The following is a 101,938-nucleotide window of genomic DNA, read 5'->3' as shown; positions in this document are numbered from 1 at the left end:
GGCTTGAAGAAGCCAACAGACCAGACTCCTGCTCTGGGAGTACAGAAACCGCACAGCCCTTAGCAAAGGGCCCCTGACCCCATACTCCTGGAGCACCTCCCTCAGGATGCCGCAAGGAACACGGTTGAATGCCTTCTCCAAGTCCACAAAACATATGTAGAGTGTAACACACCCTCCAGTCCCCTTTCTTAAAAAGAGGGACCACCACCCCGGTCTGCCAGTCCAAGGCAGCTTGGCTAATGAGTGGATCCACCTCTGAGTCCCCAGCTTCCGCTTCCATGACGGAAGACGTGTCAGCGCGATTGAGGAGATCTTCGAAGTATCCCTTCCGCCGTCCAACAATATCCCCAGTTGAAGTCAGCAGCTCCCCACTTCCACTGTAAACAGTATTAGCAGGGCACTGCTTCCCCCTCCTGAGGCGGCGGACAGTTTGCCAGAACTTCCTCGAGGCCGACCAATAATCCTCCTCCATGGCCTCCCCGAACTCCTCCCAGACCCAAATTTTTGGCTTCCACAACCACTCGGGCTGCAGCACGCTTGGCTCTCTGATACCCGTCAGCTGCCTCGGGGTCCCACAAGCCAACCAGGCTCGATAGGACTCCTTCTTCAGCTTGACGGCATCCCTTACTTCTGGTGTCCACCAGCGGGTTTGGGGGATTGCCGTCACAACAGGCACCAGAGACCTTATGACCACAGCTCCGAGCAGTAGCTTCCACAATGGAGGTGGAGAGCATGGTCCACTCAGACTCACTGTCCCCAGCCTCCCTTGGGATCTGGTCAAAGTTCTCCCGGAAGAGTGAGTTGAAGATCCCCCTGATGGAGGGTTCCGCCAGACGTTTCCAGCAGACCCTCACAATACATTTGGGTTTACTTGACACCAAATTCAAAAATGAGTCTGCGTTACAACAGTTTTTTGCAGAGGTTGCATGAGGTATACTCAATCTTGGCAAATCAATGCAGACCGTAATTTGCAGGGTGAACATTACCATTCATCTCAAAACACCACCCTCACTCGTACACCATTCTTACATTAACACCACCCAGGATGTTTAGACTGTTCAAATGGTTGAGAGTTTTCCCACATCAATCACTCCCTCTCCCTTTGTTGGTAAGGACTGGTGATCTTGTTTTGTCAACTCCCGCGTGACATGACTCCACCGAGTCACATCTGCCATCTTGCTTTTCTCACCTGCACACACACACGCACACACACACACACACACACTGCTTGCTTGCTTGATGTCTGTAGCCGTAGTTAGTAGTCATAGTGTATGAGTGTGACACTGATTTGTAATTAATGTTGCTAATGTTAATAAATCCTATTAAAGAGGAGTTGTCCTGGTTGTGCTTGTGTGTTGTGATAAAGAGCTGGTTGACAGGGTCAGTGCTCATCTTCACACCTTCCCTGTTCACCCTACCATGCAATACCTTTCAGATGTTGACAATGTCAAGCAGACGCTCCATTTAAGACTGAACTTGTTATGTTGGTTATTGGTCTGGATTTTCCCTTTGGTGCCCCATTTCTTACTAAACTTGATTAAGAAGTTTTATTCAGTTCTTCAATGATTAATAATTACCGTACTACACTCCACAACAGGGCCCAACAAAAAGATGTTGTCCCCAAGGCTGTTGTGTTTTGCATGAAACAGATGGAGGTTTGAAGAAAAAAAAGTAGTCTCATTTGAAACAGAAAAAAGACAAGTCACATGCATTTACTGACAGACTTTTTGCTCACAGGAGGCAGATTTTTCTAAAAGAAGGAAAAAAATCCATTTGCTATATATGAGCCAATAAGAGTTGAAAATATTATTCCATATGGCCTAAATCAGTTTAACCAAAATTTACAGAAGATACACTGTCAGCATACCCCTCTCCCCAGCAAATTAGAGTAATCCGAACATTTGCGCCAATGAGGTTGTCAGTTGTCAATTCTCTGCAGTACAAAAGAGAAATAATCTTTCAAACACTTGAAACTTCATAGAGTTTGTTTCTCTCCAAACAGCAGTATATATTTTTGGCAATCATCCCTTTTCTCCATTTAATAACAATAAGTTTGCATAGCTAAAAGTGTCTTGCATAACTACGTGTTGTCTGTGCACCAGAGTACAGTTTACACTGATAACACAATACCGAGCCATTTAAAATTCTTGTTCTATTAAATGTACCTGTAAAGTTCAGGTGCAAGAAGCCTATTAACCATACTGTAAGACCATTTGTTTGAAATCTGTCTTTAATAGCTCTGATTTAGAACAGTACTGACTGCCTGTTTTACACCGCTGACTTATCGGATCTTTATAGAGACTGTGGAGTGAAACCGTGGTGGCTGGAGGAGAATGCCATTAGTCCAGTTAGCATGTCTGCAGTTGACAGCAGCAGCGCTCATTCTCATGATTAACTTGAGGCTCTGGAGTGAAGACGAATGCCATTAGCACATTTAGCATGACTGTGTCTGTCCGCAGTTGTGCCCATTCTCATTATTAATCAGACAGTCGGTTGTGTAATCGACTGGAAGGCTGCAGCCTGGACACAAACGTCACCATGCTGTGCCCTCCCTGCCTTCTCTTAGATTTAATTATTTTAGTTCTCAGCTATTTCTCCTTTTAGCCTATGTAAACATGGCTGTCTTTGCTGCTCAGAGTGTAGAAAACATCTCTTTTAAATATAGGTCCTCTTTCTATGCAACAGTATAACCTAAAATTTTGTTATTACGAGGCAGTCTGAGTAAATCAAATCAAGTGGGGCTCTACTCAAGCTGCATTGCATTGCCTTACTGAGCTACAGTGGGAGAATATGGCTGTTACGAGTAAGGTACTAAGATATTTACTTGATTTGACTCATTTAAGGGCTTTATATAAATATTAGATAGATTCTGATTCATATACTTTGACAGATGAATTTGACATCTTGACAAGCCAAAAATAGATTTGTCAGTGTCAGGTCTCAGGTCAATAATTATCTGTTGGCCCCTACTGAACTCTCAGTTTATATTTCATTTTAGAAGTACATACAGTACTGAGAAATGCAATTAGAGCATGCCATACCAACAAAGTGATGGGTACACTGAGATTTCTTATTTATTATCAAACAAATTATATAACAATATTGATTTTACTGCTGTATCAGGCAGCTGATTTATCTGATGGACTATCACTGAAAAGAACTGTCCTAAGCCTTGTCACAGCGGTACTAATTTATATCAAATCCAGCCACAACATTAGCACAACATGCTTAATACTTTGTAGGTCCTCCTTGTGCTGCCAAAGCTCTGTCTGGTCAGGGGAAGGGACACAGGTCATCGTGATTGGAAATATGGACACTTTGGGTCCTATGCATTGAGAGTTGATTTGGCTTGTTCCGGTGCATCCCACAGATTCTTGATTGGGTTGGGATCTGCGGAGTCTACAAGCTATGGACCTTGAGACATTCCTTAGCTGTTTTTGCCATGGGGGAAGGGGAACTGCAAGGTTTAGGTGGGTGGTGTATGTCAAAGAACATACATATGATTGTCAAAACCAGAATATTGTAAACATACGATTAATGTTATTCAGTGATATTAATGTCTGTGCAATCCAACAGAGCTGTTCTGCTATACATTTTCACAGTGCCTTCAATGTTAAGTTTTGTTTTGCACTAGCATAAAATGATGTTTATCATTGAGGTGATCGTTGGAGGTTGTGTTTAACTGGGCTGCATTAAATTCAGAGGTATGTCTATTATTATGCTCCCTTCAAGTGTGGAAATTGCAAAAAATTAGAAACACTCTCAATATAATGCAGTCCAGCACAAAACCACTGCATATCGACCTTACTAGACTTGTCAGTCTCAATCAAATGAATTATAGGAGGGTTGATTAACTGAAATAGAATAGAACAGAACTTTTCAGATATACCGTATTTTTCGGACTATAAGTCGCTCCGGAGTATAAGTCGCACCAGCCAAAAAATGCATAATGAAGAAAAAAAAAACATATATAAGTCGCACTGGACTATAAGTCGCATTTTTGGGGGGAAATTTATTTTATAAAATCAGAGATCAAGAACAGACATTACATCTTGAACGGTAAATTATAGTAATAGATTAGATACAACAACAATAGATTAGAGAACAACGGGCTGAATGGGTGTCTGGTATGTTAATGTAACACATCAACAGATGTTCAGATAACTATAACATAAACAACATAAGTTTACCAAACCCTGTTCCTCTAGCTGTGGTCATCTAGCTTTTAGCCCGCGATTAGCTTTTTTGGTTTTCTTCATTGCAGTTAGAGTATCCTCCGCTTTTCGCCAGTCCCTCACAAGTTTCTCGCTAACTACAAACTTTCTTTCAGCTGCTCCATTACCGTTTTTGGCTGCATATTTCACTACTTGCAGCTTGTAATCTGCAGGGTATGATTTTCTTTTTGGGGCATTTGTGTTCAGTCTTTCTCAGTTGTCTTTATAAGTTTATGTTTAAATTTAAATTTTTCGGTGGTACAGGAGCGTAGCAGATACTGGCACACCAGCCTAGAGCGCCCCCTCGCGACTGTCAGCGTGAACATGTGAAATTACCGTATATATTTTATTATATAAGTCGCACCTGAGTATAAGTCGCAGGACCAGCCAAACCATGAAAAAAAGTGCGACTTATAGTCCGAAAAATACGGTAAATTGTCCAAACTGTACAAAAGTCACCTAAAATTATAACAACCTGTCCATAACAATTTTTACCTTCCCAACACTGAGCACCACATGTACCTGTTGTACAACTGTTTGTAAAAAATGAATGGATGCTACAACAGAATCAAAAAGACAAGGCAACATTTACTTGACATGTTCATGATACAACACTGCCTTACAAAAACAAACTGAGAGCATACAACTGCTCATATGCATGACTGAAATTCAGGACAGAACTCATCAGATCATTATGTCTGAAAAACTGTCTCTGTGTCTTCAACACATGGAATCACCACAAAGAATCTTTTTTTTGACAACAGGACATCCATTCGTTGGGCTTCCTGTAGTCACGGGCCGAAACAGGATCGGGGGCCACGATCTTTCAATCATTTTAACTGCAGCACCACCTGCAAGATACATACACGTAAACATCTAACATGTACACATTATAGATTGCATATGATTTTAAGTTTGTTAAAATGCTGCAGAAGTTGTAAAGGCCTGGACTATTATTTTTTGATTGAATGACTCAGATACTCAGACATTTAAATAAATGATATGCTTTAATCTCCTTACTTTAACAGTGAGAGTGTTTAAAGCCGCATTACTGCATATTTTTAGGTTTATTTAACAATAAATCAAGTGACTGTAATGTGAAAGGGGTCATAGAGAATTATCAATAGATCTGTATTTCCCTCAGCTCTTTGGATTTTTTACTGCCTTTCACCTCTGTGTTTTGGCTTTATGCCCCTAAACTTTACTGTTCATGTTTGCCCTCACTGCTCTCATCAATCTAATTTCCAACAGCAGCAGCAGGGAGTTGTTTTCAATAAAAACCTACTGCACACTGACTGCTCAAAACCAAATAACAGAAAGAACAGAGCATAGTACAGCATTGAGTGGCCAAATAGCCAGAATGTTAATCTCAGCAATAAGTGAGCTAAAAGCAGAGAGCACATCAGACTTACACATGGCTCCAAATGAATGTTAATGTTGCCATGTAGACATATGGCAAGATAAAAGTCTAAATAAAGAACTGTTTGCTAACATATTGGCAAGGGCAACACTATAATGTTTTCTGCCTCCAAGTAACCAAAAGATGCATCCAGTGAAACTTAAAAAAAGGCTGTGATGAAGTTATTCTATAATTATCTTTTTGTCTATAAATTACATGAAAGACCAAGACCAACAAAGTGTATAAAGTCCATCTCTCAGTACTTTCTTACTTGCCTACCCTGTCTGTGGCTCTCGACTGCAAGGCCACTGTTTAAGACAGTCATTTCCTAAAACAGCTGGACAATGTACACTGCACAGCTATTATCTAATTTTTACACAGCTTCGTAAGGTGGAAAAAAATGAATGTGGACAGTGATGATGTTTGACCCGAAGCTTTCAAGATCATACCCTCCAATTCTATGTGTGCTCATATTTTCTCATAGTAAATTGAAGAGCTTGAGCTTTATACTGTAACAATGCTACCACCTAGTGTTTATTCTCCATAATAGTGGAGCATTTAGGTGGCATTGTTTCCCCTAATGAACCATGAAGCCATACAAATGTCAACTATCTAATTTGTAATTTTTGAAACCTGCTAGTATCCCTTGGAAAACTGACTCTTAGTTTATTCCAGAGGCTCAGGACCACTTACAGCGTTGCATAATAAGCACACAGGGCTGCAGAAGATTTCTAGACGTCATAGACAGACATTTGTTTTCCTTAAATTTATATTTAAAATTAAGGTCTGCAGATAAAATTCAATCTGTATTTTTCTACTATTTTTTAAGAGCTATTTAGTCTATAAAACCACCAAAGGGGAACTTTACACCTCAGAATACCTTTCCAGGTGTCTGGGAGTACAGCTTGTTTATTGATAGACTACAGATTTCCACAACGAACTACATATTATATTACAGATTAATAATTCCATGTGCGGCTCCAGAGATTAAGTCAGAAGAAATAAATGTCCTCAAGTGATGTCACCTGAGTCAGTGTAACTTGGGTCTCTATAGCCTGCTCTTCATTTCTGCTCCAGGCTAAAGCTCTACATTAGCTGCTAGCAGCACGACACACCTGGATCTCAGGCTGGACTGCAGGCATTCTGGGTAATGTAGGCTCCAGGTTTTGAGGAACAAAAAAAGACTTGATCTCTGGTTTTGCTGCATTGATTCTTATCCTGTTTTTAAAACTGTCTGTAGCATATTATAGGAATGCAAAGCTAAATTGGAGGAGCATCACTTCAAAAATGAATATTGTAATTCCAATAAATAAATAATAGAGACTTAACACATAAGATAAAAAATAAAACATACTTATTAACTGTCTAATACTAATTCACATGACAACTAGACAACTCTTATATCACTGGACCACTGGCTCCATCCTAGACCTGATCCTAAATCTGAGATAAAAATCACACACACACACACACACAAAAACAGGTATTTAGTGTGTGTCTACCTTATTGGCAGCCTCAAGTGAACTGATGAGCGTGTTCAGCTCCTCTCTGTTCATCTCCATGGTGACAGATCGGAGGGCTCCGTTTTCTCTCACGTCTAGACTGAGACCGAGCAGAGGAGTGTGGAGGGATGCGATTTTATCACTGGACAGAGCTAGCTGGAGGGAGAGAACAGGGGACAGGAAGAGGATATAGGACAGATGAAATTTAGACATTGCAGCTGTATAGAAGCAGCCTGTGGTGACAGTATTTCACAATATCTGTGTTTACTGAGGTAATGAACTCACAACATTAGCATAAGTCTACTCCAAGCAGCTGTCATAATGTTGACCGAGCGACTCAAAGAAATAGATTTAAAACAGAATGAAAACTTATCTGTAATCTGTAAAAAACAGAATTTAGATAGAAAAAAATCAAAAGGGACACAGAATTTAATAACAAAAATGTATTAAAAAGTCTGTGTCTCAGTGTCAGTTGTCTCAGTCTTCATCCTGAGGTCTTTATGTCCTGAAGACTTTTACCTCCAAACTGTACTCAGCTGATCTACTTTAGTGAACTTGTTGTGTCATCACATTAAACTGCAGTTCACTGTTTAACGCTTCATGTTCCTCTGAACAGAAACTCTAAGTCCTGCTGTGTGTGTAGCTTCTCTGTTAGCCATTAGCTCTACTAGCTGTTTGCCTGTTTACCTTTAGCCAAACAAACCACAGGGCTCTGCTTCTCACCGGCTGCTAACAGCTAACATCTAGCTAGCGCCCCTCCTGCTGATTTAAACACAGGTTTAACCAGCACAACATATTAACAAGGCTCTGCTAGGAAGCCATCAATTTTTTAATATTTTTTGTAGGCTTCACACATAGTAACATTTAGTAACAGCATGGGAAAATGTGCGCTGTTGTGGTCAAAACTCATTTCAGGTTTGTGGCAGTCTGTTGGTTCCAAACACATTTTATTCAGCTGGTTCAATGATTCTGTCCAGGAAGATGGTATTTCAGCAGTGCCCAGAGAAACTCTTTCATATGTGTATCTGATCGCCCAGTAATTTTCTAACAAATAACGATAGGTGGTCATTCAATTGGAGCACCCTAATTTACGTAGCACTTTTTCGAGCTACCATTACAATTCACAAACACGAAAAAAATACAAGCAAGGAGAACAATCACACTCAACGAATAAAGTTTGAGGGAAAGATAAAATAATGCATAAAAGCAACACACAAATGAACAGCAACAGATATTGAATGAAATGGTAATGGTAAAATAATCTGAAAGGTTAAAAAGGATAAAAGGATGAAGGACTCTGTGAAGATCAATTAAAGGAAAAAATGATCCAATTCTACAGATAGTTCTCCTTTTAACATGGGACTACAGAGTGAGGTTCTGATCTAAAGCATCTCCATTGCTCTTTGCAGTGGGCACAACATGATGCAGACAAGTATTTGACCAATCAATGACAAAACGCATCCTGCAAACATTGTTATTGTTAAATTAAGTACTTTTGAAACTGACCTTGGATCGTGCATTATATTGAAAGTATCAATCACCTTCGAAGGCAATATTGATGAGGAAAACTTGATCAGAGAGAACTTTCCAGATTTATATGTTAAACTCTTTATGACCAAGAATCCTTATGGTTCAGTTTAATTTTAAAGTTAGTCTATAAACTATGGATGGTTGATGATGATATGTGTATATATGGTTGATGTGATTTGTATTTGTGATCACATTATGACATTAGCTTCAAGCTTACTCCTCTACAGTGAAATTTTGTTAGTCCTAACATAAACAAACATATAAAAAGATTAGAACAAAAACCATAATTCAATATTATCAGTTTGCAATGTCTTTGTCTGATATTGTGTGGGGAATTTTTTCGCCAACAGATTAAAACTGTATGTTTGCAGTGCAGATAATTGTGCAGAGCATTCAATCCATCAGGGTCGCAGGGGGGCTGGAACCTATCCCAGCTAAATATGGGCAAGAGGTGGGGTTCACCCTGGACTGGTCGCCAGCCAATCACAGGGCTGACACACAAAGTCAGACAACCACACACTCTCACACTCACACCTAGCGGCAATTTAGAGTAGCCATTTAACCTAATGTGCATGTTTTTGGTATTGTGGGAGGAAGCCGGAGTACCCGGAGAAAACCCACGCAGGCACAGGGAGAACATGCAAACTCCACACAGAAGGGCCCAGACCGGGATTTGAGCCTAAAACCCTCTTGGTGTGAAGCCACAACCACTGCATCATCGTGCCGCCCTGCACAGGTATTCACTTCTTTAAAATACAATCTAATCGAGTTAGTTTGTTTAATTTCGACATATACACAAGAATATCGAGTCACCTTAAGTTGCCAGTCAAAGTCCTGCAGAGTAGCAGAAGAAATGGAGTTGGTTCTGTCCACCAGAGCGCGGTGGATCTCCTCTCGTCTGGCTCTCAGCACACTCAGCACAGCCTCTGCATGGCTGCTGCCCACACCTGACAGCCCGGCCAGCACCTGTACACAGCCAGCAAGGTGGGGGGAAATCTGACCTGAGAGCAGCCACTCACTGCTACGGACCACCACAGTCACCACACATCCATCTCTTTCATTAAGTAAAAACACCTGCTTCCTTCACACAGGTTGTGTGCTGTATATATTATTCAGATAGAGTTGACAAAAAACACAACCCTTAATTCAACAATACAGTAAACGCTTGGACACAATATGCAATAATCTCACATGATAATCAAAGGCATTTCTCTTTTCATTGCCAATCAAACTGGCAACCACAAGCTAAGAAAAACCAGTCCATCTTGTCCTGCTGTTGCTGTCTCACCTCTTCATCAGAGCTGTTGTTCCCCACCGCCAGGCGGAACAGAGCTGTCAGGAAGTTGAGCAGCTCCAGCCACTCCTCCAGGCTCCAAGTGGTGCTGTAATCCCCTCTGCAGGGAGGCTCCCGTCCACACAGTCCATCCACCACCCTGTGGCACAGCTACACCCGAGACAATACAGAGTCAGAATCACATTTCCTTTATTTATCTCCGAAGGGGAAGTTACAGTTTGGCATATGGTAGTATTTTTTTTTTATGGATCAGCGGTTAGGGTGTCGGACCCGTAACCGGTGGATCGCTGGTTCGATTCCCCGTCCCGGTGTCCATGGCTGAGGTGCCCTTGAGCAAGGTACCTAACCCCCACTGCTCCCCGGGCGCTGCACGCGGTCGCCCACTGCCCCGGGTTTGCTGTGTGTGTGTGCACGTCACTTGGGTGGGTTAAATGCAGAGAACAAATTTCGTTGGAGTGAGTTCCCTCCAATGACAAAATATGTCACTTTCATCTTTCATCTTTTCTTATTTGGTATATCCCAGCTTGCATTCAGCAACAGGCAGAGGAAAAGCCTCTAGTTTGCTGCAGGGCAGGAGAAACACAACAAAAAACAACACTAATATCCAGGCTGCTGACTAATCTTTACATGAACTTGATCATGAAGTAGTAAATGGATATAGTAAAGCAGATATTTTCAGTAACAGCCTGCTGACTTTAGTGAAAAAAAAACAAACGATTCCAAAAGATGCCATTTTCTGCTTAGTAAATGCCACACCGAATACTGCGGCGATCTCTCAGTAAGAAAAAGATCCACTGCCAACATTCAAAAAAACTAAATTGCTATTATTACACAGGAACATGACGCTTTGTACTCACTTTCAGACAATCTGTCACAGGTAACCGCTCCAGCAAAGGCGCCATGTTTTCCCGTGGTTCCGCCTGCCGATCAGCTGTTGCGAGTCACATGGTAGAAATGAGGTGCGTTCACGTGATTTGACAAAACGGTCTTCATCATCTCTAGTGACCTCTTTCGCACACAGCGTGAGTTGATGGAAAAACAGCGCTATAGGCTACATATTATTCGATATACATATATATTAGTATTTTTTCTGTTATTTTCTCTATATAAAGAACTCAATTTCAAAATCTAGCAATTTAGCGTGTCCTTGGTCGTTGACGGGTGCAACAGGCAGAGTGAACCAATAGTAAAAGTCTAAAATATATATATATTTTTAAATTTAGACGGTGAAGCACTTTGATGCCGAATATAATATAACGGTCCGACAATCACTTTGTTATATTATCTCTTATCAAACTATGCAGTTATTACTGTTGATTTGATAAAAAATGTGTAAAACGGAAGGTCAGGCAGCTCAGGGATTGCGACTAGTATTTCACATCCTGCTTGGTGACTCGCGGGGTGGTTGCCTCTGAAGGGACTCAGTCGCTGTTGTTACAACAGGCAGCGTATGGAAATACACCGGGTGAGTGTCGTCTGTCCCTGTCTCCTTGCTTCGTGTTTAAACAGGTGTTGAAGAAGCTCGCAGATTTGCTCATTCTTTCTTTGAATTGTGGACAATATGGGGGGGTCGAGCTGTGTACTGTGGGCCTATTGTCTCCACTGACAGTCCTGAACTCTGTTGAATCGAGAGAGCGTAGTGTTGCTCATCCTGTAACATAACTCTGTGTGCTAAGAAGCAAATTGTAGCTGCGTGTGTCTCTACTGCTTTGTTGGTTTCGACTGTTGACATAAAGCAGCGAGGGGGTTAAAAGTGTCAAAAGGCAAGAATCTTTCAATGAGAAATGATGCAAGTTGGACAAACAGGCGCGGTTTGCTCGGGTATTGTGCAGCGAAGTTGAGTAGTTCCACGTCCAGTTTTAATCTAAAGCCTGAATTAGCTGGAAAGAGATGGTTTCATGCTGGTTGGGTTCACTGTGAGACGTTTGGAGACCACACGGTAGGAGCGTTTGTCAACTGTACTGCAAATATGTTGACACAGCAAAGGCAAACCTAAATATGCAGCTTTTAGGCCACAGGAAGGCTCACAAACAGCTAAAACTAAATCCTACCCGTGTGAAGTTAGGTGCAATATATAATAATGTATGAATACAACACTTTGACTGGCCTGAGTTTGTTTTGTTTTGTTTTTTTTTTCATTTTTAGGCACTTAAATGTTATAATACTCCAAGCCAGACATATTGTATTTGTTGTAAACAGAATTTACTGGTCAGAAACTAGAAAAAAAAGTCAGCTCAATAAAAAATAGTTTTTTCCCACTTTACTGTGGAGCAACTTGACTCGCCAACCCCATTCAGCACCTTTTGGGTGAAATGGAACACCAACTGTGAACCAGGCCTTATGACACTACATCGGTGCTGGACATCGCTAATGTCTCGAGCCTGAGTGGGAGGAAATCTCTACAGCCAGGTTCCATAATCAAGTGGAAAGACTGAAACCAGGAAACCAGAGGCAGTTTCGTGTAAAGCGGCAGATTAAATGTGTAGCACTCTGTGAAGGGGCAGTATTGATGCCGATTACAGTTAAAAGGCATGACTAGACAAATAAACAAAAGATCTTATAGTTAAAAAGGAATATGACATCATTAAGTCAGTTGCTCTCAAATTGCAGTCTGGGGACCTGCAGGGATTCTTCAGGGGGTTGCAGGAGCCTCCAGCTTATAGTACAGTAACTTCCTCATTTTTAATTTAAAGGTTTTATCTATCAACATGTTTGAAAAGGTAGAGCAAGGGTTTCATATAAACCAAGAGTTAAAAGTGGAGATTATGGGAGTGGGTTGCTTTCTGTTGAGTCGATCTCCTGCCAGAACTTGACAAACAAACTTAACAAACAAACAAAAGATGTTTTACAAATGTTTCGCTAACAAGCATAATGTGTTTTGCAAACACAGAACATCATTAACTTAGTAATGCATTTGGTCCTATAAAATGTACCTATCAAACCAATACACAGCAGTTCTCTAATACAACATGTTTCAGAGTGGAGTACATTTACAAGCGCAAAAAAATGTATCATGCAGAGATGAAAATAATATTGGGATTTTGGCGGACTCTTTCCGCCGTCCTTCTGTTGTGCTTTGCCTTCCCCGACAGCAGCTGGCGCTGTGAGTCAATTAAGAATGTCTATTGTTTCAAAGCTGCCGAAAAAACTTTGATTGTTTTTGATTGTCTTCTTACACTTCTCATAAATCCACGTTATAAAGAAGTTATTTATCAGGAAGTGTTTTTTTTTTTTTTTAACTCTGAAGGAGGATGCATGCTGGGACTTTTTGAAATTCACTTCCCCTACTATATACTCCACATCTGGTTAGTTAGGTTTGGGCAGTTTTGAGAAAGAGAAGTTTGAAATGAAGTCCTGACATGATGATTTTGAAGATGATTTTAGGCCTTATGGGGAAAGTTCACTCCAATATCAAAGACGGTGGGAGTTTTGAGATACCAGCTGTACATGTGTCTGCTTTCAGTCTCAAATAATGGGAGTAAATGGCACTTCACTTGTGGTGCTTAAAGTGCCCTCAAAAATGTCTCTTTCCAGAAGTCATTACTAGGTTACTCAAGATAATCCACAGTTGTGAGCAAAGTTAGATATTTAAACAACCAAACAAGCATACAACACATAGTATCAGCTGATTCCAGAAGGAAGTTGCAGCTAGAACTCCTAAGCTGGCAACCATAAGAACATATCGTGTGCTTGTGATATTGTTTGGGGATAAAGCAGATATTTTCATCCCTCTGTACGTGTTTTAAGTAATTCACAAAAACCTTTTGCTTGTGTATTTATGCTGTGGCCCTGTGTTTTTTTTTCTGTTATATTATAGAAGAACATGTGCAGTAGCTTCAGTTTTTATCGCAAGCGTAAATCAGTCTGTCACCCATGTGCTGAGAATGATGATAAGCAGGTTAGACATGTCACAGCTCTGTGAGAGAGCGCCATGCCGGGGGGGGGGGGGTGTTGTAGTTAAGGGTTGGGGGGGGCTTTAGAAAGATTAGGTCACACAAGATACATTTTTTCCCTTGAATTTAACAAGTGTATGTGTGCGTAGATAGCTTCAACTGAAACACGAGAAGAGACGTCACCCGCCTCCTTGACATCATATTTGTCTTGCTGTATTTTATTATTTTGTTTAATCCAGATCTTCCACTCTGTTTCAAAACTGTCAGACTGGATGAATGGAGCTGAAGTAATGTAATGCATGGCCGATTCCTTCGTTGCCAGCCTGTGTCCTGCGCCGTACGCAATGTGCAAAGTTAAATTCATGCATGGAGTCGTGTGTTTAACCTAAATGTCCCTCCGTTGCTGGGGTCCCTCCTTTATCTTCCCCTTAAATCTTCTGTACATGTAGCTGTAAAGTTACAAGGGTTAGGTTTAAATGTTACTACGGGATCCCTGCGATTGACTAGTGACCAGTCCAGGGTGAACCCCACCTCTTGCCCGTAGTCAGCTGGGATAGGCTCCAGCTCCCCCGCGACCCTGACGGATAAGCGGTATAGAAAATGGATGGATGGATGTTACTACGGGATATGATATTATGTGCTCCTAAGCACTCCCAAGTTGCTGCTGAAAGAATAAGGCTAAAACTGTAAAATATATGCCATATGAATTTATATAAGGAAAACATTCATTTAATAAGATACACAAATATAATCAGATCTAACCCTGTCCAGTCTGCGATTTTTACAAGCTGTCCTGTCTGCATTTACAAGATGCAGCTGTGTTGCTTTGGGCCTAGATTATGTAATAAGTGCCTTCATATTTGTCTAACATTATTGTTTGCTCTTGGTTTGTAAAATATGCTGCTCAGCTGCCAGTAGACTTATCATGTTTGTGATTGGTCACATCCTCCAAACACTGCCTCTTCTATTTGAACGTGGCTGCATTGGGAAATCCTGGGTTGACTTATCTAGTTGAAAACTACCTTCCTGTGACTACTAGTAAGATTGTGGTAGTTAAGCTCAGTGAGGCCAGCTGTCAGCAGTATAATTCTGGGTAGTACTTGCATCATAATACAGCCCTCTGGTTTTAAAACCCAATGGTACACTACCCAGTCTGTACCATACACCAGATGGACAACTTTTAGATATTATCTGGTGAACCTAGTGATTTATTTTATTTTATTTTATTTAGTTTCTCTCTGACTTGGTTTTCTTTCTGTCATGCTCTTTGTAACAGTGTTTTCAATTGCTAAGACAAGCTTCTTATAGTCCATTGAAAACAACAAACATTTTTCTAAGGTCCGTTGACACTTTCGGGCACAAATCTACCTTTGGTCACTACTTAGGGACCAAACAAGTGTACAAAGCAACCATTATGCAGTGTACCTGTCTCACTGTAATGTTAGACTGCTCATCAGAGTGAGGCACTGTGAGGTCAGGTGTCTTTCAGTCAGGCCAGGTGCTGTAGACAGTGTTTCAGTCACATGTTCTCTTGTTACAGTTCACACTTCCTCGGCTTGATGGCCTGCCCAAAGTGACATCAGCATGCCTAGAAATGTGTGAGGAAACTCCCAGAATTACTCGAGACTTGAGGTGTCATGTGCTTCAACATTAGCCTCTAGCTGTTTCATATTGGGCGACACGGTGGTGCAGTGGTAAGCACTGTCGCCTCATAGCAAGAGGGTTCCAGGTTCGAATCCCGGTCTGGGCCCTTCTATGTGGAGTTTGCATGTTCTCCCTGTGCCTGTGTGGGTTTTCTCCGGGTTCTCCGGCTTCCTCCCACAATACCAAAAACATGCACATTAGGTTAATTGGCTACTCTAAATTGCCCCTAGGTGTGAGTGTGTGAGTGTGAGAGTGTGTGGTTGTCTGTCTTTGTGTGTTGGCCCAGTGATTGACTGGCGACCAGTCCAGGGTGAACCCCGCCTCTCGCCCGTAGTCAGCTGGGATAGGCTCCAACCCCCCTGCGGCCCTGATGGATAAGCAGTATAGAAAATGGATGGATGGATGTTTCATTGTGCTTCTATTCCCCCCTGAGCTCATGTTGTAAAGGAGGCAATCTTACCCTGACATTAGGGTTGGGTGATATTGGCAAAAAAATCTATCCCGATTATTTATGGTGTTTAACGATTAATTTGACGATTCATTGATGACAATTGCACTTGCATGTTTTTGACTCTAAATCAGTTACGCTATTACACCACAAACATTGTTCTTAAATGATATTGACAAATCATAAGTCAAGCTACTTACTTCATTCTAACAGTTTAAAATGGTAAGCAGTGATTGGTCACCAACCAGCCATGTTTGAAATATAATTATTAAAGTATTAATTGATAACTGCGTGCACAGATGCATTGCATAATGCACAAACCGCTTCAAAATAAAGCAAAAAGTTAAAGTAACTTTGCCCTTCAAATTTTCTCATCTTAAAGTCACAAAGGATTAAAATTAAACAGAAACAAGTTCAGAAAAAAGTCACATCAGTGATTACTTCAAGTTCAAATAAAAATGGATCTGTGCAAATAAATCCGTGACTGGAATATGTCACACACTAGTGCATTTTTTACTCACACTGTAGAACAGCAGCAGGAATAAACTGAAATATTACAAACAAGACAATTTCAGGTCTAAATGCATGTCTGTGCAAATCAACCTGCACAAGTGCATTTTCACATAGCCTACTTTCAACATGTAGAACAGCATGACAGCAGAAATAAAATTAATTAGATCAAATGAAAAGATTTTTAGACAACTGTGCAAAAGAAAACAAGAATAAAAAATATGTAAAAATAAGGAAATTAAATTAAAACAAATACACACAACAATGCATCAAAATGAGGTAGACAGGAGTATCTTGAACAGGTCAAACACCATAACAATGGTTGTGAGTCCTGTGCTATGCTCACACCTTGGTGAGATTTTTGGTCAAGAAGACCATCATATCAACCATGGAAGGTTAAGAAGAGATCTCTGGCACGTCACAATATTCCCCCCAGCACTAAAAACCCTCTCTGAGGCAATGCTTGTAGCAGGGATGTACAAGTACTTTTTGGCCAAGGGAATTTCACCTTGTGGATATTCCACCAGGCCCTGTGATTGACTGGCGACCAGTCCAGGGTGAACCCCGCCTCTCGCCCGTAGTCAGCTGGGATAGGCTCCAGCTCCCCCGTGACCCTGACAGATACAGCGGTATAGAAAATGGATGGATGGATGGATGGATGGATATTCCACCATGCAAGAGGATCACTATCACCATCTGCTGTTTGGCCAAGCAGATATCTGTTCAGTTCACCCTCAACTTTCCCTCTGGAGGAGACTTGGCTGTAGCCGATGTTGTGGCCTCGTTGCACATTTTTCGGCTTTCATCATACTCTGGCTTATTGTGATGTTTTAGATGATTAAACAAGTTTGTTTTGTTACTTCCTCTGGTTTTCACTGTGTTTTTGCACACCTTGCAAACAGCCCTACTCTGCTCAAGGTCAGACGTTTCAAACCCAAACCATTCACACGCGACAGAAGTTGAACCTCTTCTAGGAACGAGCTGCTCCGCATCGTTTGATTCAGTCCCACTGCCTTCCGCCATTGTTGTTGTTGTGGGCTCACATGTGAGTGCTTGCGGGTGATGGTGAGAGTGAGTCACACACAAAAATGTGTCATCACCATAACCCTGTAACTTTACAGCTACATGTACAGAAGACCACTGTTTTGGCACAGCAAGGATAAAAATAGACAGCACTTTACAGCCTGTGCAACTGTTGTTGTGGAAGTTTTTCCTCCTGCTGGTGAAGAATGAAATAGAGACTTCTGCCGGCCGACAAGATCTTTTATTCCTTTGCAAAAGAAGGTCAACCGTCACACAGAGTTACAGTCAGAGTGAGTAAAGACCCCAACCATGGGGAGAGCTACATTTTTATAGATAGAGACACATACCCCAACATATGTTTTACACCTCTTTGTTCTGTTACCACTATTGTCTGCTTCACCCCAGGATGTTCCCGCCGAGTTGTGTATTCTGTAAAAAGGGTTTGGACTTTAAAGACAGAGGTGATAGTTCCCATCTCACTCTAGGACTGGTGTTGCAGAGTTTGTGTAATTCAGTCTAGATGTTAAACAAAGACACATGAACAAATGGTATCTGGGTGAGAAGACAGTGAGTAGGGTGTTAATTCAGAGGACGAAGTCACGCCAGTTTCAAAGAGATTAAAACTGCCACTACACTGTTTATTAGTTATAATTAGACAACCGTCTCCTTCAGCGTAACCTCACCAGGATTAACCAGAAAAGAGGATGAAACCCTGACAATATATCAAAAATGAATGACAATAAATAAAAAAAAGTTGATATGGACATGCGTTTGGGTGTGACAAGCATTATTAAACTACAGAAATGAAATAACCTGACATGTATTATCGAATTAACACTAAGGATGTATAAACAGTAGAAGCACAACAAATCCTCAACCAATCCACTTTATGTACATAGGAGACAGTGATAGATGGAGCAGTCCAGGGCTGCTGTGATGTACTTTGCCTCCTGTCATGTGACTTTGTAGCTTCCAGATTTACAATTTTGGGTTGTTGCCATTGTGTGAGGACTCTGGGTGAGTCTTTTGAAGTTGCAGAACTTAGCTGGCTAACAAATAGAGAAGGAGAATTCTGGGCTGGCGCCAACTGCCACTGGAGCAGTTCATTCGTCATTTGCCATGTTTCAATCATTCAGTATCAGATTTTTCAGTTTTTTTAAAGTTCATCTAAATGATATAAAGAGAAGCTCTTGGCAATGGAGTGGTATATTACAAAACCAAATGCTAACAAAACACCAACTGATCTTACTTAATTAATTTACTGGCATTTAACAAGCTCAAACACATAACGTTAGCCTACCTTTGTGTCTCACTGCTGCAACATTTAGTGATTGCAATCTTCAGAATTCCTTTATTTATTCCTGAAGGGAAATTCTTAAATTCTTATTCCGTGCTTGGTGTTTTGTCTTGGTTCAGCAGTTCTTTTTGATACTACAGTGAGCAGTCAAGCCGGTGGCACTCTTAACTTTGTGGATACAATCATGCCGAGATCCTGAGTAATATCATCAATACATGGACTCTATGTATAACGTCAATATTATTGTTGTCGCCTATATAACTGGCAAAATGTCTCATTTTAACTACATACCTGGGTAATAATCTCCCCATATCCAAAAGTGAGAAGATGTTAAAGCTTTTACCCTGCTGTCTTTGTGTCCCACACGCACAGTGTGGCAGTTATTTTTACTTTTACTTTATTACTTTATTGTTAGATTGTTGTTTGTAATTGGCTGATGCAGCCCGATATACAACAGTGTTTACTGACCATGTAGAAGTTTAACAGAGTTGAACTGTGTTTAGTGGGTGGTGACAGTGTACAGGTGGCGTCTGGTATCCCAAAAAAGGTAACTTGGAGCCAGTAGCACAATAAATCATTTTGGAAGTATTTCTGTTTACACTTTGTGTTCGTGTTCACCACCTTTCTTATGTTTTGGAACCCTATCACCAGGTACAACACAGATAAAGAAAAATTTTACCTTAGAGTACAACACTTTTTATTCCCATGCAGCCTCAACATTTAGAAACTTTTTCTTTTCTCTGCAGTATCTGTGCATAGCAACCACGGTAAGGGTTGGAAATTATAGTTGGTGCAAAGAAACTTTGGTTGACGTGGTCAAAGTTAGTTAACTAATGTCAGATTTAGATGTAGGCACTGCGTGAACAATTGCTGGGATCTATTCATCCCAAAAAGGACTGATTTGCTGTTGATGATGTCACATTCCCTTTCCCTTTAGACAACATGCAAGATAACTCCTCAGTATGACTTATTCAAATGTGACAAGCTATGCAATGTTCAGAAGTATATGAGGACACTGATGATCCAGCATTTCCATATCTTCAAACTAATCACTTGGAGCCCTCACACCAAGACAGTGATGCCAAGTTTGGATGCTGCAGTGCTGCAGGAAGGGGCACAGGGCATTGCTTTGTGTCACGTTTTTATGGCTCTGGGGCTCTTTATCTCTGTGTCCTGAGGAACCATGCCCATCAGTATCTCTCCCAGTTGTAATGGAAATTCAATATTCCTCCCGCATTTCTACAACTTAACCTTACCACCACAAATTTCTTTATTTCTTCCCTTTCCTTTTTGCTTTTATTCTCCCTTATCCTTTCTTTTCGTCACAGTTCCTAAACACACACCTACTAACATGCACACACACTTTATCATTGTCATATGTACCCAGTGTATCTAATACCCCTGTCACTACCCCACTGTTTTGTCATTAATCTGAGCTGTATGTTGTCGTGTCTTGGGGATGTAAAGTGTCTTAGTGATGTATTTGCGTCATTGTACGTTGTCTGTGGTGTTGTCTGTTATTGGTCACCTGATGCATTTTATCGGGAAAACAAACACAATAAAAAAGGCCTTTAACATGTGACCTGCCCGTAGACTTATTCTGAAGACTTTGAACAGAGGTTGTATTTTTTTTATTGACATTGTCATTTAACTGATAAAGGGTAAATATGCAATGACTTTAATATAGAAAATAATAGGCATACCCTATACTTTCCATAATTCATTTCTTTGCATTCAGCCTGGTCATGCACACTTGCAGCAGAGAGACATATGGTAGTGTGTGTGTGTATGAAAGACTGACACAGAAATGTTGTATTTCATCCTGTTATATAGAATCTTATTCCTCTGTAGCAGTACTATTTTATTTTATTACTATGAACACAATCGTACTTTTTTTCTCTTTTCTTTCTCTTTTGCCCTAAATACTCACTAGAGCACCAATTATGGAATAGTGGAATAGTCTAAAACACATGCATGTGTTACATGTTGACCTTAAATATTTAACCATAGACATGTATTGAGAGATTGATGACCACATTGCTGGTTGGGATCTTTTTATAGCTTTTGTGACATAACACCAGACTTATCTTTCTGCAGGATGAAGACGTTGTGAAGTCTGACAGCTCAGCTAGAGCCTCTGATGTGTAGATGGAGCGGCTCCACTGGGTGCAGCATCGATGTCGGCAGCTGCTAAATGGAGACTCAGGGCGAGGCTGGTACTCTGCCCCTGATGGCCTCCCAAACAAAAGCTCACTGGATGCCCACACCTCCCCACAGAGAGTCAGGGGGAAGAGGAGAACAGTGTTTGCTCGCCACGGGTCCCACCAAGAGGAGTATGAAGACATCTCCAAAAGCTATAAGGGCAATGCCATCTGCACTACCAAGTACAACTTGTTGACTTTCATCCCCATGAACCTGTTTCAGCAGTTCCACAGGTCAGATTTTTACTTGTGCAAGTAGCACAGAATAAATTAACGAGACACTTACTTTTGATTTTATGATTTGCTAGTGAGAGCTGGTTTTTTTAACACAAGTAATAATTCTAATAACTTTATATTATACTTGAAATTCTCTGGCTCTGGCAAAGGTTATTTAATCTGAAATATTTGAGATTTGTATTAAAGGACCACACAGTCGAGTGTTTCTGCAAGTTTTACCCCATTTAAGGTAAATGTTAATTTTTCAAAGACTGTTTGTTGTACTACCTGTTGGGATATCCAAGCAACATTTTGCTTCCCACTCTGCTGGTTCACCAAGCACATTTTACATTGCTATAGATTGTAGTGATGCAGGTTAAACCTGCTTACCTGAATGAGATCACTCATTTTGTCTCTGCCAGATGGACCCGTAGTTAAGACATTTTCAATCTGGCAAAACAATCCTAAACGAAATGAAGTTGTGTCTGATTTAACGGGTGCCTTTCTCTGAATTTGTCTGTATTTCAAAGATCAAATTCAGCACATGCAGTTCTGTCCACTGCAGAATCATTGTGTTCTTTGAGGTATTCATTGCCCATAATTCATTGTTAGTTTTGGTCTCTTAAATGGGCAGTGATTGATGATGATGGTCTTGTATAGACCACATTTCCCCCCCAGAGATCGATAAAGTATTTCTGGTTCTAATTCTGATCATTTGGGTAGAAAGTGCTAGTTCTGTTCAGTCCTGAGTTTTCTAAACACCACACTTCTAATAGCCATGCATTTAGCAGCTTTTGAGATACACTATATAGACAGAAGTATTAGGGAAGGCTTCCCACAAGATTTTGGAAGTTTTTTTATGTGGGAATTTTTAAGATTTCCCTTGACTGGAGGTATGGGGCCTAGACCAACCCCAGAAAAACAGCCCCATCCCAATACTTTTGTCTGACTAGTGTATTTTAGACTAAATCAGAATGGTATAGCAACCAACCTGCCAACTGGTCTGGTAGTACACCATTAGAAGTGGTCTGGTAGCACCTGGTTACACTTTCACAGCCTTTTGTACATTTGTAGGTTCTACATACTAATTTACTGCTCTGGACTTTCCTTTGTAGAGCTGCCAACCTCTACTTCCTGTTCCTGGCATTACTGAACTGGGTACCAGTTGTTGAAGCCTTTCAGAAGGAAATTACTATGATTCCTCTGCTGGTAGTTCTCACTGTTATTGCCATCAAGGATGCCCTGGAAGACTACAGGCGCTACTTGTTCGATAAGAAGGTCAACAACAATGTTGTGGAAGTATTCTGTGGGTGAGTGACTCTTTATCAGTTGGAGGGGCAATTCCAGTGACAAATTCCACCTTCAGTATTCTGCACAGCTGTGATGCACTATGGATTTAAACTTGTGTAAAAGTCTCATAAGTCAACTCACGTGATATATGCTGTACTTACATGCAGATTATGTACAAAAACCCTTCTCAAGTGTGTTAGAGTTCAGATTCACCTAAGTCACACAATTATGCAATCAAGCCCACTGACTGAGGCAACAGTGGACCAGAGACTGCCATGTTCTATGAGGTAAAGAACTAAAAAGAACTTCAGTTCTTCATTAGAAAGAGCTGTCTGAAGGCAAGGTAAAGGGGTGAAAATATTGTAAATTTAAGTTGGGTCTGCAGGTAATGGACTGCTGCTTCATGTTTGTCAGAATATATCCTCGTTTCTCAAGTCAAATAGGAACTGTGTCAGATAAACCATCTTTCTAACCACACATTGCTGAATCAGTTTTGACACTTATTGTGATAGTGTTGCTTTTTTAAAACCACAGATGATGGTTTTTAACTTTCAGAACTTAATAAACCGATTTGAGCTGTAGAAATCTCTAAAAACCATAGCCTCAAACCTCAGTGTAAAACCTCAGGTGTAAGTTAGACATCAGACCGATAACCTATAATGGGCTTTAGGTATATGCTATGGGCCACAGCAGCTGGTTTAAACTAAAGCACAAGAACAGTTTCAACTATAGCTTCTGATGACAGCAGTGGAATGTCAGAGACCAAGTTTAATAGTTCCAGACAATACCGCTTTCAGTGGCTTTTCAGCTTCTCCAACATTCATTCAAACAGTCAAATCACAGTCACATCAGTGTACAAACAGAACTACTGTTTTGTAACAACACTTATTTTAAATAACCATCTCAAACTCTTTTAATTAAGTTAGTAGTCTAATTTGCCTCTTGTTACGGCAGGGGCAGGGTAGGCATTTTCACTGATGGCCCCTCTGTCTTCATTCCCGTCTGAAAACTTTATGCTCTCTTTACTCCCTTTGATAAGGAAGCAATATATTATATTGTCAGTTGTGGTTAAAAAGATGTGTGTCAATGGTGGTCTTGAAAGACTGTCAGGAAATCAACAGCATATTTCCTGCTGCCTGCGTCTTTTGAGGCAGTTGTAAAAGATGAACCTTGAGTTCGTTTACAGCATGTGTGCCCTTTAGAGGAGTGGCAGTTCCGTCACCAAGGTAGTTAACTATCCACTGATCCCTCCCATTCCCGCCTCATGTGCCATGTCTAAGACTTTATTTGAGAGACACGGGAAAGGGTTCCTTCTCAGAACTACCTCTTACAAAGTGACAGCATGAACGCTAAATTAAAATTACATCTGGAGAACAGTTGAAGGTACTTAAGGTTTCTAAGTGAAGACACACCTTGGCAGGCGGATCTGGATCCACTGGAGCAGTGGACCCATGAATAACTGGAAATGTTCATGCCGGCTTTTTTCTACCAAGGAGCGTCCACGGAAGAAGAGGACAGTAGTACCTGCCTTTACAGAGGATGAGGAACTGAGTGGACTCCTGAAGACATATAAAAACAACAAGATTCGGACGACGAAATATTCTCTCCTCTCCTTCCTGCCCAAGAATCTGTTCGAACAAGTCCATCGCTTTGCCAATGTTTACTTCATCTTCCTTGCTGCTCTCAATTTTGTTCCTATGGTGGAGGCCTTCCAGCCAGAGATTGCTCTAGTTCCAATCATACTGGTGCTGACAGTGACGGCTGTCAAAGATATCTGGGAAGACTTTCGCAGGTTTAAGTCAGACCATTTCATCAACGGACTTCTCTGTCATGTTTACAGCTGGTAGGTTAAATATTGCTTTCAGTCAGTTTGATCTGATAGCAGCTATCATCTGAGATGTCTTTTCTTTGTGGACACTTAAGATTTAGTCATTCTTTAGTAGCTGTAGTTGGCAGTGTAATGGTCACTGAAACAAGAGCAAGCAAAAATTTTATCATGAAACAAGAATGAACCTTCAAGCACAAGTTTCAAAACATAGTGGTTAACACAGAGTAAGGAGTGAGAGATAACTGCTTTCACTATCTTCTATATACCATATTTGGACTTGGAGTAAGACTGTTTCACAGCAACAAATAAAGAGAACTTCAGCATCCAAATGTCAGTGAACTTTTTGGGTGGTAGGTCACTTCTTGTAGTCAACATATACGGTACTTCTGCTTGACAAACCATTCCCAACAGCATCTAAGTCTAGACAACACAGTTCACTTGTGTGTTTACAGTGTAATAAGGTGCAATAAAATAAGTAAACATGCACTTTGATCTCAAGAATTTGCAGTGGAACATTAGCTGATCACCCACACTGCATAAAACATAAAGCTGCATGGAGTTGAAATTTAAGGTCCAAAACTAAATGTCATTTAATATATAATAATATAGCTATGAATAATGTGGATAGCTGTGAGGACTTCCCAGAGCTTTGCTCAATGCATTACTTTGACAGTCGGATTCCCAAAAAGTTGTGACGCTGTATAAAACAAAAACAGAATGCAGTCAGTTCCAAACAAAGTGTTTTTACTGACAGTTTTCTGAAGTGTTCCTGAGACCATGTAGAAATATCCTTTATACAATAATGTTTGACACTGTGGTAAGCCTTCTTTTTGAGGTTGTATCAAAAAAGCTGGACTCTGGTCTAATCATACTTTATCAATAGATCCTGCTCCTGAATATTTATGCACAACATCATGTTAGTGCTATGTCTTGATTGCAATTATGAAACAGGAATCATTTGTCTTGAATAACGTCATGACGTGACAGTTACAGTAATTCTACCCTGCTATATTTCAGGCATTTCCTGGAATAGATTATGGGTGTAATAATTAACTGTTGATTGTATTCGCTTAACTTGTGAATAATGCCTATCAATAAAGGGTTTTTTTTTCCTCTGAGAGCTTAAGTAGAATCCCGCACCTCGGTTGTTAAATACCACCAGGAGGTTTCACCGTCATGAGATTCATTTCACATACAGTATGCAGTACAGTGTAGTTTTAACAGCTGGCATTTTTTCCATAGTAATAATTGTATTCATCGTACTTGTTCATTCACCTGTGTCCACTTCCTATCAGTCTTTCCATTTCTTTTCACCTGATTGAATTCTGAAGTTTGTTTTACGTAGTGGCGCTCCAAATATTGACCGGTGAGAAGAAGGTGAAGTGATGTCCAAATTGTGTTCTGTGGACACAAGATTGTTGTTCTGTTGATGATTAGGTGATTTAAACTGGTTGTAATCAGTGGAAGCAAATCATCAATGAGCAGCTGTGTGCAGTAGACTGTGATGTTTTAGAGTTGAGTCACAGGCGCTGGGTCCTTGGGTTCTGTTCTTAACCATACGAACTGCGTCCATGTTCTTCTTATGCACTCCTCTTACTGTGAACGTCTTCATTTTAAGGTGCTGTTCTCTGCAGTCTCCTCATTATTGTCGTAACGCTTTCCAGGATGTTTCTGCCAGCATTTTGTAAAGACACTCCTTTATATCCGCTCTTGATATTGCATAACCTACTTGACAACTTCCAGTCTATTTCAAAGTTATTGTTTCTGTCTAAGATAAGATAAGATTTTTGTTTATTGTCTCACAATGTGGAAATCCACCAAATTAAAGGCCATGGAAAAAGTTTTCACAACAAGACAGCATTTTGGACAATTCCATAAAGGTTTCAAGGTGCACTACAGCACTTGTGCACCTATACCAAGGTTAACAAATGCCTTACTGCTCTTTAGACTTCTTCTGACTTTTCTGGTGTACTCCAAGGCTCCATTTATGTAATACCCTATCTTAATTTTATTTTTATTATTTTTTTGTCTCATGCTTCAAATAGACTCTGTGTTTGGAAAACTATCTATTACCGTTTTTAAGCTGATGACACAAATCCCCTTCAATCCGGAAGAAACACACAATCTTTAGTCACTTTTAAGATGTGTTGAGGAAATCATCATTATTGTTCCCCTTTTTGAGTTCTGAATTAACTTACATCTTATAGTAACTTAATGTGGGGGTCAGTTTCACCTACGTTGTCTACAGTTGGTTCAAAAACAGCAAAAGTCCTTGCAGTAATCAAGAAGAGAGACTCTCAACATACAAGTGCCTCAAAATTGTGCTTAAGCACAGTAGGCTTCTGTTTATTTTCACAGCTGCCAGAATATGTATGTACTAAGAAAAAAAGCCTTACTAGAAATATACTAATAATCACTATACTGACTACTCGGTATCTTTTTGTCTTCTCATTGTGCTGTTTTACACTTTAACACTAATGTTCACCAAAAGTTCTTTGCTGTCTTTGTCATTTTCCCAATATGTTTTAATCCTCTCTCTCTCTCTCTCTATGCATATTGTCACACAGCAAGCAGAAAGCCTACACTGAACAGTGCTGGAAGGATGTGCGAGTCGGAGACTTTGTTCGTCTGTCCTGTAATGAAATCATCCCTGCTGACATGGTGCTGCTGTATTCCTCTGACCCTCGTGGGGTTTGTTATATCGAGACTGCCAATCTAGACGGAGAAACCAACCTGAAACAGAGACGGGTTGTTTTAGACCTCCCAGTGCAGGTAATAAATGAAGAGGTTTAATAAGTCTGAGATGAGCTTTTGCCCCAGTTTGTGGCACCAAGCGAAAATCTTCATTTATATCTTCTTTCTCTGTCATTTCCATTTCCTTTCTATGCATGTCTCTCTCTAAAGTCTAAGTCAGTCTTTTAGTTTCACTTCTGTCCTCGCACAGCTCCCTCTAGAGGTACAAAAGGCTTTGTGCAACTTTTTTCATATGCAGCAGTTCTTCGAACATAAGGAGGGACCTTTAATGGCCAGATATGTATATACATCAGCAGCAACCAATTGTTGGCTCCATTTTTGTGTTGTAGAAATCCACCTTATCATTTACCTTGATAAAGATATGTTTTCTTATCAAAAGTGATGAAAAACTTTTCAAAGAAATCAAAAGTTTATGCTACAATTTTGAATTTAACGTGCTGGGAGGTTTGTTTACCTTCTGATCTTGGTCAAGATAACTTTTGAGGCTGGACTTCATGGTGTTTGTTTTATACTGGATTATACTTCTCATTTCCATTTGTGTGAGGAACAATAATGTTACTAAAGTGAATGTTAGTCTTCTTCAAGTGTGCCCTGTGCAGCGGTATTATGTAGGAAAATGTGTACTTCATAAAGGTCTCGTGTAAAAACACTGATATGCAAAGTTTTATTAGGCATTTGGAAGGGATGGTACTGTAAAATACAATGTGAGTAACATACTTACCTGAAGGCGACATAGAGACAAAAAGAAATGGACACAATGTTTAATAATAAACATATATACATCTGCCACATGATAAACTCCAAAAAATATGAAATATATGAGCGTGTAACAGTTGGTAGTCTTATACGGTTTATACATTTTTGATTAATATCATCACATTTCGGTTTATGTGTATGTGGATTTATCTTCAGGTTTGACTGAATTTGGTGTGTGTGTGTGTGCGCGTGTGTGTGTGCACTTGTGTTCATGCATGCATGTGTTTTTCAGGGAGAAGAGCTGACCCTTGAGAGCTTCCAGAGTCGTATTGAGTGCGAGAACCCCAACAATGACCTCAGCAGGTTCAGAGGTTATATGTGAGTTCCCTTTCATCTTACAGTGATCAAACACAACTCTTTATGTATGCTTAAGTACACAGTGCCATGAGAAAAACATATGAAATTAGTATTACCATCTGTGGTGTGTATTATTTATATAACCCAGGGACACGCTGTACATAAAGTTTTCAATGTTCCTTTTTAAGTTTATTCTATTGAGGAATCAAATTATGCAGGGGCACGGTGTGCAGCTGAGCCTTAGCTCCGGCCTGTTGTGTGTGTGTGTGTGTGTGTGTGCGTGTGCGTGTGCGTGTGCGTGTTCCACAGGGAGCACCCCAATGGAGCTCGTGTTGGCCTCCATAACAGCAACCTCCTGCTCAGGAGCTGCACCATCCGCAACACAGAGACTGTAATTGGCATTGTGGTCTATGCTGGTAAGGGGACAGCATCTCTTATAGTAACTACATTACCTTATAGTTTAGTTTGAAAGTTTGTTTTTTTAATGTTCCTGCTGGTGTCATTTTAAGGTGCTTTAAAATTGCAGTTCAAGTGAATACAGCTGAATTTCTGACTCACTTTATTCATGCAATCATGTCCTCAGGGTGGCTCATTTATAAAACAGACTTGGGAACAGTTTCAATATTAATCACGACTTGAGCAGAAAACTACACAGTAACATAAGTATTGATTTGTAAAACCTTACTTTGACATGGAAATTATCTCTCAGCAAAGTCTAGACTATATTAAAATGGGCATTTACCATATTCCATTTCCATATTATATATTTTGATTTTTCAGAGAACAGCTCAGCACTTGTTAACAGAGTGCTCCTTTGCTTTTTGAGATGCCAGTAAGCCTTGTCAGTGATATGACGATCAGGGTCTTTGCTGCTATGGCATTTTAAAATGTACACATTACGCCATCTCTTTTTTACAAAACGGTAAAATTTGAACACCTTATCTGCACCCATTACGTGAACCTGAGATATGCATCTTTAAATTCTTATCTTGCTAATAACACATCTAAACATGGCAGATATGTTGCCAAAGCTGAAACTGATATTGCTGTAAGGACCCTGTTTATTTTTCTTTTGCACAGTAAAGGCTTTTTTTGTAGCTTTTTAATGAGTAGCTTGAACTAGTACAGGGAGGTAGAGTTACCTAAAGAATGCAGTCACGCTTTGCAAATGTTCTGCGTGCGACAGATCTGATTTGACCACAGTGCACATGCCGATGTGGACTGTTTGATCCAATCACATTCTGACTGCAGTATGTCCTGACTACATTTACATCTGCATGGACATTACATGCAGGAAAATACAGAGCCTATATGGGAGGTTTGTTTCACTTTATAGAATCCCATTAAATAAAGAAAAGAACAGAAAACCCTAGCTCCTTTGTGCTTGTTCTGAGAAGTGATATTACAGGTAGAACCAGTCCAGTGAGTGGGGGCTGGCGTCCACTCCTACTGCCAGCCTTGAACTGTATGCAGGTATTGTCACTCTGTTAGCCAAAGGATGGAGGCTGCCAGGAGTCTGGAGTACAGTCTAAACATGATACTGATAAGTTACCATTCAAGGAATTCTCGTTGAGTTCTGATGTCATAGTGAGTTTGCAAAACTGTGATTTTTACATTTGTCCTTAAATTCAGATTAAACAGATGAAACATAATAGGTGTTTTTCAGAGTCGAGGTAGCTGTTTGTCCCTGCTTCATCTTTATGCTGCGTGAAGCTAACAGCATCCTGACTCCAGCTCTGAACTTACACAAACACCCACACATCAGATTGATATCCTTCTCCCCAGAAATAAAGAAAATAAGTGCATTACTAAAAATACTGAACCATTCCTATTAATGTCTGGTTTAATGTTATCAATGTGTTGGACACAGCTGTTGATAGAAAATTATTTTATGTGACACAAAACATTTTTTTGTGTTCCTCTCTGTCCTCACCCTCACCCATATTTCTGTCATATAAACCTAAGCTTACAGAGACATTGCATGCATCAGTCCGAGGACTGTGATATTGCCATCATATGGAAGTGTTTTTGTTGGCTACACGTACGCGTGTGTGGTGTCACTTACTGACCGTTAGCACTTATATTTCAGACCTCAGTTGAAAACTCAGCTGACCTTCAGACATACTTGTCAAAAATTATAGCTTGTGTGGATGCTACAGCACTATTAGATCAATAAAAGAGCTAAGCTGTTGAAAAGCTATCTTCTTCAGGTGATACTACCAATTATTTGCTTTCCTGTCCCAATGCTGGAATTACTTTGTCTGGCTGACACCATAGTTTGACTGCAAGCTTTTCCACCTAAACAAACCAAACCAAATGGGCAAACACACCAGAGTTTGTCTGAAAACAGAATCGGAGTGGAAGTAGGCATGTGAGGTGTGAAAGCAACCTTATATCCACTCCTTCAAAATGTTCGTGTCACTGATGTATTTCTGACTGTATGCTGGTTTGTCCAACTTGCTTTGTTCTCCTCCTGCTGTGCGACTCAGGACATGAGACTAAAGCCATGATGAACAACAGCGGGCCGCGGTATAAACGCAGCCAGCTGGAGAAGCGTCTGAACACGGATATCATGTGGTGTGTGCTCCTGCTCATCGTCATGTGTCTGATTGCTGCTATAGGTATGGCCCAACACTGACCGACATGACACAGCTGTCAGCAGTAGGGGTATTACTATTAAAATGATATACAGACCACAGGAGGGCCATTATTTATATGGAAAATCTTGAGTTGTTCAGAGTGGTAAGCTGCTCTGCGTGTCTCTGTTTTTCAGGTCATGGTCTCTGGCTGAAGAACCTCGAAGACCCTGTGTTTGAGATTGACGGGGAGACATCTCCTGCCCTGGCTGCTTTCTATGTTTTCTGGACTATGATTATTGTGCTGCAGGTAGAGTGTTGACCGTTTCAGTGCCAGACCAAAATTTGCATTTTTACTTTCATATTTAAGTCTTTTTATTAGCCAAGTATAGATTGATTTGACCTTTTCTTTTTGATTATAACCAAAGATGGAAAATGTGATTGGGAAAAAAACATACAACATGATATCCCAAGTCTCATTGAGTGGGGTGGGGGGCACAGTGTTGGTGACTTGGTATTGAATAGAGAGATAACATGCTGGGGTCAGTATTTACATTTGCCCTTACATGGAACCTTTACCACCTGTCACATGCTCAGTCAAAGTGAGTCAAGTTACAGTTTTTGAAGTATTTGCCTTGTCAATACATTCAACTTGCAGAAGACATAATTCATTTCTGTCCAACAGGTGCTCATCCCCATTTCTCTGTACGTGTCCATTGAGATTGTGAAGCTGGGCCAGGTCTACTTCATCCAGAATGATTTGGCCCTGTACAATGAGCAGCTGGACTCCAGGATCCAGTGCAGGGCCCTCAACATCACTGAGGATCTGGGTCAGATCCAGTACCTGCTCTCTGATAAGACAGGAACTCTGACAGAGAACAAGATGGTGTTCCGCCGTTGTAGTATCTATGGAGTTGAATATCCCCATGAGGAAAATGGTAAGAACTGTTGATATGACTTTCATTTATCCCTGTTAGAGATGTATTTACACAGGAACACAAAGCTATGTAATCACAGTACAGCAAAGCCCAACACTCCCAGGAACAATTATAAGTAGCTGGCTTTTATTTTAGGTGCAAGGACTCGATTTGGTGCAACCAACTGGGTCATACTATTATAAGTAACTGCATGTTATTTGTAGAACACCTGCATGCACCCGTCTCTTTCACCTCACATGGTGTCTGTGCCTCACATTTCCTCCTTCACACGTCCCTTCAACTCTGTCCCTCTCTGTCTTTTGTCATCTCAGAAGCTTATCAGTGTAATAGAACCAAGAAACAGCCGGTGTAAAATAGGGTTTTTATGTAATTATAGTGTTTTGTCTGTATTGTCTCTGTATTGGCAGACACACAATAACAAAGGATGTGTGGCCAGATAAAGTTTGGACAGTCATGTTTACCAGCCTAATGCACCAGTAACTTTTAAATCGCATGATGTTCATGTATAATTCTGGTTCTTGGCAATTTGGTTAAAAGGACGGACCTACAATGAATTGTATAGAGGAAAACTTGCACATTTATGTTATAAGAGGTCGGTCCGTTTGTTATTAAGTGCACATTCGTAAGCATCGATAACACGGGCAGTAGTAAATCCAAAGACAAAAGAATACAATGTCTTTCAACTGAGAGAACTGGTCCATTTAGATGAGCAGATAGGTGAGCTAACTTTGCTAGCTTTGCTATGTCAACATGTCTATACTGACCAGTTATTTATAAGGGCAAGACAGATACTGTCCAGGCGGAACAAACATTAAACCTGGAATGTGTGAAAATGAAATTTGAAATTTTAATAATTGCCATTACTTTGAAAAGGTTCCTCATTATTTTGTTTTACAGAATTGGCAGAAATCAGCTTCCTTAGGAACATGAACACTGAAGCTGCAAATAAAAGCCACGCAGATTGTAGTAATTCTGTAAAAAAATAAATAGACAGCTTTAATTTATGACATTAAAAAAAAAGACTAAAGCGTAAGGGTTTGGTGTTACACTCCAGGCTCCATAGCTGTGTGCTGTAAGTGAGGTGAATGTTGTGTGTGTGTGTCTCAGCTCGCAGGCTGGAGGTGTATGAGGCGGAGAAGAAAGAGGCGGCTGGTCGCTCCGTGACTTTGAGGTCGGGCTGCAGTCGGAAATCTCTGAGCTGTCGTTCCCTTAGCTGCAACCGCAGCTCCGTGTCTCTTCACACTCTCACTGCTGAGTCAGAAGAGGAGGACCGACTGTCCAATCACATCCAGCCTAAAACCAATGCCTTCTGCAGCCGAGTGGTCAGACTCACACACACGTTCACACTGACTAGCACACACACACACATTATTTGTTCATATGCAGAATTGAAAATCTCTTGCACCTTATGCAGCTGAATTTGTTCTGCACGCTAATAAACACAGTGATTATCTACAATGTATTTTGTTGCACAAACATTCGGGCATTCGACCATTTATTGAGTCAGGTGTACAATCAGCAGGTTGTTTTCATTTCCTCTAATTTTTCTCCTAGTTTTTTTTTTTTTTTTTTTTTTTTTTTTTTTCTGCGTGAAGCATGTTCTGAGCTGTCTTCATCACATCTCAATGTCCAGGATTTCCACCAATTTTATAATTAATCAGTGGACTAGTGATGGCTACTGCTTACATATATTGCTGTTTGCTGGAGAGCTATAAGCATGTATTCCAGTTTAATGAAAGTGCAGTACTGGAGTGCCGCTTCATACGTTCACATACACACAGGAGATTGCTGAAAAAAAAAATTGGATTTCTCCCCTTTCCCCAAATTAAGTGCAGCCCTGTATCTGTTTGTTCAGGCAAAGGAGGTGGTACCAGACCCTGAGCTGGTGAGGAAGCTTAGTTGGCTTAGCTCTTCTGTGCTGCCCCCGAGTGATGGCTCTTCTGGGCCTCCATCCAGTCTGGAGCTCGCCTACATCACTGACTTCTTCCTGGCTCTGGCCATCTGTAACAGTGTGGTGGTCTCCTCGCCGAGCCAGCCTCGACATGTGGTGAGTGGTGATAAGGAATCAAAGATGGAAGACTTGGATCTCCATGTTGATATAGGTTCCCAGTCATCCGAGTCAGGGTAGTTGAAGTGCTAGAAGCGAAGGCAACTGGATATCTTAAGGCTGTTCCACCTTTCATCCAAAAGGCTTCTTCAGTTCTAAGATTGATGAGGAGTTCCAGGTATTTGACTCGCTTCTAGCACTTCATCTTGGATCTCCACACACTTGAAAATAATATTTGTCCTTGTACACCTTATTTGTTTGTTTACATTGTTTGAATTGATTTATTGGAAAGATGTGTGATGTTTTTGTAATAGTGATAGAGTGAAGCTGACGAACATCGTCTGATGGGATACACGTACAGTAGTATACCCTACACCCAGTTATTGCCTTTAGTATTTTGTATAATGTCACCACAGTGGATCAGATGGGATAAATTTAAACTTGGCAACACAAATGCCACTGAAATCTCAGAAATGTTCTGAAAACTAGTGCAGCATTTTGCTAAAAAAATTATTTGCCTTACAGAAACTGAATCCATGTGCTCTTTTTTCCTCTTCCCTGAAGGTACCCGAAGCTCGAACACCTCTCAAGTTAATGTTCCTGCGCCTCAGCTTCCCTCCCTTCTCAGCTCTCTCCCCTCCTCAGATCAAAGGCAGCCCTCGCAGCTTCGCCAACAAGCTGTTTTCCCGGGGAAAGACCACCTCTTACGCCATCTCCAACCGCACTACAGACAAGTCAGAACCGGGCCAAGACAGCATAATGGAAGCCTCCAACCTGAAGCATAAAGTGGACACAGCGGAGGAGATGAGTGGAGGAGAGGACGGTGGACAGATGGAGGACAAGGAGGCAGAGGATGATATCAAGGATTCAAAGACAAACCCTGATGGAGCTGGGCAGGATGTGGAGGACCTAACCAGAGATGTGGACTCTGAGAGTGACACTGATGACGAATTGCTGTATGAGGCAGAGAGTCCAGATGAGGCAGCTCTGGTCCACGCAGCCAAGGCATACCGCTGCACCTTGAGGGGACGTTCTGCAGAGAGCCTGCTGGTAGATCTTCCAAGAATCGGCTCTCTCTCTGTCCAGCTGCTCCACATCCTGCCTTTTGACTCCAACAGGAAGAGGATGTCGGTGGTGGTCCGCCACCCGCTTTCAGGACAGGTGGTGGTTTACACGAAGGGAGCCGATTCTGTCATCATGGACCTATGTGAGACACCTAAAGGTAATAAACAAAAGAAGTTAGATAAATTTGGTCATACAGCCCTGACTGAGACAAATAATATTAACAGCAAATGTCATTCTGTCTGTTCTCTTGATACGTGCAGGTGCAGAGCAGGCTGAGGAGATCTACAGCCACATCAGAGGGCAAACCCAAAAACATTTAGACAGCTATGCAAGAGATGGACTCCGCACACTCTGCATTGCTAAAAAGGTAAGGCTTCAGGAGGGGGAAACAAAAGAGTTTTGTCCATTATCATCAAAAATACACAATTTCACCACACGTTATTTACTATAATGAGGGTGTGGCTGTAAACAAAAGGAAAACTCTTTACAGCCAATTAAAATCCTGCACTACAATGACTGATGTAGGGAAAAGAAAAAAAGAAATCTGAGCGCTGTCCTATGTGGCTGACTTTGTCATCTTTATAGCAGTGAATGTAGACTTGTGGCACTGCGTTGCCTTCTGCATAATTATTGTGTATTGATTTGGTTATTTAACTTAAGCCTACTGAAGACTGTTAAAATCTCTGCATCACAGTACTGCGCATACCAAAACATGTTTGTCCCATACTACACAAATAATCTGTTAGAGCCATTTTTGTGTTTCAATCTATATTTATGTCATCTATTTATGTTAAAGGAATTAAGTAAAATTAAGCATATTGACGTCAGGTAAATCAATCACCTGTGGAAAGAGGGAAGGCAGGTCCTTTTGTTTGTGTAGAGCCTTTTCTGAAGCGGGTTGTCGAGACGGCCTTTTGACCTCACGTTAGTAAGAATATTTGTTGTGGATGAAATAAAATAAAAATTGATCAAGGAACTCAACATCTGGAATTTTAACATACATCTGGAAATTATTTTTGGAACGTGGGAGTCAGAGAAGCGGAGCCCCGATATCATGGCACTGATTTAAAACAATAAGAATGCCATAACGATCTCAGACAAGGTGTTACTACTGAGAAGAAGTGAAACACAATGCATAGAGTTACATGTATGTCCTTTTCGTCCATGAATTGACTCTCATGATTAAAATAACTAGCCAGGTACTTTTGTTGCCTAACCTTAACCAAACAGTAACAACAAACTGAAAATAATAAGTCAGCTAGTCTAATAATTAGAATAACTATAACCTGTCACCCATTAACCTTTCCCATGTGTCAATATCTGCACTTGTGCACACAGCACAGTTGGGTGTGAGTTCACTGCTGGCATCCAATCACAGTCACACGTCAAAGCCATGAGGGCTTGCCCTTCACTGCACAGTACAGCACGACTTCAGTGTGATCACACTGAAAGAAATAACATGCTCCATGTTTTGTGGAGCTGAGGGCCAGCACAAAGGATCCAATGAGCTCAGCCGGGTGAAGAGCTGTTGCGTTGTATGTTGTAGTTCAGCAGTGTGCAGCATAGACCTGTCAATAATAAATTCAAAGTTTGTTTTATTTTGGAAATGATTTGTTTTTTGACCACAGCTGTCACATTTAGTTCTAATGGAACACCACCTGTGGTGTGTACATTAAGTTACATTTATGAGTGATTGATTGTCTGCAGTCCGCAGGGTTGTATTGGATTTTAGAAACTTACCTGTGCCCTTGTAGTTGTTTTCTTATTTTTCCCATTCATTAAGCGCAGTCATATTGCTGTGTGAGTGGTGACTGTAATATTCTTTTCTGATGAGCTCAGCTCTTAAAAGCAGCTCATAAAAATTGACTACAGTTTGTTAACTAGGGTTGACTAGGGTTTGGGGGCAGCCGTGGCCTAGAGGTTGGAGAAGCGGCTTGTGATTGGAGGGTCACCGGTTCGATTCCCCCACCGGATGGGCAGGAAAAATTTGGGTGTGGTGGAGTGATTATGCGAAAAATGCTCCCCCCCTCCATTAGCCGGCTGATGTGCCCTTGAGCAAAGCACTTAACCCCCCCAATATGCTCCCCGGGCGCTTGATCTTGGCACTGCTCCTGTGTGTGTTTCACTGCGTGTAATTTGCCGGGTGTTGCATGTGTGTGTTCAACTAAGGATGGGTCAAATGCAGAAGACGAATTCAGTGTGTGTATGTAAAAAATATATATACTGTCAATAAAGTGATTCTTCTTCTTCTTCTTCTTCTTCTTAATAATGAATGAGTCCACGTCTGTATCTAAGAAGTGTGTGTTTCAGAGTGTGTTCTGTCTGTGAAACAGGTTCTGGAAGAGGAGGAGTATGAGGTGTGGATGAAGAGACAGCTGCTGGCAGAGAGCAGCATAGAGAACAGGGAGGAGCTGCTGCTGGACTCAGCTCAGAGACTGGAGACCAACCTCACCCTGCTGGGTAGGAGAGCTGACATATGGACCACTCATACATTAGAGCTGGGACTGGTGGTCCTTATAAAGTTCTTTGTGTGTTCAGGTACCACGGGGATCGTAGACAGACTGCAGGAGGAAGTCCCAGAGACCATTGAAGCTCTGCAGAGGGCTGGGATCAAAGTCTGGGTGTTAACTGGAGACAAAAAGGAGACGGCCATCAACATCGCCTGTGCCTGCAAACTCCTCCGTCCAAATGATGAACTGCTGACTGCCAGCTGTGGAAGCATGGTGAGTGGCTGAGTGGCTGACCCTGATGTTGGGTTTATAGATATTTGCTAAAGGCTGTTGTTTTGGTCATTTGACCTCTCTACCTCAGCCTGTTTGTCCAAATCCTTGGTTGTTGTTGATTTGGCTCTACATCTTGGCCTTTACATTCAGGTGTGTATAAAAAACTAGTACTGGTTTAAAAAAAAAAAAAAATCAATATCATGCTTCCCTTTGTGCAGACTAACTTCTGCTGTTGGCTATAAGGCATAATCTAAACTGTTCTTAAAAGAGCAGTAGGCTTAAAAAAATGTGTGAATGTTGATCTTACTTATGTATAAAACTAAAAATGCATTAAAATATTTGAATAAACAAATGTGTTTCACACATTAGAATACCATTACAATATGAGATGTGTCGCAGCATTGATGTTTAGGCCTGATGGTGCTACTAGCGTCAATGAATGTCTACGTCTAATTTCATGGTGCCTTTTTTGAGATACCTTGTAGACCAAATTTTTAGTCAAGGACAAATTTTAGTCTGTATGTGATGCTAGAAGAAAGGGTGCTTAGAAAAATTAAGGAGTCAAGTCCAATAGTTCCACAGACAGACTTACAAACGGCTTCTACAACCTTCAGGTTTAGCTGCTTAACTGATAAAGCCATGATTTATTTTTCATCAGGATGCATGCAGAGCTTTACTCCAGGAGCTCATACTGAAGGTCCAGGGTGGTAAAGATAGTCTGACTGAACTGCCTGCAGCGGAGAATCATGGGAAATCCTCCACAGGCTTCATTCTGGTGATAGAGGGCTCCACACTGGACTGGGCCCTGCACGAGGAGCTGAAGAAGGACTTCCTGGAGCTCAGTCGTAGATGCAAGGCAGTCATCTGCTGCAGGTCCACTCCTCTGCAGAAAAGCCAGGTGGTCCGGCTGATCCGGGACCAGCTTGGCGTCATGACCCTGGCTGTAGGTAAGAACTCAGCCTGTAGAAAAACTGCCTGGAGGTTTTTCACTTTTTTCAAACACGTTTTCCAGCCGTCCATCCATCCATTTTCTATACCGCTTATCCGTCAGGGTCGCGGGGGGCTGGAGCCTATCCCAGCTGACTATGGGCGAGAGGCGGGGTTCACCCTGGACTGCTCGCCAGTCAATCGCAAAGCAGTCAGTTAACCTAATGTGCATGTTTTTGGTATTGTGGGAGGAAGCCGGAGTACCCGGAGAAAACCCACGCAGGCACAGGGAGAACATGCAAACTCCACATAGAAGGGCCAGACCGGGATTCAGACCTGGAACCCTCTTGCTATGAGGCAACAGTGCTAACATTATCACTGCATCACCGTGCCGCTCGCCAAACACGCTTCTGATATTTATTTTATGTCAGCTAAAGTTCAGATCTAAGCCGGGGTTGCATCACACAGGGCTCGCAGTTCTTGTGTGTAAAAGATATGTGATATATTTTGTACATACCTAAACATGGACGACAATTAAAAGTTGTTTTTGTTTATTAAGGTGATGGAGCCAATGATGTGAGCATGATTCAGGTGGCTGATGTGGGCATCGGCATATCGGGCCAGGAGGGCTTGCAGGTGAATGACAGAGCACCTACTAAAGTGACATAGGTCTTTATGAATGACATGAAGGTAGCTTTTGTTAGTATATGTCTTATTCATCTGCCAGAGCTAAGACAGTCACCACCAGTCATTGCGCACTAAAACATATCATGGTTGTGTAACTCTCTGAACTTCTCTTATCTCTCAAACTGCAGTGTAAAGTTTGAAAGAAGACAGTTGGCATTCATATTAGCACCTATTGTCTATGTGATATGTAGTAACTGGTGTTGCCAGTAGGAACTAACAGAGGAACTAACAATAATGAGATAGTATCTCATTAAATGAGTTCATATGTCAAAATAATGAATCATATTTCATAATAAGGAGAAACTTTGTCAAAGTAACGATCATTATTTGTTTAAGTCAGTCTCATTGTAATAACTTACACAATCTTTTTGTCACATTGGCAGAAATCGCCTTCCGTATTTCTGTAAACATTTCCCCTTGTGGTGATATTCTTTATGTTTATGGTTGCCCAGGCTGTGATGTCCAGTGACTTTGCCATCTCCAGATTTAAACACCTCAGTAAACTGCTGCTGGTCCACGGCCACTGGTGTTACTCTCGCCTTGCAAACATGATTCTCTACTTCATCTACAAGAATGTGGTGAGAGTTCCTTACCGACTCTTCTTAGTCCCTGTATGTGTAAACTGTTGCATTCACATTAGGCCTCAGAAATGAGAAGTCTTTCCTCTGTCTGTGTGTCTGCAGATGTATGTGAATCTGCTGTTCTGGTATCAGTTCTTCTGTGGTTTCTCTGGGAGTGTCATGAGCAATTCCTGGGTGCTCATCCTCTTTAACTTGATCTTCACCTCCGTTCCTCCTCTCGCCTACGGCATCCTGGACCAAAACATGGCTCCGGAAACTTTGATGGAGCTGCCTGAGCTCTACCAGACTGCACAGAGCTCCAAGGTGACTGTACACACCCAAAAACACACACACACAAATCTGCGGCTGCTGCCATGTTGCTGAAATCTGACTGCAGTTATGCAGTCCTCTTGAGACTGTTTCCAAGCACTAACACATGAATCTCTTTCTCTGCAGGTCTATGGTCCAGGCATGTTCTGGATCACAATCCTGGATGCTTTTTACCAAAGCCTTGTCTGCTTCTTTGTCCCTTACTTTGTAAGCACACTTTTTCAAGTCATTCTGTTCCATCTCATAGTTCCTGCAATGCTGTTTTTACACCATGACTATACTTAATATGTGTAAAAATCTGTGCTGCTCTACTACTACTGTAGCTATAAATGTGTTTTCTTAATGTCTAAAACTGATGGCATCCCATTTAATATTACATTGTAATAAACTGTGCTCATATAGCTAACCCTGCTCAGTATAAGATGGTTGTGGTGTTTGTCTCAGGCATTTGCCGGATCGGACGTTGGGGACCTGTCCTTTGCTTCTCCGATCAACGCCTCAGCTCTTTTTATCATCCTGCTGCACCAAGTTATCGAGAGCCACACACTGGTGAGACACACTGCTACACCATAACAGCTGTTAGAAATCACCACTTTTCAAAATTGATTTAGTCTCTTTTGTGGTCATTGGAATAATGTTTGTGTAACCTGAATGTTCTGTACGTCGTCCAGGGATTGCAGTGTGTAATGAGTAAAAAAAAAACAAATGTGATCAGAGTTGCGCTGACATTACAACTGTGGGTCTCCAGGGGTGTTGTGGAGTTTCTAATCTGTTGTGTTGTTTTGCAGACGTGGATTCACGGGCTGGTGTTGGTGCTCAGTGGTGCTTCCTACTTTGGCTTTGTGGTGATCTTCAGTGTGTTCTGTGTGACCTGTAGCCCTCCCACCAACCCTCTGGGGGTGGAAACACACGCCATGTCTCAGCCTCTCTTCTACATCATATGCGCTCTCACCACTGTGATGGCTCTGTTACCTAGGTACGCACACCCACCTCAAATAAATTCACACACAGCACATATATTAAACCATATGGATATATACAGTATAAACACACAAACAGGTTAGGTCCCATTCAGTGGCACCAGCAGATGTTTGGGAGCCCTTAAAAACCTTGATGTGACACAGCAAAAGCCAAAAGCTATTCCTGAATTTTAGTAATTCGACTAAGATGTTGTGGTATATAGGCTAACTGAAAACAATGTCAATTTGAGAGTTAGGGAATTGGATACTGATATAATTTTTTATGTTACAGATAATGCTACTAATGATTTGATATCCATTGACTAATGTTCCAGAGCGATCCTGTTCAAATGTTTCATGCATCAGTATATGCATGTGTTAGACATTGTTCTTCAGATAGGCTATCCTCACTGAGTTAATCATTTATGATCCGTGTGATACCGCGGTCGAGGTTGACTAACTCACTAACTGCTGTTGTGTGTGTTGTCCTCTGCAGGCTGTTGTTTCAAGCTCTGCACAACACCTTACGCCCCTCTGCTGCTCTGAAATCAGCTCAGAGGGATTCAGAGAATTACCGCAGGAGAATGCAGGGTTGGAACCTGAAGCATGCTACAGGCAGAAGCCTCCCAGTTGGCACCGACAACCCCGGCCTAGAGCCCAGCACAGCTTCAGTGGTGTCGTGACCTCCCACTAGACACGATCACACACACACACACACACACAGAGTACTGTGTCCCTCCACACAACAGAGTGGACAAAAACATATCAATATGACCTGGCCAGACCTGAAAATTTAGAAAAGACTGTTGACATGCTGGATTCAAATGCATGTCACTGGCTGTATGGTTTCTTTGTAGGGATGTTCTACTCACCAGCTATTTATAGACTCAGATGAAAGACTGCTCATTTTGTTACATACCGATAGCCAAAGAACTGTTGGAGAGACCGATTTATTACAAGGAAAACCACTTTTCAATCGGACATGTTCAACTTACGGAATCATAATGTGTGTTGAAATATCTCACCGAGCGTTTATGGGAACAGAAGCTGTGAAACATAATCATCATGTAAAACATTTTGAGAAAATTTTTTAAAGGAGCTCTGCAGTATATTTTATTTGAACATCAGGAAATCATGACCTTGTTAATCTTCTGACATAAAGGAATGGTATGTAAACTTTTCTTAAGTTTGTGCTGCAGTTTATTGCTAATTCAAGGCTACATTCGCACTGCGGTTGAAAGTGATCAAATCAGAGGTGACAGCGAAGTGGCGGACCTTCCTAAACGCCCGTGTTAAAATTTTGCCTCTCTTTTGCCTCCTCACTCTTCAAAATTCATAGTCCCATCTATCTATGATTATATTAATCAAAATCACACTTTCTGTGGTTTACTTTCAGGTGGACCTGAGTGTTATAATATTGAGTTATATATAGTTTATGAACAGCTGAGAAAAAAAATCTCATCTTATAAACCAGTATATCAGAATTAAATATTGAAGCTAAAGAGTTTTGACGGCGAAGAGGCAGAAATGATTAGAAAAAAAAAGACAAAGCACCAATATCCTACTGGCAGGCATGTTAACAAACAGCTGTTTGCGCAAAACAGCGTTAGCATCCCATCACAGTGGTGTTTGTGTCTACCTGATGAATTGAAGTCCACTATACACTCTCTTATTAGCTCTACCAATGCCTGAGAAAAACATCTGGCTCTTAAGCTGTTACTATAAGTATATTGATGGCCAGCTGTCTTTAGCCAATGGCTAATTGACCAGCACAAGCTCCACGTACAGGGTGGGGTTATTATCACCTATGCCAGTATCAAATGTGTAGAAAGAAAGCTGCAGTATGGATGTAAAACAAACAAACAAACACAAGATGAAGGTGTCATTCTGCCAGCACAAATAAGGCTTTCATCCTCTATATGAAGGAGGCAGATAGAATTGGGAATTTGCTCATTATTAGATAAAGTCATATCAATACCACTGCTGTGTGTGATCAAGGTGTCTGAATCATGGTCTCATTAGTTCATACAGTCTACCAGATAGATACTTTATATTTTTTTTTTTTTTTTTGACTCAATCACATTTTATCTTTTAATTTGTACTTAACACTGCTTGATGACGAATGAAAACACTGGCGTGCCTACAGTTGTGTTTGCAGTCCTGTAAGCTGTGGATGGCATGCAGAAATGTTGTTTACCTGCTCAGCACTGGTGACACCAGAGCGCATGAGGTCATTTGGGGTAAATGAAGCATTAATTGCAGTCATACTGACTTGAATTTGGACTGTTTTGGTGCTGCTGTAGTCGACATTCCACAAGGGCTGCAGTTTACATCAATGCACAGAGGAGCTGACTATATAACATCATTCAGGTCAAAGACACTGAAGCTGAGCTTTTTCACAGGTGAGACATGCATCAGCATGAGTCACAATTTTTAGGCTGAGCTGCACTCATGAGGATTAAGACAGATGAGACAAAATCAAGATTCAAAGGTGATTTTGTTCCCAGTAGTCCCCTGTTTATATTATTTAATATTTTAACCTATGATTAAAATTCTACATGTATTTAAATATATTCACATTTCTGAAGAACACCTCAGCATAGTTTCAACACGGTTGACAATGACGTTAAACAGGGCTTCTCAACCCAACCCGAAAAAAATAATCTGGGCTGTAAACGTGATATGCTACTATGAGCTGTAATATTGAGCTTTCCCTCAGTGAGACACTTGGGCTTGCTTCTAGGAAATGACAAGATCAAGATATATTGCGGTAGGTGACAGGCTGACATGTAGAGTAGCATTGTGAAGAACACAAAAATTTAACAGTGGCACAACACGGTTCTCTCTAACTAATGATGTGTTGTGACTGGTGGGCTGATTTTTCAAGCGTAACTGCTCATTGAAACTATGCACTTTGATGTGAGCACATATAAATTTAACTAACACTTTATCAAAAAAAAATAAATACTGTAGCCATTTGGCAGTACCACTGTAAGGTCTGAGACCTACCTTTGGGCCCTGGCTAATGTTAAATTTGTTTCATTATAGAATTATTTATTATTTACAGCGGGAACTTGCATGTGGAGCAGCCTGTTTGGCAATGCATTGTGTTTTCACTATTGGAATTGCCCCCGAGAGCACTTTGGGCCGTGCAATAGCCCCACCCCGTATGATGATAATACTTCTGTTAATAATAGGCAACTGAGTCCTGTGATGGTACAGGTTTGGCGTGGATTTTGGCTTAAATGCAGCAATAATAAAATCACCTTAGATTTATTAACCAAATTAAAAGTGTATTAAGGAAAACATGTTGTAGATGCAGATCATTAAATCCCATATGATTGCTAAGCTCATTTCCTTTAGTCCTTGTTGGTGCAGCCCGGCAGAGGAATACTGCTGGTGAGAGGTTTGTCTTCCACTGAATGGACACACCTGTCTGTCCAGCGGTGGTTTTGAGTGACGTGACCTTACTGCATTTATGCACATCTGTGTAGCGTACCAGGTGATAATTTCCATATATTCTTTCAGCCTTAACTTTGATGTACTATATTTAGATGTCTTACAGACTGCAGTGCAGTCAACAAAAGTCGCTTCTGAGATTTTTTTTTTTTTTAATTGCGTAATGATTCAGTTACTTTAATGGATATATGATATGAACCTTTGTACTGTTTCAGACTTTGCAATAAACAAATTAAATATTACAATCTGTGCAAAAGAATCATTAGATTAGATTAGATACCAAACCACCATTTACAGATTTGTTGTGTATTTCATAAATCTTTGGTTTGAGCTTGATTAAGATACTCCAACTACCCAAGACTGACTGTTCATTCATTTGCAATTTTATTTTAATCTTAAATGAATACTCTGAAATTCTACTGGAGGCCATGGCTGCTGAGAAGGACACCTGCAGGAGGTGGAAGGTCAGGGGTCTGTTCTGGAGTATTTTTGGAGACACTACTGATGTACAAGTAAACAGAACCTACATCTGAGGACGCTCCGAGTCCACCTGTATTACATTCACCTATAGATATATGTACATGAACTTCAAGTTTGAAAAATTATAGGACATAAAAAAGCAGGAAAACATCATTTCACATTTAATGTCGTGTATCAGTTTCACATACTCATATCTGACATTTCACGTGTTAATGTGAAATGTTCGGTTAACGACCAGGTAATCCGAATTGAAGAGGCCTTTGGGATTACAGGTGAAATGTCTTTGCCTTAAACTCAAATCCTGCTGCCCCTAAAGCTCTTCTGCGCAGGATTACCTGGATGACTGAGAATCACACTTTGCCTAAGCTTAATGAACTGGAGTAAGTCAGCAGCCCGTCTTCAGGGCTGTTTTTTCCCCTGGAATGTTTAGGAAAATCACACTAATATTGAAACATGACCCAAATGGCAGGCGTCATTTCCTCATAGGCGTGTCGGGTAGAGTCTGGCAGCTTTCGCTTCTGTCTGGTGACAGAAAGTCGCCGTGCTCTGAGGTTTGGAGGTTTGTTGACTGGATCATTGTGGAGAGATGAGTTTCTACAGTAATGCGTCTACCGACGACATGAGTGACGAGTTGGAGACTTTGGGGTAAGACTGTTCCCGAACTGTTTATTCTCTCCTCTGCCTTTCACCTGTTACACATAACCGTACGCTGCTGGAGGCGAGCGAGTCTCGAACCCCGGTCGACGCGCTGTGCCACCCTCTGTAGTTTAATGCACTTAAAATAAGTCTGTTGTGTTCACAGCGTAGGCCTGTGCACGATTCAGAACACGTTCGTGTTTACAAAACTGTACGCTGTTTTGCTTATATTTAATGACATTGCTGTTACTTAAAGTATGTCACTAGCAGCACAGCAAAAGTTATCAAATAATGCAGTTGAGTAAAAAGGACAATATTTACCTCCAAAAATGTTGTGGAAGTATAAGAAAATGGAAATACAAGTAACGTACAAGTGCTTTAACATTTTACTTAAGGACGATACCTGACTGTATTTAGTTACTGTTGTATAATTAATAGCGATGATGTGAAGATGTTGAAGGACATTTCCGCTGACACCATCTTACTTGTATAATAAGTTTATTACAAGAAGTATAGCATCAAATACATGCATGTGAGTGGATCCAGGCCAAATGAAGATCATATGTCATATGTTGTCATATGTTTATATAGGGTACAACAAAACAGGTTTATACATCTAGAAATTAACCAATGACCTTACCAAGAGAGGGGGAGAAAGACCATCTTCCTATGTACCACATGCCATAGGGCTGGGGTCGTAATCACTAGATAGATAGATAGATAGATAGATACTTTATTAATCCTGAGGGAAATTCAAGGATCAGGATGTCAAAGATCATGATTACTGCGTCTAAATTTGAATTTGTGGTGGCTAATGCATCGCTGCCTTTACATGTACGTGTTTTCTATGGGAACTTTTGTGTTCGCCAGCAAACGGTGAACACACAGAAACTCTTCTGCCCGGAGTCTAAAATGATGCAGCTCTTCATGTTCTCAGCCTCCAGACTGCTGAATCTGTAGCTGCTTTTAAAATATGGGTAGGAAGTATTTAGCTCATATAGTCACATTTAATTTGTAGGTGGTGTTCATTTTTCTTGAGCTCTGGGGATCAGTGGTTTTTATATATATCCAGCAAATCTTTATGCAAATAAAGGACTTTCACATCCCCTTAGTTCCTTTTGCAGCTGTCTTGCAACAGCAAAAATCATTTCCTCTGAAAACATCTGGAAGGTCTGTTCTTCAACATACACCCAGTGTTTAAGTGATTGATATGGACTCGTGCAGAGTCTACACAGAGTGACAAAAGTTTTAGACGCACTGTGTCAGTTCCAAACTCCTGGATCATGCTGGCTTATTGGCATTAAGTCATTTACCAACTGAGATTAGTCTCAGTGATCAGAATTGCATCTCAGTTCAGCACATACTGAGTTCCAGGTTATTTATTTTGTTCAGGTGGTACCACTATGACCTGTCCCGCCATGCTGCAGAGGCCCTTCTCTTGTCCAATGGGACTGATGGGAGTTATCTCCTGAGGAACAGTAATGAGGGACCAGGCTGCTTCGCCTTGTCTGTCAGGTAAAGCTGAGTATAATGCCATTAAATGACAGAAATGCACCTTGGCTCTGTTGGTTTTGAATTACCTTAATGAAGGGCTTCCTATAGAACCAAGACTTTATTTGACCAAAATGTTTGTTTCAAATTCTGAATGTGGTAGCAGAATGCCTGACCAGATTCATATGCATTGTGCTTGCATTGTATGTTTCTTCCTTGATCAAATAGTTCAGAGTAAATCACCTTTTTTGCCAGTTTGACTGAATTTTATTTAGAAAGAGTTCATGTGTGGCTGCTTGCATTGGCTTGTTTTGAAGGAATTGAAAACATTATATGTCTCACAGTGAGATAATGAACAGGGTGTCCTTCTGGTGTTGGTACCAGAACTCCGGTAATGCATGAGCACTAATTTAAAAAACAAATACCAAAACAAAACCTAAAACCAGTTATTAACAAATAGATAGTTTTGATGTTTGGTTCACTGGTCAATACTTGCTATTTACTATGAATTTGCATCATAACTACACAACGTATGCTGAATTATATTTTTGTATTCATTCAATTTGTCTATATCCTTAGAAATATACAAGAATAGAAAGATGCACTTAAGCACATAAGTAGGGGGCACACTAAATGAAAAATAGTAGACTATGCACAAACAATAACAACAATGGGGAAAACTAAGAGTTTGTTGTTGCGGCTCCTTTTTCTGTCATGATCTCCTTGAGCGTCATCATGTTTACTTCTATAATGTCATGCAAATTCTGAAATTCTCAAAAGCAAATATTGTGATACCTGGCAGAGATGGATCAGCCCGTATCAGTCCCTCAGTGAATACTTTTTAATTCTAAGGTTATACACAATGTTTGCGCGCAGGTTAATATGGAGCAGCCACTTTGCCACATGTGCTCACTGTTAAAACCAAGCATGTTGCAAGCCTCAGCCAAAACCAAGAAAGGAAACAATATTTGGTATTGGCTTTTAGATTGCATTCTATTAGGTGTATGTTTGCATGTGAACAGTGAATGCTCTTTATTTCTCATTTGACACACAGGGCGAAGGATTCCGTCAAGCATTTTCATGTCATGCGTAAAGATAACGGCTATGTCTTTGGGTTTAATGAATTTGCAACCCTTCAAGACTTTGTCAACCACTTTGCCAACCAGCCATTGCTTGGCAGTGACACAGGTATGCAGAACTCAACAATTATACTCCATGTTACCAGCTCATATAGTAAAACAACCTATTGGTTGATTCCGTGCTTTCATGAATGTTGTTGGGGAATGTTGTGTTCTCTATATTACAGTTTAATGAAAGAGTTTGGTCTAGACCTGCTCTAACTGGAAAGTGACATGAGATAACTTTTGTTGTGAATTGGCGCTATATAAATAAACTGAATTGAATTGAATTTCATAATGATGGTGACAATTTCCTGGGACGTTTTTGTACTTATACTAGAAATCAGTTGCTTCAGCATAAATTTGTGATAACAATATGATTAAGGCTCAAATAGAAACCAGCAGTGGTTTAAAATTGGGAACCAGTGCAAAAATGGGAATGATTTTTAGTTGTTTTTAATGAGCCTTGGTTTTGTTGCAGCCGGTTATCTGTCTCTAGCCACCAAATTGTATGCACAGTGAGGGGTTTTAAGTATACAGTTGGTGATCTGTCCAAGACTTCAACAGACAGAAGCAGTATTGTTTGCTGTAAACTGCCGTTGAAGTTTCTGCAGTGTGGTACTCAAGCCCTGAGTGCTAAATTTGGACCTTTTGGTTCTGAATGCAAACTGGTTTGGACCCAGACTGACAGCGATGTTGTCTGTGATGTGCTGGAGAACCAGTTTCTCAAAGCAAACTTCATGAAAATGGGTACCACATAGTGCTAGTTGTTTCGACTACACACTGCAGACTTTGTAGGTGGCTGTCTTGAAGCAGCTAGCAAGCTGACATCAGCCTGCTTATGGCGGTAATAACTGAGTAACATATGTTTTCAGTACACCACTGGGGATGTTACCAGGCCCAGCAGCTTTACTCAGCTTTACTCTGATGTCCTCCTCAATGGATATATAATTAACTAAATAAAAATGTTCTTTATTTTATTCGTTGAATAGTGAAGGACGTATGATATAACTCAGAGACAAATCTTTATTTTTAAAAGAAGTAATCTGGTTTAATCACAAGCAATGCAAAGTGTTGCGTGGTGGCAGGCTGAGGTATTACAGGATTGCTCAAAACCTATGACCCTCTTTTTCCCCATGTTGCATACTACACATGACATAATATGCATGAAACATTACAACAGTTCCTGGCATTGTTATAAAACCTTCACTCCACATTTTCCCAATTCAACAAGAGAAGACTAATGTATTTCCTAACCTCTTCTTTGCCCATGAACCAGGAACCCTCATTGTGCTGAAGTGTCCGTACCCATGGCGTGTGGAGGAACCGTCCATCTACGAGTCTGTGCGAGTTCACACAGCCATACAGACGGGCCGCACAGAAAACGATCTGGTGCCAAACGCCCCATCGGTATGACACGAACTGCACACCTACGAGCAGCTCATACCAGAATGTATGAAAGTATCTATGATGAGCTCTATCTGTGCATGGAGCTCTACTAACTCTCTGTATCTGAAGAATTTACGCAGAAGCAAAAGTGTCAGCAATAGATTAAACACTGTGTTTCTTTGCTCTAATGCTAGTATAAACAGATTACTAGTTTACACCCTGCAGTAGTAGGACTTCCTTGAACAGGAATGCCGTTCTATTGTGAAATACCCATCAGTGCTGCTTCTTTATTTCAATGTTTTCTACATGGCTCAGCAGCTGGCGAGGACAGTGCCATTTTGTCTGTGATATGTGGCTTTAGACTTGAGTCTTTAAGAATCATTATATAAATGCTTTTCATGCATTATATCATGTATGGAGCCATTGGGTGCAGCTTTAAGACCATTTTTTTAAACAAAGTCAGTTAGAAACATTAAAACGTGAACTGGAGCAGAGCTTTATTAAGAATGTGTATTGGCATTCAAGAGAGATGAAAGGGTAGAAAACAAAGAGTTGACTTTGCATTTATGTGTTATGCACCTTAAGCATTTGGCTACTAGGGCTTTCAACCTCATCTCCCAGTTTTCATCAGTGACTGGCCATAATGACTACAGTCCACAGGAAACCCATTCACATAGACCAGTATTTCAATTTAAACTCAAAACACCACTTACAACATGAAGATCAGTGGTGTGGACCCTTCTGCACAGAGCACCACATGTTATCAGCGAAGATGAGGATAAAGACAGAAGTGCACCATGTCAGGGCTCCCTTTGTGTGAAATGGATGATCATGGATTACAGAATCTCACCCTGGTTGAATTGCAACACAGCAAACTCAACAGGGACCATCAGAAGACTTCTCAGTGGGACTCTGGTACATCCGGTCAAAGTCCTCGAGTCACAAGGAGTCAGCAGTTAGCACGAACCTTTCAACACCAGATCATCTCTGCTGGTAAAGTCTAAAGATAAAAGAGGAAGACTGGAGTGCTATACGAGGTCATCTGTGACTCCATGCTGCAGAGCAGCATCCACTGGGGAGAGATCAAAGTTCATCAGCCAGGATCAGTGGATGACCCATGGATGTGTGAAGAAGAGACAGCATCAGAGGCAGGGCCACGTTCATTCCTATGCAAGTCACTCAGTGACTCCCTGGGTACAACACTAACTAAATCTTCTGCATAGTTTCTGGATTTGTGGCTGGCAGAGCATACACACTAATGATAAATGCTTTCCAACTTAAATGCTCCTCCGGACTTTCAAAATGTTACCAGACCAAAGGGATCAAATTCTTACGATGAAACGACTCAGTTCACTCGGGAGTCGTTGTGACACTCAAAGAAAATCTACTGTTTTCCAGACACTTTCTTCGCAATGTGAGAAAAAAGCCGTTACGTCAAATTGACTTCAAAGTCTGATGCATTTCCTGGAAGCTTAGGACAGCTGGAGAAAGATCATGGAGGACATTCACATCTGACAGCAGAGACGGGGGTTACTGTCTGAGCCCACATAGAACCACCTGTTCTAATGTGATGGGAGTTCCTGATGTAATAACTGAACTGACTGGGCCAACCCCATGACAACTGAGCCAATAATTTCATTCAGTGGTGAAGAACTGTGAGATGTGTTACTGAACCTTGAGTTGTTTTGACCCAGATTCAAGTCGTAATAAACTAGAAATATCCTTGACGTCAATATGATGTTCACTCACTGTAGAATGATTTTTCTTCTGAAACAGCTGGGCACAAAGGAAGGCTATCTAGTGAAACAAGGAGCAATAGTGAAGGTAAGAACTAGTCAGCTTATAACCAGCTTATATTAGATAACCTATTTTCATTTGTCTTCTCGTGACCTCAGTTAAAATGCTATCTAACTATCGTGGATTAAGATGTGGTTCAGTGTTTGCACACTTGGGTGACATTTCAAACACATCCACTCCGTTTTTGCAGAACTGGAAACAAAGGTGGTTCACGCTGAACAGATATGAACTCAAATACTTCAAAGACAAAATGGTGAGTCTCTCTTCCACTTGTGTGCTAATTTCAGAACTTTCACAACATCTTTTTTTTTCCTTCTGATTTTTGTGCAATTGCATCAAGTTTCAGCTACTTGTATTCACACCAGACAAACAAGAAGAGATTTGAGCTTTTCGTATGTACTTGTAAGCTGTGGGTTGTCTCTGTTGCAGTTTGAGGAGCCCATTCGAGTCCTGGATCTGAGAGCCTGTTCTGCAGTCCAGTTTGACTACTCTCAGGACAGAGTTAACTGTTTCTGGTAAGGATGGACGTTAACAGTCAACCACTCTTGTGTCTGTTTCAGTAGGAACATTAGGCCTACTTATCATATATAACATATATATGTGATATATATATATATCACATATATATATATATATATTTAAAATGAATTAACATTATACTATGCCAGCTTTTGGTAATTGTGAAGTGCATTTTTTTTTTTGTTTTCCATTATCTGACACTTTATGGACCAAACGATAGCCTGATCAATCCTTTCTCAAATGTTAAGAATTATTACAGAATATAACAGAATTAGGAATGATATAATGTATAGGAGATGTAAATATCAAAATGTGTTTGAGCACATTTTGACACCAACAATATGAATAAAAAGCAAACCAAATCTGTTTCAGATCAGGACACGGATGTACTTCCCCAAGACAGCAAAATCTGACATTTGTGTTGTTTGAAAAAGGGGAAGTCTGAGTAGTAAAATGAAAGAAGAGGAAAGAGGGGGAGGGAAGGAGAAGTGCACATAAACTGAAAGGCAGCAGTGGCTTTACAGAGGTTAGAACTACTGAATCTCCTGTGCTAAACTACTGAAAAAAGGACGACCTGTGAACTTAGATCCAATCAGACTCGCTACCGCCTTTGCACATTGAGCTGAGACAGAGTCAAGGACACACACTCTATGACACAATGATGGGACAAAAAGATCATTTTTAGGAGCCTTGCTCAAAATTACTTTTAATTGCCATCTTTGAATTTGTGCCGGCGCGGCACGGTGGTGCAGTGGTTGCCTCAGACCATGTTCTTCCTGTGCCTGCGTGGGTTTTCTCCGGGTTTTCCGACTTCCTCCCACAATACCAAAAACATGCACATTAGGTTAACCGGCTACTCTACATTGCCCCTAGGTGTGAGTGTGTGTGTGAGTGGTTGTCTGTCTTTGTGTGTCAGCCCTGCCATTGACTGGCGACCAGTCCAGGGTGAACCCCGCCTCTCGCCCGTAGTCAGCTGGGATAGGCTCCAGCTCCCCTGCGACCCTGACGGATAAGCGGTATAGAAAATGGATGGATGAATTTGTGCCCTCGTGCTAAAGCAGAGAGAAATGATACTGATGAAGTGAGACACAGCATGTGAAGGAGGAGCTCGGGTAGACTTTGTTACCCCTTTAATACAACTGAAAGGCAAAAAAAAAAGCTTTGGAACACTTTCTATGAAGAACACATCTATAATGTCTCATGGCAGCATTCATAGTGTATTATGATGCATTCATAATGACTTATCTACACTCAAAAACATGCATAATCCTTTCTGACACACTGTATCAAAGATACATGTGATTTACTTAGATACTGAGTCCCACCTTAACAGTTGACTGTTAAGGTGTGTATAGTTGAATACATGTGACTGTTCCTATCGCACATCACAAAGCATGTATTTATGAGTGTAGTTATAAAGCTATGAATGAATCATAATAAACTCTGAATGCCCCCTTTTTGCATTATAGATGTGGTTTCCATAGAGAGTGTTACTTTCCTGAGGTGAAAGCATTTATGGGGATATCATACATTCAGCTCTACTTTGAATGGTTGTATTTTTTTATACCAAATACCTAACCATCATTTAACTTCCAAGGGAAATACACCTGTGTTTCAGGCATCTGAAAAACAAACACGCAACACGAATAGCAATCCAGGGCATGACAGTCTGAACCAAAAACCAAATGAGTATGTTGTCTTTTTATTTTGGGTTCCATCATTTCCGAAAGATTTCTCATGCAAAAAACAAAACTGTAATTTGGTACTTATTAAAACTGTGTTCAGACTGTGTTCATTTTTTTCCAATTAGTTAATTGCAGTTAATTGCTCGGGTAACTATTAGTCTTTTATCATAGTACAGCAGATCAGGTTCAGGATCAGGTTGGCTTAATAGACAGGATTACCAGGAGGAACAATTACAGCTTGCAAAACCTATTTTAATATTTATATGGACTAGGATTTTAAGACAGACTAGAAAAATGCCTTCTTTTCCCATGAGTACATTTCTATATCTCTGTGTGTCCACAGCCTGGTGTTTCCTGAGAGAACATATTATCTTTGTGCCAAAACGGGTGTGGAGGCAGACGAGTGGATAAAAATCCTGCGGTGGAAAATGGTGAGTTTGTTCAGACTGTGCAACACGGTCTTGTCTTTCACGGGGATTGTTGAAATTCAGAAACAGGAAATCACCAGAAGGCTTTGTAGAGGACAAGGCAGGTTAGGGAAAGTTGAGAAACAATAATCAGCATCTTTTTTTCATGAAAGATTTTTGCTTGTGTAATATGAAGCCACTTCCTTATTACTGAAAACCAGTATGTTTCTTCAACTGCTGATCTTCTCCTGGTTAAACAACACACTGCTGTACTGCAGACCATTTTGAAATTTAAAGTTGAATCCTTATGTTGTGACCTAACCTGAAGAATTGTTTGCTTACAATTTGTTCAGATTGCAGAGTTGTTAAAAAAAGGACGCAGCAGCCCTGCAGTGAACATCTGAAATAGAATCAACTTTTGGAGTAACTGGCAATGAGACTGGCTATAATAATGATAAAATGAATGAATAATGAATGAATAATGATGTAATAGGTTTAGGGAAAGTTCAGCGGGACATTTGTTAAGCTCAAATTCATAGAAGACAATAACTTCAAGTCAAGTGTTCTGAAGGTGGCAACAGACATTTTATGTAAACTTGGCTCAAAACAGGATTTAAAGGATGATTTCACAAAATGTTGCGTTTGGAGTTTTTGCAACCAGCAGTGACGCCTTGTTTGTTTCCAGTCACAGATAAGAAAAGGTCGATGACTGCTGTCAGTGGAGACAGTGGAGTTGGAAAGAAACCCTGCCCTCAAAGCAGACGTCACATCAGCTGCATGAACACAGACGAACGGCACCGTTGGAAGAGTAAAACTGAACATGAATAAGGCTGGGACACATTTTCCTGAGTGTACTGGGTGTGACTTCACTTTGCTTTATTAGAAATGCAGTATTTATTTAGCACAAAGATGCTTCATTTCTCATGAGTCTCCTGTGAACTGCATTTCTTTCCTAGAGGATGTTTGTTCCTTGCATGTTTAACTTGAAAATTAGATTCTACAGTTATTTAAAGGGTGACACCAAGACCAACAATGTGTTCACCTCTCTGAACTTTTTAACTTCCCAGCCGTGGGGGGTGTAAGGTTTCTTTGGCTCTCTGCTCCAATTCAATTTATTATTGAGTATTTGGGCCAGAAAGTTACTTGTATTTGTTTATAGTATTTCTGGGACTGAGTCAAAATAAACAGGAGTGTGTATATTGATGATAATAAAGGCACATGACCCACGATGCAGAACACAGTACACGGCCTTCACAGAAGAACTCTGTGTTCCACCTTATTAGTGACACCTTAAACAGCTCCGTGTAGCAACAGGATATAAACAAACTGTCAAACGTCACATCAGACACTTCGGTAGCAGCTGCCCCTGAACTTCATGTTGTGTGTAATCAGGAAGAAGTGATGAAGAGCATGGAAGCACATGGAAGCAAACGGGTTGGACAGAAACATTCAGTGAGGAGCTGCTGGGCTCCTGAATAATTCCAGTGTTCTCTCCCCGTGTTTCTTTACTGTCAGCTAAGTTCCAACATAGATTGTTTATTACTGAACAATATGAAAAGCAGGATGAACTTAAGAGGTGGTTAGTGATATACATATGTTATATATATATATGATATACATATATTTCCATATTGAAACTAAATGGGGTAATATATGTAGCATCACAGCCAGGAACCAGATGTCTAAAACTGAGATGGTTAAGTATTTAGATCTTTTACTTGAGTAAAAATACTAATACCAGACTATGAAAATACTCCACTTAAAAGGAGGAGTCCTGCATTTGAAACCCTACTTAAGAAATGTATTAAGTGCAAAATTTACTTGTGTGAAAATTAAAATTATTCAGTAAAATGATCTGCCAGTGTTTTAATATTATATTTGATGTTCTTTTTATTATACCTGCTTCATTAGTGTCACATTTTACTGCTGAAGATGTTTAAGGTTGAGTTCACTTAAATGCTATTGGGTAGTTTAATCTACAGCCATAATCATATGCTGGTAGCATGGCTGACCCGTGACAGTGAGTCAGTCAGCAGCCCTGTTTTCGGTTTTGTGATGCTCTTTCCAGCTAATCAAGAGGGTTTTCTTTTCTTTTTTTGCTTAAGAAGTAGGAGAATTTTCTCATCACATTTTATATCTGAAAGGTGAAAATCTGAAAGGTAATCTGAAAATTGACAAATAACTAAAACCGCATGACAGATGTAGTGGAATAAGAAATACAGTATCTGTACAAAGTTGTACAAAATGGAAATATTTAAGTAAAAGTACCACAAATTTGTACTTCAGTATCGTACTTGAGTAAAAGTACTTTGTTACATTCCATCACTGTTAAGATTTAACTTATAGCACAGGAAGAATAGCTCTTAAAAATATTTTTGACTGCTGGTTATGCAAGACATCACATGAAAAATGCCTTGAGGTAAACTCTCCCACTCCAATATTTATATTATTAAATAAAAAATAATAAAAATAACATTAAAAATACCTTTACCACGAGACTACAGTATAAACAATATTTTAACTTTGAAATAAACCAAAAAAAATCAGGGAAATCACTCTAGGTGCTAAAAATGAAACATTTATTCAGATTCCATGACATCTGATTTGACATATAAACTCTGTCTTAGCTGTGAAAACGTTGATGAGGAGCACCTCATTTTTAGAGAAAAATAGCAGAAAGCAAAGTGAACAGAAAACGTGTACACGAAAGTTCAATCATCAAAGTTCAATGATGTTTACAGGTCATCGGATATTAACACATCCAAGTCGTGGCTTGGAAAGTGTAAAAACCAGAACACACTATTAGAGACAAAGAGATTCGACGAGCAGGATGTGATCCACATGGCTGATTCTGCTGGAGGTCCTGCTCAGGGCCATGCTGTCTGTTAAAGCTTATGTCACCTCCACCACCTGCCTCAGCTCCTCTATTAGAGGAGCCAGCTCCTTCTCCAGACTCATGATGAGACCTGAGGACACACAAAGCAGACTGTCCTGACTTCACCGCACAAGTAGAAAATAACACATTCAACACAGGATGGTTGTGTAATATCTGAGCTGCACACAAGATGGTTGATGAGACTTAAAAAAGAAAAGAATGAACAGCTGTGACTTTCTTCTAAGTATTTACTTAGAAGGAACTAAATCATTATTGTCTTGGTTCCGTTTTACGCTTTTAACCCGTGAACAGGAAGAACACAGTGACATCTGCTTTAACAATATAATGATATGAGGAAGAACATCATATCTCACTGATCGGAAGCTACAGCACAATATGCTATTATGTCATTAAATGAGATAAATTCAAACTACATTAAGTGTTAAAAAAAGGAAATTTGAACATCTGCAATTCCATGGCAACTGAACAAAAATCACATGATTCAATGGATCAGTAACACACAGTTCGGCTGTATGCGATTTCCTTTGGATGACTCCTGTAATACTGAATGTAATGGTTTGTCACTTCCATTCTCCGAGACAACCGAAAACCTGTGGTGTACAGTAATAACTGAAAGACATCATTACCTGTGTTGGCGCTGCTGCTGGCAATGAAACTGATGACCAGTGGTAACCGATTGAACTGCACAATCTGTTCAGTACAGACACACATCAACGTGTTAGGACAAAAACAGGCAGACTTCAGGAAAAGGCAAATATCCTTAGAAACAACATATTATAGTGTTGCACTGGTATGAGTTGCCTAAGAAGTCATCGTACATCAAAATGGCCCGAAAGCGCTCACACGATCTATGAGACAAATCGATCAAAGCTAATTAAATGTAGAATGATTACTGGAAAGCTGGCATCTGACCTGGTAGGTGTTGTAGTAACAGATAATACTCTTGTTCTTGGAGAGGCCCAGCTTGCTGCCCTGATCTGTGGCCAGAGCAAAAGTAGACAGGAAGCCAGGTCTCAGCGCGTGGACTGGAGCATTGTCATTAGCAACTGCAGGGACACAGAAGCAACGTTTAAAACAACTCTCCAGACCAGTGAATGGCTGCCTTGCCTGGTAAAAAATATACATAAAATTTGCTTTAACTTCTCTACAGAGGCAAACAAACCACACACATATAATCTGTTCACAACACTGACAGTCTCCTATCCTGTACAGATGTGGGTGGGTATGGTTTTCCAGTGAGATCGGTGAGATTACTGATGAGCTGAAGGTGTGTCCTGTACCTTGTCTGAGATCAGTTTTTAATCTAAATAAGCAGTTAGCAGCTTGTGAATTATAACACTAAAGTGACACTTGCAGTTGTTGCAGTTAAAAGCATAGCAGTGATGTACCAGAAGTGTTGTTCCAGTAACAGCACAAACACTGATCCCCTTCAAACATTCAACTGATTATCTAAATGTGATGACATAAATTAGTCTCCTGTCTGAATGAGTCCCTAACTCATCTGTTCTGACAGCAGTCTGACAATGCTGGTCCTGCAACATTCCTCTTACTCTTCCCACATGACTCAAGTCTGAACTGAACGCTGTTTCGTTAACGTAAAGGCTGCAGCAGCAGAAGGTGAAATACACAGATGGAGGTTAAATTTGGAAAAAAACATCTGCGTTCTGAGAGAACTGTAATAAACATGGCGTTTCTATGCACCAAGTAAAATCTGTTAAATGTACATGAGTTTTTCCACATTATAATTATTCAATGAAACCAGTTTACATTCATTTCAGATGCTCTTAACCCAAGGCAAACTAAGCAGCTTCTAAAGATCAAAACATTCATCTGACCATCAGTCTCCCTACACGGCCAACTTTCATTCATGTCAGCGAGTTATTATATTATCATATTAGATACGGCATGAATCTCACATTATCATATTAGATACAGCATGTGACAAATGAGAATCAAATGATTCTCTATCCACCATCCTAATGTTTTAAACGTTGATATTCTGGTGCCAAATATCATGTGAGCAATGTTGTTCTATCTGATTCTGTCACATTAAGTTTTTAATCAATAAACAAAGGATTCGGATTCAGAAATGGTTTCTCACCTTTGATAACCGGAACACCATCACGGTCTGTCACTACAATAGCGTGAAGACCTTCAACACTAAAGGAGAACAGACAGCAAATGTCACAAATGACTCAGCACTACTTGCTCTACATGTCCAACTGTAAACCGCGACATTAAACATAGCTTTACCATCATACACACCTTTGCAACTGTTTGTACAGGTATCTCTTCAAATCCTGCCAAGAAAAAGTTCAACAGAATATATCCAAGTTAGACGAGCATCTACATGAGTGCCATACTTGTACTTTGAGTATTTCTATATACTGTTACTTTATATTGCTACTCTATTAGAGTCCTGAGGCAAATATTGTACTTTTTATTCCACTACATTTATTTGACAACTAATACAAGATATATTAACAAATAAGTTATGATGTAAAATTACCTATTAATATAAAGTTTTATTGATCACTGAGGGAAAATTCACAGGCCACTTTTCAATACAAACTAAACCACAGATAAATCCAGCAGTGTAGCTTATACGCATCTATTTTACGCAACAATATGATCACATACGGTGCTGAACTGCTATACACAACACATATATGCAACTTTTAGTTTCGTTTAAAGTAACAAAAATCACAAAACATGTTTCTTTCTCTTTGCTAGAGTAGGGCAGCGGCTACTGAATGAGCTAACTGAAAGAAGAGGCCATACTTACATCAGCCATGGCGGCCAATGTTTTATCGTGTTATCCACTCTGCTTGACAACTGTGGAGAGAAAACAGGAACCTTTAAACACACTCAGCGACAAAGGGTAACTTAGATTGTTTGACAACATAGCTGTGGATCGTCTGAGGTGAATTACAGCATGCTAACATGGTAGCCTAATGAGCAAAATAAATGGCGATATGTAGCGGTCACTTCCTCTATCAATCTGCGAAGTCCTCAACATTAAATGTATCTCTGCACTGTAAATGAATCTGAAATTAACAGATAAAACAATGATATAAATCAAAACAGGAAATGAGTTCACATACCTTCTTTGAATCCTTATTTGATTTACTCAAATTCTAACAGATACATTCTAGGCAAGAGGCACAAGCAGAAGTCACATGACAGACTTGTTTTGTTTCCGGCTCTTGAAGAAGTGTTGAGGACCGTCAGTACTGCGCAGTCTAGCTGCAACTCATGACACATTATAGCATTATTTGCTACATGACTCAAAAGCACTGTTCCGGTTGCCACTCTCAGAACTTCCGGTTGTGAAGGGGACGCTTGTGATGTAGTGGGGGGGTGGATGGGGGATTATGCACCTTCATGCCCAAAATGTAACTTTTATGGGGTAAATGAATAAAATAAATAAATAAATAAAATGTAAAAAAAAAAACTTGCAAATTTTCATTACGTTTTCGCTATAAGCAGTAGAGACAGTATACAGTTCCATTTGATTAGATTTTCACAGCTTTTTTCACACATCAATCACGGATCAATCACTACTGTGGCCATCAGCCATCAGAACTTTCTGATGGATAGCAGCCTCTACCATCAGTGTGTGAAAGGGTGAATGTGACAGTAGAGTAAAAGCACTTTGAATGGTCAGTAAGACTAGAAAAGGTCCATATCAAAAGTTTTTGTTTTCTTTTAACCACACTTCTAAGGTCTGCAGTAGTGCAATCGCTGGGAAAATACATAAGGGATATAATGTATACAAAAACCGAAACCTTATTATTGTGGTAATGTTCATGATATGATGATTGAAGTTAGCCTGCCGCAATGTAATGTCGCAAGTCATAAATCCTTGACTGATCAACAGCATATTTTAGCAGAATGCTAGCGCCTCTTTGGCAAGGCAAGATGGCCGCCCACAATGAGCTGGGGTCTACTCCAAGGGAAAAAGGAAGTTTTTTCTCACCAATGTCCCCAAATGCTTGCTCATGGGGGTTTTGTGGGGTCTTTCCAAAAATCAAATTAAAGAGTTTGTTTTAGACCTGCTCTAACTGGAATGTGTCACGAGAGAACGTTTGTTGTGATTTGGTGCTATATAAATAAATTGAATTAAATTGAAGACTATTTCCCTTTTAAGAAAAATGAAAGGGCATTTTTTTTTTTTTTTTTTTCTGAAATAAGGTCCTACAGTCCCTTTGAGACAAACTGGGGCTACACAAATGACGTTGTCTTGTCTTCTCTTGTCTACAGGGGATACTGACACTTTGTCACACTTGTTCTAACCCACCACTCAGGTCTCCAGGCACAGCTGGGCTCATAGATGATTTTGGTAAGGTGGGCAATTGGTAGGTCATGAGACACTTGTTACATTGAACAGTTGCCTATGCAACGAAATTAGACCAACAAATGAGAATTTATGAAATTCAGAAATCGTCCTAAGCTTGATCCACATTCCAAACTTAGTTAAATATTGATAAAACATCACCAAACATCTTTTCATGAGAACAATAAGACTTTCATGAGAACAATAAGACAATAAGACAGTTTTCATAATGTGTTTGCTTTGCAATTTTTTTTTGTTGCAATATTTGCAATTTTATTTTACTGAATTCTAATTGTCTAAAAGTCTCCCTTTAACGTGCTATACATATGCTAATGTCACAGTTCATTTATCCATTCAATTGTTATATAGTTCTGTGCCCACTGATTCCCACACCAATATTTATTTCTTCTATATGACCCCTGGTTAGCTTTGTGCAAAAGCAATTCATGAGTCCTATATAACAGTTAAACAAGTATTTATTTTGGCTTGGTACACAGAAGATTACAGTACCACTGTTTGGTTTATAGTATTTGCTGTCTTGATTCAATAGTTTTGAAATGTCAAGCAAACACAATATTATGCATGCACACTGCAAACCAGAATACAAGCTGATAAGAAAGCTATAGGTGCAAAGTGTAAAAAAATAACAAAACAAAACAAAAAAAAAAGGTAATAAGAAGAATGTCTCTGGGAACAATTTCTGCATCTTTTGCAGTGTAGGAAGTATATTTCTACATTATCTGGAAAATGTGTTTCAAGTAAATGAAGGCACATCAAACACAGATCTTGCAGTTTTAGATTGTGGAAACAGAATGAAGCGGCACTGAGCAGTTGTCATATCCCTGAGACCAAGTCTAAATATAGCCAACTATTAATAGATATCCTAACAGACTGGGCTTTACATGTTCTCTGCCCTGACAACACCACACAACTCTGTGAGGCGACTGAGAGGAAGCCTTCTCTGCTGTCCGGTTGTGTACTGTAATCTCAAACAGGTGAGTTTATTGAGGAGCTAAGAAGGTTGTTGTGTGGCCTGATGGGTCAGTAAAACAATCTTATTTACATTTAGATTATTAGGTAGTCCAAAATTTTTGCATAACAGTAAAAAAGAAAAACCTGAAGAACCTATATTTTAAATGCTATATTGACTGTCAGAAGAACCGAAATGACCAGAGGAGAAAATCAGGATTGAACCTGATTCATAACTTTTGGAACAATAGAAATTCACGAGTGCTCTAATGCTGTTGTGTGTTACTTTGTCTTGACTTGTTCTTCTGATTAGCATGGGGGACTTCCAGCCGTTTGAGCAGGACTTCTACCAGACTGGATATTACATAGATGACCAGGGTCATGCAGTGGCCTGCTATGATTCCTACAGTTCAACAGGCCCTGCTTATTATGATGAGTAAGTATTCAGACTTTTTAGGATAGCCCTAGATTGTGTCTTTCAAGCATTACCATCTCTATGGGTCAAATAAGCATCCAATTATCTGAAAAAACAGCACCCCAATCAGTGAAAACTCTGCAAGGTTATCAAAAGGTTTGATGTGTAGTTTTAAAATACTATTAACACTATGGAGTAAACATAGATGCAGGATTCAAAACTAAAATGTAAATCAATGAATGTAAACATAACTTATGCATCTTTACAAGAAAATGTGTCAAAACAACAACAACAACTAAAAACAACTAAAGGCTTGTTGTTCTTCAGGTGTTTTGGGATCATAACAAAAATGTGCTGTATCCTGCCACTGGTAGTGGTTTTCAGTGTCAGCCATTTATCCATCAATCTTATATTCCATGGAGGGATTTGGGACATGTCACATTTATGTGAAATTAGAGGAGAACATAAAAAGGGCAGAAATCATTATCACATTATTACTTTGAGGTTCTTTGAGTGAGAGGTTATATAATTATCTTTTTTGTCAACTGGTGTTCTCAGGGGAACAAAGGCTTTCATGCCAGGTGTTTTGGATCCTTCCATGGAGCAGCAGTACACTGGAAAGTTCTACCAACCTTCAATGTCTTCTGGGACTGAGGAAACAGAAAGCACAGAAAGATATTATACTGAAGAGGAGCCTCCTCTTCTTGAGGGTAAAAAGATCATTTGCCATGGCTAGATGCTAAATTTATATTTTCAGTTGGTCTTCCTAATTACCCATATTGTATTATAAATCTACCTAGTAATCATCCATTCATACAGAGGTCACAAGGGTTGATCTCAGGTCAGTGGTTTATGGTTTTTAGGTCTCACAGCTGTGAGAACCAACTAATCACTGAAGTCAACCTTCCTATAGTCGCACTTCAAATAAAAGCCACATGGCACTCGGATGACACTAAGTGTTAACAATCAGAAAGACGTTGGATAACCAGGAGCAGAATTTTTGCACTGCACACAAAAATTACATTTTCAAATATTTCTTTTTTTCCCCTCTGTTCTGTTCATTGTCTAGAATTAGGCATCAATTTAGACCATATCTGGCAGAAGGCACTGACGGTGTTGAACCCTTTTAAGCCTGCAGATGGCAGCATTATGAATGAGACAGATCTGACAGGTCCTATCATCTTCTGCATTGCATTGGGGGTCACTTTAATGATGGTGAGTTACCAGCATTGTACTGCTATATTAATGCAGCATGTAACCATTCATAGGAACCCGATTCAGCATTCATCACTGTTTAAGATAATCCTTTATTAGTCCCATAACTGGGAAATTACAGTGTTACAGCAGCAAACAGGGTATAGAGGGTGCAAAGCATGCAAGGATAAGGGAAGGATGAGCATTAAAAACGAATAAATACACAGGAAACAAGTACCTGCATCTGTACACAGTACAGAAAAGAAAAGGACTATTCACAATAGAGCCCCGTAATGATTAGTGGATGGATTGATTATTGTACCGATTTGAAGTATGCAGGTACTGATCCAAGTAGTAGTGTTATATGAGTAAGGATTATTGCACAATTATTACTACACATGTATTATTGCAGGTCTGGTGTGACCAGTTGTCCCCATTATTGCAATATGTACAGCTTTGTGATTTAGGTTTCTGCTTATTTTTCTCTCCCATATATTTAGGCAGGTAAAGCACACTTTGGTTATGTGTATGGGACCAGTGCTATAGCCTGTATCGGGATGTACATTCTACTGAGTCTGATGAGTTCCATGTCAGTGTCTTACGGCTGTGTGGCCAGTGTCCTGGGCTACTGCCTCCTGCCCATGGTGGCCCTCTCTGCATTTGCTGTCTTCTACTCTCTGCAGTAAGTCCATCCAGTGGATGTGTATTGTTTCTATTTGTGACTCCTTTGGCGTTAAAAGTCAAAAGACTTTTCAGCATGAAAAGTTATTTCTGACTTTGGGAATAAAGACTTGACTAGAGAATCTTAACTACTAATTAGCTTTTCCAGAGCTTTTCATGGAATTCTAGCTGTAAGGCCTCTATGCTGCCCAGAAAAAACAGCTGACATGCTCTTGAACAAGGCACTTACCTTAAGGTGCTGTAAGATATCAATTCAATTCAATTCAATTCAGTTTATTTATATAGCGCCAAACCCAAAACAGGTGGATATGGGCTTCTAAAGTCATCTTTAGCTTTCTGCCTTACTTAGCAGTACACATAACAGAATTCTAAGTTGACAATGTTTGATGCACCATGGGATTTAAGACCTTGTGGTTAGCTTCTTCCTCAAAATGTTTATGCATATAGTTATCTTCTGCTTCATATCAAATAAGCATATATTATTGAGTTTAATGTTTCACCAGTAGAGTTCAGTGCCAATTAATGTTGTAGAATTTCTCTAACTGAGTTTGGTAACATTGTCTGTAGAATAAATGAAAGGGATTTTTACTTCCACAATGAGAGCCTCTTAAAATAGTCCCTCTGTCTTGAAACTCTATTAGCCTTTAACAGCTCCTGACTCTACACCAACTTTGTTACAGATCAAATGGGCATGTAAAAGGTCAAATGACAAATCTCTTGATTTTTCTTTCCACAGGGGTGTCCTGGGTACAGTTCTGGCCTTATTAGGGATTTGTTGGTGTAGTTTTTCTGCCTCCAAGATCTTCATCTCCACCCTAGCTATGGAGGGCCAGCAGCTGTTAGTCGCTTACCCTTGTGCCCTGCTCTATGGACTTTTTGCATTGCTCACTGTATTTTAACTATCACCAGATTTGTTTAGGGAAAGGGAATTTGGCGGAAGATTGCATGTTAAAAGGCCTCAGCTCTAGCCTGAATCTCTAAAATCAGTCAGAACCAAGTTATTTTGCACATTAGCTCTAGGGTCTGTAAAGAAAGCTGAAAAGTGTTTTTGCAGTATGGTTTCTAGGCTATATGGTTTCATGATAAATGATTACATCTTTATTAGATTTATTTTATCATTTCATTGTGCTGTATGTAACACTTACATGGTCAGTATTTGACTGAGACAGTATCTTATGATTTAAAATAATACAAGGCACTTAGGATGGTCTGCATGTAATTTATTCTGTACTTAGACTTTAATGAATAGAGATATGAAAGACTTTACCTGGTTTCACTATGTGGGGTTCTCTAGTTGTTCTGTCTTAAGTCCTTCTAAATTATTCTTCTTTTTATTATAAGTGTTTTCTTTTTACCTGCTACACCAAATTACTATGAAGAAGGAAACATGCATCTACTAATGCTTGTGACAGTGTGGGATGTAAACAACAATGGTGTCCTCATTGACTGAGCTTAATAAGCTAGTCTCTCATCCACGCAAAGACACATGTGTGGTGATACTGACAGAATAAAATAAATAAGATGAAGAATATGTGCTTTTGTACAGTCCCTTTAATTGCTCTCTTACAGTAATAGCCTAGGTTTTGAATCATAGCTGACAACTGTAAGAGACTGGAAAGCAAATTTTGCCACTGAGAGTTCCATTGTGATTATCATCAAGAAAGGACAAAAGGTAAAAGCTGAGCAAAACGAGGCCACCTTCAACAGGAGTAGGTTGTGTGTGGTGCTCTGAGTGATAATGATAAAGAGAGAGAGGGATAAAGAAACCAACACAGCTCTCTCTTTCATTTGTCAGTATTGATTGTTCTTTTAAAATATCCATCTATCCAGTACATATACCTACTTATCATTTGCATTGTTGCAGGACAAATTAGACCTTGCTTGTTGCTACCATGTTTAAAAAATGCTGTAAAAAAAGCCCTCTCAGATAGGCAAATAATTACACAGAGCATGATTAAGTGCACCCTTTAGGGTGCCCTTCCAGTGGAGAAAATGTTGTGCAATGCCTTGAGGGCTGTCCTGTAAGGAAATTAGTTCGCTCCATGTGCCTCTAAACGGTTAAATATATAATTAATAGTTCCTTAATAAAACACCTTGACCTTGACCTTCTGTATGCTGGGGTCCCACAACATACAACTGGTGCCGTTTTAATCTTTTTTGCCCTTGCCCTTCAGACATCCTAAGTCCACCACTGTTGACCTCAAACAGGGGAACAGTAAAGAGAAGAGAAAACCAAGTGAGTGAAGGAGAAAATACAGCAATCCCATGTACTGGAGCCCTAAAGCAACAGATTGACACACAATTAACCAATACAAACAAGCTCCTGCAGTTAGTGTTAACAGACAAGTTTTCATCTGCAATTAAAAGTGAAAAAATAAATAAAGAAATGAAATAAAAAACAAATAATAATAACAAAAATACAATTTAATGCTGTAATAACTGAGGTAAGATTCAGATTCTTCAGACAATTATTTATTTTTATCTGTCACACATTTGGCTCTGTAGGTATTCCAGTTAAAAGAAATGGGCAACAGTTTATTTTGTTGGGAAGAAAGAAGAGATGCACTTCGTAATTATCTCCCATCATCAAGCTGGATTCTATCACAATTTAACATCCACATTTAACACAAATTCAAATTAATGTGTGTCCATCTGCTGCTGTTATGTGAGAATTAAGAGTTACCTCATTGATGCTGTCAGCTGGCGTCACTCATTCTCTTCTCAGATGAAATTAAACCTTTTCAGAAAAAAAGGAGACAATGACATGATAAAATTAAAGCAGCACCACTCAATTCTGAGACAAATAAAAATAATGTGGAGAACATGATGGCAATATGACATGTGTCTTTTGTTAATGCATTGCTTTGAGGAAGGTTACAGTGTAGGCTTCTCATTGCTACACACAGGTATGATGTATTTGTCACTGCTCCATTACCTACGACTACAAAGCAGCCATTCCCTGTTATCACACTAGAGGGAGCCGTAGCATCACGGTTTTGCAATGTGAAAACCATCCTCACCGACTGAGTGAACACACGTTTCTTTTCAGTGTCATATGTTTATTGGCGTTAATACCTGAGAGAATGTGAATCTAAAGGTTTTATATGGTCACATTCTCAGTTTTTGAAGCTAATTCCAGCATCCTGCTGGAATTTTGTTTGCTGCAGAAACGTGCTGTATTGGACCTACTATTGTCTCGGGCTAAGCTTAGTACTGAAAAGGACAATAAACTGTAAATATGAAAAGAGGAGGTCGTCAACAGTCACAGTCCATGGAGCTGTGGAGGATCCGAAAGAAGAGAAGGAAAAAAAATTCACACAGCCTCAATGATGTATGGGGGTCTGAGCAGACTCTGACAAGTGCCGAGTCAGTGACGCTCTGCAGACAACTTGCTTTAAGAGCAGGGGGAGTGAGAAGGGAAGGGAGGGGGGGACCTGGACGTCCACACAATTCAGTGTGATATTAACAACGGGTAACTTCTAAGGGTCCTGGTCCAATCAGTCAGGTGGATCCAGTCTCTCAGGTGCTGCAGGAGCTGACAGAAGTGGTCTCTGAGAGGTTGAATACAAAGGCCATGATCTCCCTCTGCTCTGTGTCTCTGCTCTGTGTGAGAGACTATGGTGGCACCAAGACTGAGCTCCATCACTGTGAATCACCACTGCTCATTTACTAATGCTGCTCTGCTCATGGTTAACAGCATTGTGTCGATCATTTCACATTGCACTAAACAGTGTTAATGAAAAAAATATAGTATGGAACAACAGCCTAAATTAATCCTTAATTTAAGCACAGAAAAATAATCAGACAGGTCAGAAATAAACCTAACACAAACATTTCAAGAGTGAAGACTTCCAAATAAATCGATTTAGATGATGTGGATAAACTGTGATCATTTGACCTCTCATTCTTCTTGACCTGTTTAGTCCTGTGCTTAATAACAGAATCAGGTTGTTTCCCATTTCCTTTAGAAATAACCCGTTAGCATTATTAGCAGGACAATGTTTGTCCAAACTTTTCAAAAACAGTTACAATTTACTGTCACGGTAATTATGCACATAAAGATATCCTGGTCTGGCCAGCAATGTGTTTACTCAAACACATGCACTTGATGTGGACTCCACTAAAGTGTTCTGTCGCTGACACTGTGCTCCCTCACCAGTAGGTGTCTCTATAAGACTGTGTGTGTGTGTGTGTGTGTGTGCAGAGAAAGAGCTGCACAGATGGAAGGATGTAAGGATGTACAGAGAGAAGAGTGTAACAGGTAGAGCTGTAGATGAAGTCCAGATGCTCAGTCATGTGTGCTATAACCTTCTGCTGGTTAGAGAGTTAAGTAAAGTTGTCAACAGTTTGTGTCTTTTCTATGCTTCACTCACTGATGTAACAGCCTTTATGGTTAAGATTTGAGTAGGTTGGTAACCTGCTTGGTTAGTGTTAGGGATCAACTGTGGTTTGAGTTTAAAATATGCTTTGAAAACTACTTTAAGAAACAGTGACTGCTGCTGGGAAAGAGGAACCAACTGTGGCCTTCTTAGTCAAAATCAGAAGCTTTGAACTATCCTTCAATGCCAACCTTTTACTGACAGACTTAATTCTTCAGTTAGGAAACTGATGTGGTTGCCATTCAGGTTACTATCAACTAGTCACTTGTATTATCACTGCTCTACCTTTTATTTAACAATCAATGGATAACATACAAACAAACAAACATTTCACAGGTCATTTAGTACTGTATCAACTGGTCAGCTACTGAAATCTCAGACTTCTGTGAGGTGGTAATGCAGTACAGTGATTTGTTGTAATGTGGTGGTCTTGGATCTGGGCCTCCTGTTTTTTCATGCTGTGTAATTTCTCTTACATCATCAGCAGAGGTTTGACCTGATCACAAAACTCATGTAACAGCTTTAAAAAATGAAACCCAAAACCGTTTAGGTAACAGCTGAGAACTTCAGTACATGCTGAAGTACTTCATCAACTTCTTGCCTGGAACTCTATAAGAGAACTTCCCTTCAGGCTGTAACCCTCTGGTTGGATTGGCAGAGCCTAACCTCGAGCATGGCCCTCACCTCAACCCCTACCCTGTGTAACCTAAACCACAACATAACCCTTTAATTGGTTAATTCTGCTTAAGGCATTCTAACCGACGAAGCATGCAACACGCTTGATCCTACATTCACAGTCTGACAGTCTGAGAAAAGGAGACAGTTAGCTGAAGTGATAGCATAAACAATAGCCAAAGAGTGTTTATAAGAGTGAGAATACACCAGCCTACAGACAGAATATATATGAGGGAACATGTGTGTATGTTTGACAGAAAAAGGAGGGAAAGGGAAGGACAGTCCCACGGTGGGACTGTGAGGAGCAGACCCAGTCTCTCTTCTCCTGACTGTTTGGATTGGTTAAAGAAAACAAATCCCTCTGGCCAAGCGGTAGGCTGAAGACAAGCGCTCCCTGGGCCCCCGCCTCTCCTGCTACTTTACACTAAACTCTTCCAGATGATTTATGGGCGCTCTCCTCTCAGAGACTCACTCCTGCTCACCTTTCATTCACCAGAGCACAAGCTGACGGGGATCTCTGCTCGGTGCACTGCAACCCATCATTAAGCAGCACACTCCATATGATAAATTAGGAATTCAGCCCACAGTCCCCTCCAAGTGAGATCTGCTTAATCTGCATTAAACCGTCTATTCCCTGTAGCAGTTTTATAACATACTGATGTTAAATTTTACAAGGATGTATCAGTATACAGACTACAGTCATGGAATAAACAACATACTGATTATTTCAGCTGTGGAGCCGAAAGCTTTTGCTTGTACTTGACTTTAATGACCACACATTCAGGGCTGGAGCCACTATGGAGGACACTGAGGTCATGTCCTTTGTATTGTATGGAAATTTTGGGGAATGACAGCCTGCAGAGAGTTTACATCCCACAGTTAAAAACCCACAATATGTGGGTATTGTTTTCACTACCAGCAGCAGTTTTATGCTCACTGATCTCTAGCTTGGGTTGGTCCTAAAATATTATATTGATGTTAGAAATTACATTAAAGGATATAAGATATGTTTAGCTGGCTGTAAAGTCACTAAATCCACCAGATATGTTCTGAGTATCAACAGGAATATTATGGAAATATAAGCTACAATAACACAATAAGGGAACCACTGCATGTTCTATATGATTCAGAATGGGGTCTGTTACAAATTTTTGCCTATGTAAGAAACCTACAATATTCTGCTGAAATACTCTGGCTGACATGATGATAAGATATGTAACTTTAATAAATCACAAGGTAAATGTGGTATAGATGGATACAGGTAGAAAGTATAGTATAGTACTGACAGAGGAAGTTCACAGAGACCGAGATCAGGATCACAAGCTTGAATCTTCTGGTTCTTCAAAACTGGTTTACAAGTAATCTGGAGCTGTTGTCAGAGAAACAAGTCCTTAAGCCCAACGTGTAAAAGTCTAGGCTTATTCACAGTTAGCTGGATCATAACCAACATGTTTTAGGGTCAACTCTATTCCTAAATTCATTTTAAATACAAATGGCTCACTTTTTAGGGCTCTTAAACTTAAATTAAACCCTGATCAAAGACTGCATGTTCAGACTGTCCTCCACCAACAATCCGGCCAGATGTTTGCATTATACCAAAATGTCGGACTCTAACGTTACTATAAATAGACACGCTATTAAACACATTAAACACGCAGGACAGGTGTTCCTGTGTATCGGTACACGGAGGCAAAGTGACAACAACATAACTATTAAACTTCTGAGAACGACTGAGTTTGCGAGCCATCATTTGAGAGTGCACAGACATGGAGTTAGACCTTGTTGTGAGCAGTTTCACTTAGAAACTATTTTCTTTCCACATTATGGATACTAACTAAGCTAACTAAGCTAGCTAACATCACAATGCCTGACCTCACAAATGCTGTCCTGCATGAATGAGCGAAAACTCTCACAGAAACACTCCAAAATCTCGGTGAAAGCCTTCCCAGAAGCCGTTATAGCTGCAAAGCTGTCTATTTTGTGAATGTGATGTCATTAAAATTCCTGTTGGTGTAATGGTCAGGTGCCTTTTTTGTCTATATAGTGTACTTGAAATCCTACATAACAGACTGCCTCTCTAATACACACACTTCACATCATAAGAACTACAGTCCCTTGGTCACCTCAGTTTCAATTCACATCCAGCCTCCATGCACTCAATGCGTGTTTTGCCCTGTCATGTCAAGCTTTTTAAGTCAGCATGTGTATTACATTCTGTCTTGTCTGTTTTGCACAATTTCACAAATATAACTAAATAAACATAAACATATACTTCATCTTGATGTGATGTTGCTTTAAATCTAAGCTTTGTAATTATTATACAGTAAAACTTACAATAATTTGTGATAGACATGGGGGAAAGTTGAAAAGTTCAGCATGGTGGGCTATGGCTACAGCAGCAGAGAACACATTTGGATGTGCAGAGACTTGGGCCAAACTAAATACTCAGGTTGTTTTCCTTCGGCCTGCCGTAGGCTTGGTGCAGCTCCAGCCAGTGTTTGGAAAGATGAAAGATGCAGATTAAGAATTGGCACTTTGTTCCTGGTAAAAGCAGAAGATGTCAAAGTCAAGACCTTTTAGTATTTAAATTAATGTGTAAATTACTCCAAAGTGTAGCAAATGAAAACTTGAGAATTCCGAGGTTTGGGTTTTTCTTGTTTCAGGTTGTACCTAAGCTGTTGGTCACTTGTCCCTCTTCGGTGGGATCTCTATTCTACAAGAGATTGATCCTCTCCTGTTCCTGAGTTTTATTCCATTTTTCCCATTTATAGTTTTTCCCCTTATCTGAACTGGGGAGGGGCAAAGGATATGGGTTGTCATATAGACTATAAAGCCCCTTGAGGCAAATTTGTGATTTTGATCAAAGACCTGACTCGACTATCACATCTCTGATCAAGGGATCATACTTGACCAGGAGACTACTTACAAGCTGTCATATTATAAGATGCCAACCATATTATTTGTCCATTGTTCACCATAACAAAATTTAATTAAAGAGCTTGGTCTAGACCTGTGCTAATTGGAAAGTGTCATGAGATGACTTTTGCTGTGAATTGACGCTATATAAATAAACTGAATTGAACAGAGTTTTGGTACCTTTCCAAAAATGCACAACAGGATCCGGATGAGGTCATCAGCAGTCACATGTACAGACTTCAGAAAGTCTACCAGCATCTTCACGCCTCCACTAGTTCCCTGGACGATGTTTCCTTCTCCCACCAGAATACTATCAGCTGATTGAGAGGGTCGAAGCTTTGGAAAAACAGTTAGAGTAGATACAGATGAAGCTACCGCAGCTCAACAGGACTGTCCTGAGTGCACAGACTGGCACATGTTCAGAGATGCTGCTTCCCAGGAAAATCACATCAGCCTTGAGGGATATTAATCTAGCTCAAGACTGTAAGGTATCTGATGAAATGTCCTTAGTTAATTTCCACCACAGCCACACAGGATTAAGGGTGTACTCATGTCGCGGCTGCCAGCTCAGGTGATCTACTGGACCAATTCAAAAACTTTTGGTAAGTATGGATCATTTACACGCCAAAATAATCTACACCAGACCCGGTTTTTAAAAATAGCTGAGTTCCCCTTTACAGAGCAGCATTGGAAAACATCCTGACTGGAAACATTAGAAACTGCATGGCCTGGCCCTGGACAGGAAAGCTCTACCCAGAACACCGCTACCCATCTAGCAAGCATCAGTGAATTTGAAGTGATGTACCTGCACAGAGCACAAAGGGCACTAACGCGTCAAGGGTCGTCTCGACACGACTAGACTCCAGATATTACCTTGAACCTGGTACTTTTTCGTATGACCTCAGTTGAGGTTCCAGATGATTTCAAGTGTGCCATGGATTGGTCAGAGAACAGTCACTTGTGTGACATGGAGCTGTCAGAGTTGTCTAATTGTTTGAGCTCTGATTTAGGATTTTCCAAATGCTAATTTGTCAACAGTCTTTTGTTATGTTCATTTGACTCTGTTCCTGGTACTACATTTAAACTGTACATATTAGTTAATATCATGGTATTCAACTGCAACTCCTTACATCTTAATCACAACTGCTGTCTGAGGTCTGTGCTGCAGCCATGCTGTAGTGTTTGGGAAGGAAATGGGGGGCTTATAGCATGACATCTTGATATGTAAAACTTTCTCACACATTCTTTTAAGATTTCCATCACTCTCTCTAATCGTGTTGTGACTGTGAATGTAAGGCCAGATTGGCCTTACATCACAGCAGTCCATTGCTTGTGTCACTGGGGAGCAATGGACTGCTGTGAAGCAACAAGTGCTGGATCTCTGGGTGGATATTATCATTACAGGGAGTGCTTTGCAAGGTGACCTCTTCCCAAAACTGCAGAAATTATGTTACCACACAAAAAGAGGCACAAAACCTCCACTGACTGGGCTACTACTATGGCTGAGTATTTGCATTTTTTTAAATTTGAAATAGAGCAGGTCTAAACCATGCTCTTTAAAACTTGCATTATCCATTATTCAATGCACAGGGACATGTCTGCTAATTAACTAATAAATGTATGTTATCTCCATCAGAGCTAGTCTGGTATATCTGGCATACTGTCAGTAAGACAAAAGAACATTTTAGTTTTAGAAAATGATAAGTCTATCCAGTGGTTATTAAGATATTTCACTTAATGCCCAGTCACCGGACAACCGACTGATGCTGTCATCCCTTGAGCTGCATAGTGGAGCTGTGTGGCTACAAACCACATTAAAACAACCACTGTTACAGTTCAGTATGTCAAAATGTAAACGATGCTTAGAGAACAGTTTGACTTATAAAATAGGTGCCTAATTTTGTGCTTATTTCAGTCTATGAGTTGATTATACTGGAGGCCTGAGCACAGTGAGCAGTCAGTCCAACAGAAGCTGAGGAAAAGTCAGATTTAATGCACTTTTAATTGAACCATTATGTGTTGGACCTTGGGGCATAAGCAGCCTGAGTGAGGCCCTCACATCTATATTTGCATTGCAGTACCTATCAATATTACTGTGCAGATTAAGGACATTAAACTCTGTAATTGCACTAATTGGTGTTATTTGTAAAACAAATAGAATGGAGCTGCCATTAAAATGCCCCAGGAGCATTTTGTGTGAGGTGGATTTGATAAAGCAGCTGCCTCTGTGTTTTTACCTTGTTTTCCAGCTCTCTATAAATGATCCAGAAAATGTCCTAATGAAGAATACAGGTGGGAAAGTCATGCATCCTGGGGGTCTCACTACCATTTCATGTAGCACTCTATCTGTGGGTGACCCGGAGAGAAAAACATTCCCAGCTAATAGCTGCTCTCAGAGCAACCAGCATGGCTGACTGAAGCCTAACTAACCCCTGAAGAAGTTTGATTTCTAACTGCCCACCTCCTCCTCCTCCTCCCCCTCCTCTGGAGCCTGTGTGTAAATGAGGCAGTCTGTAAATGAAGCAAGCCGCTGGACATTATTCTATTATGTACACCTGATTATGGCAGCTTTAAGCACAGTAAGATAACAGACCCACCTCTGAGTCCTCCGTGAACTCGGCTATTTAAGGAAACACGAGGCGACATCATTTATTGTCCATTCTTCGTGATTAAAAAAGAACAGATGATCACTGCAAAAATCTTCCTGTGAGCAAATCATTCATGACTGTTGCTGAGCTCACAGGATTTTTTTTTCAACCTGCTTGCTTCAAAAGTTGAAAAAAATATCCAAATCTTCAAAGAAAACTGTACTGAATCAAGCTTTCACGGGAAATTTCCACATCACGTGTTGTGATGTCATAAATCAAGCTCGTAGGCTGTTCCTCTTGTAATCATTATCAGTAATTTTCAATAAGAAAATGCAAAAAAGAAAAATTTACTTTCAGTAACAAATATGTAAACAACAACAAACAAATTGTACACAGCGAAGCTCAAACATATTGGAAAAAGAATCTAAAACAGTTTTGACTGCACAGGGACTTCAAGAAAAGTGATGATGATTTTTTTTTCTGTCAATTCATAAGAACGTCTGGATTCAATAATGAACATAAATAAATTAAAAATAAACTAAAAGAGAGACTGTTACAGTGACCTTTTGTTTGTGGTTGGATCTTCGGTTTAAAGAAGTCTGTGAAATAGCAGCTAAAGTCCTGAAACCATAAGTTCTTAACAGCTAAAATTTGGATCAAAGTGGCACCCATAGCTTGGTGTTTTGTTTCCTGCTGCATCAGTGCAGAGATTTGATTTGCCATAGCTGTGGTGTCACCTCTTACTGATTTCCTCTCTACAGCGATAGCAGCTGAGGCTCATGGGTACTGTAGTATGTCGAGCTGTTTTTTTAAAAATAGCTAAGTTACTCTGGTGGTCAGAACAGAATCTCGCTTGGTTACATTATGCAGGAGACTCTCGTGTTTCTATGCTGAACAACACTGAAGAGATCCTGCTTTCTTTGGAAGCATAAATTGTAACCGGTGCATGGAAATGTGTTACATCACATTTTCCAACACTTTAAACCAGTGAGACTAACACGGAGAAAAACAGAAAAGAGGCAAAAAATAGAAATCAGTAATGTGTGTCGACCAAAACAGTTTCAGCTTTGGCAGGAAATAGCGTGTTCATGTGCATTAACAATTCCAAAAAAAAAAAAAAGCTGGATTAAACATAAATATGGCAGAATGAGATAATATGGTCATCATCAACAGAAAAATATATATATGTTTGACTTCATCAGCTTTGTAGACTTTTGGAAATATATGCTTATTCTACATTTGATGTCAGCAACACGTTTCAAACAAGCTGGGACTGGGAAAGAACACTCCACAGGTAAACAGGCTCACTCTATCCGACTATCAGCAGGATGGTTCTCCCTTGCAAGCAGGGTCCTGCTCAAGGTTTCTTCCTGTTAAAAGGGAGTTTTTCCTTGCCACTGTCTGCTTGCTCGGGGGTTCAGGCTCTGGGTTTCTGTAAAGCATCTAGAGACAATTTTGATTGTTATATAAATAAATTGAACTGAATTGAACTGGATAACATGTAATAGTATCACGTCTGGGTATAAAAGGGGCATCCTTGAAAGGCCCAGTCGTTCACAAGCAAGGAAAGGCTGGGGTTCGACACTCCGAAACAGGAATGTCTAACAGATTTTACTACATGGGCTCAGGAACACTTTGTAGAACTACTGTCAGTAAACGCAATTCATGGGAATGACCGCATTCAGTTTTTATTTACATGTTACACAGTGTCTTGTTTTGGAATTGGGGTTGTAGGATCCTATCACTCAACAGAAGAAGAAGCTGATTAAAAGAAAAACATGTTTATATTCCTGGAAGAAAAGTGATTAAAAAAAACAAAAACAAAAAAAGATACAATACCCAGCCCTCTGACAGTCAACTTTACAATTTGAAAATATAATGATGGCAGCTGTGACTGAAAGCAGATGCTCAACTGATGATCGCACAAGAAAAGATGAAGATGATCCCAGATTTTTGTTGGCTCCGTGCTGTGACCTGCGGCCACAATTTGACTGCGTTCTCCATAGAAACCACTTCAGCAAGCAGTGACTTCAGAAAACCACTCAGTGCTGTAAATCTTACTGTTCTGTGAAGCACTGGACTGACGATAAAACATGCAGCTGAAAACAAAAAAAAAAAAAAACCCAACAACTTCAGAACTGTCAACACTTTGCATTGTAAAGGGCAAGGCACTGATTATTAAGAGATTTTCAGTGTTACAGATAATTCACTTGTCCCAGTAATGTTAAATCTGTTTTGGATGAGTACGCTTGAACTGATTTTAGACCTCATGTGGTTATGCCCACCATGACTTCACTAATGTCCCACAGTTTACGGGCAACGTCCTGGTCTGTGGCCTTGTCCAGCACAATCTGAGGTTGACAGCCTGCAAAGCACTTGCCCTGCACACCATCTACATCTGGGCTGCAGGCCAAATAGACTGAAGTCTGAGCTCCTTCCTCGGGGCTCTTAAACAAGCCCCAGGAGATCAGGTTAAACAGGGGCTTAGCTAGCACTGGGACGTGAACATGCCTCCCCAGATTAGTCCTTACTATGCCTGGAGTCAGAGCATTCACCGTGACTCCGCTGCCCTCCAGCCGACGGGCCAGCTCACAGGTGAACAGCAGGTTGGCCAGTTTGCTGCGACTGTATGCGAAGGCTTTGTCGTAGCTCTGCTCACTGTTCAAGTCCTCGAAGTTAATGTGACCGCGCTTATAGAGTTTGGATGAGACCACCACTATGCGACTGGGAGCTGACTGTTTCAGCAGGTTGAGCAGCAGGTGGGTGAGCAGGAAATGGCCCAGGTGGTTGACCCCAAACTGCATCTCAAAGCCATCCTCTGTTTTGGCGTAAGGACACTGATAGATGCCGGCGTTGTTGACCAGCACATCTAACCGAGGCTCCTCCTGTTCAGCAGCACAGACGAGAGGATCATGAAACACATCTACAGGACAGTACTTGAACAACATGACGGATAAAAGACGCTCTACAACTGCCAAAACTTTCTTGAATTGTCTATTTCAAAGGTCAAGACAGCGCTTCAGATGAAGTGTAAAACCTGCATGTGAAGACATTCATAACAGTGTACATATCAGAATAATAACTCTACATAATACAGAAGAGCTGTTCCGTATACTGTACAATATTCTTTAATAATAGCAGTTAATCTGCAAAATGTGCAGGTTGTGTTCAAACAGAATGAGAGAAGGCATATGCTGCCAGACGTTTTTGTCTAAATGATTGTCTTTAACCTGACATTATTCTAAGAATAGCCTATACAACATGACAGCTGAATTTCTACCAGAAAGAAATTCTGCTATAGTTAACTTCAAGCATTAAGTTATAATTCAGTAAGGATTATTGTTTATGTATTAAATATGCAAGTGTTAAACAGGCTATTTGTTTACGTTGACAAATACAAGATATGAGAATTCCATTAGAAATGTGCTTCTACTATACAATAAACCTCTATTGATTTGCTAAAGGAAGACATGCTTCAAATGTTATTTTGTGAATCAATGTGTAATGTCGTTTAATTCGGCGTTCAGTAAACCCAGTGAAAAGCACCTGTTTTTGTTTGTTTGTTTGTTTTTTACTAAAACAACTGCTTAACAGCTTGTCATCGCATGTTTACAGGAAGATGTTTCTAGGAATGACAGGCTTGTAAAGTACTTCAGCACGGGATATTTGTGGAATTGAATGTGTGCCAAATGATTTTTGTCCAAGCTGAAAATATGAAGTCGAAATTAGCGGGCCGGGTTTTGGTAGTTGAGATAATCGAGGTCACATTAATAAAAATGCGCAATTTTTGAATGACGTTTGGTTGAAGGTCTTTTCAAGCAGGCACGTACTCGCGCATGCTAGTAAGCAAACTTCCTGTGAAAAAGCTCTCCACAGTTGCTACCTTTAATATGCATTGACAGAAAGTGTGTATAGAGGTGAGCGAGGCGAGGTCCAGCTGTTTGACGACGAGCTGTGCACTGTCAGCACCGGTCTCCTGTCGAATCTCTCGAGCTGCGTCCTCAGCCCTGCTCGTGTCCCGGCAGGCCATTATCACGCGGCCATGGAGCTTCACAATGCCCGCTGCTGTGGCTTTCCCTATCCCGCTGTTGGCACCAGTCACTATTACTGTCTTTCCATTCATCATTTTGCTTGATTAGATATCTGCTGAGCTACTGCGAGAGTTCGAAGCCACACAAGCTAAGTGACGTTAGCTTCATGACTGTCCAACAGAGAAAAACTTCATTACCCAGAAAGCCACACGGCAGGCAGTTGCCTTTGCAGTTGCCTTTAATTAAACTCGTAAAAATGGCTTTCAACCGTTCAACTTGATTTCAGCCCAAAAAAGTGCTAACAACTCGCCATTATGAAGGATGTATTTACATAGCATTTCAATTATATTTTCTGCTTTTATTCCAAAACAAACTCAATTCAGAATGTGTTGCTTTCCATGAATTATCCAAATTATCAGAAAAATCATACATCCATAAAATAAACTGTCGCCATTTTATTACCAATGTGTCTTGAATGAAATTCTGGTGGACAAATAAATTTATTTTTTTTAGCTTCATTCTTTTAAAATTTAAATTTAGTGTGTCTTAAAACGCTATAAAGGTTTCCCAGCCACACAATTTATTTATTTATTAAAACAAAAAACAAACAAACAAACAAACAAAAAACATCTTCCGAATATGGTTGAATTCAGACCTTTCTTACTCAGAAAAATGCTGAAACAGTCACCCAGGCTTTCAGCTGTTTGGACTAAGATTCTCTTTTTACTGGTTTGCATAAAAGTTTATAAGAAAGCTACAGCTAGTTCAGAATCCTGCCATAAAAGAATTTCCTCAAATTTGGTACATATGTTGCCATGGACTCATGGATGAACTGTTTAGAATTTGGTGGTCAGAGGTCAAGATGACTCACAAAACACGGTTCTTTTCTTTTTTTTATTTCGTTCTTTCCTTTTGCCATAATCAGAGTGTTTCGTGTTTCTGTGAAACATGCGTTTTGGCACTTCCCGTCCTTTTCAGGAGACTCACAGCTAGTCCTAATCTTTTTCAGTCCAAAGGGAGAAGTGAATGTTTAGGAAAGGGAGAAATGAATGCACAGTTTTTGGCCAATTCTTTCATCCCATAGTCACCAGAGTAAATAGTGGATGCATTTTTCATAAGTCACATATCTTCTGAACTTTCTGACTCCAGAATAACATTTTATTGAATTGTTTTTTCGTGCACAAGAATGAATGCCATTTATAAATATGTTGAATGAGCTTTATGAAATCTCTCTAATGACAGAAAAAATATGACACTATGAATTCTTCAAACCTCCATCTATTTGGCCCCAGACTTCCTTTTCACCTTGGTCTCATTCCTAGGGCATCAAATACCGCTGTTTCTTCAAATTTGCCACTACTCTAAGACAGATGCTAAAGGATACCCTCTGGATGAGACACGCCAGGCTTTAAACTATCTCCAGTGTACACTCTGTGTGTCAGTATCAGATGATCAGAGCAACTGCACAACACAGCATAGTTTAAGCGAGAAAGTCCCAGGAGGGGTAGAGGTCAGGGTTGAGTGGCGGGTCACACACATGATTTTTTTTTACCAAGGAGATTGGGGTTCAGATCCCATATGAAGTGTCACCAGCCTCTTTCTAAACATAACCAAGTACTTTTTCGGCCTAAACTTAATCAAAATGTAGTTATACGTTAAGCACATGGGTAATTCATGGCAGGAAGACTTTGTGCCTCTCACATGGATAATGGGTACCTTGGATGGCTGGATGAGATGCAGAGGGCCATGACAAATTGGCGTCAGTGTCTGACAATCCGGAGTAATAAGTTATTGTTCTGTTCCATGAAAAATAAGTGTGCTTAAAGAAGTGACTCACTGACATTAAACATACAAGAAGTGGCAGTATATTAAAAGTTATGTACACCATTATTATGTGGTCATTAATGTTGTACTGCAGATATACACCAAGTATATTCACCAAGTATCAGTCTCTAGACCTTTATAATGCTACTGAAAAACCTCATCAGCTCTTTGCTTGAGTTTCAGCTTTCCTAAATAAATCAATTAAAGCCTTTAGAGGCCTTGGTGGCCTGTAACCAAAAGTAACAACACTAGTCAAACTTTAACATCCACCAGTTGTACTTGAGGCTGGGCCTGTTATGGTTGGTTTCACAGTTGGGGTTCTACCAGCAGCAATAATGTGTTAATAACATCTGTAACATCTGGAAAACATTGGAGTTAAAGTCGAACTTGTAACAGACGAAAAAGCCCACTGCTCTGCTTCAGCTCTGCAGTGGCTGAGAGTGAAACTTGTCTACTCTGTGGTTCCCTTCACACCAGTATCTGCACTGTGAGCTGTCCTTAGATATATATACACTATGATGAGATATATGAATGTATGTGAAAAGCAAAAGAAACAACAGAATCCGTGCAAATCAACCCCCTAAAAGAGCTTTTTTTTCCATAATCAAATTCATGGTTACACGAGAAGACCAACACTGTATGTCCATTTCATCTCAGATTTAGGGTATGGACAGACTTGCTCAGTCTTTACACTTTCTGTGTAAAGCATTTCATATTCGCTGTGCTAATAGGTGAGATCTGGGATCTTGGTGGCATCACTAAAGACAAGCTCACATTTCTTGACAATTAATACAATTACAGAGTTATAATTACTGATAAAAATAATGAACCTAACTACAAAATGGGACTTCTTCAAAATACTGAGGTAAGCATATATTGTGAAAGCTCGTATGTTCTCAACAACTGCATCAAAACTGACAGACACAGAACAGGAGGCCAACATGTTTGATTTATAAATGATGTACAAATGTATAATGACATTTGTTTATGTCTACCCCATCTGTCTTTTATTTCAGAGTACTAGCGGAAATATTGAATTGATTGTGGTGCTACAGTGAAGGTCGAGGGGTCACCAAAATCATAGTGCTGGTCCAGATAAACATTCTGGCAGTGAAACTAGAGCCTCAGGTGGTTTGCCAAGCTTTAATCATTGGATTGCATGGCAGAAAATAATTATATGATAATGAAGCCAGTATACATAATTCCAGAAATACTCAAAACAGCTACACTGTTCATACATAATGACAGCATAGGTAGCAAACACAGCACATACTGCTCACTGCTGTGCTGCTCTTTGGACCACCGCAGTGGTGAAAGTGCTGTTGGATAACTAAATAAATAGTTGATAAATGACGGATGATTTAGGATAAGACTGGCAACCTCAACACAAAAGCTGCAAGCAGCCTACACCGCCTCTTTGAACTTACTCTGTAGGCCGTCACATAAGAGATCGTCTCACATTCCATTCACTATTGAACTCTTCTACTTCAGTACACATGGGCTATTATTTGTTGGTGAAAATCTTCAGATTGATGTGAGTACAATGCCATGGCTGGATAGCTAGACAGTTTTGTTGCTAAACAGTTGCTGTAGTCAGAGAAATTATATTTACTGTTTGTCCACCACACGCAACATTACAGACTTTGAATCTTTCAAGCATAACATTATCTTTCTGGGTCACAGCTGACCCAGACTGAAAATATCTCCTATTGTCAAGTAGCACACTATATGGACAAAAGTATTTGGGTAACACATCTTTAGTATTGTTTTTCAGGGGTTGGGATCATGAGCTTCTTACTTCCAGTGAAGGGAAATCTTCAACATACCAAGACATTTTGGTCAATGCTATGCTTCCAACTTTGTGGCAACAATTTGGGGAAGGCCTTTTTCTATTCCAGCATGACTGTGCCCCTGTGTAAATTTAAATTAATCTTAACTTTTTGTTTAAGAAGAGAACAATGATATGAGCAGGATAATGCTCTTTGAGGTGTCGATAATCAGGAATTAATGGACTCTACTTCGTGTTGGATGGTTCTGGCCTCCACATTGTCCATTAATTCTTGAAAATAGAAACCTTGTTGGTTTTATTATCTGCTAAAACCCCACTATGTTCCCCAGCTAGTCTCTGACTTTCTAACTGCCTGTCTGCCATTTTTTGGTGGTGTGTTGTATAATAGGAATTTTTCACTATATAGAGACATTATGACATGTCATTCAGAGGTGCAGTGCTATTTTAAGTACTAGAGCACACATTTGATGCATGTGCATACACGCATACACATTAACTTCACAAACCACACAATCATATGGTAGACTTACTTTATGAATAGTTTCATAATGCTGAAAATATTATATAGTAGATGTCAGTTAGTTGTAATTAGCTTAGCATCAAAAAATTTAGGCAAATAAACAGACAAAGCTTGAGCTCTGAATCATTTCATTTAGTTGTATCAAGCAAATATAGCTGCATTCAAAATATCCATTCTGAGGAAAAGCTACAGTGCAGGCATAGGTCAAGCTTATATTAAGCTCAGCTATGAAAACCTGGACAAGAAAGCTTTCATTTCCTGCAAGGGTTGTGGCTGCAGCATAGGCTGGCCAGATTTACCAGGCTGGTTTCAAATGCATCACAAACAAAAAATTTTAGAAGAGTGAATGATGAACACAAGGATCATTTGCTGATTTTTTTTAATCTTAGCTATAGACTGGAGAAAACATAATTTAATTCACTGTTACCAGACGCTGCCATCAGTGCAATGCAATGGGATGTTTTCTTATACCATTCAATGCATGGGGTGTCTTTTTAAATTAATCATGTTGATGGGAGAAAACTGACCATTTGTTTTCATCAGTGCTCTTGCATGACACGTGTTTTAGTGGTGATTGAATTTTCAAGCACTTAAAAAAAATATATGAACTTGAACTATGTATATTCTGTTTCTTCACTTAGAGGAAAAAAAGTGATGGTACATCATTCTGGTGTGCTTTGCACTACACCTAAGATGTCACTATAAAAAAATACAGGTGTAAATAGTACACTGAGGGACAATTTCACAAGGAAAGGATCCTGGTCTTGTGGAGAGTTTGTGGCAAAAGTGTAAAATGAGCCAACACAAGGAAGCAAGAAAAGAGGAAAAGACGACAATGAATAAGTAACATAAAGATAGTCTTCCTGTATGAACTTGCTTTAAACTTTATTTCAAACAAACAGAGGCTTCATAAGAGTGACCAATTATTTTGTTGACATGTGGCCGATAAGCATGATGAAAGTGTAAAGTCTGCTGGTTCATTGTGACAGCACTTGTAAAGTTAATTCAGTTACCATCTGCTCTCTGAAAACGCTAGTAATTTTTATTCTAACTGTGTGTGGCTATCAACTCTGGTGTTTGTGAATCGGACTTTGGATTTGCAAGAAGGCTAATTTGCAAAGAAAAGGGGCCAGTTTTGTGTCAAATATGTGCATAATGCTTGAGTTGATTAAATATTCTGGTAAACTAAGGTCTTGGTTCCTGACATCAGAGGTGACACTTTCACCTTTAGACTTGTTTCAGAGCATACAGCATTATAACCTCACCATCACAGTCCTAAGAGATTCGACTCCACTCACTGCAACGCTGCCATCTATGTTACATGTTTAACTAAAACATTGTCCCCCAAACTGGATGCACTTCACTGTGCTATCAGCTCTCTGTATGTCACCACATTAGAAATCCTATCACACATGTTCTGTAAGACTTTCCCGGTTTTCTATCCAAACACAGCAACAGCGGAGTCCACGCATTCCCACGTTCAAGCCCTGTGTTTTCTCACATGAACAGAAAAAAATAACAAAACAATTAAAGAACTATCTGTCATCCAGCTAATAAAAAACAGCTTTAACTGACATAATGTATGGTCTAGATGACAGCTGCAGCCCCAGTGTGTCACTAGCTCAGGCCAAGATTTGGCTTTGATAAATGGAGGCCTGCACTTGGTGTGGAGGTGAAGAAATAGGGATAGTTCTGCCTTAGCTGTGAAGCTCTACACTTACAGCTCAGCGCTCCCAAGATACACGTCCATCTGCACACAGCCCTGACCAGTGTGACCTATCAAGGCGTCCAGGTGACTGCCTCAAGCCCCGGCTACACGTCCCACAATGTTTAAATGAGAGGTGGTTTTCACCTCAACCCCCAGCCATCAACAGCTACAGTGGAGTGTTCAGCAGTCCTACACCTGAAACGTCTAAATGTTTCATATGATGAATGGGATGTGCAAAGCAAAAGTTGCCATTTGACATGCAATGTCTTGACTATAATTTTATTACAGACTCAGTATCATCCTGTTGGACAGCATAACTTACTGTGTTTTCCAGTCTTCTTTATTAAACCGACATGACATGCGGTGCCCCTGCAGCTCACCTAGCTGAACCCTTGTCCCATGTATAAGAAGCCTGAATCCTTAGCAGCTGCCAAGGTTAGACTCCAATTTGTAGTGCTTTGCTGCAAGTTGTCCCCTCTTAGTCTCACTCCCAACGATACACAGAATGCCATTCAGTACAACAGCAAAAGCACTGATTGTGGAATCTCTCTCTCCAGGAAGAATGTCAAAAATCACTGCATTGCCTACCAACATATCATTGTGTGTACATTACGCGCTGTGGTTTACTTCAGTAAATGTCCATAACCCTGTCCATAACCACATAGTACTTTTGCCATGGTAACAGGTTCAAGGATTGTAGTGTGAAGTTTTTTTTGCCTAAACAACTTTCAACCCATGACCTTCCTCAAGTTCCCAAAAGTCCTTTCTCCACATACATAGTAGTTTCGATGAGGAAGGTATGCAGGAAGTACCCCCCTTCCAACACTCCAGTACACATACAGTATATCCCTGTTTGTGTCCACTCCACATCACATTCAGAAAGGTATGTTGTCCGTTAAGGACAGATAAACCTGTTGATGTTTGACCAAACTCTGAGAACGCTCAAACTCCACCTACATGCATTTAGCTGATTAGTTTCCTGTGCTACAGTCATTCTCAAATTGGTCTCAGCCTCAGCCCCCAGTAGAAGTCAAAAATAGTTTGGATTTTTAGCCTCCAGAGCCTCTCCTGGGAGCCACACTGACAGGCTTGACCTCAACTAACCCTGTCTATGATTACCATCCAGTAGTAGAAGGCCCCGGAAACCTGGGAACACAGTGGATGCTGTGGATTTACGGAGAAAAGATGAGTCTGATTGTTTTTGGAGACACAGGCCTGCATGTAGATTCTTAAAAAAGAGAATCAAAGTGTTGACTAAGTTGATATTTTTAGCTTTTCCTTTTTTACTGTCATTTTTTTTATCAAGCATGATGTATTTGAAACTGCTTTATCTTAGTTTTTTTGTTTTTCATTTCAAACCATGACATGGTAGATTCTTCTTTTTACAAATGAAAAGTTTAAAGCTAAAAAAAGTACTCTGGCTTAGTTTAATACACAAAGGGGGTTTTCTATTACAGCTTTAATTGGTCTGGTATTGGGCTTATGGTTGCCAGTGCTAACATTAGCAAACTTTAGTTAGATATTACCACATAACTGACATTATTGAGTTACTTCACTGACGTTGTTAATCAATAATCTATCTATTTATCTCTCTGTTTATGCTTATGCTTACCTATACTAGGAAAAGTTGTATGGGCTCACATCACTGAAAGCCTTGTTGTATTGTAATATTGTAATTTGAGTCTCTCTCTCTCTCTCTACATAGAACTGATGACCAGAGGGGAAAAAAAAGTTGTAATAAACAATCATTTTTCCGTGAATTATGCCAAAAATGCTACGTAAATCTGTTTTCCCTCTACTCTTTGAAAAGTATGCCAAGGAAAACAACAACAATAATAATAACATCAATAATAATAATAGTTCTGATATTTGTCAACCAGTACCATGACAGTTATCAAGAAGAGACACTGTAGGTTTTGCCTTTGGATGATTTGCAGAAACTAGCTGTTGTTAACTCATAAGTACTCAAAGTGACTCAAAGTGGAAGAAGCAGGAAATGGGTCCCCAAGTGGCAATGGATGTTTAGAACAGATAGTTGAAATCTTTAAAAATAAGACCCAAGTTCTGGTACTTCTGGAAATTAAGCCTAATTCTGTGTCCATCCTTTGCTCCCCTTGATCAAACTCAAACCCTGTGCTTAGCTGAGATTAAAGCAAGAGTGATACATTGTAACGTACTTTGCAAAGCACAATTAGAGAGATGTAATTTGCCAGCTGCACTAATCCATCATATGTGGATGTACTGTCAGCCTGGGCTACATCATGGGCTGCAGCATTTGCCCAAATCTCTGCCTCTCTGCTCATTGATTTGCACTTATTACCCACTCCAGAGTCATTTTGGGGATATGTAAACAACTTAACAGCAGGCATGTTCCTGTACTGTGTGGATGACTGATTACGCTTGACTGACTTTCAAGCAATGCACGGGGCCATGGTCCACTTGAACCCCCCCCCAGTGGTAGACCCTGTGATCTCCCGCCCTCCCTCCCTCTCACTGAGCTCAATGTGAGGGAAGTGCAACCCACTGAAAAGTGTGGTAGCCATTTTCCGCATTAACACTCTGACCCCCAGCGCGCACTGTTGGTTCTGATGTTAATCAGGTTTACAGGCCAAGGAGAGACATGGGGAAGGAGTGCTATTGGGTGTGGGAGTTCAGGAGAGTGTGTACTCTGTGGTAGTTCATGAGGGCTTATGCAGTCACTTAGCAAGAAGATTTCATCATGATTCACAGCTCTGAGTTTAGATGAAACGGTGAAGGTTGAAATACTGGGATGCTGGCTGGCTCCCCTGAACTCTGTGTCGACTCCCTCGGTGCTGCTCTGTTTATAGCCCCTCAAAGCTTGGTTGTTTTGGCACAACCAGCGACTTACAAGTAATGAATTAAAATTTCCTCCATTTTCTCTCTAGAGCTCACTAGCTCCATTTTAAACTCTGTCATATAAGTACACTTTGTAACCGTCAAATTTTGACATTCCCCATCTGGAGCAACAGAAATGGTAGCCATCATTTGCTGTCACGTTTCTATCTTCATACTAGACTGGCATTGAATACAATATATCACTTTGGCCCAGTCAGCAAGAGGAAAGTTCGCCTTTGATGTTTTGTGTGAGATCTATACCCACCAGTGATGCCTTTGCAGCATTCTTATTAACACACACACGCAAACACACACACACACACACACACACACACACAGGGAAAAGCCAAACAAAGAACATGCAGGTTTCAGTAAGCTCCTCAACAAGTTTGAACAGTAAACTTGGTTTCAAAGCTTATGCTGCATTATTTTTATTTTTTTTGAGCACCAAAGTTAGGTGGTCATGGCTATAAGACTGTATGTTTATTACAATGTGCTCTTATTTGTAAAAGACATGTATTTGTCATAGTTCTGGCAGAAATACTTTTGCATTTAACTGCCAGAAGCTTTTTGAAGACTTTACAAGCCTGTTGCACTGAATCCTTAAATACAATACAACAGTCTTAGCAAACAGTTGCTATACATTTAGTATTTGTATTATATTTGTTGAGTATTTGTTGAGAATTATGCTCTTGTTATCAGATTTCTGCTCTTCTGAAGGCTGTCTTACGTCACGTTGGCTTAACCAACCAGCAGACCAATCAGTAGACCTCATGAGTGACATACTGTATCTGTACCACCAAGGTCATTGTGGAAGTGGTTACTAGAAACAGTTGGCTTAAAGTCTGGCTTGTCTTTTCTGAAAGTCAGCTTAACCCGTACAGCTTTGAAAATGCGGTTTACGCATCTCACCATTTTTGTGGCCATTTTTTTTGCCTGTGTGTAGGATAATGTTGTCCCCATTCTTAATACCTCCTGCAAAGTTCTAAGCACTGATGTATTTCAGACCAGGAGGAAATCACCAGATCTATGTGAATCAAATAGACTGGTTACAGTTTTTTGGTGCTGACTGAAATGTCTCCAAAACACAAGAGACTTAAAGTCTATCAAATATATATATACGAAAAAGCTATTGTTTTCATGATGGCTCTAGTATCGAGACATTTCAAACTCTTGCTCTACAATTGTCATATGCTTCACTATGTTCACCGGCTAGTTTCAGACTGTCTGCAGTTTGGTGTGCAAGTAGTGTTTGTACACTGGATTTGTCAGAGCTTTTTCGCTTCAGCTGCTGGAAACCAAATCGAGATCTAGATCTCAATTAGAGTCTGCAGGCCAGAAAACCAAAACAATGAGATAAACTGAGAAGAGAATTGCTACTCTACTCCAGTAGTATCCGTGTCAGACCAACTGTTTGAATTCTGTGTTGCATTTTGCCTTGATTCCCGTGAGAAATTAGCCCCCGTCTCTTTGTCCAGGCTCATTCCTTTGCTCTCTGCCTGCTCTGCTATGGACCTGTTTTGCATTCACTCACCTGAAGATCCTGGATTCCGGATTCAGACTTTTATGGTTTTGAACATGTGCACTCACCAGCTACCACTGATTACTCTTTGATATTATCTAATTCTGTTTTCGATTCTGTTTCTAGATTAAGCATTTATGATCAGATAATTATAGGAACAATGCATTTGCAATCACAAAACAACAGTTTGGAAAAAACAATAGGAAGAAGAATTTAACACAGAGCTTCTTCTCAGTGGTTGTTTTGGATGATAACTTCAACAGGTTAACTTGTTCCAGACCACGTAATTTGAGATTGCGTTACATTTGGCTGAATTCTTACAGAATACTGAGCCTAGATATGACAAGTGTTGGTGTCACGCATGTTCTGGTCTGTCTATTTTCTGGCAATCATTATTAATAAAAAAGTTTCTTCTTTTTATTTTACTAGTCTGTTAAAGAGAAGCACAAAGCCTGAATGTGCACCCCAGGTTCATTCATAATTACAAAGGGCATAATGTAGCTAAGACTGATACATGCGAGATTCTACTTATTCTGTTGGAACCGGAATGTTCAAATACATGAATATATCACGACACGCCTTACTTGTATCTCTCAGTCGTTGTTCTGGAGCCTTTGCTGTAATAGTGATCCCATCAGCTGATACTTTTGGATGGTCATTATAGATATTCAAGAATGTCATTATTATTATTTATTTATTTTTTTGACCTCCCACAACTGCAAACAGTAAACAGAACCATGAAATAAAATAGAGACGTGGAGGCAGTCTTCCGCACAATCTGGGGAGATTTTCCCGAACCCTGACTTCTGAGAAATCTCCAAATGAGGGTCATGTATTTTTATTAGAGTTGTTTATATCATGTCTTGTGACTTCAGTAGCTTTAGAAAGACATTCCTCTAAAATTGGACCCCAGAGTATTTTATAAGCATCTCTCATTAAAGAGTAGAGCTCAGAGTACAGCAAAATCACAACAGAGTTCAGTCGAACTGATCTATTTCTCTCTGAAGAGTCATTTCATGGATCATTTTCAACATCACTGCAATACATGTAAAAACACAGAACTGCAATGTTGTAGGGGTAAAAGGTCTGATTCTCAATGGAGACATCTGCACTAAAAATATGTAACCCCATTATAATAAGATAAAAGCTGACACTTGTCTGTAATCATCATCAATCATTCTTCAATCATAATCCTGGGAACTCAGATACAATCAGATTCCAGAACAAAAACTTGGCATTGTACATTATGGATAACATACAATTCTTAACTTTGCACATATGACATATTAACATTTCCACAATGCATATGACTTTATATTCAGATTACATGTATGTGAGCTGACTTCGTCATCAGTAGGAGGAGGAGAGGATGGTGGTGTGAGATGGCTGCCAAACAAGAGACCACCGTTTTGCATCGGTCTTGGTGGCAACTGGGAAATTTTCAACAAGATGTGACTTTTTCAAGCCAAAAAACAAATATTTTTTAGTGAGACATCTTACTTTGCATTGACAAAACCAGGTAGAAATTTTTAGCCAAAACCTTAAGATAAACCTAAGATCTCCTCTCCATCTTGGCTCTATTTCTACAGTGGCACTTCCCCAGAAGATTTTGTTTGTAACTGCTCGAATCCTATGCTGCCTAATTTAAATGTTTTGAAGGTGTGGAGTGTACCTCACAGGTGTGGAGTGTACTTCACATGGTACCACTCACTGCAGAGTATTGCTGCTGTCATACAAGGCCTTGTTCTTCCCTTCACAGGTCAGATGTAAAATGTTTTGAGCACTTGTGGGGACATCCTGAATTCCCCTAGAAATGTTTCCATTTCAGGTGCTCAGTGATGTGCACACAGAGGTAGCTGAAGTGGTTCACCCTCTCCACTGAGGTCACATTCTCCACCTCCTTTAGATAGGCTTTCTCATACTGATTGCTGATCAGGCTTACCATGACCGTGTCATCAGCAAACATTGAGAAGGTTGCTAGAGTTAAAAGTGGCCACACACTTGTGTGTTTACAGGGTGTGGAGGGTGGGGCTCTGAAGGCAGCCTCCAATGCTGAGGCTAACGGTGGAAGTCCACTTATTATTTGCATAAAGTGATGTTAAGCCCTGTTTGAATGAGCTTGTTGATGACACTGGTTCTGACCATGGTGTTGAACGATGAGTTTTAAACAATAAACAGCCTCCTCGAATAGTGTAAACATGTTGTCCAGATGGGTAAGGGCCAGAGAATGAAGTTATTTAGTCTGAACAGTGTCCCAACTCAGCTTCCTCACTCATTGCACTGTCCTCCATGGCTGAGTAGCTGAAGGTTATGGGGAACTGGGAGCCTGTTGAAATTCCAGTGGGTGGGGAGTTTCAGTGACCAGCCAAGAAATAAATGAGTCATCGCTATTGATTAACAACCCTATCAGCCTTGGCAAATATATGATGCTCATTTAGAGCTGTGGGCCAATAAAAGCCTTGTGTTTATTCTTTTTCCCCTTTCTTTTAGAACTAGTAGTATCACATAACATAACTTAACATAACATAACATAACATAACAAAACAACAAACGTGATGACAAGCTGTGGGAAAGAGCAGCAAATAGTTAGCTGTATTGATGTGGCAATTTAAAGTTAATTTAGCAGAATGTGCACATTGTATGAACTTACTGTTAAAACAACACCTCCACACACCTCACTCTGCAGCTCTGAATACGTCACCATCACATCATGCTACACCTGTAATTTTACTGTTGCCCCTCATTCCAAGTTCAACATCTCATGTTTTTGCAGCTTGACTTAACTTGATGGATGATGTACCAGTGGAGCGGGGCTGGTTCATTTTACATAGAAGTAAACACTCCTGTTTTCCTCCACTATCACAATGGTTTCAAATGAGCATGGAAAGGAATCATTTACATGGCAGTCTATCATTCATTGTTGTGCACAATAAGGGAACATGATGAGAAAACATTTAAACTTGACATTGTGTGCTGCCACTAAAATAGCAAGCTCCTTGGTTCAGTACTGGTAAGCTAACATTGTCTTACCTGGAGACTTAAGTCTAATTACGACTACAAAGAATCTGAACAACAGCTGGATAACATAGACTGCAATGAAGACAATCAAAAACCCTGCATACCAGAGTTTTTTTTCTATTTTTATACTCATAATGTTTGCCAAACTTAACCAAGGGGCAAGCAAAAAGTACATATGGAAGATCAAGCTGGTCAGTAACTAAAGGCATATTCACAGGTGAATCACATTTGGAAACTGTCCAGAGGTGGTCTTTCGCAGATACAGATGAATGATTTTTTTTGTACATTTATTTGCTTTCACAGTAACTTAAGGGCACAAAAAAATGCAGCTATTGTACATAAACAGGTAAATATGAAAGAAGCAATTTCTCCACTTCAGAAATGGTTCAAGAATGGTTTGAGGAACACAACAAAGTTCAAGTTTGAGGTGTTGACCTGACCTCCAAATTCTCCACGTCAAAGTCCAATTGAGCATACGTGGGATGTGGGATCCATGGAGGCCCCACCTCGCAATTTACCAGACTTAAAGGATCTCCTGCTGAAGGCTTGGTGCCAGATACCACAGCATACTTTCAGAGTTCTAGTGGAGTCCATGCCTTGATGGGTGAGAGCTGTTTTGGTGGCAAAAGGCGGCCCTACTCAATATTAGGGGTCTTCATAATGTTATGAATGATTGGTGTATACTGCATGGACAATGACAGAAGTAAGAACATGTGAGTGTGATAGTCAGGTGATGAGGAAAGGTAGGAATGGGAGTGATTGTAGGCAGGGAGGGAGTGATAGGATCTGCAATTACAGTAAAGTTAGAATGCAGGTAAATGAACAGGCTGGGAGAGTAAAATACCAAGAATGTTGAAAACAAATCTCCTGGTCAGTCTCTTATTTGAAAAAGGAAACAAAGCAGGTCAGTGAAATTATTCCCCAACCTGCTGATGTAAACATAAGTCACACTTTACTGTATCTACTGCATTTTCTACCCAACGATGAATCATTAGCCACATCTCAGCGGTGTTCATCTTATCAGATCCTGTTTCACAGTCAGATCAATGACAAATGACTAAAAAAAATATGTATATATTCTCTGACAAACATTACTAATGTCCATAACATAGCATTCTGCTTGTTAATTTGAGTATTGTACATTTGATTGTTATTAATAACCTTTTTTCTCAGTTATCTTTTTGTTTCTTTGTGTGAGTAAAGTGTAAATTGAATAAATAAACAACACTGAATCAGGCTTCTTTGACATGCATTTTTTGATGTGTTCATTTTGATCGCAAGAGAAACTCACATCCTTATCCACTGGAAACGTTTCAGTCTGTTTGGCAGTCTCACATAGCTCTCTTTAAAAAATGACATTACCAACAAAAACATATTCCCTTCCAACAACGACTATTAAAGTCATTTGTTAGAGACACTTTGGAAGACATGAGGAGAAAGATGAGATAATACTTGACAGAAACATTTTTGGAAATATCCAAAAATATGATTTAGTAAATCGTACTTGTATGATACTTTCCATAGTGCTAGTAATCATTGATAATATTAATTTACTTATCAATATAAATATTATTTATACAGCAGGCAGGCGTTTAAGATACTATCTGCATGTGTCCAAGGTAGAGACTGAGTTTAAAGCTTAAGATGAAATAAATAAACGGCTCCCACACTACAGGGCTCTAAAACTACCTTATTTAATGCAACAAAGTAGTTTCCAGCAACACTGCAATTCTTCTGACTCATTCACAGCTTATACCCACACCAACACTTTAGCTCGGATCTTTTGTCCTTGTAAAAGATCAGTCCTTGCACCATTCATAAGCTACCCCATTCATGATAAAATTTTATGTTAAAGTATATATGAATATTTTAGATAATAGTGTGCTACAGTTAGGTTTGTATATATTGAGACAATTCTGAGTTTTTTGGCTTTTGGCTTCTGTGCATCACCACAATGAATTTGAAATAAAATACTCATGATGTGGGCAAAGTGAAGACTTTCAGCTTTAATTGAAGGGGTTTGACAAAAGTGTAGCATTAGCCATTTAGAAATTACAGCTGTTTTTATACACCCAACCCCATTTCTGGTGGCTCATAAATGATGGGACAAATGGCTGGAACATTCTTAAAAGGAAGGAATTAACTGGCAAGCCCAGCAACACCAAAAGTCCTGGAAGACCATGGGAGACAACCAAAGTGAATGACCGCAAAACTGGCAAAGAAATATCCTTTCCCACAGTCTAGCCAAGTCAGAAACACTCTTGAGGAGGTAGGTGTGTCATTGTCAAAGTCTACAGTCAAGAGGCAGCTTCATGAATGTAAAAACAGAGGCTTCACAGCAAGGTGCAAGAACAGAAAGACCAAATTAGACTTTGCCAGTCTCTGCAAAATGATGAAAACTGATAGGACGCCACTTCAGATTGCAGATGGAAAATGACCTAAAACATACAGCAAAGGCAACCCAAGACTTCCTCAAGGCAAAAAATGGGATATTCTTCACTGGCCAAGTCAGTCACCTGATCTCAACTCAGTAGAGCATGCTTTTCACTTCCTCAAGACAAGTCTAAAGGCAGAAAGAATGACAAACAAGCAACAGCTGAAGGGAGCTGCAGTAAAGCCTGGCAAAGCATCTCAAAGGAGGAAACTCATCCTTTGGTCATGTCCATGGGTTCCAGACATCAGGCAGTCACTGACAGCAAAGAATTTTCTTCCAAGAGTTAAAAACAATCCTTATATCTGTAATTATGTTAGTTTGTCCCATCATTTATGATGCCACCAAAATGGGGGTGGCCTACGTAACTGTATAATCTTTGTGACAACACTTTGGAAAGAAAAAAAGAGGACTGGAGGTTGCATGTTAATACCCTCACTTTGAAATCAGATGTTCAACAATCCACTTCTCCAGCCCACTCTGTAACAGATGTTTGCCTACACAAAAGCAGTAAATACACAGTGAAGCTACATCATCTACCAAAGTGCCATGCTGAAACAACAAGAACTGTGATTGTTCAGCCTGGGCTGCTTGTGTTTTTTTGCAACACGTTTCTGATGCTAGACGCCTTCTTTTAAGTAGGTATCAAGATTACAAATAGCTTTATTTTCTTTAATGTACCCCCAAAGTAAATATGTCCTATCAGATGAGCAACAGCATGATACAACATAGTTCACAACGGCAGAAAGTCCTGACTGGGGTGCAGGTTGGATTCGAGTTTTGACTTTGTGTCCTGTATAAAAAGAAACAAGTCACGGGCCTTTTCCTCTATCTAATCATGCACTTTGTGTCTAAACTTAATCAAAGTGGTGTTTCTTGTGATACGTGTGTTAAGGCTTTGCAAGTCAGTCACAGATGCCAAGGGACACAGATGAAATGCACAAATTCACATCTCCTATACAACACACACACACACACACACATTAGGTCACAGAGCTTTACATGGACATCATAAAAAAACAAACAAAAAAGGAATCTTTAAGCTCCGTGCCACACCAGGCTTATTGGCGTGCACAGAAAAACACAAGCCATGACACGACAAGCTGTGTCAGTTAACAGCCATGTTTAATCATCTACGCCAGGCTAATGTACTTGTAGGTTGACTTAGCCTCAGTGTTTTAAGCCTCAGGAGTTGGAAACGTTTGGAAAGTACTTCAGACTGTGGGTGTGCGAGGAAAATGCAGCATGCACTTGTCATGCATTGTCAAGACTGGTCAGCATTAAGGTTCCCTCGATGATGTTGCTCATGCAGCTTCTTAATGGCCCAATGCATATCACTCTGCTGTCCCCTTTAAGGCACACAAATAGGCTAAAATGATCAGACACAGGCTGAAAAGGACACGTTCCAAGAGTAAACCTCAATGAGAAGCAAGTTGTTTGGAAATTGCATTTTTCAATTTGTCAATCCAAAATCTGGCATTTGGAATTAATTTGAGCAGTGCCTCTTTTGCAAACAAGCGTTCATATAGAAAAATGCCTTCATAAGAAGCCACTTAAGTAATTTCTGACAGATAAGTCATATCTGATTCTAAGATGGAGGTCTCAGTATAACAGAACTGGAACGCACCATTTCCTCACTGTTGTTTCCCATGTTACTGTGCCAGGCGTTTGCACTTACATATCTGATGTAATAACAAGTAGAGGGTGGCAAAATGGCAGAGTGATATGGAGTGTGGAGACCCCACAATATACAGTCAGTGATTAATGTGGAAAACTTCAATTATTTGAAGCACAAAGGTTATAAATACAAAGTAAGCTTCTAGCTCACACTTTAAATAACATGAGAAATTATGGTAAAGTGTTTCCCCGATGGGCTCACTTTGTTCATTTAAAGGTGTGTTTTGCTTCATTTTTTTTTTCTGCTGGGTCCTGTCAGGTTGTTGGCCTTGGCAGTACTCCTGTTTAGGAGAAGTTGAGTTGAGAGTGAGAGAACAGGATGAGCTGGAACTTTACATACATATGTAAGGGAGTTGTAAAAAATGACCCTCTACTGTGGTATTTATGACTTCAGGATCAGACCATTCTAATAGCTCTGTGCTCACAAGTGTTGATAAACAGAGGCATTTCAAATAATGGCAGAGTTTCTCTGTTTTGTCACTTTATTTTCTTAAACCTTCTCTCTTTCCCTTCTCTCTCCCACATTTAAAAATACAGTGAAGCAGTGGAAGCTACATTTCCCCAGTGAGGAGAACTAAACCTGCTGATCAGAGGAGCAATGGGGTAGAACCCATGTTACCCATGTTAAGATTAGTTGTAATATGATGAGAGCTGATTTAACAGTAAGCTTCTTAAAGGCTGTTAGTGAAGTCTGACATATGGGTATCTTTTATGCAAATGAATTCTTAGTTGTAAAATTGAATTACTACAGAATACTTAATGTTTAAATATAAATACCACCAAGTGTATGAAATTGAAATATTTTACTTTGTGGAGACTCTAATCTTTCCTTTCTAAACAGCTCTGTGGAAAGCTGGCTGCAGACACTTGGATTATGTGTTTTGATGATCAGGTTTGAAGTTCATAACTTGGCTGTAGAATTTGAGCGGACCGATTTCAGCAGCCAGATATGTTTGACTTGACATGAATTTTTAGATTTGAATTGAACGTTACTGATTCTCATCATCAGTGTACTTATACATTTTGAATGTTGGGCACTTGATTTTTCTTTCTGAATTTATGAACTCTGGATAACTTGAAATTAAATTTGCAAAATTCCACATCTTGAAATTCAGAATCAGAGAGTGAAATGCAGACTGAAGTCATGGTGTTTAATAATTTCTGCAATTAGGTGTCCAATTGCTTATGAGCCCCAAGTCTTTATGGTCATTACATGCTTCCGTAGTGATGCACCTTTATTTTGTGCAGGTTTCAACTGCATCTCAATCTTCAGTATTCGGGTAATCGAGCTGGCTCCATGATGAGAAAATAACAATTCTTTGAGACATTCTTAACAGCCACTGGGGGGAGAAAAAGACCATTTCCAGCAAAAAGATTTCTGCATTCAGTCCATTCTGAATGTCTTTCTCATTCTAAAATGCAAATTTTTGCCAAATGGATCTGTCTGACATCCAGTGACACATCTTGGACTGTTTCTCATTTGGTTAAACGAGTACTGAGTTAGAGCACATGGCAGAGGGCTGACAGGCAAGCATTACAAACTGATTTTCTGTCTCTGTTCTCATGCTGTAAGAGCATCCCAAATTGGCACTCTGTGGGGAGCAGGGTGGATGTGATAAAACAAGCTGACATCATCATCATCAATAGAACACAATCATTTAATCTCAAGGGTTTTGCTTGCAACACTGCAGCAGAGCAATCCAAGAATCTGGAGAAAAAAACTCATCTGAATTTGATTCTCTTGTGCGAGCTCTCTGAGAAGTTGAAGTTAAACAGTTAGCTGAGTGGCTAGTGATGTTTCCATGAGATGATGCTATTAGATATTCAGGACTGTTATAAGACCTCTTCATATCCAGCATGGATTACTGAAAACATTTGGTTAATGTTGGTGGTGGTGGTGGTGATGGAGGGGTGGAGGGTCTACCTACAAGCTAGACCTGTTTGTCTCATCCACTTCATGGGATTTAGAAGTTCTTGGGGAAGCAGATGTGTGCTGCTGTTTTTTGTTTTACCACATGTGCATTTGCCAACCAACCAGTTCAGAACAGCCACATTTGAAGACATGGCGGGTGGGGTATTCATAATTTTGCATGAACAAAATGACAGAGGTAACTGTGTGAAGATTTCAAAACTAGAACTTGAGAGAGATGTTCAATTGCAATTTACTTCCACACCCTCATTTGGGTTGTTTAAATTCCTTTGCTCATTGCTGCCCCTTGTGACATGGTGCCACATGTCATGTGATTACATCATCTACAAAACGGGCCTCCTATTGTTTGGTACACCAGACAGAGAAAAAGAGTTAAAAAATTACTTGGACAGTATTTTCTTTCTTCTTTAACATTTTCTACACATCAGTGCAACCGTTGCGCTCCTCTGCCTCTAGACTACTGGCCTCTCTCTCTCTCTCTCTCTCTGTATTTCTAAGTCTGTCCTCTGTGAGACTCTTATTTGACTGTGACCTTTCATGTAATACTGTTATAAACCAGTGAGTTCTTCCTGTGACAGCAGTGTGCTTATAATAGTCAAAAAAAGAAAAGAAAAGGAAAAATGAGATTTTGGTCTATACCTACTCTAATTAGTGTCAGGAGACAACTTCTGTTGTGATTTGGACCTATATAATAAATAAAATTGAACTGAATTGAATTCATCTATCGATTTAGTCCTAACTTGAAAGACCAGAGGGTTTGAATAACATCAAGCTGAGTAAGACCTCATCTGTGAGAAGCAAACAAGACTAAAAGTATTGCAAAGCTTGTGAGTTCTGTGAGGTTGTACTCAAGCACAGAGGTGTTTTAAGTTTAAGGCTTATGTCAGTAGGCACGTTCACCATCATGGTTTAGTGTGTCAAGCTTTGTTCGTATTTGTGCAAACATGGACAGTTTAGACTTGCAGAAAATGAACAGGCTCAACACAAAGTACACTTGCAGCTGATGTCATGTTTTGCAGGTATTTGGTCATACACCAAAGCTTTGGACAAAGTGAAATTTTGATCTCATGATGTCACGCAGATGAAAAGTCAGGGCTCACTAAGTTGTTCAGTTCTGTGGAGAGCATGGTTATCTACCAAATTTTGTAACAGTCCATCCAGATTTCATAACAGTCCATCCAATCGTCCATCCAATAGTTGAATGGACTGTTGGGTGGACAGAATACATCAACATTGGAGTTGTGACTCATCCTCTGAGACTAATTCATTCAGTAGTTGTGCAGACACTGGCACCTGGACCAAAGTGGTGGACCAACCATCTAACTGACTCACGTTGCCATCCGTCATGCCCTGCTGGTGGTGCGCCTACCAACAAAAAAGACTGCATGCTAGCAATTAAAGTCTATATAATAATAAAGGTTAAATGACTCAAAACACAGAGGACACGAAAATAAACAAGCATATTACCTAAAACTCAATATTTTCCTACACTAGACTCAAGACAGGACCTGCCTCTCCAACTGCCCGTGTGAACTGGAATAGTAAAAAGTAAAAAAAAAGTAGTGATCATAAAAACAATCTTCTTCACACTTATCTCGAGGATGGAACTGACCGAACCCCCCACAGCTGTGTTTCTGGTTACAGGTTATTTCCATTACATAAAATATAATCTATTTGCTCTCTGAAAAGCAAAAATGCCACAAACATTTGCGAAAAAGGTTAAACTTGATAGATTCGAATGCCGGAAAAAAAAAAACCCCAAAGAATGAGAATAGCTCCCATGGATGGATGAGATGCAGGAAGCAGCTGTTTGTAAATGAACCAGTAGGAATGACATACCAAGTTTCCTTTAATACATCTTGGAAACTGTGCAAGTGGTAATCAGAAGTGCAGTGTCTGGAATAAAAATGGCCTGTATTGTGCAAACAATGAATCTATCACTGACAAGATGGAGGTTTGAAATTCCCCCAGATCCCTCAGAGTTTTGACAATGCTCGGATTCCATGGACAATGAACAAAACCATAAAATATAAAGACAGAACAAAAGTACTGTCTGAAGCAGATGGGGCCCAAAATCAGACCCTCTAAGGAAAAAAATCTTTATCTTAATTTATAACTTAAGGAGTCACTGAGAGGTACTGTTTGTTTAGTAAAGCCAAAAAGAATGTTTGTTGTTAGTGCAGACAATTTGACCCAATTTGATGTGAAGTGTCTTGTCTTGTTTTTCTCGTCTCCATTTTCATAAAATTTCTTATGTCATTTTATTGCTAGCCTTATTGCTAGTAATTTTAGTAACTTTTTTTTAAAACTGAATTGCAGATGTAAGATTTCAGTTTCACCTAATTCAGATTACATCAGCATAATTGATCAGATGTTGTGGTAAATGTATGTGTGTCAGTATTTTTACCTTCAAAAGCCTACAGGGTCCAGTGTCTGTAATAAGAAGCAAACGTGATCAATCAATCAGCTTTAAAACATACATTCCAGGAGTCAAGCATGTTCCCTAATCATGTTTGACAAGAGGCACCAAGAGTGAGCTCCTAGGTGCTATGATGAATAAAAGCTTTTCGTGTCATGTGACTTCCACGCAGCTAGGACTTGTGTGATCTTTTTTTGGATGCATCAATATTTTCCTCAAGGTGAATAGGTGAATGAGCAGTGGACATCAAAGTGAGTGTGTGTATGTTTTGTTAACCCTTTCTCTCTACGGCACAGCATTTGTACTGTTTGAGTGGGAAAGCTCTGCTACATTCTGGCATAATACAGAGGCCACAGCAGCGGACAAGATATGGCTTTCTGACTCCAGATGACAGGGGTTTCATCAGTCTCGCTACTTTGAATTAAAAACTAAAATAGTATTACTTTAATCAGCTCTTTATGAACTTAAACATGTCATCTGGATCGCTCCAGGCCACATCCACCCCCTGCTCGCCCCCTGTTCCACGCACAGGATCTGTTCCCCAGGGAATGCTTTGGCTGAGAGGAAGCTGAATCAACATGGAGGCTTTAACTGCTGTCAGTTCACTCCGGCGGGCCTCACAGCAGAGGCAGAGGAGCAGGTGGAAAAACTTAGAAAGATTCTATGACATTCAGCTTCAAGGAGGAAGTGACACAAAGCCCCCCCATGACTGGGGAAAGGGCTTGAGAGACTTCAGTGTGTGTGTGTATGTTTCCCATTAAGGGCCTTCTACACCAAGTATGATAACTGTAATGATAAATGTAACAATAATGATGTGAGCATTCACACTGATGAACAGTAATGTACTCTAAACAGTGGCACCCAGAACGTGCTGTGCACTCCTGCTGTGTGGGCAGCTTACTGAATGAATATGTACGGCTGTTATAGTTATTGTTTTAGGTATGAAAGGCCCATTACACATTATTTCTTTAGTATATTCAGTAAGTTTTGTCCTTTGTCTTTGTCTCTGATCATGTACAAATTTGATCAACTGACGTCCAGAGAACTTTACAATGGAAGGGGAGGTCCTCTTTTTTTTGACATCTTTACTTGCACCTTGCTGTGTTGCACATATCCAAGTGTATTTAACAGGTGTCCTTTGTTGTGTGGTATTTTATCCCATGGTGGCAGAAGTACTGCGATCCTTCCTTTGCATAAGTAAATGTACTAATAGCACACTTCAGAAATACTCTGTTGCAAAGTCTTGAAGTGTAAATGTTAAAGTAATGTAAGGAA

General features: G+C 40.1%; 6 protein-coding genes across 9 annotated transcripts; 3 read left to right on the top strand and 3 right to left on the bottom strand.

Moving 5' to 3' along the window:
• Positions 1 to 4,782: 4,782 nt before the first annotated feature.
• Positions 4,783 to 10,949, bottom strand: commd8 (COMM domain containing 8). Its single transcript, XM_046414027.1, has 5 exons — positions 10,797 to 10,949; positions 9,934 to 10,089; positions 9,459 to 9,611; positions 7,116 to 7,271; positions 4,783 to 5,065 (listed from the first exon to the last, which is right to left on the bottom strand). Exons 1-5 carry the CDS (start codon positions 10,839 to 10,841, stop codon positions 5,045 to 5,047), a joined length of 531 nt encoding a protein of 176 aa, XP_046269983.1. The 5' UTR covers positions 10,842 to 10,949; the 3' UTR covers positions 4,783 to 5,044.
• Positions 10,880 to 42,089, top strand: atp10d (ATPase phospholipid transporting 10D). Of its 2 annotated transcripts, none has more exons than XM_046414025.1 (23): positions 10,880 to 10,961; positions 20,852 to 21,189; positions 22,287 to 22,481; positions 26,857 to 27,061; positions 28,032 to 28,117; positions 28,406 to 28,512; positions 30,586 to 30,717; positions 30,870 to 30,982; positions 31,358 to 31,610; positions 32,718 to 32,932; positions 33,466 to 33,657; positions 34,222 to 34,879; positions 34,983 to 35,089; positions 37,056 to 37,182; positions 37,261 to 37,445; positions 38,104 to 38,392; positions 38,932 to 39,008; positions 39,512 to 39,637; positions 39,743 to 39,943; positions 40,076 to 40,156; positions 40,394 to 40,498; positions 40,738 to 40,925; positions 41,405 to 42,089. In XM_046414025.1, the coding sequence occupies exons 2-23, from the start codon at positions 20,903 to 20,905 to the stop codon at positions 41,589 to 41,591; spliced, it is 4,116 nt and encodes a 1,371-aa protein (XP_046269981.1). In that variant the 5' UTR covers positions 10,880 to 10,961; positions 20,852 to 20,902; the 3' UTR covers positions 41,592 to 42,089. The 2 variants fall into 2 exon arrangements, with proteins under 2 accessions (XP_046269981.1, XP_046269980.1); XM_046414024.1 differs by lacking the exon at positions 10,880 to 10,961 and adding an exon at positions 10,975 to 11,404.
• Positions 42,090 to 45,336: 3,247 nt separating this feature from the next.
• On the top strand, positions 45,337 to 55,743 carry dapp1 (dual adaptor of phosphotyrosine and 3-phosphoinositides). Of its 2 annotated transcripts, XM_046414026.1 has the most exons (9): positions 45,337 to 45,492; positions 46,876 to 46,998; positions 48,029 to 48,162; positions 49,372 to 49,502; positions 51,258 to 51,305; positions 51,469 to 51,531; positions 51,708 to 51,793; positions 53,826 to 53,913; positions 54,575 to 55,743. In XM_046414026.1, exons 1-9 carry the CDS (start codon positions 45,434 to 45,436, stop codon positions 54,596 to 54,598), a joined length of 756 nt encoding a protein of 251 aa, XP_046269982.1. In that variant the 5' UTR covers positions 45,337 to 45,433; the 3' UTR covers positions 54,599 to 55,743. The 2 variants fall into 2 exon arrangements, 1 of the variants encoding a protein (XP_046269982.1); XR_006845522.1 differs by lacking the exons at positions 53,826 to 53,913; positions 54,575 to 55,743 and adding an exon at positions 51,915 to 52,567 and having other exon boundaries at positions 51,708 to 51,861.
• A 702-nt stretch (positions 55,744 to 56,445) lies between these two features.
• On the bottom strand, positions 56,446 to 60,042 carry lamtor3 (late endosomal/lysosomal adaptor, MAPK and MTOR activator 3). The gene is made up of 7 exons (XM_046414028.1): positions 59,890 to 60,042; positions 59,571 to 59,620; positions 59,051 to 59,085; positions 58,887 to 58,945; positions 57,698 to 57,831; positions 57,412 to 57,475; positions 56,446 to 56,855 (listed from the first exon to the last, which is right to left on the bottom strand). Exons 2-7 carry the CDS (start codon positions 59,577 to 59,579, stop codon positions 56,782 to 56,784), a joined length of 375 nt encoding a protein of 124 aa, XP_046269984.1. The 5' UTR covers positions 59,580 to 59,620; positions 59,890 to 60,042; the 3' UTR covers positions 56,446 to 56,781.
• A 973-nt stretch (positions 60,043 to 61,015) lies between these two features.
• On the top strand, positions 61,016 to 67,210 carry LOC124072486 (protein YIPF7-like). Of its 2 annotated transcripts, none has more exons than XM_046413951.1 (6): positions 61,016 to 61,127; positions 62,404 to 62,526; positions 63,064 to 63,215; positions 63,575 to 63,720; positions 64,200 to 64,381; positions 65,117 to 67,210. In XM_046413951.1, the coding sequence occupies exons 2-6, from the start codon at positions 62,405 to 62,407 to the stop codon at positions 65,277 to 65,279; spliced, it is 765 nt and encodes a 254-aa protein (XP_046269907.1). In that variant the 5' UTR covers positions 61,016 to 61,127; position 62,404; the 3' UTR covers positions 65,280 to 67,210. The 2 variants fall into 2 exon arrangements, with proteins under 2 accessions (XP_046269907.1, XP_046269905.1); XM_046413949.1 differs by lacking the exon at positions 61,016 to 61,127 and adding an exon at positions 61,974 to 62,116.
• A 9,498-nt stretch (positions 67,211 to 76,708) lies between these two features.
• On the bottom strand, positions 76,709 to 79,191 carry LOC124072375 (retinol dehydrogenase 14-like). Its single transcript, XM_046413786.1, has 2 exons — positions 78,822 to 79,191; positions 76,709 to 77,823 (listed from the first exon to the last, which is right to left on the bottom strand). Exons 1-2 carry the CDS (start codon positions 79,062 to 79,064, stop codon positions 77,206 to 77,208), a joined length of 861 nt encoding a protein of 286 aa, XP_046269742.1. The 5' UTR covers positions 79,065 to 79,191; the 3' UTR covers positions 76,709 to 77,205.
• Positions 79,192 to 101,938: the final 22,747 nt, after the last annotated feature.

Source organism: Scatophagus argus, chromosome 15, assembly GCF_020382885.2.
Source record: "Scatophagus argus isolate fScaArg1 chromosome 15, fScaArg1.pri, whole genome shotgun sequence".
In the NCBI taxonomy this organism is placed as follows: domain Eukaryota; kingdom Metazoa; phylum Chordata; class Actinopteri; family Scatophagidae; genus Scatophagus; species Scatophagus argus.
Note: the sequence above shows the minus strand (reverse complement) of the source record. Positions and strands in the feature narration are given on the sequence as shown.

Bases quoted from the DNA above. Each gene is read 5' to 3' on its own strand.
- atp10d (XM_046414025.1), top strand. From the start codon at position 20,903: ATGGAGCGGCTCCACTGGGTGCAGCATCGATGTCGGCAGCTGCTAAAT. The intron at 28,513-30,585 runs GTAAGGGGACAG...TGTGCGACTCAG, and splicing joins TGGCATTGTGGTCTATGCTG to GACATGAGACTAAAGCCATG. The intron at 31,611-32,717 runs GTAAGAACTGTT...TGTGTGTCTCAG, and splicing joins ATATCCCCATGAGGAAAATG to CTCGCAGGCTGGAGGTGTAT.
- dapp1 (XM_046414026.1), top strand. From the start codon at position 45,434: ATGAGTTTCTACAGTAATGCGTCTACCGACGACATGAGTGACGAGTTG. The intron at 46,999-48,028 runs GTAAAGCTGAGT...TTTGACACACAG, and splicing joins TGCTTCGCCTTGTCTGTCAG to GGCGAAGGATTCCGTCAAGC. The intron at 53,914-54,574 runs GTGAGTTTGTTC...GTTTGTTTCCAG, and splicing joins AAATCCTGCGGTGGAAAATG to TCACAGATAAGAAAAGGTCG.
- lamtor3 (XM_046414028.1), bottom strand. The intron at 58,946-59,050 runs GTGTGTATGATG...GTTCTCCTTTAG, and splicing joins CTGTACAAACAGTTGCAAAG to TGTTGAAGGTCTTCACGCTA. The intron at 57,832-58,886 runs GTGAGAAACCAT...GTGTCCCTGCAG, and splicing joins TGGTGTTCCGGTTATCAAAG to TTGCTAATGACAATGCTCCA.
- LOC124072375 (XM_046413786.1), bottom strand. From the start codon at position 79,064: ATGATGAATGGAAAGACAGTAATAGTGACTGGTGCCAACAGCGGGATA. The intron at 77,824-78,821 runs GTAGCAACTGTG...GCTGCTGAACAG, and splicing joins TCTGTCAATGCATATTAAAG to GAGGAGCCTCGGTTAGATGT.
- commd8 (XM_046414027.1), bottom strand. From the start codon at position 10,841: ATGGCGCCTTTGCTGGAGCGGTTACCTGTGACAGATTGTCTGAAA. The intron at 9,612-9,933 runs GTGAGACAGCAA...GGCTGTGTACAG, and splicing joins ACAACAGCTCTGATGAAGAG to GTGCTGGCCGGGCTGTCAGG. The intron at 5,066-7,115 runs GTAGACACACAC...TGTATCTTGCAG, and splicing joins CACTTGAGGCTGCCAATAAG to GTGGTGCTGCAGTTAAAATG.
- LOC124072486 (XM_046413951.1), top strand. From the start codon at position 62,405: ATGGGGGACTTCCAGCCGTTTGAGCAGGACTTCTACCAGACTGGATAT. The intron at 63,216-63,574 runs GTAAAAAGATCA...TTCATTGTCTAG, and splicing joins GGAGCCTCCTCTTCTTGAGG to AATTAGGCATCAATTTAGAC. The intron at 63,721-64,199 runs GTGAGTTACCAG...CCATATATTTAG, and splicing joins TGGGGGTCACTTTAATGATG to GCAGGTAAAGCACACTTTGG.